The 143,231-nt window shown below is 46.9% G+C and overlaps 2 protein-coding genes across 2 annotated transcripts; one reads left to right on the top strand and one right to left on the bottom strand.

Moving 5' to 3' along the window:
- Window positions 1-16,173: 16,173 nt before the first annotated feature.
- DNAAF9 (dynein axonemal assembly factor 9) lies at window positions 16,174-92,844 on the top strand. The gene is made up of 37 exons (XM_081924830.1): window positions 16,174-16,332; window positions 24,462-24,541; window positions 35,372-35,491; window positions 36,847-36,971; window positions 40,642-40,738; window positions 44,221-44,327; window positions 45,641-45,718; window positions 49,252-49,350; window positions 51,256-51,311; window positions 52,214-52,349; window positions 53,955-54,036; window positions 54,433-54,469; window positions 54,877-54,964; window positions 55,572-55,648; window positions 56,701-56,745; window positions 58,960-59,005; window positions 60,258-60,369; window positions 61,715-61,785; window positions 63,217-63,267; window positions 64,188-64,275; window positions 66,264-66,367; window positions 68,350-68,496; window positions 70,163-70,251; window positions 72,436-72,534; window positions 73,451-73,568; window positions 73,901-73,989; window positions 75,162-75,320; window positions 78,242-78,367; window positions 78,835-78,872; window positions 79,363-79,498; window positions 80,075-80,161; window positions 82,139-82,245; window positions 83,520-83,594; window positions 84,735-84,946; window positions 88,689-88,754; window positions 90,452-90,545; window positions 92,424-92,844. The coding sequence occupies exons 1-37, from the start codon at window positions 16,238-16,240 to the stop codon at window positions 92,534-92,536; spliced, it is 3,549 nt and encodes a 1,182-aa protein (XP_081780956.1). The 5' UTR covers window positions 16,174-16,237; the 3' UTR covers window positions 92,537-92,844.
- An 11,758-nt stretch (window positions 92,845-104,602) lies between these two features.
- Window positions 104,603-122,121, bottom strand: LOC309377523 (kyphoscoliosis peptidase-like). The gene is made up of 7 exons (XM_081924924.1): window positions 121,711-122,121; window positions 118,278-119,025; window positions 116,708-116,825; window positions 116,429-116,546; window positions 114,058-114,249; window positions 106,642-106,832; window positions 104,603-106,020 (listed from the first exon to the last, which is right to left on the bottom strand). The coding sequence occupies exons 2-7, from the start codon at window positions 118,908-118,910 to the stop codon at window positions 104,699-104,701; spliced, it is 2,574 nt and encodes an 857-aa protein (XP_081781050.1). The 5' UTR covers window positions 118,911-119,025; window positions 121,711-122,121; the 3' UTR covers window positions 104,603-104,698.
- Window positions 122,122-143,231: the final 21,110 nt, after the last annotated feature.

Below are 143,231 nucleotides of genomic sequence, written 5' to 3' on the forward strand. Positions count from 1 at the left end.
GGTCATTATTAATAGGTCATCAACAAAGGCCTTAAGTTTATAAGATTTATTTCCCAGTGTTATCCCTTTGACCAACTGGTCCTCTCGTATCTGGATATTTAGGACTTCCATTTTCATAATAAACATCAGGGGAGACAGTGGGCAGCCCTGCTGGGTCCCCTTACTTATTTTGCATTCATCTGTGATTTTACCATTGATGATTAATTTAGCTGATTGTTCCGAATATATGGCATTTATTCCTTTACAGAGATTTTCGCTGATTCCAATTTCTTGGATTATTTTTTTTCATAAACTTCCAGGAAACCTGGTCAAATGCTTTTTCAGCACCACCAGGGAAGGACTTAATGGCAGCCGTACAATTTTTATTATTATATTTTTGCTATTATTTAGCCTAGCTCAGTTAGTAGTGCATGAGAATCTGAATCCCAGGGTTGAGGGTTTGGAGTCCCAAGTTGGGCAAAGTATTTCTGCCTTGCACAGATTTGGACTAGATGAACCTCCTGGTCCCTTCCAAATCTACAATTCAATGGTCCTATGATTTATTACTGTATTATTGATTCTCGCAGGGCTTCCAGACAGACAGGTCTTGTTTCCACAGCAATGACCAGAGGACGATTGACTGCTGCGAGGAGTGCAGGGCAAAGAAATGCCACGGTGAACCTGCAGCAGCACAACTGGACGCCTTCCTCTGCCCCAGCTGCAACAAAACATGTCTCTCCTATATCGGCCTCTACAGCCACAATAGGCGCTGCCTGCAACCTTTCAACAGTTTGACTTCACCCTCAAAGGCACCCTCCTCCATTGTCTCTCGAGACAGAACAACAATTTTTGCTCTGGTTCTAAAATAGCTTTCAGGTACCTTTTTGTAGCGGGAAGCAATATAGAAACTGAATAGACCTAAGCAGATCTCATTTTCACCTCTAATTCCAGGTACTGGTAAATTCTCCTAGGCCTCCGCCAGGCAACCTGTTTATTGAGCATTCAACCTCCTTTGTTTGCACAGAGCTCATGGGCAGAATAGATATTTTTTGCCAGTTCCCCTTTATTAGGTCCACCTTCACAACACATACTCCAGGACTCAATAAAAGGAAGTGGTAATTTCAAATAAGTAATATTTTAATGTCTGAGTCCAGGCAATTGTTGTACAATCAAATAGCATTAACAACAACCCCACGGGAAGCTCATCAATTATATTTACACTTTGTCCAGGCCAAGTTCCTCTAGAGTTGAGATTCCCAACTCATTCAATGTTGGTCTAAGTTCCCGGATAACATATGGATATATTTCCTTGTGAGGCCCTGCTTTGTTCTGCCAGAACCACCAAACAAGCTCAAGGGCAGGATAGATTATAACCTGTATTTACAGAGCATTTGTTCTGAAACCATCATCATTTCCTTGTGCGGTGCTTATATATCTCTCCAGCAATCCTTCCACACCTTCCAAGGCATTTCTCTCTCGCTTTCCAAATCACAAAAAGTTTAATTCTTTCTAAAAGCAGATTTGTTAAATCCTTCGAAGACAGAGGTCCTTTGGCTGGGTCGGGACGATATGGGATTGGGGGGGGCAACTCCCATCTCTTGCGGGGGCACAATTAGTGCCAGCACCGTCCGTTAAGAGTTTGGGTGTAATCTTCGACACCTCCCTTTCCATGGAGGCGCAGATTGCAGCTATAACAAAGGCGGCATTTTTCCATCTCCGCCAAGCTAAGCAGTTGGCTCCTTGCCTCTCTCGCCCTGACCTAGCCACTGTGATCCATGCGGCGGTCACCTCCAAACTTGGTTGTTGTAACTCACTCTACGTGGGGCTGTGTGATGGCCTGGGAATCGGATTCAGAGGCTGAACCTGAGGAATCCCAGCCTGCACAGGAGTCCCTGCCTCTAGGACCAGCTGAGCCGGGGCTGGGGCTTGAACCTGAAGGGTCCTCACCTGTGCTGGATCCTCAGGAGCAGACACCAGCTGAATCTGCTCTGGCTCTGGAGGTGATGGCGGACCCATTGCCTGCAGGTGCTCCACTCTCAGCCCCGTCAGGGGAAGGTGAGGTTGCCTCTGGGTCCGGTAACCCTCCAGCCTCTCCTGAGCTGCAGAGGCTCAGGGCAGAGAGGCGGAGGGAACTAAGTTCCCACAGGAGGAGTGCTTGCCTCCAGGCCAGGAGAGGCGAGTCACCTGTGGACCGGGACTGCCCTATGCCTTGGGGCAGATAAAAGCCAGCCCGCCCAGTCCCAGGTTGCGGGAGCAACATTGTTGGTAACCTGTTCCTGCTGGCACCCTGTCCTGCTCTTCTGCCAGAGTTCCTGACCATACCTGACTCCTTGCCTTGGACCCAGCTTCAGTCTTGACGGACAGCCTCCATACTACACCCTTGACCTCAGACTGGACTCGGACCACGCCACACTGTAACCCCCCGGGACCAGCACAGGCTGCCTTTGAGACTGACCCAGAAACTCCAGCAGGTGCAGAATGCTATTGCAAGACTCCTTACGGGCTCCTCGCGATGAGATCACATTCATCCAGTGCTTTACCAGCTGCACTGGCTCCCGGTGGAGTACAGGATCAGGTTTAAGGTGCTTGTGTGATGGCCTGGGAATCCGATTCAGAGGCTGAACCGGAGGAATCCCAGCCTGCACAGGTGTCCCCGCCTCCAGGGCCGGCTGAACTGGGGCAGGGCCCTGATTCTGAAGCGCCTGCACCTGTGCCGGATCCTCAGGAGCAAGCACCAGGTGAATCCACTCTGGCTCCAGAGGTGGTTGAGGACTCAGTGCCTACAGGTGAGTCTCCCCCTGGGTCCAGTAACCCTTCAGCCTCTCCTGAACTGCAGAGGCTCAGGGCAGAGAGGCGAAGGGAACTGGTTTCTCCCAGGAGGAGTGCTCGCCTTAAGGCCAGGAGAGGTGGGTCTCCTGGGGGCCGGGACCGCCCCTGGCCTCAGAGAAGATAAAGGCCAGTTAGCCCGGTCCCAGGTTGCGGGAGCAACGTCGTCGAAGAGCTGTTTTGGCCAGCATCCAGTCCTGTTCCTCCAGAGTTCCTGCCCTTGCCCGGCTTCCCACTGTGGACCCCGCTTCGCCCGTGGAGGACTGTCTGCTGACCCTCAACTCAGGTCTTGGACCTCGCCCCATGGTAACCTCCCCCCTGGACCTTCACAGCTTGTTTTAACCTTTAAAGCCTTATACGGCCTAGGACCCTCGTACCTACGGGACCGCCTCTCCTGGTATGTCCCATGGAGGACCTTACGGTCTTCAAACAAAAACACCTTGGAGGTCCCGGGCCACAGGGAGGTTAGGCTGGCCACAACCAGAGTCAGGGCCTTTTCAGTACTGGCCCCGATGTGGTGGAATGCTCTGTCCCAAGAGACTAGGGCCCTGTGGGACTTGAATCTCCACATTTCCACCCTACATTTCATCCTCCACACTTCATCAGCATCTCATTGCAAATTTCTCATGATATACGCATATTTGTGTGCAGTTTTGACCCATGCACACATTTTTGTAAGCAACCTCTCCCAATTTAGCACATTTTGTATGTTATTTTTCCCTTTCTCCTAAAACACTAACTTTTCAGGGCCTCCCTCCCTTCAGTGGCGCCCTCCCTCCCTTCAGATGTGAAGGAGATAAACAACTGCATAACTTTTAGAAGACATTTGAAGGCAGCCCTGTATCGTGAAGTTTTTAATGTTTGATGTTTTGCTGTGTTTTTATATATGTAGTAAAACGGCCAGAGTGAATGGGGAGGCCGAGCCGGATGGGTGGGGTATAAATAATGAAATTATTTATGAAAAAATTATAATTATTTGTACATAATGGGCTTGAGAACTGCATTGCAAAATTCGGAGATGGCAAATTTTGAACGATTGCTGTGTTTTGGTTGGTGCATTAGCTCAAACAGGGCAAATTAAGTAGTTACTCATTAAACCCTATTTTTAATAATAATAGTAATAATAATAATAATTTTTTTTTGTATCCCGCCCTCCCCAGCAGAGGCTGGGCTCAGAGTGGCTAACATCATAAAAAACAACAATATGCATAAAAACAGTCATCAGTTAATTAATAAAAATACATCTTAAACTTAATTCAGAATATATATATATATATATATATATATATATATATATATATATATATATATGCTTTCGTAGATTTTCACGGGTACAGGAATGCAGGTTTTGGTGTCCTCGGGTGTCTTCCCGTGTAAAAGTTGGGGTGTCTAGGCGACGTTTCGACGAGGTCTCACTCGTCATCTTCAGGCTGGTGCTTTCGGCTTCTTGTTACTGGAACAGAGCCGTAACAAGAAGCCGAAAGCACCAGCCTGAAGATGACGAGTGAGACCTCGTCGAAACGTCGCCTAGACACCCCAACTTTTACACGGGAAGACACCCGAGGACACCAAAACCTGCATATATATATATATATATATAAATTTTTACTCTCTCCTGCTACTTGTAGAAAGGGAGAAGGAGGCACACAAAGCATCTCTCTCTCCCCTCCTCCACTCCTGCTTGACCACTAAGATAACTCCCTTCCCACCCCACCACAGTCCAGCTCCAGACTTCTAAGAGTTCTCCAAGAATTGCTCACATTTTGGCACATTTTTCTCCTTGGCCAAAGAGCACAGAGCCAGAAAAAGCAGCTGGCCGGCCTCCCCTTCACCTCCCGCCTGGACCGGAAAGAGGCTTCTCAGACAGGGCAGACAGTTTCTGCTTTTTTGGCCGGGGACATTTTCGGCAGCGGGGGAAAGTTGTGTGCGGTTGTCATCTCCCGCAGTTCTGCCTTGTTCTTGGGCATTTGCTGCCTCCTTGTGCCGGCAGAGTAATTGGCATCGGATTAAGCTCAGCTTCTGCACTCGGTTGAGGTGCCTCCTGCACAATTGACTATTCATTATGATTAGTCTTTGTTTTAAAATTTTAATAATAATAATAGTAATAATAATAATAATAATAATAATAATAAATAAAATAAAATAAAATAAATATTATTATAAATAAATAAAATTATTATAAAATAAATAAAAATAAAAATTATTAAATAAATAAACTTAAATATAAAACTATTAAATAAATAAATAAAAATAAAAATAAAAACTATAAATTATAAATTATAAATAAATTCATTATAAATTAAAAATAAATTAATAAATTATAAATAAAAATTATTATAAATAAATAAAATAAAAAATAAAAAAAAATAAAAGCGGATATAGAGCCAGTGTGGTGTAGTGGTTAAGAGCAGTGGACTCGTAATCTGGGGAACCGGGTTCGCGTCTCCGCTCCTCCACCTGCAGCTACTGGGTGACCTTGGGCTAGTCACATTCTCTGAAGTCTCTCAGCCCCACTCACCTCACAGAGTGTTTGTTGTGGGGCAGGAAGGGAAAGGAGAATGTTAGCCGCTTTGAGACTCCTTCAGGTAGTGATAAAGCGGGATATCAAATCCAAACTCTTTTAATAATAATAATGCAATGTTGATAGGCCCCTGGGCACCCAAAATCTCAGCGCAGTGTACAAAAGGGTAGGAAGCGCATAGGTGCCAACAATCACACTTCGTAGCAGCCAGCAAGATATACAGTGGTACCTCGGTTTATGAACTTAATCCATTCCGGAAGTCCGTTCTTAAACTGAAACCGTTCTTAAACCAAGGCGCGCTTTCCCTAATGAGGCCTCCCGCTGTCGATGCCCTTCCACCATTCAGCTTCTGTTCTTAGACCGAGGTAAAGTTTGCAAACCGGGACACTACTTCTGGTTTTGCGGAGTTTGTAAACCAAATACAGTGGACGCTTGGGTTGCGAACGTGATCCGGGCAGGAGGCACGTTCGCAACCCGCAGCGCCGCATCTGCACACACATGGGTTGTGATTCAGCGCTTCTGCACATGTGCAAAGTGCAATTTAGCGCTTCTGCGTATGCAGGAGTGCCGAAACCCGAAAGTAACTTGTTCCGGTACTTCAGGGTTTGGCGCAGTGCGCAGCCCAAAAGCTCACAACCCGAAGCATCTGTAACCCGAGGAATGACTGTAGTTTGTAAACAAGGCTATTCTTAAACCGAGGTACCACTGTAGTCAAATGCACAGCCAACATACTCCAGGAAGGCTTAGAGGGCAAAGAAAAGGATTTTGCATGAGGCAGAAACACGAGGTCGCCAGCGCAAAGCTAGTTTCCTTCCAAGGAGCTCAAGGTGGCATGCATCGTTCATCCCCTACCTCATTCAATCCCCACAACAACCCTGTGAGGTAGGTTAGGCTGGGAGGCAGGGATTGGCCCAAGGTAGGAAAAGGGACAAGGGACGCAGGTGGCGCTGTAGGTTAAACCACAGGACTTGCCGATCTGAAGGTTGGCGTTTCAAATCCCCGCGACGGGGTGAGCTCCTGTTGCTCAGTCCCTGCTCCTGCCAACCTAGCAATTCGAAAGCACGTCAAAGTGCAAGTAGATAAATAGGTACTGCTCCAGTGGGAAGATAAACGGTGTTTCCGTGCGCTGCTCTGGTTCGCCAGAAGCGGCTTAGTCATGCTGGCCACATGACCTGGAAGCTGTACGCTGGCTCCCTCGGCCAGTAAAGCGAGATGAGTGCCGCAACCCCAGAGTCGGTCACGACTGGACCTAATGGGCAGGGGTCCCTTTACCTTTACCTAGGTAAAGGAAAAGGACCCCTGGATGGTTAAGTCATGTCAAAGGCGACTATGGGGTTGTGGTGCTCATCTCGCTTTCAGGCCGAGGGAGCCGGCGTTTGTCCACAGACAGCTTTCTGGGCCATGTGGCCAGCATGACTAAACTGCTTCTGGCACATTGGAACACTGTGATGTAAACCAGAGTGCATGGAAACGCCGTTTACCTGCCTGCTGCAGTGGTACCTATTTATCTACTGTACTTGTGCTGGAGTGCTTTTGAACTGCTAGATTGATAGGAGCTGGGACAGAGAAATGGGAGCTCACCCCATCGTGGGTATTTGAACCGCCAACCATCTGATTGGCCAGCCCAAGAAGCTCAGTGGTTTAGATCACAGCGCCACCCGTGCCAGGCCCAAGGATGCCCATTGAGCTTCATGGTCACCAGTGGGGATTTGAACCCTGGACTCCCACTTTAACAACTGCATATTATCACCTATTGCCGTAGAGCCTTGGGGCTGCAAAATTCAGAGAGATATAAGTGTTTTTGCCCATAGCTCTGCCCGAATCACACCGGTTATCAGAATTCACAAATAACTAAGCATTTGCAACCCCCTTTCTTTCACATCTGATCCTTCCATGTTTCCAAGATCTATGTATCATTTTCCACATTTCCTGCCTTGTCCAGCTGGTCTGAAAAGGCCTGTTTATAATTCTCCTCTGTCCTAGACCTTTCCCATGAATTCCCCCAGCGGATCCCCTGTGAGTGACAAATGATATATTATTTCTCCCCCTAGGCACAATATTTCTTATTTCTGCTGAACAACACAGCTATATTTAACACGTTATCTTTGCTCGTTTCCCGGCTAAACCTCTGCTGGAAGGAAAGATATCCTTTTGTCTGCTGTTCTATTTCTAACTGCTCTGCTTTGCACAGGAAAACAGAGATTTCTGGGCCCATTTGTTTAAAAAAATATTTTTAAAGTGTTGTCTCTTGCAAAACAATGCATGCTGAATACGTTATTTAAATAACAAGGACCATCCTCCACCTTGGAACAAATAGCATTCATCCCATCTGGGACTCTCCAAGGAAAGATTGTCTCCAAATGTCTGATGGTAGCCTGATTAAAAAAAGGAAGTGACTGTTATCTGGGATTCGCTGAATAGCCCAGCTGAAGGAATTATCTTGTCATTGATAACAAAGACAAAATTAGCTGCTTAAAAATGGAGACGGGATAAAGGGCTGGTATTTAAATATAACTTGTGTGCTTGTGTGAGAGTGAGCGCTGAAACAAACAGTTCCTTAAATTGGGAGATTTCATTCTCTCTCTCAGATGAGCTACAACCCCATGCAAAATTCATTGCAAAAGAGCTCACCGTGGAGATCTTATTTTTTTTATATTTTCAAGATGTGCATTTGCCACAGCTGCATTTCATTGGTCGTGGCTGCCAAGGCAATCGACGGATCAGAGGGATTTGCAGTTAGGTGGATCTCTAGGTGTGGTCCTGGACGGCTGTTAATGGAAAAATCCGAGGGCTCCCTTGGACAAAAACAAAAACACCAACTAGGATAACTTGGAGCAAAACAGCAGCCTGTAGGCTTAGCCTTTATTGAATACTGTCGCAGCAGGACTCCCACCCGCAACAAGATGAAGCAAAATGGAAGCCCAGAACAAAAGAAGACCCAACTTTTATTAGTTACTAATCCCCCAAACTACACCCCTAAGACTACATCACAACTACATCACAAAAAGGAGGGGTTGTGGTTGAGGGAGGAGTTGTGGAGGTAACCGGAGTATCTTGTCACCTGGCTGGTCCCTCCTTTCCCCCTCCCCATGAGTCATTTCCAGAGGACAAAAGGGAGTTGGCAATTTCCTGCCCCCAGAGGGAAGATCTGATCATTGTCCTTTGTTCCAGTCCATGTTGAATCCACTCCCATATGCAAGTCCGTTGTGACCTTGATGGTCTTCTGTCTGGGACCATCAAGGTTGTCATGCCAACTGGGTAGGGCTCCTGAGGGCTTAAGGGATTATGACCGTCCTGTATCAAACCATGCCCCTTTGATACTCCTTACTTCATGGAGTAAAATAAAAGTGGACCGGTGTAAATCCGATGTATGGTTAATTTGCTATGAATTTATAACAGAAACATTGTGTATGTCGTGTGTGTGTGTGCGGTGTTTGTACAAACTGAATGATTGGGGGGGGGGGCGTTCCTGCAACACGGCATTTTCCAAAATCCTCCTGCATGGAGAAATGTTGCCATGCTTGAACCAAGCCTTATATTTCCCCAAAACAATGGGGCTTAATCCCCGGTGTGTGTCAGAACAATGTCAAATAATGTAGAAAGTTTCTGTGCAAGATCGATCGGCCCCTGGTGACTTGGTGAGCTGAGGTGGGATTTGAACCCTGCTCTCCCAGCTCCTGGCGCAGAGCTCTAACCACTATGCCACACTGACTTTCCCCCTCTCCCTTCCAGATGGCAACAGCCACCAACACACTCCCCTCCCACCCAGCTCAGGACTTCCAGGAATCACTGCAAAAGCTGTTTGCAGAAAACATTCAGATGGCTAAAGCAGCTGCTGCCTGGAGCTCTGAGAGTGTCCAGCTCTCGCCTCAATCTCAGGAATAAACAAAGCGATCAGTTCTCGGGTGAGACTTGGCAAGACAAGAACATTTCTTTCTTTGCTTTCTTTCTTCTCCGCTGAGGTTGAGTCATTTTTCTCCCCAGGATTTTTTAATTTTTATTTTTTGGGGACTAATGATGAAAATTGGCTGCAATTGCTTCCTCTTTCATATATGTCCAAACACATACGGACAAGAGCTCTGTGCGCTTGTTAGTCCAACCATGTAGATTCCAGTTGTAATAAACGAAAATCTGCCCTTATTCCCTTATGGGGGACACAAGAGCCCTTAGAGAGTCCTTTGCAGGTTCTCCATCGGCCGGAGAAAAGAACAGAGGTCAAGCAGAGAATATTGAGAAGCAAAGCAGCTAGCAAGCCTGATCTTTATTGAACTGTTGCAACAGGGTGCTCCCCTCACACGCAGGAAAGGAAGAGGACCCTGCACAAAGGTGTGCCCACCCCTATATAGACATTTTAAATTGCCCACCCTGAAGTCCAAGACTACCCCCAGACACATCATACCTACATCACAGAAAGGGCGGTCTACAACAGAAATCTGAGTGCGTTGTTTACCTCCTGTCTGGCAGATTACCTGTTAATGCTTACTTGATTGGATACCCTGGGGAGCCTGGCCAGTCTTTTGTAATGACAAATACTTCGTTCCTGAGCCAGGTCACAGGCTCACCCTATTCATACATAGACATACCCTTAAGACAGGATTTGTGAATGAAAAGGCAATGGGGAGACTTTACCATTTCCTTCAACCTTGCAGAGAAATATTTGAGGTCACTTTGGGAGGGACAAAATGGTTTCAGGACCTTTTCAGTGGGGTTTCAGACATGTGGTTTATATATTTATGTACGTGTTTGCTTGGTACATTTATGAACATTTATTATTTATGTTGTTGTTGTTTAGTCGTTTAGTCGTGTCCGACTCTTCGTGACCCCATGGACCAGAGAACGCCAGGCACCTCTGTCCTCTACTGCCTCCCGCAGTTTGGTCAAACTCATGCTGGTAGCCTCGAAAACACTATCCAACCATCTCGTCCTCTGTCGCCCCCTTCTCCTTGTACCCTCCATCTTTCCCAACATCAGGGTCTTTTCCAGGGAGTCTTCTCTTCTCATGAAGTGGCCAAAGTATTGGAGCCTCAGCTTCACAATCTGTCCTTCCAGTGAGCACTCAGGGCTGATTTCCTTAAGAATGGAGAGGTTTGATCTTCTTGCAGTCCATGGGACTCTCAAGAGTCTCCTCCAGCACCATAATTCAAAAGCATCAATTCTTCGGCGATCAGCCTTCTTTATGGTCCAGCTCTCACTTCCATACATCACTACTTATATAAGACCTTATTTTTTTTATTTCACAGTGCTCTGTATATACAAAGGACAGCCCTAGTTTTCTGACCTCTGCTCATGGCTAACATTTTATTGCTCTACCTACATGCAAACTACAGGTTAAGGTCTTTGGCGGAGGGTAAGCTTGTTATTATAGGATTGGGAGAAGAGATTTGTAGGTTTGGATGCCCTTGCTGGGTCCCCTCCAAGCCCATGATTTCACAATTTTCTGAAGTTGGCTGGCATATCTCCTCAAAGTCTCCTCTGTCCTGTCTATCTTCCCACCCACCTGCCTACCTAACAGCTGAATTCAACAATAAAAGTAAAACAATATAATGACAAATAAAAACATAACAGGGCATCAACAGCAGAAAAAAGCAAAACAAAACTGGAGAGTAAAAGCAGCTGCTAATCCCAATTACATTTCATTCGAAGAGCTAAAACGTTTACTTCTCAAAGCTCTTCAGCGGCAAGTTTGGGAGCAATTTTAATCAGGAAGGGGGAATCAGACTGTTATGTACTGAAGTTCTCACCTGGGCCAGCAGGGGGATACTGTAGATAGTTTTCACTCAGGTCTCATATGCAAATAAGGAATTGAAAGTGACGTTCAGTGATTGGATAGTTACAGAAAGTTGTTACTGTTGCTTTGTAGTTGAGCTCTATATAAGCAGGTTGGCTGAACCCTTCAGTTCAGTTCTGTTCTGGCCTGTGAATAAACAAGAGCTGTTTGAAGAATCGCCGTGTCGTTTGATATGTTTACCCTAACTTAACACAGACCCCTTCTCCTGAGCCTTATTGTTCCAGTGTTGACTAAGGGATCGGTGGATGAGAGGACAGCTCCAATTTCTTGAAGAAAATTTCAGCATCTGCTCCTACACTCATACACATCAAGCGGCTGTTTAAAAGCACAAGAACAGTCCAGGCTGAGATTTTTGCGGTCAGTTGGCAACCTTATATGTTGTGGGTTTTTTTTAAAAAAACACTCCTAATTAAGCAGCAGTTCGGAGTGCCAGTGTTTTTACTGGCCCTGTGGCTGACATGATAAAATATTTCAGGGCTGTAAGCATACACACCTAAAAGATACCATCTGCTGGGAAGGCTCCAAATAAGGTTGGCGTAGATGAATTGAGATTACAAGCCACTGTGTCAACAACAGCCATGTTTGTCCCCGCCGTTTTATTTGCAGGTGCAACTGAGATTTTTACTAAACAAAGCAAAGAATCAATTTCCTTTTGGTTTTGTTTGGTTTTTTTTCCAATAGGGGAAAACCAAATTGCTCAGCTCCCGAGTGCTCAAGGTCCTTTGCAGCCTTTGCTGCTTGAGGTCAGGCGTTCCCCAAGGATGTGTACTTAACCTAGATTCTGCGGCGGCATGTCGGAGGAGAACTAGGTCAGGAAGCAGCGGGAAGAACCGGTAATCAGCATCTAGCTCCTTTCTTGTCTTGCTCCCCTTCTCTTCGGGGGGAAAAATCAGCTCTTAATGGAACACCTGCTCAAAATTCTGCGATTCTAGGGTCCCCCCTCCCCAATATTTTTACTGGTGTAATAAACGGAAATGTGCCCTTATTCCCTTATGGGGGACACAAGAGCCCTTAGAGAGTCCTTTGCAGGTTCTCCATCGGTCAGAGAAAATAACAGAGGCAAACCAGAAAATATTGAGAAGCAAAGCAGCTAGGAGGAGGAGGAGGACCCCAAACAAAGGTGTGTTCGCCCTTATATAGACATTTTAAATTGCCCGCACTAGAGTCCAAGGCCACCCCGAGATACATCATACCTACATCACAGAAGGGGCGGTCTACAACAGAAATCTGAATGCGTTGTTTACTTCCTGTCTGGCAGGTTACCTGTTAATGCTTACTTGATTGGATACCCTGGGGAGCCTGGCCAGTCTTTTGTAATGATAAATACTTAGTTCCTGAACCAGGTCACAGGCTCACCCTTTTCATACACAGACATACCCTTAAGACAGGATTTGTGAATGAAAAGACAATGGGGAGGCTTTTCCATTTTCCTTGACTTTGCAGAGAAATCATCTGGTCAGTTTGTGAGTCAAAATGGTTTCCGGGCTGTTTTCCTGTGCTGCTTCAGACATGTGGTTTATATATGTATGTGTTTGCCTGGTACAGCCTCTTCTCCTCCTCATCCGTTGTCCAGCAACTACTCTGAGCTAGCCAAAGGAAGAGGTTTCAAGCCGCAGCCATGGAGAGGCCACGGAGAGGCAATGGGACGCTCTCTCACTGGTATTGCTGTAACTGTCTTTGCTTGAGACAAGTATTGGCTCATCCACCTCCCCAAGTTCAGTGGCGGCGGCAGCAAGGAAAATAGGGGCATTCCAGGATCAAATCAGAAGCTGGGATAGCTTTCATAATTACAGGACTGCCCCTGGAAAATTGGGACACCTGGAGGGTATGGTTAATATCAGCTAGACACACCAAAACTAACCATATGTGTTTTTCCTGTTATGGAGTACTGCCAGACCCTCCAAGTGACTCTACTTTCTAGGGACAGTCCCAGATTTACAGAAGCCATTCCAGTTTCTGAATTGATCCTAGATCTTTTATTTCCCTTCTCTTCCCTCCCCCTCCCCTGTTGTGAAGATCACCCGCTCTGAGACCCCACAGCTAATTCTCCCCTGACCTCCTCGCTGGCCCAAGTAGGACCAATTCAGCCAGCTAGCTCTGGGGATTATCTAATTGATTTTTTATTTTCGAATTTTATTGTTATACTGTATTTTATGCTGCTTTTATAATTAAGTATTTTAAAGTGCTTTAAATTTGTTGTTAGCTGCCCTGAGCCCGGTTTTTTAACCGGGAAGGGCGGGGTATAAATAAAAAATTATCTATTATCTATTATCTATTCTTATTCTTATTATAGAATGTCCCACTTTTCCTTAGAATGTCCCTATTTTCATCGGAGAAATGTTGGAGGGTATGGAGTTATATAACCCTCAAACCAAGGAGATAAGTAACTACACAACCTTCAGAAGACATCTGGAAGCAGCCCTGTATAGGGCAATTTTTAAAAAAAGTTTAATGTTTTATTATGTTTTTATATATGTTGGAAGCTGCCCAGAGTGGCTGGGGCAACCATGTCAGATGGGTGCGGTATAAATCATGAAGTGATGATGATGATGATGATGGAATAGGACATCCCTATTTTCACTGGAGAAATGTTGGAGGGTATGCCCTGCTTATAACCCAGTGTTCTTCTGTAGTGTCTGGACCAGCTGTAACGGATGCCTCACTTAGGACACATTACAGTGGTCTAAAATTAAGGTTTCTCATAGATAACTCACAGCAGCCAAGCTATCCTCATCCAGGAAAGGACGTGCTGTCCAATGAAAGCTGTTGAGATTGCCACTTACCTAGGAGTAAGCCCCCTTTGAATTCATTAGGACGCTGCTGAGTAGATTTGGGCATGACTGCAGCCCGAAGACATTTACTGGGTGACACAGAGGCCCCTTTGTGAACCGAACACTCGCTCTGCGATTGCTGGGGTGATGCCAGGGCAAAACGCCTTTGTCCCTCGGCTGGTATAATGACAAGATCTGCAAGCTCACAGATTCAGCTCCGTTGAATAATTGGACAGAAAAGGAAGCACGGGTCTTTCTGCGGTTAGTAGGTCAGATGCTGGGCCCGAGGTTACGAAGCAGGGTCTTTGGTAAAAGCAATGGCTCAGCCAACCTCGGCAGCTTAGTCAGCATCAAGGGGCATGGAAGTGTCATGGTATGGCAAATCTTGCACATTGCAGCAGCATTTATTCTTCCCTGACTTGATGGAATGGCCCCTCCAAGGTAAATTTCTTTTGGAACAGGGAGCATAAATAAACCGTGTGTGTGTGTGTGTGTGTGTGTGTGTGTGTGTAGAACTGCCTTCTTAATGAAACATAATACTCTCCTGTGCAGATCAACTAACACACACTGCTTTATTGCTAGAATAACACTTGCATAAACTGAAAGGAACTGTAAAGAAAAGTCTAACCTGGTGGTGATCCAGCCCATGATAACAGGACGTTCTAAATTTAACTCTGCAGTGGTTCAGATTAGGATGATCTTAATAACCTCCTGTGGATCTGATGCATGCTTACAGGAGCTTATGCCTCCAATAATTTAATTTCTTAGGAATTACATTTTATACACAGAGCTCTGTATTGCCAGATTATTTAATGCATTGGCGACAGGTTAGCTAGCAGCAAGAGGGATGATATCGATATCATGCTTTCACACTCACTCTCTGTGTTATCAATTTAGCAGAAATTATTTTAAAAAAGAAAACCTGAAATCCTAAAGGTGGCCTACTTCAGATTGTCATCATTAGGACGTATTAGGGTGATGCATTTTGTCCTGAGTTAAAACCACAAAGAGTCCCATGGCACTCGGCAAACTAACACAAAATTATTGTAGATTAATCCTCTCTCTCTGTGTATATATACACAGTAAGATAATGATGGTAGGGATGTAATAAAAATATGACATATTCAAGGGAGTGCCATGAGGGGTGTACACTTTTATATGGGTACATAGTGGTGGGGGGCTCATTAGGGGGGCTTGCATAATATCTCTCCCCCTCTCATTTTATATAGCACAGTCCTCAGTACAGCTACTCAGAAGTAAGTCAGAACCCCAGCACATTAAGGACTGCATCTCCCCATATGAACCACCCTAGACCCCATGATCACAATCCGAGGCCCTTCTTCGTGTGCCCCCTCCACAAAAGTACCGGAGGGTCAAGGGCAGACTTTCATAATCTTTTGTAATATGGTGTCCCGTGGGAGGCCAGCATTTGGCGTCTCCAAATGGATCTTCTCAGTTATGGGTCTTCTCAGTTTTGTGCCCTTTGGGCTTGGTGCCCTGTGTGTGGGATCTGTCTCGACTGCATTAAATCCAGTGCTAGGAAAGCAGCAACAGGAAAACAGGGCCTTTTCAGTGGTGGCTGCATTTGCGGAACAATCATATCTTTACAACGTATCTTCAGGTGCCTCGCCTTCAAAGCCGGCAGGATGTTTTAATATATTCCGCCACACACACACCCTGCCAGGTTTTAATATATGTATGCACATTTTTGTTTCTTTATTAAGCCTTTTTGGTGAAAAGACAAAAAAGTGAATAATAAAATCAATGAATGAAGCGTGTAAGTGGTTGATGGGGCTTCCTCCTCATCTGGGGCTCGCCCTGCAGGTATAGGTATACAAAATTAATAGCTAATAACAATAATAATAACAATAAGGAAAGCGAGGCAGGGCTGGGCGCCCCCTTTCCGCCGAGGGAGGCCTAGCGCCAGCCTCGCCGCCCCCGTTGCTAAGGCGACATCCTGACGACAAGGGCCGTTGCTAAGGGGAGGCCCTTCTTCCGCGTCCGCGTTAAGGAGACTGCGCGTTGCCAGGGGGCGGGGCGAGGCGGCGCGTTGCCCGGCAACGGTTGCCGCGGGGCGGGCCGTTCCCCGCCTCCTCTCCTCCTCCCTCCTCCTCCCTCGGAACAGCTGGCCCTGTCGGGACGTACCATAACGAGAGAGCGAGGAGGTGGGGAGGAGGAGAAGAGCCGGCGGGCGGGGGACGCGTTGGGCGGGGCGGAAGGGCAACGGCTCGCCTCTTCCTCCCTCCAGCTGAGGCGCAGTTGGTGCGTCCCCCGCTCCTCCCTCCCCCCCCCAGCCGCTCGGTGCTGCAGAGAAGGAGAAGCGGAGGCGGCGGGTGCTGGGCTGACAGGACAATGGCGCTGCTCCCCTCGGCACGGAACCCCCTGCTGCTGCCCCCGGCCCGAAGGGGGCGCCCCAAGGCCCGAGGAGGGGCCCAGCCCAGCGTCAGGTGAGGAGGGGTGGGGGGCGAGGGAGGGGGGAGGTGACAGGGGGGCTGCCCTGGGTGGGGTCTGGAGAAAGGAGAGGGGCAACGGGAGGCGGGGGGGAGGGGGGAATGAGAGGGGTGGGGGACAGGGGGGGAGGGGGGAGTGAGGGGTCGGTGGAGGGAGACGAGGAGGGGGACGCGGGGGGGGGGAGGGGAGCAGGAGGTGGGGTGGGGCTGCCCTGGGTGGGGTCTAGAGGGAGTGGAGGAGAAGGTTGTGCAAATGTGGGGGTGGGGTGAGCATGCATCATTTTATACATGCATATATATATATGTATATATGTATATATGTATGTGTATATGTATGTGTGTGTGTTTATATATATATATATATATATATATATATATATATATATATATATACATACACACACACACACACACAAAATACACGTATATGTATATATTTTCTTCTCCACTGTAAGGTCCCAGGGCAGGTTGCCACCGCACAAAATCCAAAATCCCATGAAACAAAGCCAGAACATGTGGCCTTAAGCAACAAAGGAGGTGGCCTTGCAAAAAAATCGTATCTGCCTGAACAACTGTCAATGGGTTAAGGCTGTGTGAGGGGTGCAGAATGCCATGATGCAGATATTTTTTGGGGGGGTTGCTTTGGTGCAGGTGTGGGGTGCCTGGGCAAGGGGTTCTTTGGTACAGAATCGGGATGCATTCTGGTGCAGAATATCTAGGGGTGTCAATAAGGGCAAGGGATTGCTGGGAGGTTGGGAATAGGGGAGTTGTGCAGGCAGGAGCTGAGGTTGGGAAGGGTTAGGGGGCGCTGGCAGTAGGTGCTGCTTGAGGGAGGCAGGACAGGCAGTGGGGAAGGGCTACAGGAAGATAGTGAGGGGCCTGGGGGGGTGGACATGAGCTTTGGGTTGAGCTGAGGTGGGTTCTGTTGGAGGGTCTGCCTTGCTGCAGAAATATGCAGAGGGTCAATGAAGGAGAGGGGCTGTTGGGTCTAGGTGGAGGTTAGTATGGCCAACATGGGGTCACCTCAGTGCAGAATATGCGGGGTGCGGGGCGGCGGGAGTAACAGTTGTAAGGAGCCTGAATTGAGAGGTGGGTCCAGGAAGCGTAAGGGCTTTGTTGTAGATGTTTACAGAATACAGGAAACCGGTGTGGGGGTAGGAAGCCTATAGGGACACGGGTGGTGCTGTGGGTTAAACCACTGAGCCTAGGACTTGCCGATCAGAAGGTTGGCGGTTCAAATCCTCGCAATGGGGTGAGCTCCTGTTGCTCGGTCCCTGCTCCTGCCAATCTATCAGTTCGAAAGCACGTCAAAGTGCAAGTAGATAAATAGGTACCGCACCAGCGGGAAGTTAAATGGCGTTTCCGTGCACTGCTTTGGTTCGCCAGAAGTGGTTTAGTCATGCTGGCCACATGACCCGGAAGCTGTACGCTGGCTCCCTCAGCCAGTAAAGCGAGATGAGTGCCGCAACCCCAAAGTCGGCCACGACTGGACCTAATGGTCAGGGTTCCCTTTACCTTTAGGAAGCATAGGGGACACCCAGAGGCAGGAAGGGTGTGGATGCAAGACTGGGGAGCTGGCTTACCAGTTTGCATTTGGCCCTCTCCGTAAGGACTCACATTGGTTTTGTGGCACCGCTTTTCAGGGACCAAATAATTCAAAAACTTTAAAGTTTCATTGCTAGCTCACCTGAGCATACCCTTGGGAGCAGATCCTGTTGATTTGGGTTCCAGGCAAGTTTAGGGTAGTAGATCAAATTCCTAGTTATTCTTCCATCCACTCCCCACCCCCACCCCGCCAAAGTGTATTCACAGGGCCCAACCCCTATGTGGATGAGTAGTTGATAACAGAGGTTGGAGATAAATGTGCATTGAGATACCAGTTACTGAAGGCAGCTAGCAGGATGAGTTGTGCGAGTGTTGCAGTGTCTGGGCCAGTAAGCAGTGAGTGCCCTGTGGATTCAATTGATCTCTCCTGGCACCTTTTTGAGTTGTAGGTTATCAATCTAGCAGGCAAGAATCATAGAATCATGGGTTGAGGAGAGAAGAGTCTTGGCTGGATGCCTTGGGTCCAGTACAGTTTCAAGACAGAAGGTCTTCAAGGGAGGGTTCAGAGTCAAAGAGTGTGATGGAAAATGGCTGGTGTTGTTTCCCCATCCTTCATGCAGGATAGGCTGTTGGATGGAGGTGAAGAAAGCTGTGGTGGTGGGTTCAGAATGTTTGGGGTACGTCAGATCGGTGGAGGCTCTAATAAGGAGGTGGCCTGTGGTGGTGATGGGACTGTAGGATGGGGCAGTTATGGAAGGTGCATGCTTGAAGTGGTCACTTGGGGGGAAAGGATGTATAGAGGATATGCTTTAGGGGAGAGATTGTAAGGACAAGATGCAGTGAAACCAGGCGTCCTTTGGAACTGCTGCTTCTCCTCTGTCATTTGGATGAACGTTGAGTATGTTGGGCAACGATATTATGAACTGGAATATTGAACACAATGACATTTAAACATGCTTGCAGAGTGCTGGATGAGGTCCTGTACCACTGCAAAGGCAGGGCAATGCATCCTTTAAAGCAGGCTAAAATAAAAGCCAAGGCGTTTTGGTGAGACACCCCTTTGGAGTCTTGGAACGTGCGAAAATATTTTCCAGCATCTTTTCTTTTGTTCCCAGCCTCCCCTCTCCTTTCATAGCAAATCCACAAAGCGAGGATGAGATCAAATTCTTAAAAGTGTGTGCGCGCATGCCTCTTAAGCCTCCCAGACAGGCACAAAGAATAGCAGCCTTTCTCTTTGCAATATGTTTACATGGCTGCCTGGGTGAAGGTTAAATTCCTCTTTCTTGTGGGGTGGCAAATTAAATTAGTCACAAGTGTGTGCGTAGGGGGTGGGGGGAGATGCCTAGGAGGGGGGAATCTTCGGCAGGCCTGTGCTTTACAGTTGTTTGTGTGAGAAAAGCCCCGTCTCCAAATAATTCCTGTTCACTAATTGGAAAGAATGCAAGACTTGGCTTCTGATCTTCTTCTGAGTTCTGATTATTTAAGCTATTTTTATTTATTTTTTAAAAATGAAGCAAGCAAATGGCTTCTAATAAAGCTCTATTAGCTTAGCAGAGTGAATGACCTTGGGAAAGGAGCTGCTGTTTCAGAGCTACCTTGGGGATTTGTTCAGGAGAAACAGATGTAAGTAGTGAGCAGCCTACAACATTTGCCCGCCCCTTAGAATGTCATCTGTTCACATTCTCCTCCCAGATCGCAATGGCATTCCATTCCAATTCCACCCCCCCATTCCTTGTTTAACTTAACAGTACTTTGCAAATCAAATGGTGCTAAGAGAGAAGCAGTTGCCTCACTGCAGAAAATGTACTTCCTGGGTTGCTAAATGAGCAAATATAACAGTGTTTGCACAAAGACTGGCTGTGTTTCTCTGTGCCTGTCTTCCTATGCTACAACTGGAGAAATGTCACAAGATGATATTTCTTGTGTCTCTTTCAAGCACTTCAAAATGAGCGGGCTGGAGCTAGAGTTTGGCACGCAAACAACCAAAAGCCCTGGCTGCCTGTCAAAAGGGAAAGGGAAACATTTTCCATGTTCCTTAAATAAAATCCGTTAAACCGCTGAATGCGCAGCTCCCATAAAGCATGAGAGCTTATTTAAATTTATAAATTCCCTCTTCAAATGACAGTAACAGTGAAGACATTTGGAGCCCAGGAGAAGGTTACAGTGGCGTGTCTCCTTCCTTCCTGCATACGGGGGTCTCTCTAGCAAGCCCACCCTGCTCTACATGGCTGGCGTCCTTAATGAGATCTTCCAGGCCTCAGTAAACCAGTCCTGTTCAGTTATAATAAATACCCTTCCATTCTTTGCATGCTCTCTTTGCTGCTGGAAGTGCAGTGGCATAGCGTGGGGGTGCAGGGGGCGCCGGCCGCACCGGGCGCAACATCTGGGGGTTAGGGTTAGGGGGCGCAAATCCACGGGTTAGGGGGCGCAAATCCACGGGTTAGGGGGCACAAATTACTTGCCTTGCCCCGGGTGCTGACAACCCACGCTACGCCACTGTGGGAGTGGAGTGGTGGATATAGCATTGAGTTTGGACCTGGAGGTGGGAGAGTTATGTTCAGATCTCTGCTGAAGTTCAAATGTGTGTTCTCTTTTCCCAGACCACCTCTCTACCCTGTGACTTTATGGGAGCTATAGCAAGATAAGGGTCCGTGCTCAGTCCATGGTCAACTCATACCTCTTCCTCTCAACCCATATGTTGGTTCGCTCCAATGCTGAGCTGAATTGATTCTGTGAGCATCTTGGATGTTCATTCTCTTTGTCAAACATAGCCCTTTTCATCTCTCTTCGGTTTCCCTTCTTTGCTGGTCACCTAGGCTGCAACCCCACCATTGCCCTAGGCAGTTCCACCACCACACTTCTCCCTGTTCTTTTCTAAGATTGCTTTTCCTCCAGCTTGGCATCTGATCTTAAGGATAGAAGCTGCTATGTGGAAGCCCCTTCCTATAGGAGTCTTTCCCCGCAATATCTGCTGCAGCAGGGGAAGGGAGACTTTTGACTTGCAGTGTCTACTAGACACCCCGAGATCTACTAACTGGATTTGGGTACAAAAACTAAAAAAAAAATTAAATCATTTCCTGATTACCCCGGGGAATGGCTCAGTGCCTGAGGATCTTCTTTGTATGCAGAAGGTTCCATGTTCAATCCCTGATCTACTACAAATCACCCAGTGATCCAGTAGTAGATCTTGCCCTATCTTCTGCCCTTCCCTTTGCTACAGAATGGCTTTTTTGGGGAAGAAGCACCCCAGATTCTTTTGCACCCCTAGTACGCATACCTAAAGCACCCTTGCAAATAAGTCCACAACTGTTGCTAGCTCACTTGACCTCATATACCCATAGGTGTGGTGTTATTTTTCCCAGGCAGTCTAGATAGCGCTGTGGCCATCGGTATCAAATGTAGCACAGCCTGTTGGCCGACTTTATCCATACAAAGACTTGAGATGAAAGTGAGACACGCTTCTTGCCGGCTGGCTCTGTTGATATCTCCAAAAACATCTCTCTCCACCCTTTTGTTATATATCTCTGCCAAGCGAAAACAACATTGAGTGCATCTGATGAAATGGACTCTATTCCATAGAAACTTCAGCCACAATAAATTTGTTAGGGCAGTATTTGGCGTTAGTCATACTCAGAGTAGACGTACTGAAAGTAGCTTAAGTCAGGGATCAGCAACCTTTTTCAGCAGGGGGCTGGTCCACTGTCCTTCAGACCTTGTGGGGGGCCGGACTGTATTTTGAAAAATATAAATACCTTACAAGGTAGTCCCACAGCTGCTTCCGGACCTGGAGGAGGAACGCACTCTGGACGCTTCAGGTTACATACGCTTCAGGTTACAGACTCCGCTAACCCAGAAATATTACCTCGGGTTAAGAACTTTGCTTCAGGATGAGAACAGAAATCATGCTCCGGCGGCGCGGCAGCAGCAGGAGGCCCCATTAGCTAAAGTGGTGTTTCAGGTTAAGAACAGTTTCGGGTTACAAACGGACCTTCGGGACGAATTAAGTACATAACCAGAGGTACCACTGTACAATATAGAACTAGGAAATGATGGTGAAATGTTTTTTCCCCACTAACCTCCAGTGCTAAGAGATCTGTGCAATACTTTCCTCCTTTACTTAAAGCATGGAACAAGTGAGCATAAGAGACATGCTGGATCAGACCAAAGGCCTTCCTAGTCCGGCGTCCTGTTGTCACAATAGCTGACCAGACAACCCCCAAGGGGAGGCCTCAAGCAGAACATGAAGGCAATAGCCCTCTCCCATTGTACCCCAGCAACTGGTATTCTCAGCCATGCAGCATCTGATTTTGCAGGAAGTGTGAAGCCATCAATAAACTAATAGCCTTATCCTCCATGACTTGGCCCCCGTTATAGCTTTAAAAGGGGAGTAAGGAACCAGCGCAGCTTGCGGTGGCGAATTCTAACTTTGCTATGTGAAGTACTTCTGTTTGTCCTGACTCTTCCAGCATTTAGCTTCATGGGATGATCCCAGCTTCCAGCACTAAATGGGAGGGAGAAAAACCTCTTTCTATTCATCTTCCCCACACCATCCATAATCTTACACACCTGCTTATTGTTTCTCTCCACCCCATTTTTTAAAATAATAATAATGTGCAGTCTATCTTCTCCTGCACCATCAGACATTGAGCATGCACCTTCATCCCATGGTCTAGTGCAGGCATAGGCAAACTCGTCCCTCCAGATGTTTTGAGACTACAATTCCCATCATCCCTGACCACCGGTCCTGTTAGCTAGGGATGATGGGACTTGTAGTCCCAAAACATCTAGAGGGCCGAGTTTGCCTGTGCCTGATCTCCTTGCTGCAACTGTGCTGTTTGGCTTGCCAACTTTGCAAGCAAATTCTTTTGTGTGCAGGATGCTGTTTCTGCATAAACAGGAAGAAGCATGTCAGTGACTCCTTAACCAGGCCAGCAGCTCATCCAGCTGACTGACTGTGAACTTTTCAGTTAGGGAAGTTCACAGGAAAACCCCTTCCTCTAAGCCTGTATATAACGCTGTTTGCTCAGAATTACAGCATTATTTTCCCCTATGTGTTATTTTGATAACCGATTCACCTGCTGTTTCAGGTGAAATAAATGAATGGGAAGTACTTGTTTCTGATCCAATACACTCTTCCTTGGGTTATACTTGGTTCATAGACTGCATATGCTCCTCAACATACTTGCTGAGATCTTTAAAACAATAGATGTCGGCCATGGTTATATTTATACGTTTAATGAGACAGTATGGACCCTCAAGAGAAGATAGCTCATTTTGAAAATTACTATACTCGTAATTGCACAAAGGGTAGACTAGGCAAATTTATATCATAGTTGTGAATTCATATAATCTAAAGGGAACATTTATAAAAGAATTGGCAAAGTAACCTGGGGAGAAAGGAGATGGATTTGGTTGAAAGTTCCAACAAGAATCATGCCCACAGATCTAAAAGAAATTTTATATAAGATCCAGGTTCAAAGGAAATAGTCATTCGGCTCCATTGTGCTCCCGCCTTGTAGATAATTGAATAATAGCAAATTGGATACATGCTGATCAAACGATCAGGCTTTGCAAATGTTAGATAATGGTTGTCATCCGGGGACCTCACAGCTAACTGTGGTTGTCTGTAGAGATGATTGCAATTCAGCAATATATAAATGGTTGAAGTAATAATTACTTTTGACACTTTCCCATAACTCTGGTCTCCCACATCACAAACTGTCTTTCAAAAACCAATAATGGGGTAAGCATGGAGGGCCCCCTCTTTGCAAGGGGCGAAGTCCAGTTGGACGTGCCCATGCAGTTCTGAACTGTGTCCGATGAATGCGAGAGGTGGGTGATAGCCATAACTCTCTGTTGCTAGTTTTATGGGCTGCTCTTGCATTATGTTTGTTAGCTCTTTCCATTCAGAACGAAGGTCAACTCTTTGCATGTCAAGGCTTGCCTGTTTGGCCACCCTGGTGTGGCTTGAGAGTAAAATCATGCACTGGTCTGTTGACAGGGTTACTTGGTATTTATGATCAAAGGGAATGTGTTGCAATTCAGATTAGGAATGAAACTCCTTCTGGGAGTACTCAAAGAGAAAGCCAATCCTCAGGACCTCACAGGCTAGCACAAGGCAAACCCTGGCTTGCAGTGGACGCTCAGCATGAGTTCCGGTGCACAAATGTGTCGGTGACCTCCTGGTGACAAAATGGTGTTTTGGTGGCAGCCGTGCTGCCCACGTGATATCTATCGCCTACTTTGCCAAGTGCCCTGAATTGAGTGAAAAATACTTTTATTTTCAGCAGGCACAAAAGGTGGAAGATAAGTTCATCCAACTGCTTTAAAGTGATGATGCAGAAATCACAGAGGAAAAGTGAGTGGGCTGATAGCTGGAGACAGAGAGAGCTTTTTGCAAAATGATGTGGAAAGAGCAAAGGCCTGCTTCTACTAAGTGTATATGAATACTGACAGTTTCAGAACTGCTGGTACAGTTCTGGTTTGCCAGATGACAGATCTCTTTCAGCGAGCCTTGGCTCCCAACAGATTGAAGTCCTTTTTAAGCATCGCCTCTAACCGTCTCCCGTTTTTCTTCGCAGTTGTAGCCGCCTTCGACAAATTCAGAACATCCTGACGCAGAGCAGCAAATCCCAGCCAGATGGAATACTGTGCATTTTGGGTAAGTTCTCCCTACTTATTAAAGTGCACCGACAGCATTATTGAAATGTGCAAGCTAAAGCCAGAAGTTGTGTTTCAGGATCCCAGAAATATTCAAAGAGGGCTCAAGCATTTGAGGAATGTTGCTTGCCCTTAGCAGCTGAAATGTGTTGATGAGTTGAACGCAGAGCCCCTTAGAAATGAATGGAATGAAGAGGTCACACAGTTTTAAATCTCTGGCTAATGCCAAAGACCCATGTGCTTTTTAGGATTTAGTGGTCTCCTCAGAAGCACATAAGGGACGCAGGTGGCGCTGTGGGTTAAACCACAGAGTCTAGGACTTGCCGATCAGAAAGTCGGCGGTTCGAATCCCCGCAACGGGGTGAGCTCCTGTTGCTTGGTCCCTGCTCCTGCCAACCTAGCACTTCGAAAGCACCTCAGAGTGCAAGTAGATAAATAGGAAACGCTCCGGCGGGAAGGTAAACGGCGTGTCCGTGCGCTGCTCTGGTTTGCCAGAAGTGGCTTAGTCATGCTGGCCACATGACCCGGAAGCTGTACGCCGGCTCCCTCGGCCAATAAAGCAAGATGAGCGCCGCAACCGCAGAGCCGGTCATGACTGGACCTAATGGTCAGGAGTCCCTTTACCTTTAAGAAGCACATGGAGACAAGGCAAACATTGAAGATGGGCAGTAGCTCCGTGATGGAGAACATGCTGGCCGTTGGAAGGCTCTGGGTTCAATCCTTGGCATCTCTAATTGAAAAGGTAAGGTAGAGAGATGCCTGGCCTTTTGTCCTTGGGCTTGAAACTGGCCCTTCCCATTTGCAGTTGCTCCAAAAGACCAGTGTGCAGAAATGGAAAGAAGTGTGTTTGCTGCTTCAAGGAGAGCGGAGCCCCAGATAAAATAAATCGGATGTCAGGGACTGGCTAGGTGGCGAAGAATGGTGGGCGGCTTCTGCCAGAAAACCCCCTGCAGGCATGGCCAAACTTGCCCCTTCAGATGTTTTGGGACTACAACTCCCATCATCCCTAGCTCGCAGGACCAGTGGTCAGGGATGATGGTAATTGTGGTCCCAAAACACCTGAAGGGCTGAGTTTGGCCATTCCTGCTAGGGAACCCTCAGAAGAGGAAGGCTCAGAGCCCGGGAAGTGGTGTTGGGACATGGAATACAGGTCAGAGGATGAGGTGTGGGGGCAGAATGCTTGAATGCTGAACAAGCCACAGATTTGAGTGAGACAAGCCTTGCAGTCTGCATACTTGGAGCAGTCTTCGCTGTTGAAAGACAGATACAGTGGTACCTCAGGTTACATACTCTTCAGGTGACATACGCTTCAGGTTACAGACTCCACTAACCCAGAAATAGTGCTTCAGGTTAAGAACTTTGCTTCAGGATGAGAACAGAAATCGTGCCCTATTAGTCCCATTAGCTAAAGTGGTGCTTCAGGTTAAGAACAGTTTCAGGTTAAGAACGGACCTCTGGAACGAATTAAGTACTTAACCCAAGGTACCACTATACAGTGGACGCTTGGGTTGTGAGCGTGATCCATGCGGTATGCACATTTGCAACCCACAGCGTTCGCAACCTGCGCATGCGCGGGTTGCTATTCAACTCTTCTGCGCATGCGCGACTGCCGAAACCCGGAAGTAACCCGTTCCGGTACTTCTGGGTTTCGGCGGTCTGTGACCCGAAAAAGTGCAACCTGAAGCGGCTGTAACCGGAGGTATGACTGTACTACAAAAAAAGAGTGAATCTCTCTTGAGTACTGGAGGCTGAGTAATGTGACTGGCCTGAGAGATTTGTCTCTAAACGTGGAGGCAGTGCTGGAAAATTTTCAAGCAATCTGGTCATGCTTCCTGGACGGTCGTGAGTAAGGCTGACGGTGGAGTGAGTTGGGATGTGAGACACTTTCCTGCTTCCTTTCTCCCTCCCCGTCCTCAGTCCAAAACGTATCATTAGAAAAAGCTTTATTTTTCACTGTCGTCTTCTGTGTTTCAAGTTTGTAATATTTATGTGCGAACTTGAGTTGCGTTTAATTGTGAACATGCACCAAGGACTGGCTAGCAGATGGGTTGGAAAGAGGAGGGTTAAATGAGTTGCAGCTTGGAAGAAAAAAAGAGGCATGGTTTTGTCTGAGTAGTTAAACATTCTGGGCACTGTATATTATGAGTCAGGGAGAAATCTCTGTGGTAAGGGAAACGGCTAAACACAATTAAGCAGACTAAGGCTCAGTTTAGGAATGCCTTGGGGAAAAACTTTGCAGTTTTCATGATGTGCCACTTCTACCTGGCCCTGGCTTTCTTGGTGAAATCTAAGCCATGCAGAAGGGCGCTTGCCTGGACCCTAACCAGAAAGTTGCGGTTAGGTGGCTTAACCCAAACTTTGATAACTCTCTGAAATTAAAGCCATTTGCAGGACACCAGGAATGTGACAAGAGGCTTTGTGGAGACTGAACTATAATTACTCTGGTAAAAAATAACTGAATGCTGTGAAGAAAACTGACAATTCAGGAGGACTGCTGTTCCGCCTGGCCTTTGGCATGGAGTGAATTTGATTCCCTCCCCCTCTTCTTTTTTCCTTTCTCCTCCTGTGATGAGGCTGCATTTTAATGTTTTAATGTTGTATTTAACCTAGTTTTTAAAGCTGTATTCCAATCAACTTGTTTTTATTATTGGTTGTTAGCCGCCCTGAGCCCGGCCTTGGCTGGCGAGGGCGGGGTATAAATAAAATTTATTATTATTATTACAGTGGTACCTCGGGTTAAATACACTTCAGGTTACATACGCTTCAGGTTACAGACTCTGCTAACCCAGAAATAGTACCTCGGGTTAAAAACTTTGCTTCAGGTTGAGAACAGAAATCGTGCTCCGGCAGTGCAGCAGCAGCAGGAGGCCCCATTAGCTAAAGTGGTGCTTCAGGTTAAGAACAGTTTCAGGTTAAGAACGGACCTCTGGAATGAATTAAGTACAGTGGTGCCTCGCTAGACGAAAAGAATCTGTTCCGTGATTCTCTTCATCTAGCGGTTTTTTCGTCTTGCGAAGCAAGCCCATTGACAGCGGATTAGCGCTACAGCTGTCTAGCGGCTTCTAGTGATCAGCTGTTAAGCGGCTTAGGAAAACGGCGGAAAAAGCGGAAAAAACCCGTGGGGGGACACAAGATTTTTTCGTCTTTCGAAGCAACCCCATAGGGAAATTCGTTTTGCGAAGCGCCTCCAAAACGGAAAACCCTTTCATCTAGCGGGTTTTCCGTCTTGCGAGGCGTTCGTCTTGCGGGGCACCACTGTACTTAACCCGAGGTACCACTGTATTATTATTTTGCAAAGTGCTAATGGACAGCACAGAAGAAGAAGGCAAGCGGGGCCACTCCATCATCTGCACTGAGAAGCCAGCTGCCATCAAGTTGCTGCCTGCGTCAACTGTCAGCTGGCAGTAGCCATTCCATCAGGCTGCAGAGGAAGGGAAGTGGGGCCACTCTGGCAGCTCAGCTGCAAAACCAGCCACTTTTGATTCCTCCTCTTCCTTGAACTGTTTCATGCCAGCTGGTCATTGTAAGCGCTTTGCAGCTAAGCCTTAAAGTGTGCTATTTTTCTTGACCTCTGGAAGTCTGAAGAGTAAGGGTAAAAATGCTCTTAAGTCAGGGTTTCCCAATTGGGTCTCCAGCTGTTTTTGGACTACAACTTCCATCATCCCTAGCTAGCAGGACCAGTGGTCAGGGATGATGGGAATTGTAGTCTCAAAACAGCTGGAGGGCCAAGTTTGAGGAAGCCTGCTCTACAGCATGTGCAGAAACCGCTTCTTCCCTGACCTCTAAACAAATAAATTCACATTTTTCTTCCACCCTCCAAACCCGTTTTGCATTTGTGTCATGTCTTTTAGAATATACATATCAAGGCAGAGGCTGATTTACTAATCTTTGTCAGCTGCCCTAGGAGCCTTTTCAGCAGAAGAGCAGCCTAAAACTGCTGTAAATAATAAAATCCATTCTTCCCCAGCAGTGACCTCTTGTGCCCCTTCCCTTCCCCATGTGAGTTATCTCTAGAATTGCCCCCTGGCACTACAGGGTAGCTTTTAGGTACTTCCATGATGAAAGGAGGTTGCACAGCTGACCAGAATTAATTTGCAAGGCTTGCATCTGCAGATCTGTATATTATGAACAGTGCAAATGTTGCTTAGATCAGGAGTTAATAGAGATGTATCAGGACTTGGGAGCCTTAGCTAGGAATCACTCAGCAGTATCTCTGGGGGCAAAGACCTGAAAATAAGTTGAGCTGCCGCAGTATGAAGATGGGGAGAACCTCCTGAACGTAAAGCATGAATTACAATGATAAAATTAACGCAGAGCTGGGCTGGCAACATTGCAGAAAAAGGGTGCTTGTCGTGTATATATGCAGGAATGTTATAATTATTGCTGCATTACAGTCATACCTCGTGTTGCGTTCCGCTCTCATTACAGACTTTCAGCTTACGAACGCAGCAAACCCAGAAGTGTTTACTTCTGGGTTCGGCGCATGCGCAGAAGCGATCCGCGTGCTTTGCACATGCTCAGAAGCGCTCGATCGTGCTGCGCAAATGCGCAGAAGAGGTGCTCTAGTTGCGGACTTTTCAGGGTGTGTACAGCACCCCGAAACTGATTAAGTCCACAACTAGAGGTGCCACTGTATTGTGATAGGTCTTAATATTTCTTACGGCTCATGGATTTAATAGGCTAAATTAAAAATGGGTGGGAGGTAGGGAAACCAGTCAGGTGTCAAGCCCACGCCTGGGGCACGATGAATGAGCAGAATATAAAACCTCCGAACTTGTATATAAAGATTCTAACTTCCGTGCCCTGTGCAACTCTGAGAGGCACCTGAGTGCCCTAGATTTCTTGCCAGGGTCTCCCTGGGCTTTTGTCTGGCCCCTGCTTATAAGTCTGGATTTACTGGCAGCCCTTGAGTTGTATCCCAGCGTAACCCCGTGTGAAAGCCGAGACAGAACAGTGACACAGGAAGCCAGGCTGTTGTGAGAGCTGCAGCTGGTTCCAGCCACGAAAGAGGCCGCCAGATATTAAATGTGATCAGATCCTGGACAGCTTTCATCCTTTCTCGGATACCACAGGCTAGATGGGCTAATTAAATGCTTACGACACGACATATCAAATTTTTCTGTGCTTGGTCCCATCTGAAACCCTTTTGTGAGCCGTTCCCCCAAATGCATCCCTGCTAATACCGGACTGCTGCATTCCTAGCTAGCTTCTCCTGAAAGAGGGGGAATGTCAACCCAAGCCTGGGAATTTCTGTTCCCTTCTGTTGCTCTCCTCTTAAGCTGGGTTTCTCTTTTCTTTTCTTTCATTGGGGAGGATCTGCTGCAGTCTGCAGCCTTAGGGAAATGTTTCAACTCGAAGCTGGAAAATGCATTTTAAATGCATTGCGGTCAGTATCAGAATTGTAGCAGAGGCGGATTTAAGGGAGTGCGGCAGGTTTAGTTGCACCGGGTGCAGAGCCTCGGGAGCGCTGCAACTATGATGTAGAATGGAAGGGGGGGGGCACCAAATTTTGGTGTCACACAGGGCACCGCAGAAATTTTAGACCCCCAAGGTTCTGCTGCTGATTTTAGGTTCCTGGGTAACAACGTGTTCTGGAGGTATTTCCCCTAGTCATAATCAAAATAATTTGCTCTAGCTGACCGGGCAAATAAGCCTTACACTAACTGGTGGCTCTTTCTTTCTTTCTTTCTCTCTCTCTCTCTCTCTGGTGGGGGGAGACACAGATTTGCTTACTTAGGTATGTGTACAGATTTGCTAACTGAGATATGTGCACGAAATAAATAAAAAAATTAAAAAACTGTCCAGTAGCACCCTGGAGACCAGCTAAGTTTGTTCTGGGGTATAAGCTTTCATGTGCATCTTAAAAAGCAGGGACATCACCTTGCCAACAAAGATCCGTATAGTTAAGGCTATGGTTTTCCCAGTAGTGATGTATGGAAGTGAGAGATGGACCATGAAGAAGAATTGATGCCTTTGAATTATGGTGCTGGAGGAGACTCTTGAGAGTCCCATGGACTGCAAGAAGATCAAACCTCTCCATTCTGAAGGAAATCAGCCCTGGGTGCTCACTGGAAGGACAGATCCTGAAGCTGGGCTCCAATACTTTGGCCATCTCATGAGAAGAGAAGACTCCCTGGAAAAGACCCTGATGTTGGGAAAGATGGAGGGCACAAGGAGAAGGGGATCACAGAGGACGAGATGGTTGGACAGTGTTCTTGAAGCTACCAGCATGAGTTTGACCAAACTGCGGGAGGCAGTGGAAGACAGGAGTGCCTGTCGTGCTCTGGTCCATGGGGTCACGAAGAGTCGGACACGACTAAACGACTAAACAACAACAAGTGCATGCACACTTCTTCAGAAACCAATATGGGTAGATATGTGTGGGTAGACTGGTTAGTAGACCTATTGATAAGGCCACCATATTTGATGCTGATGCATGGTGTGTGCCCCCCTCCCTTCAGTATCTGTGTGTCCATGGAGGAGGGCATTGTGTGGTTTGACGGGCTTGTTTGAACGATTTAGACCTGATTTATAAAGTATTCTTTGCCTCGGTGCTGCTAACATCTGGGCAAAACCTGCGGTGAAATTCCTGTAAATATATTCTGTAAGGATGGCTTTTTAATCAGTTGGGTCCCTTCCTTGGCTGCCATCCTAAAGCTCTTGGTAGCTGGAATCCATTATTTCCTCGCCCATATGTTGTTCAGTGCATTTCTGCAAGTGAAGATACCTCCCTCCCCAAAAACAAAGAATGAAGCGCTAACTAATCGTGGAGTGACATGCCCCCCCTTTTTCTCCAGGCCCAGCCTCCTCCTCCTGGTACCCCTTTGCTTTTGATTTCTCCCAGAAATATGGGGGTTGTCATTAACATAATGTTCTGGTTTTGTGACGCCACAATGGGAAATTTCTTCCATTCATGGGGTTGTTGTTGGTTTTTTGCATAAAATCAAAGCAGTTTTGGAACTGCGTGTTTGAAAGAATAGGGGGAAGCTTTCCACCACATCAGAGCTACCATTAAACACCCCTCCCCCCAATCTGCTTACTAAATTTTGTAAAAAGTTGATCCCTTTTTTCATATAAGATCCAGATTCTGCATGTTATGACCACGCAGGGCTGTTACAGGCCAAAATGTGGGAAAGTTGCATGCAAACCAGCAGGGCAAGGATATCATCAGGGGAAAATGGAAACAACTGAACTTGATTAAATTGTCAGTGGTGTTGAGGAATGGGGTTAATTATCTAGAAGAAATAAATAATAGAGTCTGTTAAAAGCTTGTGTAAAAAGAGGTGTTTTAGGTGGTGATGTAGACTGCTTTGTGTTATAAAAACATGAGTTCAAGAAAGGATAGCTATGAATGAAAAATGCAGAGAACAAAATGTTATTGGCAGTTGAAATGTGTGTGAGATTCTATTATAAAAAGGAGGCTTTTCTTCTTTTTTGTTGTATACTACAGTGGTACCTCGGGTTAAGTACTTAATTCGTTCCGGAGGTCCGTTCTTAACCTGAAGCTTTGTGTGTGTGTAATATTTGTTGTATGCTCTATTATATTGTGTGTGTATGTAATATATATATGTGTGTGTGTGTGTGTGTGTGTATATATATATATATATATATATGAAGTTTGATTATTTAAAAGAAAAATCAGAAATTAACCTGAGGTGGCATGTTGCGAGTGGGACTAGATTCCCTTGGGGGTCTTTCTCCCGAGCCTTTGACCCTCACCTTGCCCCCTCATCATGGCCAGCCCCTTGCGATGATTCCTCTTAACATTTGCCTTCTGCAAAGCTGGAGGTTATTTCTTGGAAAGCTGTCAGCTCTCTCCTACCGTGACTCAGGGATTTATTCCATAATTCTCATGGGCTCATGTTTTAATCATAAATCTTGCGTTGGAAGAATTAGGTCACCAGATTAGCTTAATAGGAAGCTTCAATCAGCAGCATATCAATTAAGGAGAAATGGTATTTTCAGAGGCAGATGTGGAACGATTAGGGAAGCGCCCCAGTGCCGTGGTTTGGACGGTCTGTAGCATCCTGCTGTTCTCCCCACCGTCTGGGGAATTCAGTCAGTGATATGATGGGTAAGGTAAAGGTAAAGGTACCCCTGACCATTAGGTCCAGTCGCAGACAACTCTAGGGTTGCGCTCTCACCTTGCTCTATGGGCCGAGGGAGCCGGTGTTTGTCCGCAGACAGCTTCCGGGTCATGTGGCGAGCATGACTAAGCCGCTTCTGGCGAACCAGAGCAGCGCACGGAAACGCCGTTTACCTTCCCGCTGGAGCGGTACCTATTCATCTACTTGCACTTTGTCGGGCTTTTGAACTGCTAGGTTGGCAGGAGCTGGGACCGAACAACGGGAGCTCACCCCGTTGCGGGGATTCGAACCGCCGACCTTCTGATTGGCAAGCCCTAGGCTCTGTTTAAAGCATATATTTAAAGCATGAGGATCGTGCAGATAACACTAGCAATGGGAAACGGGAGAATGTGCCGGGATGCATATTGCATCCTGTGTACCGCAGTAGCATTTGATCCGAGAGACGACTTAATGGACACAGCTGTGTGGAGTGTGATATACATAGAATCATAGAATTGTAGAGTCGGAAGGGACCCTAAGGATCATCCAGTCCAACCCCCTGCAGTGCAGGAATATGCAGCTGTCCCACATGGGGATTGAACCTACAACCTTGGCGTTATCAGCACCATGCTCTAACCTACTATCCATGAGATGTATCTTGGGAAACAGAGTGGAAGTATATCAGATGTCAGCCCCTGCAATTGATGGGCACTATGAGGGTCCCATATTGGCCAAACCTTGATATAAAGACTGGACTGAGCCTGACCTTCTGACCTTCTCTGGCTTCCAGTGTATTGTATTCTGTTTCTTGTGGGTCAGGCATTTCCAAAAACTAGTCTTTGGAGTCCTGGTTTGGAAAGCAGGAAGCTCAGATCTGGATTTGTGTATGGCAATTCCCAACATGACCCAGATAGGTAATGGTTTTGTGTCGCCTTAATCCACGTGAGAGTAGAAGCCCAGGGCAGGTTGCCCACAGATCTCCAGTTACTGTTACCTGTCGGTCGCCAGCCAAACGTTGCAAGGAACTTCCGAAGCAGAGCACAATGGAAGCAGCCATCCTTTGTTCTCAGTGGTTCGTATCTAGCAATTAAGGGCTGGGGAGCAGAGGAAAGGAGAGGAAGAGAGACTGGGAAAATGGACGTCGCTCTCCTGGGTATCTTGGCCAGTAGCCACTGATGGACCTGGGGTGAAAAAAGCACACAACCCCACTTGAACTAGATCCACTGTCAAAGAAGGCAGAGAGATCCAGACACACAGGGGAACCAGTTCTGTGCCTCAAACTGCAATAGCAAATGTTGAAGCATTTTGGATTTGGGGACAGATTATTCGCACACAAGGAAAGGTGGGGCATGCCCTTGGCAGCACCGTTCAAAAATGCTTTTATCCTCCTCTTCATTTGTTCCTGACACCATCTGTTGCTCAGAAGCTCTTTTCCTTTCCAAACTGTCCTCCAGTGCTCCCTGGTTGACCTTGCCGTCCCAATTCCCAGCTCTGCACTCTCCGTTCTTCGGCTTAGTGTATCATAAAGGGATTTTGGGGGGGAAAATGATCCTCAATTGTTCCAAACTGGGTAGTGGCCTGAGGTCAACCGGCGTTGCCAATCCCTTTCTGAAAGGGGCAGCTCTGGGCTGGATTTGCAGCTTAGTGTGGGGGAAATAAATATGAAGTGCCGTCCGCCTCCTTAAATTGCTTCTGTAGCACTGTGCCCCAAGGCTTTTCTACTCATTGTTTTACAAGCAGCTTGCACCTGACTGCATCTGTGTTCCAGTGTCCCCTTTCAGCTGCTCTTCATTCTCTCTTTTGGCCCACTGTCATCCGTTAGGAGCATTTTGTGGCTGCTGCAAGCATTATAGATATTTGGAGGCCTGATGCCACCACAAGAGCTGTTCTTCATGACTAGGCCTTCTGGGAACCTTGGTTTCCTAGCCTCTTGTAGGTCCTTGGCTTGCCTCTTGATTTCAGGGATTGCTGACTGTTGCCTTGCCTCGCCTTATGCAATCAGCTGATTGGCTCTGGGAGCGTGCCTTCAAAGTCCCTATGGAACAAGCAGTTTAGATCAGGCTTCCTCAACCTCGGCCCTCCAGATGTTTTGGACTACAGCTGCCATCATCCCTAGCTAGCAGGACCAGTGATCAGGGATGATGGGAATTGTAGTCTTAAAACACCTGGAGGGCCGAGGTTGAGGAAGCCTGGTTTAGATTCTGCTGAGGGGTGGGGCGAGCCATTCCATTCACAGGAAGCACATTGAATCCAAATTGATGGTTTGTTTGGAGCAAGTGGTTTGGGAGAAGAGTCCCTCATAGGGAACACTCCTGGACAGCAGCTCCACGTGGGACTTCCCCATCAGTGGCTGTTAGCTGACAAGGAGCCCTGATTTTGCAAAGCAACCATTAGGAGCTCAGTTGACGCTCCCAATGGTTCCTTGGTTGCTGCATCCATTCATGTCCCACTCCTCATGTCACAAATTGGGACCTGTGTCAGATCTATATAGGCCAATGGGCTAGAGATTCCCCCTGCTGCTCTTCAGGACCTAGTGCAATTTCAAAAATTGATTCCCACCACCACCACCCTCATGTATTCCTTTGTTTTAGTGGTCAGGGTATGTTGGAAGCTACAGCCTGCTTTCAAAGCATAGGAGACTTAGGAGGAAGGCAGGGACTCCAGACATTTCCCTAGTTGGTTATTCTGTGATTTGGAATCGGAACTGTTGGTTCTTTCCTCCGTATGTTGACCTTACTGTGCATTCCTTACTCTTCCCTCTGCAGGCATTGACAGCCGATACAACGAGGGCTGCCGGGAACTGGCAAACTACCTTCTCTTTGGCTTGTACAACCAGAGCAACAATGAATTTGAAAGATCGGGGTTTCCTGAAGAGGTCCTTGACGGTAAGGGAAAGTGGTGCTGTGCGCTATTTTAAGATGAACACTCAAGGGGGCAAATAATGCTGGTCTTCTTTCACTTCTTTTGATATCACCTCCTTTGAGTCTCTCCTTGTGTACTGTATGCAAGGAAGAGGCTAGACAGTTGCTCCTGGTTCTTTCTTGAAACGTCTTTGTGGACATTGATTCAACCCACCCTCTTCCACTTGGCTCCCATGGGTATTCCATTTTATTCAGTTAATTGTTTTTATTTGTGGCATTTCTGTATTGCCCCTTAACCGAAGTTCTCTGGACAACATACATTAAAAATGGTTAGAATGTAATGGAGACAATTGAACACAGGCAGGCCTTAAAATATATTTTTTTTGTCAAGACACCAAAATCCATTCAAAAGCCCAAGGTAAAGGTAAAGGGACCCCTGACCATTAGGTCCAGTCGTGACTGACTCTGGGGTTGCGGTGCTCATCTCGCTTTATTGGCCGAGGGAGCCGGCGTACAGCTTCCGGCTCATGTGGCCAGCATGTCTAAGCCGCTTCCGGCGAACCAGAGCAGCTCATGGAAATGCCGTTTACCTTCCTTCCAGAGCCATACCTATTTATCTACTTGCACTTTGACGTGCTTTTGAACTGTTAGGTTGGCAGGAGCAGGGACCAAACAACGGGAGCTCACCCCGTCGCAGGGATTCGAACCGCCAACCTTCTGATCAGCAAGCTCTAGACTCTGTGGTTTAACCCACAGTGCCACCCGCATCCAGAATCCATTCAGAAGCCCAAAGACCACCCCAAAAAGCCTGGGAGCACTAACTTCAAGGTGGACTTGGGGCCACCAGTGCAAAAAATGAAATGTGGCTGTTCCGTCATGAACCTTTTGGGTGGCCTTGAGCAAAGAGCTCCCTTGGGTTGTTTCCTGTATAACTGCCTCCTCCGCCTCCTTTGTAGGTGATTGTGCCAGCCTGGATACTACGTGTGATTTTTACACATGCTAGCACATACCTTTTGAACATCATAAAGGGAAAATATTGAGTGCAAAGTGGCCCCCTAACTCCCTTGCCTGTTCCATATTTTGTTATTTAGAAGGGTGGGATCACAAGGACTTAAAACAAAAAACCCAAAGTCCCTGAGTTTGTTTTCCTTTCCCCTCCCCATCTCTTTTTCCTTTTGTGTCATGTATTTCCAGTTACCATATGGAGGGCAGACACTGTATTGTCTGTTAATGATCTTACATAAATTTCCCTGGGAGCCCCATTAGCTGAAGAGTGAGTAAAAATGTATTAAGTAAGGATTTGTCTGAGTGTTGCATCCGGACAACAAACAGGTTAGTGACTTGAAAATAACATGAGGTTGATTTCTTGCTCCTTTTAGATGTGATCCTACTGATAAAGCCAGACAGCGTCCATCTCTATTGCAACCCGGTCAACTACAACTACCTTTTGCCATATGTAGCATTCTGGAGAAACTTGCATTTCCACTGCCTGACTGAAAACGAGGTGAGTGGCCGAGTAGCAAACATAGAAAGAACAGCATTTGTCTGAGGCTGTCCTGAGCTGGAGCAATTCTGGCTTCCCACGGAGGCCTTTGGCGTTGTAGAAGGTCTCCTAATTCTGTGGAATTGATATGATCCAATGAGACGCTGTTGCAGTGGTCAGACTCCTGACTCCCTGCCTTTTCGTGGAATCGAAATTAAAAATGGCTGAGAAATCAAAACGGAAGATTTGCCTGACTTGCAGCTTGATATTGTGCAAGTTCACGTGGAGGTGCTACTGGGTTCAGAGGGGCTTACCCTCGAGTAAGTGTGCACAGGATAGCAGCCGTGATCTCTGCTTCATATCACCATTACGTCAAGATGGTGACTTTGAAAAAGGCATAGCGAACCCCTTTCTTGTTAGTTCTGGGTATAAGCTTTCGTATGCATGCACACTTCTTCAGATACGACAGAACTAACCTGGTGCTTTTGGACAATTTTTAAATTTTTATTTATTTATTTCATCTGCGTCAGACTAACACGGCTACCTTCCTGAACTCTTTCTTGTTGCTATTCCACAGTTCTTGCCATTTGGATCATTTTGTGAGAAAACAGAAAGGGAAGAAAGAGACCAAATAATTGAGTCTGAGCCTTGATCCTATCTGGTGCTTATGCTGCAATTCTCAAGTTGCTCAACAGCTGGGACACAGGACAAATGCATCACATACATGTCAGCAGAGAAATCCTTTCTTGTCTTGGTGGCTGCATCAAAACTCCATGGAGGGGGGCTTAAAACATCTCTTTCCTGTCAAAATAACCCCAGTGCAGCAGTTAAGAGAGCACTCCCAACCTGGGGCTTAAATGCTTGCCTTTTGGCCAACACACCAGCAAGCCTTAGAGCTGCCAGACACACCCAGCTTCTAGGCCTCTGTGTGATCTGAAGTCCAACCCGCTCATTTGTCATTTGGGATTTGTAAAAGAACCTTTCCAGAATAAAACTACCGCAGAATGCCTTGGGTAGACACACAGGGCTTCCCACTCTTCATGGCCCACAGGAGAGAATAAGGAAGCTTCTGCACACCTAGGAACTGGTGGGTTGTGGCACCAGTTGATCTCCTCCTTGGCAAGGACCTGGAGGCTTGCTGCAATTAGATTAAGTGAAGCACCTTTCACATAGCGCACAGTGCTTTTGCCTTTGAAGCCTGGTGGTTCTGGACCGAAAACCATTACTTGGAGCCAGGCTCATTATGTTCTAGCACCTGATGAAACCAAACAGCTCTCCAGGTCTGTTGGGATTTAAACGCCCACAGCCTTCAGGATGGGCCTCCCTCCTTTATCTGCATATATACTCTCTCGCTGTCTAGATTATCCAGCCCCTCCCTTAAAACCCAACAGTGCTGTTCGTTCTTTTGTCCTGTGATCTGGCTCTGCCGCTCAGAGAGTGAGAACAGAACATGATCTGCATAAGCGTGTTGTACGTTCTGCTCGTCTGAGCCAGGCGCACCCTGTGGTGTCTGTTCCCAGTACATTTCTCAGCACAATTCAAAGCGTTGGTGTTGAGCCCTAAATGGCCTCAGCCCTGTATACCTGAATACCTGTATACCCCCGTCGTCCAGCTTGGACATTGAGGTCCAACTCCGATGTTCCCTCGCTGTGAGAAGTAAGGTTACAGGGAACCAGGCAGAGGGCCTTCTCAGCAGTGGCACCCGACCTGTGGAACGCCCTCCCATCAGATACCAAGGAGATGAGTAACTATATAACTTTTAGAAGACATCTGAAGACATCCCTGCATAGGGAAGATTTTAATGTTGGATGATTTATTATGTTTTTTAAATATTTTGTTGGAAGCCACCCAGAGTGGCTGTTACAGTAACAAACAGTAAACAAAATCATTTAAAAAAAACACAAACCTGAAAAACAATTTAATCAACACAGTTTAAAACTCAGCTGCCATCTCAGCGTTTCTTCCTTCTACCAACCATACATTTTAATGTTCTGTAAAATAACTGGGTGGCATTCAGTGAAATTTTACTAACAGTGGACTCAGTGACTTGGTCATGTTCGTTAATTGCTGTGAGCATACTCTGAGTAAAACTCAGCTGAATGCCACCCATTATTTATTGTAACGTAATTGTTGTAGTAGTAATGTAACGCAAGGGTTTTCTGCAGAGGGCTGTATTCTGTTGGCTGCTTCTGTCTCCTGTTCCAGGAGAGAGATGCCTAGAGTCGATCTGTGAGCTCCTCTTTCCCACTCAAGTTTCATACGTTAATGATTTAGGTCACTTCCATACCATGTATTCAACACACTCTTATCACACTTGAACCATCATGGCTTCTCCCATGGAATTCTGGGAACCGTAGTTTTTTAAGGGTGCTACTTTGCTTCAGGCTTTCCAAATCTGGCAATGCCTTGAGAGTGAGCAGGACCCCTCTCTGGTTGCTGGGCTTTGTTTTGCAAGCACTTTAGAAATTACTAAATTACTGGTGCAATTACTGTGTTTTGCTTCTTGTAATTGGGTTTTCTCGTATGCCGCAAAATAGGCACCCATGTTGGGTTGAACCAGTTGGCTTTTTGCAATATGAATGTTTCTGCTGTACCTCTTCTCCCCCACTCAGCCCGGTGCTGCACCACATGGTTTTTTAAGTGGGCCGACTGGATAATGATGTACTAACCACAATGAAAACGAGTTCTTTCATGGAGCTTTGGCACCCGCAGAATAGAGACCCAGCATATGATAGGCATATGATTTAACCGAAGAGACTTCCAGTGTTCCCCTGGAAATGGCAAACAAGCTCTTTTTGCCTTTATCCTTTCTCTTTAAAACAACACCCTTAACAGCCTCAGTAAAACAATTCATTCTATATGGCAGTAGACAATGTTCACAAGGCAGTTTCTGAGCTTTCGAGTTGGGGTTGGAGGGAAGAAAACAGAAAAAACATGGTTGTGCTTGAGAGAAGGTTCTTGAGCCGTGCCTGCAGCTTGGTCTGTTTTCCAGTCTTGAGAAGGTGGTAACAGAAGAAGCTTCTTTCAGTTAAACTGCAACAGAATTAGTGCTCTGGACTGAGCTCATAACTGACGTGCATTTTGCGTATGGCTGCCATGGCTTTGAGTTGGTCTCTGCTGACTTCAGGGAGAGCCAGTGCAGCACAGTGGTTAGAGTGTAGGACCAGGACCTGGGAGACCAGGGTTCAAATCCTCCCTTGGCCTTGAAGCTCACTGGGTGACCTTGGGCCAGTCGCTGCCTCTCAGCCTAACCTACCTCGCAGGGTTGTTGTGGAGATTAAATGAGGAAAGGAAGAACAATATACGCCACCCGGAGCTCCTTGGAGAACAAGGTGGGATTTAAATGCAATGAATAATAATAATATTTGCCGTGAGCTTGCAGGCACCATGTTCACAATGGAACGTGGGTCAGCTTTTCCTTGCACAGTGATTGCTCTTGCTTCACTTTATACAGAGCCATCCCCTGCTGGCTTCTGTGCTTGTTGTCAGTGTGAACATGGTCTTTTCAGCCCAAGATGGCCATGCTTGAACTACAGTGTGGATCGACTAAAGATGGCGACTGCTGTGAGCTGAGAGCGTTACAGGCAGAATAAGAAAGGCATTGCAACATGGGCATTATTTTCCAGATCTTTGGGCAGTGGTTAGAGTATTGATTTGCCGGGTTTTCTTTCTCCCTGTCTGTTTCTTTTAGTACGAAGACGAAGAGGCTGCAGAGGAATTCAAAATTTCCAGCTTCGTAGACATGGTGCGTGACTGCAGTCGAATCGGCATTCCCTTCAGCTCACAAGGTAGGTTTGAAAAACCTACTCACACCTTGAATAGCAGTACACGACGTGCCAACTCCACAGTTCTATGCTCCTATAATACTTTTAAGTCAGGGAAAGGGGAAAATGAGTAACTGGGGTCCATTATTTATATTAAACATGGTATGTGTGGTTCAACAAACAAAGCTCTCTGTGTGTGCCACATGAGGAGTTCTTCCATGTAACTCCTCCTTTATGTGGGGAAAGAATAGGCACCCTTTTTAGAACAGGAAACAAACCTTCCTGTTAATTATGTGAAGCTGGGATATGAAGCCACAGCACAGTCTTGATTTTGTTTTGCTGGAAATAACCCTCAAACAGGCTGATGCAAGAAAGCTGCAACAAGCCTCTTGCTTGTAGTTCCATTAAAGAAAGAACTATGAACAGAGAGGAGTATATTTATAGTTGCATCAACTGTGGGTTTCCCCAGCAACGGGCTTCCCCTGGTGACCATCCTAGCTATGGGGCTGAGCCACTGAGCCGGCTCCAATTCCTCGCTCCTGTTTTTCAAAACTTGGCATTCCACTGGTCTCAACGAAAGGCTTTTTGGCACCCTTGGGGGAAAACAGCTGCTTTTTGTAATGGTGCAGGGAGCATTTGAGCAAATGCCTGGAATACAGTGGTTGTGCTGGATGTTGTTCATTTTTCTTTTCAGTAGGGATTTGTACAGTCATTTTCTCTCTCGATGACTCGTATGCCGCACCAGTTGTCTCCTCTTTGTCCTGCATTGGATTTTGAGAAATACCTGTGAAGTTCATGGGAAGTGTGCAGTTTAAGAAAAAAAGTACAGTGGTACCTCTGGTTAAGTACTTAATTCATTCTGGAGGTCCGTTCTAACCTGAAACTGTTCTTAACCTGAAGCACCACTTTAGCTAATGGGGCCTCCTGCTGCCGCCGTGCCGCCGGAGCACAATTTCTGTTCTCATCCTGAAGCAAAGTTCTTAACCCGAGGAACTATTTCTGGGTTAGTGGGGTCTGTAACCTGAAGCATATGTAACCCGAGGTACCACTGTATTAGGAATCCTCAACTTCAGAATTAAGCATCTTCTAGTTGAGTTGGCCTTAGACTGCAGACTTAAATTACTGAAGTTACATTGGCACTCAGTGGTCTTTCAGACGGTGATGAAACCCAGGAGGCAAATGATGCTTTTCCAGGTTAAATAGAAGGGGAATGGAAACTTGGCTGCCGGACTCCTGGCTGGAACTGAGCTGGTCTCAACGGGCAAAGGCATCTCAGTCCAGAACATGCACAAACTTAGCAATGCCTCCTTGCTGAGGACCTGGCAACGCGATGCAGCTGCGTTCTGTGCAGATGTGTCACAATGTAGGAGAGGGTCTGTGTTTTAAATGGGGAGACTTCCAAGTAATTTTTAATATGGCAGCCATAAGGAAGAACTATGGAGTCATGCCTCAACAGCAAAGAAACTAGAAAGGTAGTCCACAATAAACAATTGCTGCAGTATTCTAGATTTAAAAGCGTTCTTTATTGGAAATGAAATATGCACGTAAGCAAAAATGAATAAATAAGTCCAAATCTTGTTTTTTGCCACATTTTTCTAATCTCGTAGGAAGCTGCTTTCTACTGAGTCACAGTATAGTGGTCAATATAGCAAGGTATTGTCTACACCAGGGGTGGGGTGCTTGGCCAACCTTTTGGGAGCCATATTTAAGTGATGAGCAGGCCAGAGCGCTGCAGCAATGGACGTGACTCTTCCTCTTCTACAATTGGCACCATTTTGACCGCACACATCAGCGGGTTCCATACACAAACGTCACCCTCTCTTTATCCTCCACCCAAGCAAGTTACCGTATTTTTTGCCCTATAGGACGCACTTTTCCCCCTCCAAAAATGAAGGGGAAATGTGTGTGCATCCTATGGGGTGAATGCAGGCTTTCGCTGTAGCCTGGAGAGCGAGAGGGGTCTGTGTGCACCGACCCCTCTCGCTCTCCAGGCTTCAGAAAGCTATCCGCAAGACTTGCAAGCCCGGCAGGAGGTCCCGCGGGCTCGCAAGGCTTGCGGGCAGCAGCCTGCAGCCCACAAGCTTGGGCGACAGTGGGGAGGCAGAGCGCCGCCACCCCGCTATTCCTGGACCTGGTCTGGAGGCTGGCGGGGGGGGGGGGAGCAAGCTTGCTTCTCCCCATCACCAGCCCCACAAGCTCGGGGGACAGCAGGGCAAGCCACTGCCCCACGGAGGCTAGAGAGGCTGTCCCTGAAGGCTGAAGAGGGAGACGGAGCGCTCTGTCTCCCTCTTCTAGCTTGGGGATGGCTGCGCAAACCGGGGGGGGGGGGGAAATAAAATTTCTTCCCTTGATTTCCCCCCAAAAAAACTAGGTGCGTCCTATGGGCCGGTGCGTCCTATAGGGCGAAAAATACGGTAGATGCATGACCACAGTTGAAGGCTACATTCCAGACGGGCATTTGAGGAGGGTGTGGGAGAGAAGAATGTTGACCAAGGGCTGGGCAGAAAGGCCTTGGGGTGTGTGATTGCTTTTGTCCCCCTAGGCCAGAGGTTCCCAGCCAGAGGTTCCCAGCCTTTGGTTTTCACTGACCAGCAGCAGCTCTTCATAGTCTTGGCTGAGGGTCCTTTGCAAACTTTCATAGAGATACCAGGGATTGGGTATCTTCTGCATGCAGAGCAGCTGCTCTGCCAGAGATCTAGGGCGCTTCTCCAAGGGAGAACATTGCCTAGTGCATTATCGCATTTACTTCCACACCCTCTTTTTGGCCAAGAGGAATCCTGTGTGTCAGCTTCATGCTCCCACACACACTCACATCCTAATCCCATGATCTTCTGAATATAGTGATTCAGCAAAATGGAAAACGTAAGGGTTTTCCCCATGTACAAATGCTTCACCCTGTTGAAAGGTTGCATTTATTTATTTTCATCTTTAAAGTGCTTAGCACGGTTGCATGGGGACCCTGCGGTGCAATGGGTCAGTGTGTCTGACTGTTAACAGGGACAGCTCTGTGATTCTAGGAGTACATCTTCATTCTGTCATCTCCGTAAGACAGAGTTGTTCCGCCTGGCCTTTGGCTTGGAGCGAATTTGATTCCCTCCCTCTCTTTCTTTTTTCTTTTCCTTCTCCTCCTGCGATGAGGCTACATTTTAATATTTTAATGTTTCAATATTTTAATGTTGTATTTTAATTTTGTTTTTAAGTTGTAATCATTCAACTTGTTTTTATTATTGCTTGTAAGCCGCTCTGAGCCCGGCCTTGGCTGGGGAGGGCGGGGTATTAATAATAATAATAATAATAATAATAATAATAATAATAATAATAAATTTACATTAGAGCCTATGGCAGCCTAAAATCTTTATATAATAACCAGCAGAACTGCACCAGCAAGGGAACCCTTTTGACATAAGCAAAACCATTTCATTAATATACATGGACAGTTCTGCAGTTGCATAACAAAAGCTGAGGAATTGCACACCCACCCAAATAAAATTGCTTTGTTTCTTCAGGACATCTGCAGATATTTGACATGTTCATTGTTGAAAAGTGGCCGATCGTGCAGGCCTTTGCCCTGGAAGGAATCGGCGGGGATGGCTTCTTCACAATGAAATATGAGGTAAGAGGCTGGAGGGAGGTTTCCTAGCTGAACAACAAGCCCATCACGAGTCCCCCTAAGCCAGGACTTTTCTCCCTGCTGTGGTTCATTGGAGGCGTTGGAAAGATTGTGACTGGGGAAGAGTTATTTCATCATCATTGTAATCCAGAGCACGCCAGACCTCTTCATTTTATTATGGAGTCCCTAGTTTCTGGCTCCACACTTCCACAGCATCTTCCTGTTCCTGTTTTAATGTATATATTATTTTGCTTTGTGTAAGCCAAAAGCACGGGATAGGAATCTTGTGTTGCTATGTCTTGAGTATGCCACCGTTCTCAGGAGTGTCCGCTGAACAATTTTTGCAACATCTGTCTTGGAAACCCCTGTCTTATGCTCTCCTTTTCCCAAGCCGAGCAACTGAGAAAAACCCTAGTAAAAGAAATTAGCTTTTATTGTTACTCTTCCAGATTGCACAGTTAAACTTTCATCTCTGTTGCGAGCTGCCGGGGCTGTTGTCTGCCGTGGCCTCAAAGGGAACCTATCCGTGTAATAGTTATTTTACAGAAACTGCCGGGTGCTGAGTGGCACAACGGCGCTTCACGTTCATGGCACTATTCACCAGCCATAATGGCATATTGTGAACGTTCCCAGCTGAATGGAGTCTCTGTGAACGGGGATTGTGTCATACGAGGCAACTTCTTTCCAAACGGAAAGGAAACCAAGCGCCTTCTCTTTAAGCACTTTTGGTGACTGCTGTGTGTTCCTACTGCCCCTTTCAATCATCCTAGCCTTGTTGCCTGCTTGGCCTTGGGAAGAACTGTAACGCTTGAGCTGCCTTCCCCAACCTGGCGCCCTCCAGATGTTTGGAACTATAATTCCCCGTTCCCAACCCAGCTGCTGAGGAAGACAGTGTTTGAGAATAGAAGGCCTCAGGCCTGTATACCTGAAGGAGCGTCTCCACCCCCATCGTTCAGCCCGGACACTGAGGTCCAGCTCCAAGGGCCTTCTGGCAGTTCCCTCATTGCAAGAAGTGAGGTTACAGGGAACTAGACAGAGGGCCTTCTCGGTGGTGGCGCCTGCCCTGTGGAACACCCTCCCTTCAGATGTGAAGGGAATAAGCAGCTATCCTATCTTTAAAAGACATCTGAAGGCAGCCATGTTTGGGGAAGTTTTTAATATTTAATGCTGTACTGTTTTTAACATTTGATTGGGAGCCGCCCAGAGTGGCTGGGGAAACTTATTTATACCCCAGAGTGGCGGGGTATAAATAATAAATTATTATTATTAAAAGCACAGAATGTGCAAGCCCCTTTCAGAACTCTCTCTCTTTGCAGCTGATGGATGTCAGCGTGGACCTGTGGAAAACGTACAGCAAGATCGATCCTGTTTCTCTGGAGAGTTTACTTTACGAGGTAATGTGTCAGACTTTTCTTCCCCTCCACCGCCACCCCCAAGGCAAATCTGACAGAGAATAATAAGCCCATGGTTTAGTTATTTAGATGTATGGTTGCATGGATGCTGGTATTCTGATGGTTCATCATGCTGTGGTTTCTTCAGTTTCCCTTTTAACATGTTTAGAACTAAAATGACTTTCTACAGGAAATGGCTTTTGTGTGAACCTTCAGAGAAGCCTAGGGTGCCCTGGGACATGCCGTGTGAACTGACCCCACCCTACAGAGTTCCATAAAGTGCTAGCCAGGCCCATTGGGTATCAGTGTGAACTCAAGAGTACACACCGCATCATACCTGACGCTCACCTGTTACACACATGGCTGGGGAAGATCGGTGGTAGTAGGCAAGCTCTCTCTTGAGAAACTGTGTCCCCCTTGCGGATGATCTTGGTAAGATGCCAAACTTCCGTGGTTCTGAGAAATGCTCAGTCATTTCTGCATCCCATAAAATGATGTTGGGTCGGTTCAGATGTCATGAAAAACCATAGTTCTTTCTCTCTCTCTCTCCCCCCCGCCCCCATGATTGCAGTGAGTTTAGAGCTTTGTGCTTCTCCCGTTCTGTTTCTTCACATCTGTTTTTATTAGCCTCAGTTTAGGGTTATTTCTGAACCAGTGTTCAAAACTCCCATTGTTCTAGCTCAGGGGTCAGCAACCTTTTTCAGCTGTGGGCCGGTCCATCGTCCCTCAGACCTTGTGGGGAGCCGGACAATATTTTGGAAAGAAAGAAAAAAAAGAGAATGAATTCCTATGCCCCACAAATAACCCAGAGATGCATTTTAAATAAAAGGACACATTCTACTCATGTAAAAACACACTGATTCCTGGACTGTCCGCGAGCCGGATTTAGAAGGCGATTGGGCCGCATCTGGCCCCCGGGCCTTAGTTTGCCTACCCGTGTTCTAGGCGCATTTTGCAACATGGAATTTCATTAGCGCGAGCAGTTTCTTAGCTCTGGGCGCAGGACCGCATCCAAGATTTCAAATTAAAACTGCAGAGTGGAAGGAAACGAGCACCTTTTTCTGCCTCCCTACTTCCAGCTGCTCTCTGAAGACTGGAGAAAGAGACCCTCTTAAGAATATTAGAGGGGTGGGCAGGGGAAGGACTAGACCATGTGAAATACGAACATAATATTTTAGCTGCGGTTCATTCATTTTCAGCTCTGTATTCTCGTTATTCAAAAAGCGCGCCTGTGTGTTTCGTTGTTGCGCCCATAACCTCGGTTTACTGTGCCATTCAGCTCCTCGCTTTCATATCTCAGTTTCTTACACTGTTCGGAACCCCACACTGTGGTTTGTTGAAAGAAGCCATCTTAGTAATACATGGTTTTAAACTGGCTTGTTTCAAACGAGTTTGTCATGTTCAGATACAGAGTGGGAAAGCTGCTCATCTCCTCATGACCACACTGGGGAAGAGTGGGGAGAGGAGGAGCAGTTGAGCCTAAGGCCTCCCGTTATCTCATTCCCGTTAGGATCAATCGCGTTTTATTGCGATATCTGAATCTGCTCATTGTGTATGTACCCTGTGGCTTTGGCCTCATTACTCCCAGACAGCACGGGCAAAGGCCACTAGGAATGCCTTGTGTGCAGAACTTTTTGGAATGAATGAGATCCTGTGCAAAACCACAGAGGGAGACGTCACCAGTGATCTGTTTTCTTGCTTTCAAATCTTGCTGATTGTGTGACTAAGCCTTTCTACCTCTCTCCCACTTGCCACAATGACCTTTGCATAAGCTCAGAGCATTCAGGGTGCGTATTGGAGCTGCATTGCTGTTTTTTCTCCTTCAGTTCCACACATGCCATGATCCTTGCGCTTTTCTTAAAACGACTTCTGCGAACCCAGGGGCCTGCCTGAACTCTTTCGCCTTCTCATTCCGGTGTCTTAACAGTCTGGGCAGTTTTGCATGTGAAAGAGTGGCTGTTCTTAAAGAGGGTTAAAAATCTTCTTCTTCTTTGGCGATCACTCGTAGCCAAGTAAGATTGTCTTCCATAAACACGGTTTTAACAATGAGTCCTTAAGTGACTGGGGAGGCCAATTCTGGATCCACACGTCCTTCCACAGTGGGGACATTGGTTCCCGGGTGGGAGTTGATCATGGTGTGGATTTCCCAAGCGTGCCTTCCTCTTAGCACGTTTCTCCTTTGCGTCCTGAGTTCGAGTGTCTTCAAAACCCATGACACCTTTGGTAAAGGCTGTTCTCCAACTGGAGCACTCACAGCCCAGTGTTTCCCAGTTGTCGGTGTTTATACTACATTTTTTTAGATTTGCCTTGAGACAGTCTTTAAACCTCTTTTGTTGACCACCAGCATTACGTTTTCCATTTTTAAGTTCGGAATAGAGTAGTTGCTTTGGAAGATGATCATCAGGCATCTGCACAACATGACCAAGTCCAACATGCAGTGTTGAAGAATCATTGCTTCAACACTGGGTTAAAAATAGACCTTGGCTGACACACAGTGGCCGTTGGTTGAGTTGCCTCCTCCTTTTTTAAAGAACAAAAGCACTCTTTGCACAGAGCTGTGTGGGCATCTTTATAGGCGCACATATACCATTGCCATTCAAAATGCCACTGTGCAGAAGTCACAGGTGTGTTAGTCATAAGATACAGAGTTCTCACGTGAAGCCCATAACGATTTTGCACAAACTCAAATGTACTTGAATTCTTTCAAAAACAAAAGCTACAGTTATTGGCCTTTCCAACCCCGTAGACTGCCCTGCCTTTTCATTTTTGCGAAACCTTCACGTTCTTGTTGAACAGTGCTCTTCCTCTGAGCTTCCATCTGTTCATATATTTTATTTTATTTTAAATAGGAAGGCGAGAGCCCCTTTCAGGAGGTCCTTTAGACCTAATCTGACTTGCTATCTTTCTTGTTTTGTTTTGTTTGTTTTCCTATGTGGTGGTTTAGGGGAGTCATAGAGTTGTAAGGGACCCTGAGGGTCATCTAGTCCAGCCCCCTGCAATGCAGGAATCTCAGCTAGATCATACATGACATAACAGAATCCTAGAACTGTATAGTTCAAAGGTGAGGAATGTTGGTTTTCTCTTAAAGGGAAAATACTAGGTATAATATAAGGATGCCTAAGATCCAGGTTTGGGGCAAGTACTCTTTGCTAAGAGAACCCTAGTCAAGATTTAAAATTACAAAACATGCAGTGAGGAAATATAGGCTGTTAGACCTTTAAAATATCCCCATTTCAGTTCCTTCCAAAGTTCCCCTCTTCCCTTACTGTAGAAAGTAGCTATATGTTTGGTAAGTTATAAAAGGTTTACCTACAAATTCTTGAAAGGTCATAGTCATGTGCTTTCCCATACAGCAGTTAGAAGACATAGACAGTAAAACTTATGTTCCAAATTGGTGAATGTTTCTAAATTATTTGTCTAGAAACACTACCCCCTGTTTACTCTGTTTAATTGGATTTTTGTATGACACAGACTCGGTCACAGATGCAGAGTAAGCTCCTTTAACAAACTGCTGGCTGATGTGTTTCTCTCCTCAGGATTTGATGACTTTCGAACATCAGTGGACCAATTTCTTTGCCAATTTTGACACCGAAATCCCTTCCATCCTGGAGCTGTCAGAGTCACAGGCAGGAGAGGTTTGTATCTCGTTACGTGAAAGGCGAAACTCTCTTTTTCAGAAACCCATTATTGGGGAGGAGGAGGGGGGGCCTTTTTGCCATTGTCACCCCTCAACAATTGAGACAAAGAAATCATTGCTGATCTAGAGCAAGTCACCCAGAGATCTACCAGTGGACTGTAAGTCTAACCTTCTGCCCACCCCCGAATTATAGTGCACATATAGTATTTAACTAGTCTTGGTAGGGAAGGGATTTAGCTATCATGCATCACTGGGAAGGGAATCATTTAAGGGAGTTACTATGTTGGCCTGCCTCTAAATCTTACAAGTTCCATTGATTGCAGCTAAAGTTTTTGATTTCTAATTTGAAAAAAAAAATACACTAAAATGCAAACTATGTGGGGAAAATTTTTTTTGGGGGGGTTAAAAAATCATATTTGCTAAAATAACATGGGGCAAGAACAATATGACCTCTTATGCAGGGTCAGCAAACTTTTTCAGCAGGGGGCCAGTCCACTGTCTCTCAGACCTTGTGGGGGGCCAGACTATATTTTTTGGGGGGGAAAACAACGAATTCCTATGTCCCACATAACCCAGAGATGCGTTTTAGGTAAAAACACACATTCTACTCATGTAAAAACACCAGGCAGGCCCCACAAATAACCCAGAGATGCATTTTAAATAAAAGGACACATTCTACTCATGTAAAAACACGCTGATTCCAGGACCATCCGCAGGCTGGATTTAGAAGGCGAATGGGCCGCATCCGGCCCCCGGGCCTTAGGTTGCCTACCCACACTCTCATGCATCCAAGGCATCACTGCTGCCTTGTGAACACGTTGATTCTTGTCTTTTATGGGGGGGGGGGGAATTAACCAGCTGGTGTACATAAGGTCATGGCTAAAGTAGCACAGCAGTTGATGGAGAGGCTAGAAAATGATTCTCACAATGAGCAGACTTTCATCCAGGTTCCAAAAGAAAGTACATTTTTAGGTATAAGTAAAGGTAAAAGGGACACGGGTGGCGCTGTGGGTAAAACCTCAGTGCCTAGGACTTGCCGATCGTATGGTCGGCGGTTCGAATCCCCGCGGCGGGGTGCGCTCCCGTCGTTCGGTCCCAGCGCCTGCCAACCTAGCAGTTCGAAAGCACCTCCGGGTGCAAGTAGATAAATAGGGACCGCTTACCAGCGGGAAGGTAAACGGCGTTCCATGTGCTGCGCTGGCTCACCAGATGCAGCTTGTCACGCTGGCCACGTGACCCGGAAGTGTCTGCAGTCAACGCTGGCTCCCGGCCTATAGAGTGAGATGAGCGCACAACCCTAGAGTCTGGCAAGACTAGCCCATACGGGCAGGGGTACCTTTACCTTTACCTTTAAAGGTAAAGGGACCCCTGACCATTAGGTCCAGTCGTGACCGACTCTGGGGTTGTGGCGCTCATCTCACTTTATTGGCCGAGGGAGCCGGCATACAGCTTCTGGGTCTTGTGGCCAGCATGACTAAGCCGCTTCTGGAGAACCAGAGCAGCGCACGGAAATGCCGTTTACCTTCCCGCCGGAGCGGTACCTATTTATCTACTTGCACTTGGACGTGCTTTCAAACTGCTAGGTTGGCAGGAGCAGGGACCGAGCAACAGGAGTAAAACCCTTGTACATTAATCAGTTGACTGACAAGTTATGAACAAGGCAACAAATTACCTAAATGTGACTCCAGCAATTGCCATAATGTTTCTGCCACTAATTATGTGCATGAGATTGTCATTATATTTTGGGTGGTGTAAATGCCACGAGCGTTCATTGAATAAGAAAGGGGAGAAATAAATTTCAAGAAATTGTATGCCCTATGCACAGTCTGAAATAGTTTGTAATGCACCACTACACATTGGATGTGTCAATTATTTCTAATAGTCAATATATTTTCTTCCATAGCCATTCCGAAGTTACTTCAGCCATGGGATGATTTCCAGCCATATCACGGACAACAGGTACTCTAACTGACAGGCTCTTGAGCAAATGCAGTACAGCATAATGCATTTCATAAAAGCACAGCATGTAAAAGAGTGTTTGCATCTCTAAAACGAAAAGCACTCTGCTATAACTGTGATTATGTTTTTTTCCCATTAAGCTGTTGACAGTCATCTTAGTTTCGACAATAGCCAAAGCCAGAGTAACCACTAGCTTGTTGGGGAGTCTTTATTTATGTGGCTTATCTTTCTAGCTGGCAAACATTCCAGAGTATAACGCTGATACAACCAACATACCTAGTCAATTGCTTCTGCAAATAAACCTCTACTATAGGAACTTAGGTATGCATACCTGACTTCCAGCAGCTCTCTAAGTTCTTAAGGAACACAAGAAGCTGCCTTTTCCCCAGTCATAAGAATCATAGAATTGTAGAGTTGGGACCCCAGGGGTCATCTAGTCCAACCCCCTGCAGTGCAGGAAAAGTCAAATCATTGATCCATCCAGCTCAGGATCACCTGCTCTAACTGTTAGTCATTCCCCAGAATTTCAGACAAGGGGTCTCTCCCAACCCTGCCTGGAGAAACCCAGTGCAAGGCAGATATCCTATGGCCTTTCCCCAAATAGCAGGTGATATGAAAAAGCTGAGGTTTTCCATATTGTTTGCTACCTGAATCTTTTAACTAGAGATTCCCGTGTTTGAATCTGGCATTTTCTTTCATGCAAAGGAAATGCTCTACCACAAGCTACACTCTCTCCCTTGTTTGAGCTGTGTGTACTTTGCACTTAATAAGAACAAAAATGGTAAACTCTGCACCGGGAAAAGCTGATTCCTGAAATGGGTATAAATGGTTCAAGTGAAGCATTTCATCATTTTCCAAGTGTGAGTTGGTGGTGATGTCTGTTTTTGTGTGTGTGTGATTAGTCCCAGCAGGCAGCCATTTGTCCTGTTTGGCACCCATTCCTCAAAAGAGAACCTGAACTCTGGCAACTTCAATTTCCCGTCTGAGGGGCACTTGCTTCGCAACACGGGCCTTGGCGGAAGCACTGCCAAGCACATGGTAAGCATCACCTGGTGAGGTTTTGATAGGCACCTGTTAAAATAGCCCTGCAATAATGCTACCTGTCAACAGTTCTCTTAACACAAGAGCTACGGGGTCTTCCAGACTGGTGGGTTCTTTCTTTACATGCAGATATATTCTGCAGTGTACCATTGACACAAGGGATGCAGGTGGCGCTGTGGGTTAAACCACAGAGCCTAGAGCTTGCCGATCAGAAGGTCGGCTGTTCGAATCCCCGCGACGGGGTGAGCTCCCGTTGCTCGGTCCCTGCTTCTGCCAAACATGCAGTTCGAAAGCACGTCAAAGTGCAAGTAGATAAATAGGTACCACTCCGGCGGGAAGGTAAATGGTGTTTCCGTGTACTGCTTTGGTTTCGCCAGAAGCGGCTTAGTCATGCTGGCCACATGACCCGGAAGCTGTACTCCGGCTCCCTCGGCCAATAAAGCAAGACGAGCACCGCAAGCCAAGAGTTGTCCGCTACTGGACCTAATGGTCAGGGGTCCCTTTACCTTTACCCTACCTTTGGTACAACAGTGAATCAGCAGAGGGTTTGTACAGGGCTGTCCACACATCCTTCCGCATCATTCATTGTTCTCTGATGCTTCCCCAGTTTTACTGCATCGTTGCCAATGGGAGGGCAGCTCTGGCACTGGAGCATGACAAAAGTGGAACATTTGTGGTATGATAAGTTAACAGAATAGCAGCAGGAAGTTTTGGGGTGTGTGGTGATGAACCAATACGACCACCTTGAGACCTTTGCAGGCATAAACAGTATCGCAAAAGGGGTTGGTGTGTCCTTGAGATGCTTTTGAAGTGGCAACAGGCCCTAAATGGCAAACATGGGCCTTTCATAACACTGGTCCTGAAAGACCTACATTGGCTCCCAGTACGTTTCCGAGCACAATTCAAAGTGTTGGTGCTGACCTTGAAAGCCCTAAATGGCTGAAGGTCCAGTATATCTGAAGGAGTATCTCCACCCCCATCGTTCAGCCCGGACACTGAGGTCCAGCACTGAGGGCCTTGTGGCGGTTCCCTCACTGCAAGAAGCCAAGTTACAGGGAACCAGGCAAAGGGCCTTCTCGGTAGTGGAACGCCCTCCCATCAGATGTCAAAAAGATAAACAACTACCTGACATTCAGAAGACATCTGAAGGCAGCCCTGTTCAGGGAAGTTTTTAATGTGTGACATTTTGATGTATTTTTAATCTTTGTTGGAAGCTGCCCAGAGTGGCTGGGGAAACCCAGCCAGATGGGCGGGGTACAAATAATAAATTATTATTATTATTATTATTATTATTATTATTATTATTATTATTATTTATTATTATTATTGCATTGGAGCTTGGATCCTCACCCTTTAGGGAGCAGTTACTTACAGTTCAATCACTGTTCATAGCAGTTCTTGGGGCACAGAGCATATAACCCCCTTTCCTTTCCTGATGCCCTGCAGAAGTTGTTGGACTCCAACTTTCATTGTTCATGCTGTCTGGGGCTGGTGGGAGTTATGCTTCAGATGCTGAACTTCGTCAGGTTAGGGAAGGCTAGAGTATGCAGTACCCTTATTCCTTGTCACCCACCTGTGCGTTTTGTGTTTGCTGGCGACCAGGTTGTGCAGTGTGTCTCTCCAAAGGGACCTCTGGCTTGCTCCAGGACCTACTTCTTTGGAGCCACTCACACGCCTTACCTTGGTAAGTTCAGTTTCGGCTGCTCTTTCCGTTCGTGCCACAGCCTGCCTGTCCTTGTCTGTACACGCACACCCTGCTAGCCTTTGTAATTCCTGGGACTTGGGGTGGGTTAAAGTCCATACAAACACACACACATTTCCAAATTAAAATCAGAAGAAATGGGTTGAAACATGAATGGAAGAGAACAGATAAAATTTAAGGACCTAGCTATTCTAAGAGGATAAGTCATCCTTCCTCTATTTGGTGCGCTCCGGATGCGTTAATTATTCTGTATGATTTATGGTGTGTTTGTGATGTCCTGTTGCGTTATCGTTATTTATTGCTTGCAATTCATGTGAATGAAAAGCAGCACATAAATCTAAGAAATCAAAAATGACACTTCCCTTTGGCTCGTAACAGGCAATGACAATGAGATGGAAAAGAAAGCTGAACAAGTGTAAGTTGGTTTTTAGTTTTTTCCATTTATGCTGCTCTCTCGCCTGTTTCAAACGTTATTGGCTCATCAGTTTAATACAGTTAGAATGTGCACCAATTTCTGTTGCTTGTGGTGCATCAACGAAGCCTTTTTTGGCTTTTTTCACTTTCCTAGCCAGTGGGTTTGTTCTACAACTAACATTCTGACGCTTCTAGCATTCAGTGTGACTCCGTTCAGCTACTTCGTGATTCTAAACTCTTATCACTGCTGTAAGCTGTTATTTTAATCCTTTGTGAAACTTACGTATGTGGCCCTGTTGTATTTAAAGTACTCAGCTTTGCGTTAGGTTAGGAGTCTGTGTCTCAGCTGAAATATCCACTGAGTGTCGTAATTTGCACTGCATTTCCTTTTCCCTTTTTATTTTCTAGCAAGCTCCTCTCTCAAATCTATGCTGCCGCCGTAGAGACTGTCCTGGCTGGTATAGACTCCTATTCAAAAACATCCAATACCAGCAAGGTACTGATGCTTCTTCCTATACCGGAAACCGACCCTTCCCCCTCTCCTCTAACTTCCTCCAGAGGTTTTTAAAGAGGTTGTTGGGCATGCTGGAGGCAGCGCCCCGACAACCTTGGAATAGGTTTTGCAGAAAGGATTCTTGCTTTCCCACCACCTGGTAAGAAGTGGTGGGAGAATGAGACCCTTTTTCTTACCGGTGAGTGAAAGAAAAAAGATACTCATGACCCCAGCCACCGCAGTGGATAAGGGGAAATTGAAAGTAGTAAGGCAGGGCCTTCTTCTCAAGTTCCCCTAAAACCCAGTGGCATTATTGGGGCTAGTTATCTTCGGTTTTCCTTGCTCTCAAATAGCTGCATTGTGTGACTTTTTCATATCCTCCCTACTTATTATCTATATTATTTGTGGTGATTAGCTGTTAATGCATGTACTGCTTTATACCAAAACAGGCACCTTAATTATTATTTTTTTTTAAGGTGTAAGGTGGGCATGTGGACCTGTTTGAAAGTCCTCTGGGCCTTGGTTCCCAAGGGAACGCTCCTCTCTCCCGCTGCTTCTCACAACTTCTTGGTCAGAGATGGTTTGACGTCACTTTCTCTGTCTTTTGCAGGCAAAGGAAGTAGCCGAGCAAACATTCTTCAGTATCCTCGATGCCTTTGAACTGGCTTACTTTAAAACTCCATTGCGGTAAGCGGAATTTTCTTGAGATTAATTAATTAATTATTTTTGGAAAAAAGCAAAAGGCGTTTCTCATTGTCTGGGGGCACCAAGACAGATGCTCCCCCTAGGTCTGGTGGTTGAAAGGCATGGAGAGGCTGCAGACTGCGCGACTGAGAGGGTGTCTTGTCTGCTGGCTCTGCCTGCTCTTCCTCCAAGCTATACCCCTGAATAATAATAATAATAATAATAATAATAATAATAATAATAAACTTCAGAGGTGGCTTTGGTGATCCTGTTCTTTGCTGGCCTTGGGTGGGCGAAGAGTTGGGGGGGGCGTGTAGCAAACTGCCCTGTGATTCTCGGATGAAGGGTGGTAAATAAATGTATTAAATAGCAACAATAAATAAGTTTTGGGAAATCTTTGCATTCACAAAAATCAGCATTGTTTACTTACTTCATAAGGTTGGCACACTTGATTTGTACACGCTTGCAAACCACCTTGAGATTGTTGCTTTTTTACAAACAACAAAACGATAAAATTCTCAGTAAAAACAGTTAAGAACAACCATTGGAAGCACTCTGAAGCAAGTCAGCATTGAACTAGAAATAGATTAAAGCACATATCAACACTCTGAGCCTCGGGCAAGCTTGTCTTAACGAAACTGTTTTTCTCAGTTCTCAGAGTATCTTTTAAATCTGGGTATTCGTAAGACATGGATGTATTCCTATTATAAGACGAGAAGTAGCCTTTTAAAAATATTTAAACTGCTTTGAGTTTATATGGTGCTGTATTCAACAGACGCCTGTGTTAACAAGCAGAATATGCCACACAATCCTATTATAATTATAAGCATGCATTTCGCAGGAGTAAATATGTAGCTGGAACTTTTGGGGAAGGGTTTTGGTGGAATCTGGAGCAGAGAGGTGCCCTTAGGAGGGCAGTTTCACAAGTCTGGCAGTGTGTAAAATGCGGTTTGCCCTTCAAGCTGCACCAATGTCACTCGTTTGAGTACAAGCCTTTGTAAAATAAAAAATAAAAAATGATACTTTCTTGATTTCCCCGCTTTTCTCCTTTACAGCACCAGAATAAATTTTCAGATTCAAGCTGTGAACAACCATGGAAGGTCAGTTCCTTTATGCTTCACTTTCAGAAGGTTGCGTGTCTTTTTGAACCAACAGCTTAATAGAGAACAAAGTTTGCCTTTAGTCTAACCAAGCGAAGCAGAACAAATGAAGCGCTTGGTGCCGTGATACCTGTGGTTGCCAGACGAATAGCATGGGTATTCTTCAAACCCCTTAGTCATCTAGAAATAAAACAATGGAAAAATGGAAGCTTGCATAGAAATATCCTTGCTTCGTGGCTTCAGTCTTGACTGAATGTTCACACCTTGAGATTATAGTCATATTATAGTGGTTTAAATGTGCCTTCTACAATTTCTGGAGGACTTTGGGTGGGTCACAGTGTAACTTGAATGGCTGAATTCATTCAGTCAGTCAGTCAGTCATATCTTGGTTGAGTCTCTTGCACACGTCTGCAGTGCCTTTGCTCCCCCCCCCCCCATAAGCTGCAGTTAATTCAGGAAGTTCCTAATTAGCCATGGTTTCCTATTTCACCTGCTTTGAAGCAAGCCAGCATGCTAAACCAAAAATCAAACGGTTTCAGTATCCTGTTTTGTTCTGTAGATGATAACCGTTGCTTCCCAGTTCTGGTGAAGCAGGAAACAGGTTAATTGGAGGCTTTCTTAATTGATTTGCAGCATGTCCGAAGGGAGAAGCAAAGTGTCTCTGCACTCAAAACAAAATGTCCCTACATTCCTTGGCTTAATCATGGTCTGAACTGGGCAAATATGTATTTTCCTGCAGCATTTCATCTTCAGCATTAAAACATTTGTAAAAATGTATGGGGGGGGACAGCAAAAAACAACTTTTTATTTATTTTTATTTCATAAAATATATATACTGCTTGATTGTAAAAGCAAACAAACCTCAAAACGATTTACATTATGTTTGTTAATATGGAGTTGAGCAGCAGAGTATTAAATTGTCTCAAAGGGCTCCATAAAGAGCAAAAAGGTGAGCAGTGATTGAGCCAGGTGGGCCTTCCTTCGGTCAGGATAAGATTTTGAACTCTGTACTTGACGATTTACTGCTGGAGTCTCTAGGGCAGCCTTTCTCAACTTGTGGGTCCCCAGATGTTGTTGAACTACCACTCCCATCACCCCTAGCTAGCAAGGCCAGAGCTCAGGGATGTTATAGTTCTGGACTGTCAGGGGTTAAACACTCTAGGAGCATTCTTATTGACTGGGTGCACTGCCCACATGATTCTTGCTTTGATCTGTGCTTTTAGGGGGCTGAGCTCTCTGGGGAGAGCAGTTCTGTCTGCAGTTCATTTTTGTTAAGAGGCAGAGAGCTGCAAACACGCAGCTAGACTCTGCAGGTTTTTCTTTTCTGTTTTGAGTTCTACTAAATAAAGAGTTTTTGGATGAGAAGAACCGGTGTCGAGTTGCGTTAAGGACACCACGTCGACACAGACAAGCCATCTGCTGCTGCGTGTGTACTCTGCTATTACCTGGCAACTGGGGAGAGTGGAAGCGTGTGGGCACCACTGGAAGTTCGTCGGTGTGGCAATAAATTAAATTTATTGCAGGGCTGCTGCAGTGGACTCAGTGGGTCATTTGCTATATGACCCAACAAACTTTCACAAGGGATGATGGGAGTTGTAGTCCAACAATATCTGGGGACCCACAGGTTGAGAACTCTGCTCTAGGGCCAGTTCTGACTGCATATGATGCTACTCAGACGTCTCTGGGAACACACTCGGCAGATAAAATTCCTTCTGCTGCTGCTTCTTAGTAATGTCCAGAGAGGTCTACAAGCGGTGGCTCATTTTTAAGCTCCTGCAATCATGAAATCGCTCCCAAGGGGCAGCAGTACTTAGACATGGACAGCAGCTGGCTCAGGTGGTCCTATGAATCCATTCTCTGAATGCATTTTTTTAAATGTTCCTCATTTGCCGGCAACTCCTGCAGCCAACTGGCGCCAAACATATTGCTCTGCTTTCCTTTGGACCACATCAGTGAGGCCGAGAGAGAGAGGGGTCTTGTTGTCTGAGCCACTCAGGACCTCATCCACACTGCCCAGGCTCGTGCTACAGACTGGTCACTTTGGTGCTGCTGATGCAATGGTTTTGCTTCACCTCGGAAGGCACACTCCATTGCCTCTCAAGACGGACGGACACCAGCAACAAAAAATTGCCTTGTTGGCTTTCTCGATTTTTGCTGGTAGGGCAAGTTTCAAGCTACAACAGAAGTTTTCTAACAGTGTGTTTATCCTTCCAGAATTATTCCGCTGGATAATGAGGACAGCCTCTACTTAGTGAAAACAGTGAGTCGAATTTAAAGTTTGCTGCTTCCTAGATGTTCATGTTCTTTTACTAAAATGCCTTGAGAGGTATTGGCAAGTTCAGGAAGGCTCAGGCGATCCTCTGGCCTCCTGCCTGAGCCACATTGTGCACAGGGGCTTATAGCTGGCAGAGGTGCAGAGGAGGTGCTATGTACCCCAAGGAGCCTCAAGGCTGGGAGCCAAAGGTAGCCCCCCAGGCGTCTCTCTCTCGGTCCCTCAGGATTCCCCCCAAGCCACATCCTTCACTGGCCTTGCTCCCACCCTAGTTCCTGCCTAGTGGGAATGTGTCTCTTAATACTTGCCTGCATGGAGGACAGAGAGATAGGTGAGTCTGCAGAAACCACATAGTAACACAAGAAGAGGCAGCAGGATCAGGCCAGTGTTTCATCTGGTCCCACGTCCTGTTCTCACAGTGGCCAATGGGAAGCCCAAGGCCTGAGTGCAAGAGCAGTCTCGCCTCCTGGGCTTTCCAGCAACTGTTACTGCTTCTGACAGGTAAAGGTAAAGGGACCCCTGACCATTAGGTCCAGTCGTGGCCGACTCTGGGGTTGCGGTGCTCATCTCGCTTTATTGGCCGAGGGAGCCAGCGTACAGCTTCCGGGTCATGTGGCCAGCATGACGAAGCCGCTTCTGGTGAACCAGAACAGTGCACGGAAACGCCGTTTACCTTCCCGCCGGAGTGGTACCTATTTATCTACTTGCACTTTGACGTGATTTCGAACTGCTAGGTTGGCAGGAGCAGGGACTGAGCAATTGGAGCTCACCCCGTTGCAGGGATTCGAACTGCCGACCTTCTGATCAGCAAGTCCTAGGCTCTGTGGTTTAACCCACATCGCCACCCACGTCCCTCTTCTGACAGGTAGAATATAGCTATTCTGGCTAGTAGCCGCTTAACCTCTATGAATTTGTCTAATATTTTGGAGCTATCCAAGTTGGTCGCCTTCACTGCCTCCAGACTAGCCTACGGTACCAAGATAAAATTAACATTCTTTTCTTTTCCCACTTATGCCTTTGGCCTCAGCACTGACATGTGGCCCTCAGAAGGTTGTGTTTGGAAGGGAATCTGGCCCCCGGGCTTAAAAAGTTCCCCATCCAGCTGTTCCGTAGAATTCCTTTAGTCACAAAAATATGAGCCCTTATTTTAGCTGGGGACTAAAATGATTCTATGATTCTATGACCCAAGCTCTTTTTTGCTCCTCCTCCTCTCCCCACTCGCCTCCTTGGTTTACTGCAGGTGTCCATGACAGTATATGACATTCCTGACTTGCTTGGCGGAAGGGGCTGCCTTGGGTCGGTGATCTTCTCAGAATCGTTCCTGGCGTCACAAATTCTTGTGAAAGAAAAAGGTATTTTGTCACCCAAGAAAACCTTCAGTGGGAAAAGCTCTTTTAAATGCAACGTCAAACTACGTTGCGTGTGGAATGGCTTTTGGTTCACGCGTAACACGAAGCCAGCTTGGACACTGTGTGATCAAACCTTGGCCTTGCAGACTCCTCCTACCCCCTATTATTTTCCTCTTGCGTACTTGGATTGCCTCTCTTTCACAATAAACTACGGCTTGCTGTTACACTATATAGTTTGACCGTTCTGGTATAGAGGGCAAGCACAAACTATAGGTTGCCTGTTTGGGTGTTACAGCAACCTATAGTTTGCCAGAAGAGAGTGGACATGGGAGGGCGGATTAAGCAGAATGGGCGTCACATGACCCCCAAGGCTCTTCCATTCATTGGCTGATGGCTTAGCATTTCATGCAAACCAACCCAATGCGTAAATGCTAAATTCTTATCAAGCACACACTAGCAAATGGCTCAGCTTCACTGTGAGGTCTGCATATTATTTATCTGGAGAGGCATATGCCTTCACAAGCCTGTCCACACCAAGCTAGTTTCTTGAACTTATCATGGCACGAAGCTAGAGGACGCGATAAATTATTTTGCCTTTAGGAACCTTCCACTTACGGGTACATGGGCCAGGAGGGAAGAGTCATAGTGGTAGGACATCTGCCCTGCATGCAAAAAGTCCCAGTTTAGTCCCTAGCATCTCCAGGTATGACTGGGGAAGAATCGTTCTGCAGTCATTGCACACCAGCCTTTCCAAGTCTGGCTCTCTCTCCAGATGTTTTGGACCACGAATCGGCCCCAGCCAGCATTACAAAACATCTGGAGAATGTCAGGTTGGTGAAGGCTGGTGCAGACAGTACTGAGCTGAACGGATTGTTGATCCAATCGCTTCCTATGCTCCCAGTGGACCTAAAATCTCCGTCTTGGCAACCACTCTGATTTGCAGAGTTCGCTGGAGGCAACATCTACAAACTGTCCCCTTCCTGTTACAGTCCAAACCTCGGTTGTCGAATGTAATCCATTCTGTAAGACCGTTCGACTTCCAAAACATTCGACAACCGAGGCGCGGCTTCCGATTGGTTGCAAGAGCTTCCTGCACTCAAGCGGAAACTGCGTCAGATGTTCAGGTTCCGAAAAACATTTGTAAACTCGCATTTACTTCTGGGTTTTCGGCGATGGGAGCCAAAACGTTTGAAAGCAGAGCCGTTTGAGAACCGAGGTTTGACTGTACATGGCTCAGGAAATGAATCCCTCCAATGAAACAGCCCCATTGAGCCACAGGCATGCAGGATGTTAAATCTCCAGAAGCTCAGGAGCTACACTACTAATCCTTTTCTTCGCTTTCCTGCAGATGGCAGCATTAGCACAGAAACCAGCTACGTCATTCTCACTGCAGCTATCCCAAGATCTGTTTCTTGGCTGGTAGGTATGACTTCATTCCCTTAAAATCTCCCCCCCCTTTTTTCTTTTCTTTTAGTGATATCATTGCGGAACTTTTTCTTATGAATGTGCCAAAAGCAAGGGGAACTACTCTGCTGAGCTTGTTCCAAGTGCAACTGTGAAATTGTGCTTGAAATGGACTCTGTACTTGGCGAGCTTACTCAATAATACTGGGAGGTGGAAAGCTGATTAAATAGGAACGAGGACCGAATCGTGTTAACTTTTCCTATGTGCACATTCAGCCAAAGTGCTTTTGTCCAGTAGGAAATGAAACGTAGAGGGGATTCCAAGATAGGAGGAGACTTTGGTGTGAAGTGTGAGAATCACGCAAATGAAGAGACGCTCTGTGGTGTGGCACATAGAGAGATGGACTAGGACAGGTGTAGGCAAACTCGGCCCTCCAGATGTTTTGGGACTACAATTCCCATCATCCCTGACCACTGGTCCTGTTAGCTAGGGATCATGGGAGTTGTAGTCCCAAAACAACTACAGGGCTCAGTTTGCCTATGCATGGACTACGACCCAGGAGAGACTCAGCCTTGAGAATCACAAGGTAACAACACTTTGGAGGTCCTGTGCCTCAAGGAGGTTAGATTGGTTTCAACTAGGGCCAGGGACTTTTCAGCACTGGCCCCGACGTGGTGGAACGCTCTGTCACAAGAGACTAGGGCCCTGCGGGACTTGACATCTTTCCACAGGGCCTGCAAGACCGAGCTGTTCCGCCTGGCCTTTGGTTTGGACTCAGTCTGACCCAAACTCTTATGTTTCCCTCCCCTTATGGTCTTGATTTATTGGCTACTTTAAAATGAGTCTGTATTTTAAATTGCATTTTAACCCGTATTTTAAATTGGTTCCCTCCCCCTTTCCCCCCATTATGTTTTTACTGTGATTTTATTGGTGTTAGCCATCCTGAGCTCTGGCCAGGGAGGGCGGGGTATAAATAAAATTTATTATTAAGGTTACCTTCGCCCAGTCACTGTCTTTCAGCTTAAGCCCGACACCCGAGTAAAACTGTCATATAGCACTGTGGCTGAAGACCATTTTATGCTTGCTCCATAAAACTGGGGCCATGGATGATTGGCATGGTGAGCTCATGAGGTTCAAAGGGATAGCTCAGTCGATGGAGCATGCAGCTGTTGATCTCAGGGTCATGGATTCAAGCCCCACGTTGGGTGAAAGATTCCAGCACGGCAGGCGGTTGGACTAGATGACTCTCATGGTCCCTTCCAGCTGTACAGGCGGTTGGACTAGATGACTCTCATGGTCCCTTCCAGCTGTACAGTTCTGTCGTTGCGCACCTCGAAACAGTTCAAGCGGCACAAGCTGCAAGAGTTCCACTGCAGTTATATTACAGGATTTCCAGTTGGCGAAGGAAATGCACTGAGCTGAAGCAATTGTTGGCTTTGTTTATAGGTTGAAGATAACGAAGTGAAACTGTCAGAGAAGGCCCAGCAAATCCTGAAGGTTTGTAATGCAATTTGGCTGGCTGATGAAGCCTGAGGTCATGTCAGTGTGTGAGTGTGTCTGGGTCTAACGCTTTGCTGGCAGAGGTTCCCAAGAATATTAAGCTTTGTGTTATATTGTCCGTTTCTGTCTAGTGCTTGTCCTCTTCCTCCCCAGCACTTGTTTTGCAGATTTAGCTATTTTGATGTGGTTTGCGTGCACAATGAGAAGGCTAAAAGCAACTTTTCTGAGCCCGCCCTCGAAAGAAATGAGGCTAAGGAGCCATCGAGGACGCAGTCCTCTGCCATGCATCCAGTTCAGATGAGGGGGCATTCAGTCCACTATTATGCACACACAGTCCTGCTTGATGGAGACGGAAGACAGCCCTGGCTTCAGGATGTCACCTCTGTCTAAAACTCGGCACTCCTCCCTCCAGCTGCCCCACACCTCCTAAGGGGAGGCCTTGCAATCATTCTGAGAACCACTGGGGCAGGGATAGGGAATCTGTGGTCTTGCAGATCTTGCCCACCCAACGTGGCTGAGGGTAATGGAAGACCAGGAGAAGACCAAGGGCCACTGGTCGCCCATTCCTCCTGTCGGGTACAGTCAGAAAAGACAAGAGGTTTTGCCATTGGTTTAATGATGGCTCATAGATCCGTGGTAGAGCATGTGCTTTCCGTAGTGATTTGAAAGATCACATAGCAACTGAGAAAACATCTCCTTTGTGCCCGAGACTCTGGAGAACCTCCTCCTCCAGTCAGACAATGATGAACTGGAAGGACAAATTGTCCGAGTTGGTACCCGGTGCCTTCCAATGTTCCTAAGGGGTGTTGTGGATCAACGTTCAGCTGATAGGGAGAGAGTATCTTTCAAATATAATTGGTCCGGTTCAGAGACTCCGTTGCTATTGTTTGATCCTTAAAAACTCTCCACCTTTACAGGAAGAAGAAACTTTCCTGGGAACCTTCCTGACGGGAGGCGACGGAGCCTATATTGCTTCCAGCAATTCCCTGTGTAGACCAGAGGAAGGTAAGCGACCTGCCCTGATGGGACATTTGAATGAACAGGCAGCAAAAGGAGAGGCCCATGCGCGCGCGCGCACACACACACACACTCGCCTTGGGTTTCTCAACTTCTCTGCTTTTTGATTCTCCCCCTGTTTCGGAAAGTCTGCCATTTTGTTGGTGCCCGCGAATTTGAATCTGAAGTAGCGGTCAAGATTCAAAGGACCTCATGTCTAGCCCTGTGCCTGGACATGTGTGCCGGTTTCAGGAGCAGCCCCTTCCTTGCTGAACAGCAAGCCTCTTTTAAAGAACAGAGAGCTTCAGGAGCAGCTTCTGACGTGGCAGGAGGTAATAAAATGCCACCAGTTATTGACACATCTGAAATAATTCTTAGGTCCTAGTCCTCATCCTCAGCTGGTGCTTTGTCTTTATTCTTTCCTGTTAGAACAATTGTTTTATTGTGAAATGGAATCCTCTCAAATAAACCCCTTTGTTGTGCTGCTAGTTGTATCTTGTCATCTCCCCGTTTCAGTATGAAACTGCTCTGAGGTTCAAGCTGCACATCCAGCGTTGCCGCTCGTTGCGACATATCCTTGGGGTGCAAATCAGCTCCATGGATCAGCAGAGCCGCTCTGTCCCTTAACCGTAAAGACCTCCCTGAGTCCCCTTTCAGCTTGAGTCAGTCCCAGATGCCCGTCTAGATACGCCATTCTGGTGCTCTAACTTGGATTTACACACACACACACACACACACACACACACACACACACAAATACACACATGGTGTACCACCTGAGCTGCTCTGAAAGGCATTTGCACTAAGATGTTCACTTTAGGAAACCTCCTTTAGACTTCTTTATCCATAAGGCTTTTCGGATAACCCAGCAGTGCGTGGGCTTGCCATGTTTGGTTTAAGCGACAAAGTGAAACTGCAAATGTGCTTTTGCCCCCAAAGGGCAGCATTTGCTCCTAAAATATTACTTCATTAAAAGTAAATACTGACTCTGGTAAGTTCCAGGATCTCGTGGATTTAATAATTGGAGTGAATTTTTATGCGTCGTTCACATTTTTTAAAAAAAGTGGGAAGAGGGTGAAAAATCAATTTGTGACTGCGACTCTACTCTCTGATGGGAGAGTGACTGTGAAATGCAGAAAAAGGAGGGCACATTTTGCATAGTTGCATTTCCCAATCTCTGTCTCGGATTCAGCTTCTGTGGCGTCACTTTATAGGAATGAGTTTTCCTAAAGGAATTTTGCTACACTTCACTGTCCTTAAAAGACAGCCTACAGACTATATATGAGCGATGCATCTGAAACACTAAAGTAGTTTGCTTATTTAAAGCGAGTTTAGTGTGGATGTGTCCAAAGGCAGCAGAATTGCCTCTTTCCCTCATGTTCAGTTCAGCCTAAAGGTGGGCAGTACCATGCATGAGCCTCGAGTTCATCATCATCGATCATCATCATCATCATAATTTATTATTTATACCCCGCCCATCTGGTTGGGTTTCCCCAGCTACTCTGGGCGGCTTCCAACATAGATTAAAAATACATCAAAATGTCAAACTTCCCTGAAGAGGGCTGCCTTCAGATGTCTTCTAAATGTCAGGTAGTTGTTTATCTCTTTGACATCTGATGGGAGGGCATTCCACAGGGCGGGCGCCACCACTGAGAAGGCCCTCTGCCTGGTTCCCTGTAACTTGGCCTCTCGCAGTGAGGGAACCGCCAGAAGGCCCTCGGAGCTGGACCTCAGCGTCCGGGCAGAATGATGGAGGTGGAGACGCTCCTTCAGGTATACTGGGCCGAGGCCGTTTCGGGCTTTAAAGGTCAGCACCAACACTTTGAATTGTGCTCGGAAACGTACTGGGAGCCAGTGTAGGTCTTTCAAGACCGGTGTTATGTGGTCTTGGCAAAAAGATCCAGCTGGCTCCTTATACAGAGGGATTTTAAGCCGATGCATGAAGCACCTCATGTATTCTTCTCCTCCCCACCCCCCACCCCTGCTTCCCTTTGCAGGAAAGCTCTATTTCTTCTCAGAGGGCCTTCTGTTTTGCCACCCGCACTACGGAAGCATCACCATTCCCAAGGCTCACATGACATCCATCAGGTTCTACGATGGGGTGAGTGCTGTTCCATTCCAAGCTCTGTTCTTGCCGCAACCGCTCCTTGCAGACAGAAAAACTTTCCCCAGACTCGTGCAACGCAGGAGTCCAGAATTCTACAGGGCAGAAATGCCTGTCCCTCCCCCCAAGCTCGGGAATAATAAGGACCAGAAGTTGGCCAGACTCTCCTCTGTCTCAGTTCACCGAGGGCAGGGATGAGAAGAAAAACAGCCTTGAAAATTGGGGAGATGTGGGGATGAATTGCAATAAAATGGAGAGGGAGGTAGTGGTGAGTGTTGCCGCCCCACAACATCAGGTGGCGCCAGGGGGGCTGCCTGCTGTAATAATAATAATAATAATAATAATAATAATAATAATAATAATAATAATAATAATAAATTTATTTATACCCCGCCCTTCCCGGCCAGAGCCGGGCTCAGGGTAGCTAACATCAGTAAAATTAGAGTACAGTGGTACCTCAGGTTACATACGCTTCAGGTTACAGACTCTGCTAACCCAGAAATAGTGCTTCAGATTAAGAACTTTGCTACAGGATGAGAACAGAAATCGTGCTCCGGCGGCGTGGCAGCAGCAGGAGGCCCCATTGGCTAAAGTGGTGCTTCAGGTTAAGAACAGTTTCAGTTTAAGAACGGACCTCCAGAACGAATTAAGTACTTAACCCGAGGTACCACTGTAAAAACATAAGAGGAAAAACCCCCAATTTAAAATACAGGTTAAAATGTAGTTCAAAATGCAGCCTCATGTAGAAAGAGGACTGGCATGGCAGTGGAATCAGCAGGGATCGTGTGCTCTTTTGCCCTGCACCCAACAGCTCAAGCAGGGAACTTTTAGACGTGCTCAAAGTCTCTCTGTGTGTTTTCTTCTGCCTTGAGTCTTCGATTACATCACCATTCCACAATCTGCAAAAGCATGTGGTGGAAGCGTGACTTATTATACGTGAAGAACAATGCATAATGGAGGGGTTAAACTTGAAAAGCTCCAGATTCAAAGGCTATGAACACACATGCCTCTTTGAATCCTTTCTCCCCCTGCCTGCCCTCCCCTTTGTGGCGTTGCAAGCTGTGTGGGCCCTGACCTTCCTTCTATTGTTTGGCTCCAAGACACCCAACTCCTATAAACCTCTGGCTATTTATGGGGCCTGGGCTATCGCTTCTGAACGGCTGCCAGGTATTCTGCGCGGAGCAAAAACTCCGAAAGGGAATTTGCATTGTTTCACTGACCTGGCAAGGCATGAGGCTGGAGAGCTAAAAATAACACAAATGAGATGAGAGGTGGCGATAGTTGGGAACATCTGTAGCCTAGCAATAATGCAGATATACAGGAAGAGATAAGCATTTTAATCTGTAAATGAATCAGCGCCCTGGCGGCATATTCTATAAGCTGCCTCCCTTTACGCTGACCATTTCTCTTGATAGCCATCCGGGAAAAGGGGGGTGTTTCAGAATCGGCAGTGCCATATTTGAAGTGTTTGCACATTGCTGCTGTGTTCCAAAAACCAGCTTTCAGAGGGAATCTCCAGGATGCTAAAAACAGTTTCAGAGAACCTGCTTGCAAAAGCAGTCATAAGCTCCCTGTCGGTTTCACTTTGGTTCAGTGTATGTTGGTTTTTCTTCTTTGACCAGGTTCAGACGTAGGTAAAGGTAAAATGGGCTGGTGGCAACTAAACGGGGGGCTTACCTCCCCATGAATCTCCCCCATCAGGGACTAATCCAGGATCAGGCCATTCAATCTTGCATGGAATCAAATGCTGTACTGCGACGCCCCTTTTAAACAGAGGTAGATAGTGGTGTTGCATTCTTGCACGAACGGCTCTTTCTAACCAACTGTTTTCAAACCTTGGAAGTATGTGCAAAAGGATGTCCATGATGTCAGGTTTTTATGCATGGCAGACATCCTTCAGGGTGGGCAGGGGCTCTTGGACAGCCAGTTTCCCACCCGCCTCCTTTCAGAAGTGGTTCTCTCCCTGTCCTGTTCCCTAGGACTCCACGAGTGTTGTTGCCGCTCTCCTTATCGACTACAAGAGCTCCCTCCTTGCTCACCTGCCGGTCCAGCTCCACACTCCAGGCAACTCTCTGATGATCGCGCTTTTCCCAAAGTCAAAGCTTTATAAAGCTTTCTACTCACAGGTGACGTGAACAAGAGATCGGTCTAGAAGTAAAAAATGCCCTTTTCTATATGGTGGGCAAGGGGCGCCTCGTGGAGTGTCGTTACGATGTTCTGCCGACCGACTCCCCCTTGTGGTTGGCTTCCCCAGGTCAGGAAGGCTCGGGGGGAGGAATGAAGCCATCGGAGGCTCTGCTCCTTCCTGCCTCTCAGCCGGGCCCTGATCCGAGCAGGTGTTTCCATGTACATCCCTTTTCTCCCAAGTAACCTCACAGAGAGCTAGCCATGGATTTTGGCAGCTGTGGCTCTGAAGTTCTTTCCTGGCTTTCCACCTGCTCTGCTCCTGTGGCCCTGTGGGTGATGGGAGTGGTCCGAGAGGCAGCCAGGAATATGGGCAGTTGGCATGGGGACTTCCAGTTTTAGGGTTGGCATATCCAGATCCACTAGCTTGAGGGTAACCAACGTGGTGCTCTCTCTCGAGATGTTGCTGGATTCCATCTTCCATCAGTGAGCAGCCAAAGATGACGGAAGTTGTTGTGTCTGACACCACTGCAATTCCTCTTCAGGGTCACAGTGAAAATGCATCTTCTCCTCCGTGCAGTTCTCACATTTGAGGTCTGGGCAGGGCTGAACCCTGGGACTTGGCTTGGTCGAAATGCCTCTGGTTTACTCTGACACAAGCGAGCGATGAACCTTCTTTGCCACTGCTGTTTGCCTTCTCTGTCGTTGACTGTCTTTTGAAGTCACACAAGATGCCGTGTTCACTGATGGATGAACGTGCAAGTAATAATTTGCACACGTGAAAGGGTCATTGCAAGTCAGACATCACTGACAGTGTGTTCACATTGTCTTCAGAGCAATGGCTTTTCAGTGGAGGCACAAATCATAAAATTCTTGAGCGGTAAACTGTGTGGCGAGAGAGTAGTGTTTGTGTGGTTTTGTGTGTGTTGTGTGTGTGTGTGTGTGTGTGTGTGTGAGTGAGAGAGAGAGAGAGAGAGAGAGAATCTGCCTTTGGCTCTATGGAGAAGAGGCAATGTTTTGTATTAATAGACTTTTGTTAAACAAAATGCATGGCAAATACAGAATAAAAATGGGTAATGAGTCAATTGAAGTAAAATCAGATTTTAAAATATCTTGGGAGTTACTAATCCACCAAAGCCCGAACTCCAAAGGGAAGTTGGTTAATATAGTACAGATTGTGCCATTTGTTTGTTGAGGGACGGTAACTCCCCCCAAAAAAGCATATCTTGATGAGCATGAGCCATCCTGACACATTAACCTTCTTCTCCAGAGTAATGATTTAACTGCTGTTGATTACTGGTAGAGGAAAAGCAAAGCATAATCTCATTAATGCCGACATGAAAAATAGCTCATTTTCCTCGTTATTAAATAAACCATTTAAAGCTCTGCAGCTCTGTTCAGTTTCCATCTCCTAGTGTTCGCATTTATTACCATGGATGACGGCAGGCTCCAGTTGTTCTGGGAAGCCCAGCTCGGTTTTCAAACGCCTTCCGCTGAGAGGATTCCTAATTACCGATGTTAATAACTGGTAGTACCCCAGGAATCCTCCTGGGTTAGCCATCAGTAGCGGTTCACCGTCCAAAACAAATACCACCTCATACCTCCTCTGCAACTATTAAATGCAGCACTAAACTGTGTAATTTGAATGTTTTGTATTCTTCCTTGTAGGTTTGCTCTGCCTGGCAACAGCGGGGGAATTCGGGAGTAACCTTGAAGATGACCCAGGATGGCTGCCTGCCTGTAGAACAGGAGAAATTGTGAGCAGATGGCTCTTCCCCCCTATATAGAATAGCATGGAACAGGGGGGAGCCGCAAGAAAACAGGGCAGGGTGGAGTGCTCCTGTCCCAGGAGGCTTGCCTGCCAGCCATGCCCTTTTCTAGAATGTTCCATTCCATCCCTGTTCGACAGTGGAATTTGCTGCCAAGGAGTGTGGTGGAGTCTCCTTCTTTGGAGGTCTTTAAGCAGAGGCTTGACAACCATATGTCAGGAGTGCTCTGATGGTGTTTCCTGCTTGGCAGGGGGTTGGACTCAATGGCCCTTGTGGTCTCTTCCAACTCTATGATTCTATCCCATCTCCCCGTTCAGCTTTTCCATTTTTCACCAGTCAGCCAGCATTCAGTGAGCACATTGAGCCCCTGTTGAGCTCAGCCACCACTTGTCCCGCCCCAGAGGATTTGCAAACCTTAGGATTGATGATGTTTCACCCCTCCCATTGCAAGAATCTGCTGACAATGTTTCAGAAAGGAGGGGGCGGATTTTCTCATCGCTTCTTCCGCTCCAGCCTGTGGGAGTCTGAGTGTTATCTGTGTATAGATAAGGTGACTGCTCAAGCAGCTGCAAAACTCATGCAGTCCAGCGTCTATGATTAGTCTTTAGTTAGTTTATGCAGTAGCTGTAGAGAATAAAAGAAGTTATACTTCAGAGCTGTCATTCGTGTGGCTCATGCTCTGCTGTGCTCCGCTGACTTTAGGAACTGAGTTTGGTGCTCACAGCTCTAAATTGTGAGTCCACAGCACTTAGACCTGCTCCCTGCAGTGGAAGGTCTCTGGGAGTGCTTTTCCAGCTCACCTAGCCCAGTCGGGGCTGAAGAGGTTGAGCCCAGTCGTTGGCACTGCCTCAAAGGTGAAGCTGACAAGGGTTTCCTCCTGTCGCTGCTCATTCCTCCCCCTTGTGTGCAAGTGGTGCTGTTTTGGCAAGATAAGGATCCCCACCAGAGAGCAAATTCACTCATAGTGTATCTATAGAAGGTTCTGTGTGCTGTGGAGTCCCTCGATGTGTGTTTCACGCTGACGCAAACTAAATATCGAGCCATTTCCTGGTGTGCTTGGTGTGTGCAGTTGCTTATTCCTCTCCCGCCCCCTGATCCATTGCATTTATTCTCTTGTGGAGTTAGCATTGCCAGCTTATGTTAGTGGAGGTCCCTCTGGCCTCCTTTGAGGCCACTGGCCCTTCAGTTGGTGGGTCAGGACCCGCGAGAAAGTCTCCCTGCAGCCTAAGGTGAGTCGCAAGAGTGCCAAAGCCATTTTCCTTTTTGTGTGGGTTTCTTTTTAAACAGGAGCACAGATGCAGAGAGAGAGAAAGACAGGTAACAGTGCGATGGAGGAGAGTCACACAATAGTTTAATAGGAGCCCATTTATAGGTTAATCTTCTCTAACCTGCCCCTGCCCCAATTCCCTCTTCCCTGTTAAAAGCTCTTAAAATTTCAGCGCTCTGCTGCTCTTTGCCATTCAGTCACCCTAAAAAGAAGGGGGGGGGGACGAGTGTGTGCATAAAGAAATCTGAAGTTTGCCATTAAAATGTGTGTCCTGGCTCCAAAAAGTTTGAAGGCTAACTGTCCTCATCCACACTGATGCAGTCGTAGTGCATTCACAGCAGATTTTTTACTGTGCCGTCCACATAGGAGGTACGGTGGAGAAAATTACAGGCTTTCAGAAGGAAGTTCCTAGGCTGATTGGAAACACAGCAGTATTTCCACTCCTGAAGTTCTGCATGGACAAGCAGTGTTGAGGGGGAGTTGCATCTATCCACCCAGTGCCATCACGAGCACAAATCACCTTGCATGTAGAATGCAAAGGGTACCTGGAGGTGTTCTCGGTCGCAGCCTGGCCTGAGTGGTCGCTCCAGCAGAGCCACAGCTGTCTTTTGGCAAGAGGGAGGGAAGAAGTGAAAAGGAGAACACTATAGGAGGGAGAGAGGCTGAAGAGAGAGTGATTATATTACCTGGGCACAATGCAGGAGCAAAGGTCTCTTGTACAAAGTTGCATTGAATGAGTGGCGTATTTCACTCCCCTGCCAGACCATTCCCTTGGCCTCATGTTGAAAGGTAAGTTTGAGGCGTGGTGGTTTAGCTTTGCAGCAATGCACGTTGACTAGAAGGAAACGGAGACAGCATTTTCCTATGGCCAGATCCTTCATTCTAAATGTGTGTCCTTGTTCCAGGCATACCAGCATGCAGAAGCTTTTCACTGTCTTGTCCTGTCCCCCTGGAGAAAGATGGAGCCAGCTGAGAATATCAGCCAGCCTCCCAGATCTGGACAGGTGAGATTTCTCAAAAGTAGCCTTTGCGTGGCGAGTTCCCGCCTCCCCCCGGTGGAAATAAAGACACATGACACAAATATTTAGGTTAATGGGCAAAAAATGGCCACAACTTTATTGGTTACAGGAATGAGTGGTATTGGCTTAGGCATTGGTCCTAACCGACTATCTGGCTTCAGCTCTTCTGCTTGAAGTCTGGGAAGGGTTAACCACCAGTAGGGGGAGTCCTGCTGATGCACATCAACTAGGAACTCCCCCGGGGTCACCGCTCCGGGGCGTGCCTTAGGCCCTCACCTCCATAGGCTTCGGACAGGGCCACACACCCCAGAATCCTTTACTGGACTACCCTTCGATATTCGGGGGAGCTGAGGCGGCAAAAGAGGGTGAGCCCCGGCCACGCCAGTGTGATATTGTGCAAGCCACGCCCCTCTAGGCCAGCTTATTGGCTGGCCAGGGATCCCCCTCAATCGCGCGGAGGCTGAGAGCCAGCCCCCGTGCACGTGGAGAGGGCGAGAAGCCCACAACTCCACCTCCTCTCGAGTTCGGAAGTGGTTTTGTGCTGACCAAAGGACAAGTTATCCCATGGAATCCCAGTTGTTTGTTAGCTGGGCATGTGTCTCTCAACTCTGGATGGGAATCGGGTCTTGTTCTTAAGCCACAAATTGGCTGGTTTTGAAATTAATGGGGGAATGTGCTTCGAGAAACCCAAGATAACAGGTGGGGTGTGTGGAGAAAGGGAGGCTGGTACTCATAAGCTAAACTAAGGTTTATTGGACCGAGATGATTCCATATAAATTGGGCCTTCGGTGAATTCTCAGCATCTTTGTGGGCTCAATGGCAGCCATGCAGGCCTCCAGTGATTTCTCTTGAAAAGTAAGTATGGCTGCGAACAACTCCGCGCTGTCTTCTTCCTCCAAAGATTTTTACAGCACTTTACGGTCAGCAGCGTAAGCCGTGAGCCAGTGATGAGAGCCCATTTGCCAACGTTGCTGCAGCAGTCCAAAGCGCTTCCTGACAATGAGGCAGAGAATGATAAGGTAAGACAGCTAATCTGAGACTTCTGACATTTCTTAAAGGTCCTCTGTTTGCATTACAGTGTTTTTTTTTCATTTTCGTGCATTTTCCTCCAGTGTAACCCATCTTGGCAACCTGATTGCAAGGGGTTTTACGTACTTGTCTGCCATTTTTTAAAAAAACTTATTTTCAAATTTGGCTTTCCTGCCCTTAAAATAGCCTCTTGTCTTGCAAACATAACGTTCGCACATGATTACTTTGTCCTGCCCACAGACCCCTTTTTAGCCCCTTTAAAAACTAGCAGCGCAGTCAGTAATTATGGCAGTGATTTAACTAGTTTTTCTCCTGCTTTGAGGTGGTGATCACCATCTTAACCGGCCTCCCGGGATGTCGTTCGAGTGATCTCTGTTCTTTCCTGGTCACTTTTAACAAAGAATATGGAAGGTTAGTTGCGATTTACTTTGTTGCTGTTTTCCTCCTCTTTTTAAAAAATAGTGGTGGCTGCTGGGAAAGGATGTCCTGCTAAAGCTGTTCGTAGGAGAGCAATTAGTGGTCAGAACCTTCTCCTTAGAGGCCTCTCTGCCTTGGAGCCTGGTTCTACTGAGGTGCTCGAATGGTCTATCCCAGTCTTTGCCAACCTGACGCTGCCCAGATGTTACAACTAGCTCCCATCAGCCCCATGGCTCCAGGCAGGGGTCTTTCCCTGCCCTCCCAGGAGATGCGTGGGATGGATCCTGTGGTAACTGAGCTGTGGCCTTTTACCAAGGGTGACTCCCAGGGTGGTTCCCCCCCCCCCCGTCCTGAATTAGACAGAGCAGAGGTGGGTGGGAAGTATTATTACTTATCACCACGTAGTCTCTAAAGGCATTTGTTTTACCACCTCCTATGTTAAGTCTTGGGACGCAGGTGGCTCTGTAGGTTAAACCACAGAGCCTAGGACTTGCCAATCAGAAGGTCGGCGGTTCAAATTCCCGCGACGGGGTGAGCTCAGTCCCAGCTCCTGCCAACCTAGCAGTTCGAAAGCACGTCAAAGTGCAAGTAGATAAATAGGTACCGCTCCGGTGGGAAAGTAAAGGGCGCTTCCGTGCGCTGCTCTGGTTCACCAGAAGCGGCTTAGGCCTGCTGGCCACAGGACCCGGAAGCTGTACGCCGGCTCCCTCGGCCAGTAAAGCGAGATGAGCACCGCAACCCCAGAGTCAGCCACGACTGGACCTAATCGTCAGGGGTCCCTTTACCTTTACCTTATGTTAAGTCTCAAGGCGTATAACACTATTAAATTGCAGGAAGAAAGGGCAGGTGGAAAAAACTAGGGCAAAATAAGTTAAAATGTGCTGATGATAATGTACAGTGGTACCTCAGGTTACGAACTTAATTCGATCTGGAGGTTCGTTCTTAACCCAAAACCGTTTCGATTTCTGCACGATTTCCGTTCTCATCCTGGGGCAAAGTTTGTAACCCGAGGTACTACTTCCGGTTAGCGGAGTTTGTAGCCTGAAATGTTTGTAACCCGAAGCGTTTGTAACCTGAGGTACCACTGTACTAATGATATGTGGTGATGCGTACGGTGTTGACAATGAAACAGGCAGCATTGTTGTGACTTCGTTACGCTCTTTTAGGTGGCTTGTTTATCGCCAGACCATGGACAGCCCTGAATGTTTCAGCGCAGCTCATTTCCAACGGTTCCTGGCAAGCGTCCTTGAACCCCAGCACAGCCGAAGTGCCCGTCTCTCGGCTTACAGTAGGAAGAAAGTGAGGTTGCTGGTGGTTCTGCAAGGGTAAGAGACTGCTTTTTAGATTTGTGTGAGCTTTTAGCAATCTGCCATCTTCATGTTGCCACTTTGAGATGTGTTTGACCTCAGATCTGTAAAGTAGGAGGTGGGTTTGGTAGACTGGGATCTTCTGGTAGATCTCTGGATGATGTGCAGTAGGTTGATAACAGTTTATGGCTCCCAGCAACTGAAATGCATCTCTCCCACCCCACACAAATTAGGATTGCTGAAAAATGAATGCTTGGAGCGGGGAACCAGGAGTGGATTTTTTCTGTGAAAGATCCTGATCACAGATACCTTGACTCTGAAGCATTCCTCTTATTTAATTTTTAGTGTATGTCCGTCCAGCTGAGATACTCTTTTGGACCAGGCTCCAGCTGGTGGATCTTAGGATTCTAGTTTTGTTTTTGTTTTTATTTTAAAAAAGTGCAGTAGATCCCACAAGCCTGAAGCCTGCCTATCCCTGCAGAATGGTAACAATACTTAAACAAACTATTCATAAGCATAGCCAACATCTTTTAGGCAAAGGACACCTAAAAAGGTAAAGGTAAAGGTACCCCTGCCCGTACGGGCCAGTCTTGACAGACTCTGGGGTTGTGCGCCCATCTCACTTAAGAGGCCGGGGACCAGCGCTGTCCGGAGACACTTCCGGGTCACGTGGCCAGCGTGACATCGCTGCTCTGGCGAGCCAGAGCCGCACACGGAAACGCCGTTTACCTTCCCGCTGGTAAGCGGTCCCTATTTATCTACTTGCACCCGGAGGTGCTTTCGAACTGCTAGGTTGGCAGGCGCTGGGACCGAGCAGCGGGAGCGCACCCCGCAGCAGGGATTCGAACCGCCGACCTTTCGATCGGCAAGTCCTAGGCACTGAGGCTTTAACCCACAGCGCCACCTGCGTCCCCAAGGACACCTACACCCACACAAAAAGAGAGGCACTTGGTGATCTTTTCTCCTTGTTATAAAGGGATGCTTTTAGAGTGTTCAGAAGCCTTTTGCTTTGGTACATAGCTACATGTTCCAGAAAAAACCAAAATAACACACATGAACGCAGGTGAACGCACACACTTTATCCAAGCATCAGTTTGGAGTGAGAGAGACTGTTTTTGTAACTTTTAAATAGCCGCAAGATAGCAAGTAGAAAGGCCTTCGTTGTCTTCCTTCCTGCCTAAAAGCTCCCGCGCAGCACATTTTATGGGACTGGGTGGCAGGAGCAGCCTTAGCAAGCATTGTTTTGGTCTTGATTCAAAGCATCATGAAATCGCTCTCCAAGGGAAGTGCTGCTGAGCTGAGGGGAGTTATGGACCCAACACGGAAGCCCTTTACAATAATGCACCAAGGCATTTCTATTAAGAAATGTCGGAAGTGAGGTCAAGTGTACTTTGCCCGCCAACGCAGAACAAGGGATGGCAAGAAGCCTTTGAAAAAGCTGTTTGCAGTAGATCAGATCATCACCTTTGGCATTTTGAGAAAGAGATGAACACAATGGAAACCAGGGTTGGGGGGGGGGCACAAAACAATTGGTACACGACCTCTTGTCCTTTTTCATTGCTGTCTCTCTTTGCCTGCATCTCCTCTCTTTTCCTGCGTCTCGAGAACGATGCTCTTAAGACCCCTGCTGGCTGGAGTCAAGGGTCTCTCTAAGCCACAATCTTGCTCTCTGCCCGCTACCTAAGGCGGTGACAAATGTCCCTGCTGTGTGTTCCCCGCTGCACACCTGATGTTCAGATGTGTATGGCAGTCACCCCCCCAGCAGAACCAGGTACCCTCTAAATGCTCCACACTACAACTCCCATCACCTCCTAACCTGCGTAGCTGGAGGTTCCTCTTTGATATGCTGCAGGGGGTGTCTTTTTGTGAATGACTGTGGGAAGGGAGAGATGCCCTTGCGCAAATCACAAGAGAGGAGCCATTTTACCTCCCTGCCCCAGGACTTGGAGAAGAAGTGCTTTCTCAGAATCGAAGTTCTTTTTTTTTTTTTTAAGAATGTTTATTAAGGTTTACAATAATAATACAATAAAAAGAAAAAAGAAAAATAACAAAAATAACAAAAAATACAAAAATAAAAATATTTAAAGAGCACATAAGGTTTCCAATGCTTATTTTCATTAACTTATTTCCCAGACCTCCTCATACCTCCCTTTTTTGTATTCCAGTTCAAATTGTTAATTCAGCAAATCCTTATCAATAAATTTTAACCTGTTTCTAAACCTTTTTTTCCATATTCTCTTAAAGCATTACAGCTGGAAACCACTTAATTTCTATCCAACATCATTCTAACATTCATTAATTTTACAATATTTCTGTAAATAGACTTTAAATTTCTTCCAGTCTTCTTCCGCCGACTCTTCTCCCTGGTCTCGGATTCTGCCAGTCATTTCTGCCAATCCCATATAGTCAATCACCTTCATCTGCCATTCTTCCAAAGTGGGTAGATCTTGTGTCTTCCAATACTTTGCAATAAGTATTCTTGCTGCTGTTGTGGCATACATAAAGAAAGTTCTATCCTTCTTTGGCACCAATTGGCCGACCAAGTCCAGGAGAAAGGCCTCTGGTTTCTTCAGGAAGGTATATTTAAATACCTTTTTCAATTCATTATAAATCATTTCCCAGAAAGCCTTAATCCTTGGGCACATCCACCAAAGGTGAAAGAATGTACCTTCATTTTCTTTACATTTCCAGCATTTATTATCAGGCAAATGATAAATTTTTGCAATCTTGACTGGGGTCATGTACCACCTGTAAATCATTTTCATAATATTCTCTCTTAGGGCATTGCATGCCATAAACTTCATACCTGTGGTCCCAGAATCGAAGCTCATTGCACCATTCACGTATACCCATGGTCTCCTTCCACCAAGGCTGGCAGCAGCCATAGTCCTTGTGCTTCTCCATTGCATCACAACCCTTTGCTTTTGTTCCATCTGCAGATACACAGATGTGATTGACGTTGTGCAGGCTCTCCAGACTCACCCAGATGCTGACGTGAAGGCTGCTTTCGTCATTGGAGCCATTAGTACTTGCGTTGAGCCGCTGAGTTGCTACATGGAACACAGGTACCCCTTTGCAAGCCCCTGCATCATAGCTGTCAACGTTTCCCTTTTTTTAAGGGAAATTCCCTTATTCCAAATAGGATTCCTCACAAGAAAAGGGAAAAGTTGACAGCTATGCCCTGCATGTATGGCATGGACATCTCTTCCACCATGTACCTGCACGGTGTCATGCCAGCTGCCTTAGAAGCCACAGATTTCTGTAGCCAGCGAAGCCGCACCTTGCGAGCTTTCCTAGATGAGATCAGAAAGGTCGCAGCATGTCTTATCCAGAGAAATATCTTGTCTGAAAGGGTCTTCTCTGGGAAGTGATCTTGCCTGAGCGCTGTGATCAGTTGAGGTAGATAACCTTCTGCTTGAAGGACCAGTGATCTTCCTGAAGGTGTGGTAGCTTTAGGGGGCTTGGAAGACTAGCAGACGACATCTGCCTGTATCCTTAATGCTCTTAACGCTAATGCATTTGTATTTCACAGGCTTCTTTTCCCCAAGTTCCTGGACCAGTGCTCACAAGGTAAATACTCTGTATGCAAAAGTAAGATGCACATTTCCTTTCAGGAATGAAGCCGTAAGCCTTTAAGGCGTCCTATGGAGACTGCTGCCGTACGGGATGGTGTTAGCCAGCCATATATCTGGCTAGCGGATGGCAAGAATTAGGATGCAACAGGAGACCAGGTGCTGAAAACTTAGTAGCAAACTGCAACATAGAGAGCCACTTGCAGAAGTGTTTGGTAGCTCAAGAAAAGCTTTAAAAAGTGGACGAGAGGGTGGCAGCCTGACAGGCAGACTCTGCTGACAAGCGAGCAGGAGACCTGGATTGCTGTGTGACAGCAGTTTCAGGGAGGAGCGTTGAGCTGACCTTTAAATACCCACAGCAGAGTCTTGTCCTTTTGCTGACCGCCTTGGCTTACCACCTTTATGCTTTGGTCTCCCAAGAGCACCCAGTGGCTGGTGAAGACATTTGACAGCTGACCCCGTTTGCTTTCTTCCCCCCCCCCCCCCAGGTTTGGTGAGCAACGTGGTCTTCACAAGCCATACAGCCGAGCAGAGACACCCACTCCTTGTTCAGCTCCAGAACCTCATCCGAGCCGCGAACCCCACCGTTTCGTTCATCCTGGCAGAAAACGGGGTCGTGACCAGGTAAGCCTGGAGGTTTTCACCTGCCCTCTGCGGCATGTGAGCCACTCATCCCGGAAGAAGAGAGAAACACCAGTCCTTATTGGGTGCTTTGCACAGGAATGAAGCAGATGTCTGCCATTTTGCAGCCGAGATGCCTCCACTGCTGCCGGCATGCTGGCATTTCCATATCCTCCTCCGTTGCCGCTCTCCAACCAGATGTTCCCAGACTATGACTCACTGAGAGTTTCAAATCCTTGTTTACATTACATTAACAGGGCCGCAAGCTACACTCAAGCTCCCTTTCGGAGGGTTGTGGGAAAACGGGTTTGAAATGCTTTGGATCTTGAAGAAGAAAATGGTTCTTAGGGGTTTGAAGACGATTTTTTGTTGTCTCCAGGATCAGGAAGACTAGAAGCCAAAAAGCACCTGCTGTTACATTAAAATGGCAAGTCAGAAAAGACCCCCCAGGTTGATCTGACTCACCTGGTGGGTAGAAGGCAGGTTTAAATCCTGACGGTTGCCTCTGCTTCTGGGCAAGTGCACTTTAAAGGTGATTTTTCCCCCCTGTAAACGAACCCCCCCCCTCTCTCCTGCTAGGAATGAAGACATTGAACTGATCCTATCTGAAAACAGTTTCTCGGCTCCACAGATGCTGACGACTCGCTACTTAACATACCCTGGCTGGCAAGTATCTCCTTTTGGTAAAAACGTTTCAAGTGCAATATCCTTTAATACACATGAGCATTATAAAGCACTACTAGATTTATTTCCCCCTCCGTTTAATCTGCCCAGATAAATCATTTCACTAATGAAATGCTGCAATTAGTTTCTTAGAGAAATCCATTCAGTTGTCTTCTTGCTCTCCTGCCCCATTTTCTAATTAAAAGATGGCTGTCCGAAGTGGAGAGCACTGTAGAAATTTCACCAAACAGGGACGGAATCTCTGAAAGGTCTCCTAGTCCATCTCTTTTCAGTGTTGCCAGTGTGGTTTTTGCTGTTTGGGCAACAAAAAGGGAGTTGAACACTTGGAAACCAGTTTGCAGTTGGGAGGCAGTCATGAGCTAAGCGGGAAATAAGAGGGTATTTTGTGGGGCTTTCCTTACAGATGCATTGCAAGAAGCCAAATATCTTGGACATCATATCGCTTATTTCCCCCTCTTGATCTCCTGTTTGAAGGCAGCGCCTTGTGTTTAAATACCTCTAACACTCAAATTCACCTAGAATCAGAGTCAGAAGGGACCCTGAGGGTTGAATCCTTTGCAGGAATCTTGGCTAAAGTGTCCATGGCAGATGGCTATCCAACATCTGCCTAGAAGCCTCCAAGGAAGGAGAGTCCACAACATCCCGAGGGAGTCCACATACAGTGGTACTTCGGGTTACAGACGCTTCAGGTTACAGATTCCGCTAACCCAGAAATAGTACTTCGGGTTAAGAACTTTGCTTCAGGATGAGAACAGAAATCATGTGGCAGCAGCAGCAGGGGGCCCTATTAGCTAAAGTGGTGCTTCAGGTTAAGAACAGTTTCAGTTTAAGAACGGACCTCCGGAACAAATTAAGTTCATAACCACAGGTACCACTGTACAGGCATCACTTGTATGTTGCAATGAGAGGAAAGATGCACATATTTATGCTCTTCACATTTGAACTCTTTGCCATTCCAGTGTTAGGTTTTAAACCTCACTCCATGAACATATGTTAACATTAGGGCTGGTGGTTCCCCACCCTTGCTTTAACTGAAAATGCCAAAGATCTAATCCAGGACTTTCCATGCGCAGGTCATGTGCTCTTCTATGAAACTTTGACCCTCCCTCCAGCACATACAGTGGAACCTCTACTTACGGACATAATCCGTTCTGGAGGTCCAGCCGTTGGTCAAAATGGGATGCGCATTCAGTGGTAGCACGCTTCGGCACATGTAGAAGCCACTTCTGCACATGTACGAATCGCTGCGAACCCGGCGTTTACTTCCGGGCTTGCCGGGACGCAACTTGGAACATCCACGAGACAAGGCGTATGTAAGTCGAGGTTCCACTGTACATTCATGCTTTTGCTGGAGAAAGCAAGCAATCTAAGGAGCATGCATTGCTGTGTCATCCCGGACTAGCTGTGGCGCTTTGAATCATAGATTCATAGCGTTGGAAGGGATCACGAGGATCTCCAACCCCCTGCAGTGCAGGGATGATTTGCCCAACATGGGGTTCGAACCCACGACCCTGAGATCCAGAGTCTCATGCACTGCTGACTGAGCCCTATCCACAGTCTGGTTGGCCACCTTCTTCTGTCTTGAATACAATATTTTTTTCAGCGCCACCAAAAATGTTTGTGATTCTCAAACTTCAAGGAAGCCAAAATCCTGACTGATGTTACTATTTTGAATCCTGCTCCCCATCTAAGTTCTGGAGAGGGACGTGTGTGTTTGTTTTCCCTTCCCTATAATCCTTCCTGCAACACCCCAGGCTCCCACCTCCCCTTGACCTGCTCTGTCTTTGCAACTTTGCCGTCGCTACTGCTGCATAGTGAAGGGAGTCTGTGGGTGCCAGCAAAAGAGGTCTGCTTCATGACCTGATCCTCATCTGACAGGCGGTTGCAAGAGCTTTGGGACAGGACCAAATTTGGAAAATGGACACACTGACATGATTCCTTTCTTCTCCTCCTCTTCAGGTACGAGGGCAAATTCTGCGCAGGTTCCACCTTTCCCCCGATGGTTCAGATCTGTGTGTGGTTTAACCGTCCTTTGGAGAAAACACGATTTGTGGCCAAGTGTAAAGGTAAGAAGCAATTGAACGCAGAGATTAATTTTAGTGTGGTGTTTTCTCCCTGAAATTGCTAGCAAATGACATTTGTGCCTAATATCTCCCCCCCCCCCGCAACTTTACAGTTGATTTTAGGTGTCATGAAATTTAATGGCTATTTTTTATTACCTTATTTTTAATGTCCCGGATGTTGTCTTGAGTGCAAAAATATATTGACCCAGCTGAGGGTCCTGTGCACCTTGATTTGGGGAAAGGGTCCTCTTTGCTTCCTCACCACCTGATTCTAAGTGTCCTGGGCTGCCCTTGCCCCTGCCGCCCCACCGACGCCCAGCATAGCCAGCAAAAACTTCACATCATTGCATCTGTTCATCTGCAACCGCAAACCTTCCTGCTGTGTCGTGTGCTCAAAGCCAATTATGTATGTCAAGAGAAGGGATCCCTTGGTGTTTGGTTTTTCTTTTGCCCAAATTCAGTTTAGCACACACATTTCTGCGATTAGGTACAAACATTTCCTGAGCATTTGAAAAAATTGCTCCCTTGACCATGAGGGCTAGAAGCCCTTCTAAGCCAAAAATGAGATTTGAGGGAGCTTTGGTTTCCACACCACCAGGTCCCAGATTTTGGCATGAAATCTCAAGCCCAGTAGTTTGTATGTATTAAAACACACATCCTTGTATCATTTTATATACCAGAATCTCTGCCTAGCAATAACATGTATTAAATCTCTGCTTTGCTCGTGTTACGTTGCTCACGTATCTGATCCTAGAAGACGCTTGCTTAAAAAGGGGATTGTTTTAAAAAAGCAAAACCTTCTTGTTTCCTGAATGTTTAATGCAGGCTTTGCCAATGTTTCCCCTGGCCTGATAGTAATTGCACTCCAAAACATCTAGAGAGCAGTATATGGTCAGGGACTGCCTTTTCTCTTTTTTAAAAAAATTGTTTAATCATTTTTTCAATACAAACATCAACCGCAAAAAGACACATACAACAAAAACCGTAATAACAATAACAACATAATTTGACAATTCAGATTTGAATACACTGATATACCTATGACTACACCTTAAGGTCTTAAAGTTTGCGGCATGCTGGGTGCTCAATAAAGGGTTACGCTAAAGCTATGCAGGTGTCTTATTTCTCCCAGACATATTTTCTAGCCTCCATAGAATTAATTCTAGGGTGAAATAGGCCTTGCAAATGCTTTTCATTTCCCATTGCACCCCCTCCTTAGTCAAGAAAGATTAAGTCACTTGGCTGCGTTTTCTCTGTGTCTTTCTGTTTTCAAACAGCCCTGAAGTCCTCCAAAAAGTCCAGTCCTTTCTCTGGAAACGTGTACCACATTTTGGGGAAAGTTAAGTTTTCAGGTAACGGGCGAGTGATCGGTCGTCATTATCTCCTTAGGGAACTGCTATGGGGTGGGATCCTTTGCTGCCAACCTGCCCCCCGAACTCCGCTCACTCCTGCTGCAAGATGGGTGGAGGGCTGAGGGGGTTTCTGCCAATTCCCTTTTCCTCCTGCAGCCTCTTATGCCTCCCCCTCGCCCAAAGAAACAGGCTCCAAAGTGTTTAGGGATGCTTCCAAACAGCAGAGGACGTGATGATGGGAACTGCAAGGGGGAGCCGGTGAAGGTCGCCTCTCCTTTTCCAGCTTCTGTATCACTGGGAGCCTCCCTTGGATTGGGATCCTTTCCTTTTACAGGAGGAGTCCTTTCATTCGCGTCCAAGCTTTTATATCTCGGCTTTTACAGCATTGTTTTGAAGTTCCTTGGACTGAAACTCCCTGGAAAGCGGGGGAGATCTGTCTTCCTCTCTCTCTCTACTTATTTATTTTACTGTGCTGTGGAAGAAGTTTGTTTCATTAGATTGTTGACGGAATTAATACCCTGCCCCCCGTTTTTTTGCTTTTTTTCTTAGTAGAAAAAAAGTAGTGTTTTGCATTTTGTGTAAAGTATATTGGGACACGGGTGGCGCTGTGGTCTAAACCACTGAGCCTAGGACTTGCCGATCAGAAGGTCGACGGTTTGAATCCCCACGACTGGGTGAGCTCCTGTTGCTCGGTCCCTGCTCCTGCCCACCTAGCAGTTCGAAAGCACATCAAAGTGCAAGTAGATAAATAGGTACCACTCCAGCGGGAAGGTAAACGGCGTTTCCGTGCGCTGCTCTGTTTCGCCAGAAGCGGCTTAGTCATGCTGGCCACATGTCCCGAAAGCTGTACAGCGGCTCCCTTGGCCAATAAAGAGAGTTGAGCGCCGCAACCCCAGAGTCGTCCGCGACTGGACCTAACGGTCAGGGGTCCCTTTCCCTTTCCCTTTTATGAAGTCATATTACTCGGTTTGCTGGCTAGCATTAGGAAACATTTATATATACAAATATTAAAGTGAGGCAGGGAGTTCAGTAAATCGAAATTTTGCCGGCTGAGACGCGGAACTCACTAGGGAGCCGTTCTTCTCTAAATGAAACCGGGGTGCTTAAGGAATAACACCCCCTCCTGCTCTTCTGCATCAGATTCAGATCGGACAATCGAGGTCTGCCACAACACCTCGTCCAACTCCTTAAGCCTGGTGCCTGTTCAGGAGGGGCCAACCCCTTTCCCTCCTCCTGATTCAAGAAACGATAGCCGCGATCACAGCGGGCCTCAGGAGTACTTCCTGGTCTTCGTCGGCTGCTCCCTCAAGGAGGACGACATCAAGGACTGGCTGAGGCAAACTGCAAAGCAGGTGGGTGACCTTCTCCTTTTGGGAGAAAATTCCCTTTTGGGGGTCCAGCAACGGAGGCTCACATCTAACTTCCAATTAGTCAGACTTCACTAAGTAATGCATTACCAGACAAAGTCTCAAAGAGTCTCTGAGGACGGTTCCATCAGCACACAGCCTTTATACCAGCTTGGGTCCCCAGGTGCTGCTGGACTACAGCTCCCATCATCCCTAGCTAGTAAGACCAGTGGTCAGGGATGATCACCTGGCCCTGCATGTGTGAAGCATGGCCTGCTCCCTGGGACACCTGGCTAGGATGTGGTAGGGATGAAGAAGAGGGGGGTGGGACAGGGCAACGGGGCAGGGATGCAAAGAGACTCTGAACTCTATGAAGGGATGGAATATTTTCTTATTGGACAAAGAAATAAACAACTACAGTGGTACCTCGGGTTACATATGCTTCAGGTTACATACACTTCAGTTTACAGACTCCGCTAACTCAGAATATGACATTTAGAAGACATCTGAAGGCAGCCCTGTTTTGGGAAGTTTTTAATGACTGGTGTTTTAATATACAGTGGTACCTCTGGTTACGAACTTAATTTGTTCCAGAGGTCCGTTCTTAACCTGAAACTGTTCTTAACCTGAAGCACCACTTTAGCTAATGGGGCCTCCCGCTGCTGCCACACGATCTTTGTTCTCATCCTGAAGCAAAGTTCTTAACCCGAGGTACTCCTTCCGAGTTAGCAGTGTTTGTAACCTGAGGTGTTTGTAACCCGAGGTACCACTGTATTTTTAATCTTTTGTTGGAAGCCGCCCAGAGTGGCTGGGGAAACCCAGCCAGATAGGCAGGGTAGAAATAATAAATTGTTGTTGTTGTTGTTATTACTGGAGTTGTAGCCCAACAAAAACTGGGAAACCAAGGTTGAGAAACACTGCTACGTAGGAAATATTTGTCACATTGGCTGCTTGTTCTCCAGCCAGCTACCTTCTGCCATCCCAGCACCTTGACATCTCTCACCCAGTCATAGTCCTTGGGAACTTTTACTCAACCCAGGTTTCTTGCTGTATGTGCAGAGCCCTCCTTGCAACTCACTCGGAGTTGCTTTTCACTCTAGCGTTCAGCCATTCGGCTCTTGCCAGTTTTGTTGTCGGGCTTCCATGGCACTCGCCTCTCTGATTATGGGCTTAGCAGGATTTTTACCCAGGCCTGAGATGCTGCGGTGACCCTGCTCACCGGTGAAGGACTGTCAGCAGCAGAGTCACGACAGCTGAAATAGAACCTGCATGCTCAGAGGCAGTGTGCAGACGGTTGCCAGTTGCTGGCTAACAAGCAGCTTGGGAGAGCCTGTTGCCTTTGTGCTCTGCTTGTGAAGAGACCGTGTGATCCGCCAGTGGTCATGTGGACTTTTGCTCGGTCTGGCAGGGCTTAAGTGCAACAGTCTGCAATCCATCTGCTTTTCTTTGCATTTGAACTTAATACAGTGTACTCATTGAATCGGAAGCACTTCTCTGTTATCATTATTTAATACATTTATATACCACCTTTATTTCCCAAAGATCTCAAGGCCAACAACCCTGTGAGGGAGGTTAGGCTAAGAGATGGTGACTGATTCCAAGGTCACCCAGTGAGCTTCAGGGCTGAGTCAGGATTCAAACCCTGATCTCCCAGGTCCTAGTCTGACACACTAACCCAGGGGTCAGCAAACATTTTCAGCAGGGGGCCTCTCCACTGTCCCTCAGACCTTGTGGTGGGCCAGACTATATTTTTGGGGGGGCGGAAAGAACGAATTCCTATGCCCCACAAATAACCCAGAGATGCATTTTAAATAAAAGGACACATTCTACTCTTGTAAAAAGATGCTGATTCCCATGGGCCGGATTTAGAAGGCGATTGGGCCGGATCTGGCCCCCAGGCCTTAGTTTGCCTACCCTTGCTCTAACCATTACGCCACACTGTCTCAGAGATGTTCGTGTTAGATTTCCAGCCTTGGAGCATTGAAATACTGGAAGATTTGTTTGTGTAGCACTGTCTGATTGCCAGGTTCTGGTAACCACAGATTCCTCTCCAATTCCACTTGCTGTTCTGATACACAAACTGAGGAGTGGGTGGGATCAAAGCGCAAGGGCTTCAAAGCGCAATGCCTTCCTCCTGTTTTGTGGATTAGTTCCACAGTTGGGTTTCTTCCCCCTTCCCCCCACCCTTAAACACACACACACAGTTATGTATCTACCCAATTTGCATATAAAAGATAAAACACCCTTAGAAGCTTGACATTTTAAAAATTCATAAACAGCATTTGTAACAAGATCGCAATCCAGCAGCTGTGATTCAGATAATTAATGTTTGTCAATTCTGCATATCGCATGGAAATGAATATCTGCCATCTTAATCAAGTTAAAAGCAGGATCGCTCTGCCCTCGATGTATGTCAGACCTTTATTTTTTTAAAATAAAATCTTTTGAGAGTTTGCTGCATTAGGGCACACTGTGTACAGTACAGCGGTACCTCAGGTTACATACGCTTCAGGTTACATACACTTCAGATTACAGACTCCGCTAACCCAGAAGTAGTACCTTGGGTTAAGAACTTTGCTTCAGGATGAGAACAGAAATCGTGCTCTGGCGGCAGCAGCAGGAGGCCCCATTAGCTAAAGTGGTGCTTCAGCTTAAGAACAGTTTCAGGTTAAGAACGGACCTCCGGAACGAATTAATTACTTAAACCGAGGTACCACTGTAATTTTCTTAAGCTTGTTCATAGATTGCATTTGAGCTATTCTAAGGGATTCTGGTCACATCTGCAGCATACATTTAAAGTACTCTTACAGCACTTCGACAATCATGCCTTTCCGCCCCCAAAAGAATCCTGAGAACCGTAGTTCTTTAAGGATGCCGACTTCCCAGCGCCTCTAGCGAAGCGCAGCTCCCAGGATTCTGCACAGCTGCCCAAGAGTGCTTTAAATAAGTGTTGTGTTTGTGACCTCGGTTTGTGACCTCGGTTCAGTCGGCCCAAATGGTTTACGGTTGTAGGGTGTCCTTGGGTTTTTATAACTCCTCAGTCCTGAAGCGCTGGGTGCCGCACCCGGCCTCGTTTTCTCCATCCGCAAAACGTGAACGAGAACACTGTGGTGGCTGTTATTTGTACGTAAAGGCTGCAAACCTACACAGAAGAGCCTTTGGGCTGAGCAGGGCTCCAGTGCGCCCAGCATCGCAGTCTCGGAGAGCTATATAAATATTCACAGCGATGAGGAACTGTGTGGCTTCTTTGAAATGATGGTCTTGTGAGAAGCAGCCTCTTTCAGTCGAGATGAAAGAGTAGGCTCTCCAGGCAACATGTGAAGGGGGTGTTCCTGATAATCCTGTGGACAACAAGTATACCTGACTGGAAAGCCTTCTCACATAGCCCAGGGAGCATCACCCACCTTGCTCTGGTCTACCTGATCTCTCCCAGTTGTCATTCCAAGTCTTTTCCTGTCAGCTCTTTGGTCCAGCGAAGCTTTTGCCCTGTGTCTTTGCAGCCTTAGCAGTTTCCCTTTGGCCGTGTTCGAAGCGCACGTCCCTTGTTCGGGGTTCCCCGAACTAGGGTCTCCAGCTTGTTTTTGTTGGACCACAACTCCCATCATCCCTAGCTAGCAGGACCCCAGTGGTCAGGGATAATGGGAACTGTAGTCCAACAAACATCTGGGAAACCCTGCTCTGATAATGTCACACTTTCAATTTCGGAAGCAGTGAATTGAGCTTTTCTGGTGTCTTTATCCAAACACAGAAACCGCAGAGGAAGGCTCTGAAAACCCGGGGCATGCTGACCTCGCAGGAGATCAAGAACATCCATGTAAGTCAAAGCCAAATATGCCTTTCCTATTCATTTTTTAATTAGTTTTTTAACGTATCATTTTCAAATAATTAAACATACTTTTACAGCTTATACAATTTTGTTGGACTTCCGTCAATCACATCTGAAAATTTTCCAATCTAATCACTTAATATACATTTCTGACTTTCACTGTTACCTATTTGAGGGCAGGGGGGCAACCTTAGTTCAGTGGGCAGGACTTTAGCTGAGACTCCTGCGTTGCCGGGGGTTGGACTAGATGGCCTTTGGGTTCCCTTCCAAGGCTACAATTCTATGATTCCATGACTAATGAGGGGATGGGAGAAGATAGCCTTTTACCACCAGTCAACGCAAGGCAGCATTATAGTCCCTCCACTGAAGCAGCAATTCCTATAACTGCCTACAGTGGTGTCCTGCAAGACGAATGCCTCGCTAAACGAAAAACCCACAAGACGAAAGGGTTTTCCAATTTTTAGCAGCTTCGCAAGACGAATTTCCCTATGGGCTTGCTTCGCAAGACGAAAGCCCATAAGGAAATCTCCGGGGACAGCGGGGAAGCGCAGCACGCCTCCTCCTCTGTTCCTGGACCTGTCCTGAAGGCTTGCGGTGGGAGGAAGGTTTTCCTCCCCACCGCCAACATTCAGAACAGCATTCTGAATGTTGGCGGTGGGGAGGAAAGCCCTCCTCCCACTGCAAGCCTTCAGGACAGGTCCAGGAACAGAAGGGAAGGTGCGCAACAGAAGGCTGTTCTGAAGGCTGGCGGTGGGAAGAAAAGCCCTTCTCCCGCTGCCAGCCTTCAGAAGAGTTCCCGCTTCAGAGGGCCCCTCACGCCGGGTAGCAGGCTGCTATCCGCAGCCTAGGCAGCCCTGCGGGAACTCTTCTGAAGGCTGGCGGCGGGAGAAGGGCTTTTCTTCCCACCGCCAGCCTTCAGAAGGCTGTTCTGAAGGCTAGCGGTGGGGAGAAAAGTCCTTCTCCCCCCGCCAGCCTTCAGAAGAGGTCCAGGGACAGACTGTCCTCAGACCTGGTCTGAAGGCGGTCTCCATAGGAACGCATTAATTGATTTTCAATGATTCCTATGGGAAACTGTGCTTCGCAAGACGAAAAACTTGCGAGGCACCACTGTATTATTATTATTATTATTATTATTATTATTATTATTATTATTACATTGATATCCCAACCTTCCTCCGAGGAGCTCACGGTGGGCTGCACAGATCTTTCCCCTCCCCAACTTCATCCTCACAAGAGCCCTGTGGGGTAGGCTTGGCTGAGAAGCAGCGACTGGCCCGAGAACACCTAGTGAGCCTCCTGGCCAAGTGGGGATTCGAACCCCAAGCCCGAAGCCTACGCTCTAACCACTGTGCCACATTGCCTGCTCTTTAAACACGGGGGGGGGTCAGGTTTACGCTGAAATTAATGGGCCTCCTTTAGTCATGTTCCTTAAATTCAGCGGGCCTACTCAGGGCAGGATACCACCCGGAAGAAACAGAGAGCCCCGTGTATAGAAAGCGAAGCTATTTTTAGCCTCTGTGAAAGATTTCCTTCCTTGAGCATAGCTGCTTAGCTGTGCACTTTTTTCTCTCTCACCGGGGACTCGCCCCGTCAGCAGTTCTGACAAAAGACTCCTGAAATATGACTGTGCGTTCTTGCGAGCTCAGAGAGCAACTCTTGAGTGATAGCTTTGCCTTCCAACGCAGGTGAGACGCCACTTGGATCCTCTTCCAGCTGGCTACTTCTACAACGGGACGCAGTTTGTGAATTTCTTTGGCGACAAGTTGGATTACCATCCATGTATCCTTTTAAAAAAAAGCAAAAGAAAAGCATGCATCTGTGCACTCTGCAGCCAGTTCAGCTCTTCAGACCTTTTGGAGCCATATTGTACCAGTAAACCTTTGGACTGTGGTCTAAAAGCAACTGGGCAACAGCAGGCAGCTTCCTAGGTAAAGGGACCCCTGAACATTAGGTCCAGTCACGGCCGACTCTGGGGTTGCGGCGCTCATCTCGCTTTATTGGCCAAGGGAGCCCGCGTACAGTTTCCAGGTCATGTGGCCAGCATGACTAAGCCGCTTCTGGCGAACCAGAGCAGCGCACGGAAACGCTGTTTAACTTCCCTTTGGAGTGGTACCTATTTATCTACTCGCACTTCGGTGTGCTTTCGAACTGCTAGGTGGGCAGGGGCAGGGACCAAGCAACGGGAGCTCACACCATCGCGGGGATTCAAACCGCCGACCTTCTGATCAGCAAGTCCTAGGCTCTGTGGTTTAATCCACAGCGCCACCTGCATCCCAGGCAGCTTCCTAGGGTGGCACAAAGTGGAGACAGGTGTGCAAAAGACCCGAAATAGTCGCATTCGATCTCCTCTGCGGTGCTGAGCTCCGGGTCCTTGCTTCCGGCAGACTGTTTCCTCACAGAAAAGAAAGCCTAGTTTGCTTGTGACAAACTCAAACGTGGGCTGTAAGCCGAGGCGAGGGATTTCTCTCCAGGCTGAGGGCCGCTTTGCCGTGTGTGCAATTGTCTGAGGGCCACGTGCCGGTGGGAGGGAGGGCCAGAAGCAAAATTAGGCAGGGCAATAACAAATGCACAGTTTTGCTTTCTATGCTAACTTGCACACGGGAAACACACCCCTCTCCATCCCCCATGCAAGCCAAGCACAGGGCATTATCAGAGTCCAATAACACCTCCCAGCCTGGCAGAAACAGCTTAAGGAGTGAAGCAAGGCTTCCGGGTGGGGTGGCAGCCTGGGGAAGAGTTCTGAGGGCCGGGCGGATAGGCCTGGAGGGCCACATTCTGCTGCTAGGCCAGAGTCCCGCTGTGGACCTTTCAGCAAGCAAGACTTGACAATTTCTGACTTGATAGCTCGGTTTGTTAGAGCATGGTGCTGATAATGCCAAGGTTGCAGGTTCGATTCCTGTCTGGGACAGCTGCCTATTCCAGAATCGCAGGGGGTTGGACCAGATGATCCGCAGGGTCCCTTCCAACTCTGCAGTTCTGTGATTTCAGATCAGATTTTAGCCAGGTCAGGAAATTGCAGGCCTTTTGGATCAGATAGAGTACCAGTATATGGCACAGTATATGGGAAGCTGCCTTATACGAGGTCACACCATTTGCTCCTTCTGCTTGGGATTGCCTCCACCTGAGGAAGCCCATGCGGTGCCATCCATATGCTCTTGAACTGCCTGCAAGGCCAATAATAATAATAATGGATGCTGGGAAGTTTCAGTTGGACAACCAACATGTTAGTTTCCCCCCGATCTACTCTTAATCTGGCAGCATATTTCCTCCAGGCTCTCAGGCAGATCGAGAGAGAAAGAAAAGAGAGAGTGTGTGTCCTTTCTCCTCCCTTCTGCAAACTGGTGTTTTTAACTGGATGCAAACCAGCAACGTTCCGCAGTGGATCCAGCAAGCGAGCCCCGCCACTGAGCAGAAGGTGGCAAAAGCAGATCCACGTGCCCTCCAGCGCTTGTGGGCCGCTGTGCAATTCTAGATCTTTTTAGCAAGGACTGTAGGAAAAATTGCCAGTGGATTGGGTCCCATGTTAAAACAGGAGGTGGGTGGGCGGGCGGTGTCACACTTCTGACCATCCTTCAGGAGCTGCTGTGTATTTTTAAAGCCCCCACCTTAAATGGCTTCTGGCAGGATTTCTTTTCCTTAATAGCCGATTCACCCCAGTGATGGATCAGTTCATGAACGACTACCTGGAGGAGGCGAACCGTGAGATTGAAGAGTACAACCGAGAGCTGGAGGAACTGGAGTACCACGATCTCTTTGAGCAGAAGACCTAAGCGAGACCCGCCTGTGCCAAGGCACAAAACCCTTGATGAGATCGGGGCAAAACGTCAGTGACCAAGAAACGCTTTTTGTCCTTGCTGGCTAGCAGGAAAATGAAATCACCCATTTTTCAACTATTCTTCTAATATTTAGCTTCCATTCATGTAAAGTTGGCCTTTTTTCTTTTCTTTTTAAAGAAATGCTGATGCGTTTCCACGTTAATGTTGAGCTCTCGGTCCTTGAATTCTCTTTGGCTTACAGTGGAAAGGAGATGTGTGGCTTGCTTCTTGTTTTGAATTACAAAGCTGCATTTCCTAGTTTATGAAGCTGGTCCTGGCCGTAGTTTTCTGACGTCCCACAATTGCCCCTGTCCAAATTGCCCCTGGGGTGTTCCTAAAGCGAGAAATGGGGGAACACGTGAATTCTTGAGGGCTTCTCTTAACCAACATGGTGGTTTTTGGGGTGTTCCTAAAGCGAGAAATGGGGGAACACGTGAGCTCTTGAGGGCTTCTCTTAACCAGCATGGTGGTTTTTGGGGTGTTCCTAAAGCGAGAAATGGGGGAACACGTGAGCTCTTGAGGGCTTCTCTTAACCAACATGGTGGTTTTTGGGGTGTTCCTAAAGCGAGAAATGGGGGAACACGTGAGCTCTTGAGGGCTTCTCTTAACCAACATGGTGGTTTTTGGGGTGTTCCTAAAGCGAGAAATGGGGGAACACGTGAGCTCTTGAGAGCTTCTCTTAACCAACATGGTGGTTTTTGGAGTGTTCTTATGTTCCTAAAGCGAGAAATGGGGGAACACGTGATTTCTTGAGAGCTTCTCTTAACCAGCATGGTGGTTTTTGGGGTGTTCCTAAAGCGAGAAATGGGGGAACACGTGAGCTCTTGATGGCTTCTCTTAACCAACATGGTGGTTTTTGGGGTGTTCCTAAAGCGAGAAATGGGGGAACACGTGAGTTCTTGAGAGCTTCTCTTAACCAACATGGTGGTTTTTGGGGTGTTCCTAAAGCGAGAAATGGGGGAACACATGAGCTCTTGATGGCTTCTGTTAACCAACATGGTGGTTTTTGGAGTGTTCCTATGTTCCTAAAGCGAGAAATGGGGGAACACGTGATTTCTTGAGAGCTTCTCTTAACCAGCATGGTGGTTTTTGGGGTGTTCCTAAAGCGAGAAATGGGGGAACACGTGAGCTCTTGATGGCTTCTCTTAACCAACATGGTGGTTTTTGGGGTGTTCCTAAAGCGAGAAATGGGGGAACACGTGAGTTCTTGAGAGCTTCTCTTAACCAGCATGGTGGTTTTTGGGGTGTTCCTAAAGCGAGAAATGGGGGAACACGTGAGTTCTTGAGAGCTTCTCTTAACCAGCATGGTGGTTTTTGGGGTGTTCCTAAAGCGAGAAATGGGGGAACACGTGAGCTCTTGATGGCTTCTCTTAACCAACATGGTGGTTTTTGGGGTGTTCCTAAAGCGAGAAATGGGGGAACACGTGAGTTCTTGAGAGCTTCTCTTAACCAACATGGTGGTTTTTGGGGTGTTCCTAAAGCGAGAAATGGGGGAACACATGAGCTCTTGATGGCTTCTGTTAACCAACATGGTGGTTTTTGGAGTGTTCCTATGTTCCTAAAGCGAGAAATGGGGGAACACGTGATTTCTTGAGAGCTTCTCTTAACCAGCATGGTGGTTTTTGGGGTGTTCCTAAAGCGAGAAATGGGGGAACACGTGAGCTCTTGATGGCTTCTCTTAACCAACATGGTGGTTTTTGGGGTGTTCCTAAAGCGAGAAATGGGGGAACACGTGAGTTCTTGAGAGCTTCTCTTAACCAGCATGGTGGTTTTTGGGGTGTTCCTAAAGCGAGAAATGGGGGAACACGTGAGTTCTTGAGAGCTTCTCTTAACCAGCATGGTGGTTTTTGGGGTGTTCCTAAAGCGAGAAATGGTAGAACTCGTGAGTTCTTGAGAGCTTCTCTTAACCAACATGGTGGTTTTTGGGGTGTTCCTAAAGCGAGAAATGGGGGAACACGTGAGTTCTTGAGGGCTTCTCTTAACCAACATGGTGGTTTTGGGGTGTTCCTAAAGCGAGAAATGGGGGAACACGTGAGCTCTTGAGGGCTTCTCTTAACCAACATGGTGGTTTTTGGCGAGAAATGGGGGAACACAAATGCTAAAGTGAAAGTTGGTGTCACACTTGCAGTTTCTGTACCGTTGCTGTAAAACAGAACATCTGTTCTTCCGTTTGGTACATTAACAGCAACGTGTCAGTTTGTTCCAGGCTGAAGTAAGAGCCACAGTCACTTCTTGAGGGTTAAGAGTTCTACTTGAGTATTAAGAGCACGCCTTTAAGAGCGTTTCCAGTAAGTGCCCAAAGATGCACATCTTTGCAGTGTTGGGAAAGTTGCAGAGCATTCAGGGCCAGCTTGGATAAATTGCTTACCGCTTTTGGGCAGGTTGGGACTGTTTCCCGTTAGATGCATTGGCTGTTGTGTTGGCACGGCTTCTGTGTGTTCGCTGGAGTCAGACCCCATGACTTGAGTCTTCTGTGGGCTCATTCCTGCGTGGTTCTGGCCTGTGCAAACTACTCCTGTGTAGACCCAGCACATGCACGAAAGATGGGCCTGGAGGTACGAACCCCGCAATCTGGCCGCCCAGTGACGGTTTGCATGGTTGTCCTCTGCGGAGTCCAAACCACACGAAAGCAGTTGCTTGGTGGTTTTCGCGGCTGCCGTGGCCTCCTGAGAACTGAAGGCTGAAGGACCTGCCTCCCGAGAGGCGCATCTAAAACTCAAGTAGAAAAGCAAGCGTGTCAAATCAACCTGCTTTATCCATTGGAAATAATAGGAATACGGCTGGACTCCAAAAGCTGAGCTGGCCTGCGGCTTCCTATAAAAACTTGCTGCAAAATTCTTAATCTCCAGTAGATGATAAAGCAAGGGAGCCTAGTTGGGTAGCGTACTCTGTATTCCCAGTTGAGCATCTTTCGCTCCTGGTGGATTCACCCTTAGAAAAAGAGCCCCAGCTTAGCATTCTACGTGACGCAGCTTAGATTTTGAATGTTTGCATATGTTTTCATTATGCCTGTTGAAGTTTTTTTCTTTTCTTCCCTAGCCTAAATTACTGTTGCACTCCATGGGCCCTTAAACAGGCAAGAAGCGGTTTCCATAAAACTGAAGGCCGACTTTTTTCCCTTGTTGACTAAATATTATTTTAAGCTTTCTGTGGGGTCGTAAATGCCCGTACTACAGGCAATAGGGCATCCTCCTAAGGATTGTGGATTTATCTATGCATGACCGTTACCTTAGTTAACTCTTGGAATAATATACTGATAGTGCCTGGTAGTATAAATGGTAGCTAGCAAATTAATTTTGGAGGGGCAGTCGGTGCTTTTGAGGTAAGCCAGCTTGGCTGGAACATGTGAAAAGGTGAGGTGTTCTCTTCAGCTGGCTCCCACAGTGAGCAGGAGAAACTCACACCTGACCTTACTCCATATGCTTTGAAACAGAAACCAATTTCTGAATCATCCCTCCAGAAAAAAAGAGAGCAATACTGAGAAGCAACGTCTCAGGAGCTAGCGCACAGGTTGGCATGGGTGTATTGAGTGACCATGGACCTGTGTTATCCTGTTCCTCAGATTAAGAGCCCCCCTTCCTGGGGGGCTACACAATCTCTCCTGTCTTCCTCCCGCTTTGGAGCTGGCCTCTTCCATGGAAGCCAGTGAGAAGCCATCGTGGGCCAGGAGGACTCCGAGTTTGTGGGTCTGTGCCCAGTCTCTGGCAGAGTCCAGGTCCTGAATATGGTCCTGTCAAGAGCAAGATTTATTAGCAAAGAGAGATTCCGGCAAAAGGAGACCAAGTATCGGTTGCAGGAGGTGGCACACAATTTGCACCTCTTGCGGCTGTTTGGCAAATTTAAAGTCTTTCTCTGGTGATAAGAGTTCAGGCAGCAAAGCCTGGCTTTCCGGGGAGAGGACTGAATTCTGCTGTTGCCTTTGGCTTGCTTCTCCGCACTTAAACTCCAGATTTCTAACGTGCTCATTTGTGTATCGGGCCCAAACTGTTGCCGAGTGTGGCAAGTATTTATAAGCATGCCAAAGGCAAAGCACCTTCAAATCAGCCACAGCTCGATCGCATCAGCCAATCAAGAATTGGGGCGTCTGGAGTTTTCTGGAGGGATAAAAGGTCAAAATGTTCTGGGCCACGATCCACTGGGAACCTTCCCTCTTGCAAGGCTCCAAATTGATGCCGGTGAAGGTTCCTGGTGGATTGTGCCAAAGCCGATGGGTGGAGAGGGGGTTAAGCAACTCCCCCCACCATCAGCATAGTTTAGCGCAAACCCCAATTGCTCCTCTCTCTCTTTAGCTTAGATTGTCGAATGATCTGCAAAAGCCATATATAGAGATAACCGCGTTTGCTACGCAGCTTCTCGGAAGGTGAGGCAAACGGCAGCTTGGGTGCGTTGCCTCACCTTCTTCGTGGATTATGATCGTAGATTTTTAAGTGCAATTGTTATTAAAATAGGTGAAGAGATTGTAGCTTACTTAGCTCTGCTGAACTCTGAAATTTACAAAACAGAAGCCTGGGCAGATCCCAAAGAGCAGATCCTCCGGCGACTGGTTCTAACCATTGCCTTTTTCAGCCATGAGAAATGCTTTTGCAGGAGACTCACCCGGCTGCCCCGAGAATTTGCTTCAGGGCAATCCCATGCCTTGCAGCTGTAGACTTGGCAACAGCATTTCCTCCGTGCCACCGGGTGCCATCCAGACCTTTGGGCTGGGGCTTGCAGAAGTTGGGAACCCACAGCACGGGGAGGCCTCAAACCAGCAAGACCTTCTGGAGATCTTCCTCTTTCACTGCCTCTAGCTGTGTGCAGAAAATAGGCTGAGCCTCTGCATTCGAACAGCGTCCTGGTTTGGCGATATCCGCCATGTTGAATGATTTCTATAGCGGCCCAGAAGATGCGCTGGCCTTAAATGGGCAGAGCCCTTTTGGGCAGGCATCAACTAGGCACCAGGAATGCTCTTGAGAGCAATCCTCACATTAAGAAGGTCAGGCACGTCATTTCAGTGCAGTTCAGTCCCTCTGCGCAGGCAGGGAGGCTGCCTCAGCCGGTGAGGAGGACTGTGAGGATGAGGCTGCTGGGTCTGTTTCGCCCCTCCGGTTTTTTTTCCAGGGGGCACCAAATCAGCTGTTTGGGGCGTTGGCACAGGGCCATGCCCTAGGCTCCATCCCATGACTTGCCAACGGCTGTTGGGCAAGCTTCCGAAGGGACCCTTTCTACTGTGGGGACCAGGCAGGAATGGGCAGGGTGTGTGTGGAATCTCCCACCCATCCCAGTGGGACTGCACAGACAAGTCAGAGTTTTAGCAGAGCAGAGGCATGGTAGAGAGAGACATATATATATATCTCTATATGTATACGCTGTACTGCATGCTAAGTAAGAACAATACCCCTGTAATAACTACAAAGGCCTTTCACCATTCTGGTACTGCGATGACTTCTATTTTGGTATTGACGAAATTTTCTCGATTACCTCAATTTCCTTAACGTTCAACTGTGATTTTGTTTTTTTTTTTTTAAAAAAAAGAAATTAAAAGGGGGGTGGGGAGTGTTGGGGAGGGGGATAAAATAGCCAAAATATCGAAACTGTGACAATGGGATCCTGTTCAAGACATATCAGTGCCTTGCTTTACGGCACCGCCGCCGACGCGGCACAAATTTTTCAAGCAGGCGGGCGCCGTTGGTTCCTGCTGCTCGCTCCCTCTTTTGAAGGGAAGAAGAAAAAAACCATTTTGGTGAAAGGACTCTCCACCTAGCGGAGAATATTTAGCACACATGGTTAAGTTGTTCGGGTTTGTTGTGTCTTCTTTTTAAAAAAGAAAACTCTTTGAGGACTGAAAACGATTGAAATACTTGATCCTGCCGACATTTTTAAGGCAATTCAATTTAAGGAATTGCTTCAATGATCCGGCAGCATTTTTATAAAGGGGTGGGGTGGGGAGCTAACTCGTTTGTTTGTTTTTTTACAAGGGGGGCGGGACTTGCATCGCCGAATAAAATAATCTAGTTTTGAAATGTTTCAAGCTACTGTAAAACGCAGAGCACCGTTCTAGTTGCAACTATTCAAAGTCAGAAGTGCCATTAACACTGTTCTTGCACTGCGGCCGTTTGCGGTGAAAAAAAAGAAAAGGTAAAAAACGGCGGCAGTGCCAAGAGTCGGAGCTTTCCTTGTGTACGTGTGTTTTTCTCGTGGAAATGCACAAATCGAGTCCTCAAGGGGTTTCTCTCCGCTTTTGCTGACCTTCCCATTAGCAGCCTGTGTGGTTTCATATCACCTGAGAATGAGTGTGGTCAGAAATCGCTGAAGTTATATTGTGGGTGGGGAGGGAGGGAGGGGAGGGGTTGCAACAAACTTTGGAAAAGCGAGGGGGTACATTTGCAATCCAGACTCTGTGCTGCTGGGGCGGGTGTTGCGAAAAGGCAAGGGGCTGCCGCTGAAAATGGCAGCCGCCCTCCTGCAGCGATACAGGGACGTGAGATCTAGATTTTGCAGGGAAAAGAATTCCGCACCAGTTTCGGTAGGAGCCCTGCGTGTGATTGGGGGTTTTGCATATGCAAAATCTACTTCTCCCGTCAGCTAGGGATCCTGGGCGCGGTGCTCCTGCACAAGTCCGCCTTTCATCCCAGTGGGACTTTTGCAAGAGAACTTCCCCCACCCTCTTCAATTCTGTCCTTCTGGATCCTCTGCGGATGCCGAAACGCGACAGTCTCGGCCTGGAACGCCCGAGTCGTCAGCACAGAGCCAGTTTGTGCGCTGAAAGTGTTCCCCGTGTTCTTTTTTCTCTTTTGAGATCATTTTTTTTCTCTCACTCCTGAATTTTGCACAGCTAATAAGCTCCAGAATACCGTTTCGGGTATCCTCAAAAGGGAAAATTGTAACTAGCATAGCGAGGGAAGGTAAAAACGTAAACTGTGAGTTGTTAGAACTGCGTTGCTAAATCTAATTTTAGATGTACCTCAGAAAACTAGTAAGAAACTGCTTTGTCCTTTACCTAGTTGTGAAAGACTCGCATAACAAATTCTTCTTTTTTTTTTTACCAGGTGCCAAAATTAATTTTTCATACTAGTTTTCAACCCGTTAATATTTGCAACGTTCAGTAAAATGTTATTTTTACAAACTCTACTGTAACTTCAGTTAAACTGAAATGAGTGAATGAAGCTTTTTTGCTTATTTGTATTTATTACACTACTTGATTCAGTAAATATATAAAAGTACCTTTCCCTTTATTTTTGTATTGTTTTACACGTTTATACCTGCTGTTTGTGATTATTATTTTTTACACTTGTAACTTGGATGCGATTCTAAAAAAAGCCCAATAAATTATATCCATCACTTCTATCGGTTTATTTATGTGTGTCTGTGTGAATGCTGATTGGCTCACTTGCTTGAGTCGTATTGTGCAAGTTTTATCTGCTTGCACCTCTTTGCAGGTTGTGACTGCTTGGTTGCAGCTGGTGGCCTATGGCAGTGTTATGTACTGAGTTGAATAGGATCCAAAATCCAGCAGTTTGATTGGTCGTAGAACAATAGAATTCAAAATGCAGCAGTCTGATTGGTCCTAGAACAATAGGACCCAGAATACAGCAGTCTGATTGGTCCACAGGAGCCACCCAATCCAGCTCCAGCTGGAAGTGAATCCGCAACCAGATTGGCCTACAGGAGAATCCCGGAATTAGCCAATCACGTGGGGCCCATTGTGTAAATAAGCAGACATTCTGGGGGAACTTCCATTCCTCCTCACCACTATGAGCTGAATAAAAAGCATGAAATCCACTCTCGACTCCGAGTATATTTCAGGCGGTGTGGATTCACTTTTGATTCTGCCTCTTTGAACTCTTGCTCACATTTAATATTATTAATAATAATTTTATTAGATTTTCAAAAGTTTTAGCAAATTTGTTGCATATGCATTATATATCATTCACTTACACTTTGCTTTTTGACTTCCCACCCCTCCCGCCCTGATGTTTTTATTCTTATTCTTAGTTGCTGCATTATACTGTTTGGTAAACCTATTATTATTATTAGTCCTTCACCTGAAGGTCCCAAATCAGGCTGCAGCATTAAAACACAAAATTAAAAACAATGCAAAATAACGTTCAACCGTAAAAATAAGGTAGGTCCTCAAAACGTTAAAAAAAGGTAAAGGGCCCCTGGACGGTTACGTCCAGTCAAAGGTGACTATGGGGTTGTAGCGCTCATCTTGCTTTCAGGCCGAGGGAGCTGGCATTTTTCCACAGACAGCTTTCCGGGTCATGTGGCCAGCAGGACTAAACCGCTTCTGGCACAACGGGACACCATGACAGAAACCAGAGCGCGCTGAAACACCGTTTACCTTCCCGCTAGAGCGGTACCTATTTATCTACTTGCACTGGTGTGCTTTCGAACTGCTCGGTTGGCAGGAGCTGAGACAGAGCAACGGGAGCTCACCCCGTCACGGGGATTCGAACCGCCAACCTTCTGATTGGCAAGCACAAGAGGCTCAGTGGTTTAGACCACAGCGCCACCCGCTCCTCAAGGGGCCAAAAGCCAGGGTAAATGGTTCTCTCCCAGCTTGCACAGCTGGACTAAGATCCCTTCATCCAACACTGGGGTGAAAGGGCTGCAGAGGAAGCCTTCCCAGCTGCAAAAACAGCTGCCCAAGTTGGTTTTCCCACCCAAAAATGGATGCAACAAAGCTTTCTGCGCAGCCCAGGACGGAGAACGGCAGCGGGTGGCGGTGCTTATTGCCAATTTGGCTGCCAGGCCCGGGGTCAAGACGCCTCTCTTGGCGACCGTCCACCCCAGCCCCTCAGGTAGGCCCCTGCCTGTCCCCATTGCTTGGGTTGAAGGAGGAGAGACACCTTCAGCAAGGGGACCGGGCTGATTGCCACAATGGCTGGCAAAAGCTGTCTTGTCCAGAACTCCCTTTATCTCCTGCCCGGGAGTGATGAACTGCCAAAGCCGACTTTGCAATCCTGCTACTGAAATTGCTGCTAAGTTGCGGAGAGAGATATCGAGGTGCTAATAAACCAGCTGGGGTGAGAGCAGGGGGGTTGTTCTGTGGGGGGAGGAGAGATTTTGACCTCTCTCCTCCATTACACACTCTGTTTCCCCCTCTTTCTATAGCAGAATCAGAATTGTAGAGTTGCAAGAGACCCACTTCTAGTCCAACCCCCTGCAATGCAGGGATTGCAACTCATTAGCTGCCGGTTCTTAATTGCGGTGTCCAATTCTGGACGCCACAGTTTAAGAAGGATATTGAGAAGCTGGAATCTGCACAGAGGAGGGTGACTGAGATGATCAACAGTCTGGAAACCAAGCCTGATGAGGAGTGGTTGAAGGAGCTTGGTATGTTTAGCCTGGGAAAGAGGAGACTGAGAGGAGATATGAGAGCCATATTCAAATGTCCCAAAGGCTGTCACATGGGAGAGGGAGCAAGCTTGTTTTCTCCTGCTCTGGAGGGCAGGACTCGAACCCATGGCTTCAAGTTGCAAGAAAGGAGATTCTGACTAAAAATCAGGGAGAACTTTCTGACAGTAGATGCTGTTTGACAGTGGGACGGTCTCTCCTTGGAGGTTTTGAAGCAGAGATTGGATGGCCATCTGTCATGGATGCTTTAGCTGAGATTGGGTTGATGACTAGATGACCCTCGGGTCCCTTCCAACTGTGCGATTCCATGTTTCTATATGATAAGCCCTCAGTGGCCAGATATGGGTGCTGACACTTTTCCCAAATGATGTTTCCTTTGCTAGGGTGTCTTTGAACCTAGTTTTGGTGAGTGTTTTCTCTCCCAGTGCCTGATTTTGAAGAGGGATGGGTTGGGGTGAGGGAAAACCCTGTGTTGACCGTCAGAAAACGTATGTATTGGAGGAGGGAGAGAGCAGGATCATAGCTGCTGCTGCTGCCTCAGCTTTCTCCCTAAGCCCTATCTTCCAATTCCAGTCTGCCCAGAGCATGGGTGGGCAAACTAAGGCCTGGGGGCCAGATCCGGCCCAATCGCCTTCTAAATCCGGCCCGTGAACGGTCCGGGAATCAGCGTGTTTTTACATGAGTAGAATGTGTGCTTTTATTTAAAATGCATCTAGGGGTTATTTGTGGGGTATAGAAATCCATTCATTCCCCCCCCCCAAAAAAATATAGTCTGGCCCCCCACAAGGTCTGAGGGACAGTGGACTGGCCCCCTGCTGAAAAAGTTTGCTGACCGCTGGCCCAGAGGCTTATGATGCAGACCCCACACTAAGGTTCTATGTTTGCAGACCCTTGCCAAGACTATACCACACCTGCCCCCTAACCTTTGAGGGTCAACAGGTGCAATCCTGACCTCTCACGGCATCAGTCTGTGCATTGCAATGAACTGCAGAGCAGACCCAGTTTCTCCAAACAGGTAAGTCAAGTTATGCAGTTTTTGAGAGGAGGGGAGTGGAATACGTTTGAGGGCTTGGCAAAGGAGGGCTTTCCCTTCTTGAAAAGGTGTACTAAAAACTATCTGATGGGGAGAACTGAAAGCCCCATATATGGCTTGATTTTGTTCCTTAGATGGCTGTGGGGAGGTGGGGACTAGTCCATAGGACAATACCTACCGGGGTTGAACTGCTGCACTCATGAAACTTAGCACATTTCCCACGGTGTTTGTGTGTATATCAGATTTATAATTTTATTTATCATTTTTCATTATAATGTTTCACATTTCATTGCTTATAATCATACATTCAATCACTGACTTCTTCGCTTCCCTCCCTTCCGTGGTTCTATTTATTTATCCGTTAAGGCTGCATATTCTAATTTCACCATATATTCTTATTCCTCCCTTCCCCCTATATCTTTAATACTTTATTTACACTGCTGAATTTACACTAACCCTGCTAACGTTTTAACCTGATTAACATAGTTCTTCTGATATTCTGCAAACATTTTCCACTCTTCCTTAAATACCTAATCTTCCTGATCTCTTATTCTCTTAGTTAAATTTGCTGATTCTACATTATCATCATCATTATTAATTGAGTTTATATACTGCCCTATATATGGAGGGAGGTCTCCGGGCAGTTCACAGAAAAGATCACAACATATATAATCAGAATAAAAACATCAACCCAATAACACTCCCCCCCCCCAAAAGAGCCACATTTTAAAAAGGTATAGGATGCCAAACAGATCAACCGAAGGCCTGGTTACAAAGGAACGTTTTTGCCTGGTGCCTAAAGGTGTATAATGAAGGCATCAGGCAAACTTCCCTGGGGAGAGCATTCCACAGATGGGGAGCCACTGCAGAGAAGGCCCTGTTCTCGTGTTGCCACCCTCCGGACCTCTTGAGGAGGAGACACACAAAGGAGGGCCTTAAAGGGTGATCTCAGGGTCTGGGTAGGTTCATATGGAAAGAGGTGGTCCTTGAGGTATTGCGGTCCTGAGCCTTTTAAGGCTTTATAGGTCAAAACCAGCACTTTGAATTGGGTCTGGAAACTAATCGGTAGCCATTGCAGTTGGACCAGGATAAATGTAAGATGCTCAAACCCTCTTGCTCTGGTGAGCAACCTGGCTGCTGAATTCTGCACTAGCTGAAGTTTCTGAACTGTCTTCAGAGGCAGCCCTATGTATAACGCATTGCAGTAATATTGAGGTTACTAGAGCATAGACAACAGTAGTTAGGCCATCCCTGTCCAGATAGGGGAGTAGCTGGGCCACCAGCCAAAGCTGATGGAAGGCACTCGGGGCCACTGAGGCCACCTGACCCTCAAGCAACAGTACAGGATCCCGGAGTAGCCCCAAGCTACGAACCTGCTCCTTCAGAGGAAGCGTAACCCCATCAATAGCAGGTGATCTCCCAGCCATCAGGTCTAGGGAACCACCCACTAACAGTGTCTCAGTCTTATCTGGATTGAGCTTCAGTTTGTGGGCTCTCATCCTGTCCATTACCAAGGAAAGACAATTGATCTCATCCATGATATATTAGAAGATAACTCTCATATCTCCTCCCAGTCTCCTCTTTCCCAGGCTAAACATGTCCAACTCCTTCAACTGTTCCTCATAAGGCTTGGTTTCCAGACCCTTGGCTGGAACCTGGCTCAGAACTTCCGTTCAATCCAGCTGGAGACTTGGGGTGGGGCAGAGAGTTAAGTTTCCCAAGAGTCCAAAGACCCCCCGACCATTTCACCCTGAAGCATCGCTTAGAGTCGATGAACTGCCTTCAACGTCGAACGAGAGGATGACGTCCATGCTTGGGGAGTCCCGGGAGAATTTGACTGCCACCTTTAGCATCGTCGCAGCGAGGCCGGTGTAGACCTCTCCCTCCCACACTTTGTTCTGGCCCAGCCGCAGCTCCCATCGTGAAGGACCGACGACATGAGCGCTGCAGGCCTCGGGCATCTTGATCCGAAACCTCACCCAGCTTTTCTCTTGCAGGACTCCTGACCTGGGTTCTAGGAGGACACACCCTTTCCTCCACAAGCTGTAGACCCGGGGAAAGGGGAGCCACTGGGGGTTGGTGAAGCAGCGGATGATATAATCACATACGTGGACAAATTCTTTGTTTTCGGCGTCCCTCCCGTACAAGCTGAGCCTGTAGACTCCCGATTCAGGGAGCAAGACGGAGACGCTCACCTTGTTCTCCAGGTGGGTAACCAAGACGAACCGTTCCATCGGGTACGTTTTGCTGGTGATTTTGTCCTTCCCCAAAGTGGCGGTGACTTCAAAGCCTGGCTGGGTACGAAAAGTGACAGTGCACCGTCCCTTTTTGGTATTGATGATGGGGGCAGTGTGGCTGGGGTTCGAGAGACCTCTCCACTGGGAGCTGATCCCTGCTCCGCAATGTGCGCTGAGACCCAACGGGAAGAGCTCATTGTGGTTGACGGGGCTGGAGCAGCGTATGAGGAAGTTTGCGGCGTTCTTGAACTTGTCTTCGTCGAGCTCCTTGACAAACACCGAGAGCCTGTAGTGGCCCACGAAAGGACAGAGGATGTGGCAGCTGAGTTTCTGCTCTTCCACTTGGGACACCAAACACTTCCTGCTCAGAGAGGTGTCCATCTCTGGATGAACCAACTCGTAGGTGGCCAAGAGAGGCCTCTGGGTCTGCAAAGCCAGCCTCAGGGCCCCCGTGGTGGCAACGATCAGGTCTTCTTCCCAATTGCACTCCTCAATCCCAAACTCTCTTGCTTTGGGATGGAGCCCCCAGGAAGCGAAAGGATTATCCGGCAGCCCCTCTTGCCGGTGGGGCTCCAGGCACTCAATCTGGTGGGAACACACCCAAGCGCACAGCTCCGGGGAATCAGAAGGGCGGGCAAAGATTTGCAGTTCGAAGAGCCCCTCGGTTGGGGGAAAGACTTTGAGGACCATCTTTTTGTCAGACATGGTTAACATGCCGTGAGTCTTGCCCATATCCTCTTTGCTGTCGTCGTCCTGGCAAAGCTTCAACAGTTGGTAAGTGAACTCTGTTGAACGGGCACTTGCTAACGAAATGGTTGCTTCCCCTTGGTCTGTGATAAGGAAGGGGGAGAGCGATTGTTTTTGCCTGTTTTTAACTGCAGAGCACCACACTAGAGCAGTTAACCTCGGGGGGTTTTTTGACTGCAGTCCCACAATTGCCTAACTCTTCCCTTGGGTATGTATTTGCCCTAAACACCCCCAAAGCAGCCCCCCCCCACCTTCTGCCCTCCAGATGTTTTGGCCTGGCTCAGGTGATGGGAGTCATAGTCCAAAACATCTGGAGGGCATCAACTTGAGGAAGGTTGCCTGAAATTTTAGAGAGCTTTTGTTAGGGGCGCAAAATTTCAACATCCATTACTGTCTCAATATAGCTGTGTATTTCTGTCCCTGGGCTCCATTGAAAATGACTTACTTCTCCATGCAAACCAGGAAGTGACCTCTCCAGACAATGGAACGACTCTTATTTTCTTAATTTATGCAGCTGTGATCCCCTGGGTGATACAGACGCCGTTAGGCAATTGGATGCACATGCTTACTCCTTCTCTTTCCCTCCCATCCAACCTGCACGGCCCCGGGCACTGGAAACCCACGCTACGCCACTGACGCCATGCCACTTCCTTTCAGCGGGGTTAAATTTCTGAGTGTGCCAAAGCATCTTGCTGTGAACATACCTGTTTTAAGCCTGGAGGTGTCTGGAGAGACGAGGGCAAGCTGAAGTTTGAAAAACTCTGGCGTCTTGAAAACTCTCCCTTCGAAAACCTGCAGTGGGACGGGAGGCTGGGTGAGCTGCCATTTCGGCTCATCGGGCCAGTGGCTTTCGACGAAATCTTCAGGGTCGGTTAGGAAGAAAAAATCCTCGTGCCTGGGGGAGTGGGGGAAATGGGGGGTGCCTTAGACATCACACGAAACAAACCACATTCCAGAATGGCAAACAAGGAAGAGGGCAGGAGGCTAATGGCTTGTCTGTTGCTAAAAGATGAGAAGTGGGTGGATTGATTGGGTAAGGAGTATTGTAATAAAAAATTTAAGGTCTTAGATATATAATAAATGTTCATAAATGTACCAACCAAGTATGTACATAGATATGTGGACCATATGTCTGGAGCAGCACAGGAAGACCGTCCTGAAACCATTTTGACTCCCAAACTGACCAAATGTTTTCTCTGCTAGGAGGGAGGGGGTCTGGGAACCTCCCCATTGTCTCAGGAATTGGGTAATCACCATCTCAAAGGAATGGCCAGACTACCAGGAAAGGCAATCAGATAACCTGGCAGACAGGAAAAACAACAACACTCAAATTTGTTCGGATATAAATCGATCCTCCCTGATCGATAGGGCCGCGATCTCAGACAGCTTTACGATCCCAATCAATCACTTACAGCGGTCCGGCACGCTTCCTCCCAAGCTGCGCAATAACTCCTGCTGTCTCTTCTCAGTCACGGCTTTTAGCAGAGTAGAACACAGCGTGTAAAGCAGTCTTGCTCTTGTAAGCACACATAGACAGATTTGTCTATTTACAGCTCTTTATTAAAACATTTTACCAACAAAGACCAGGGCTTCTTTCAGCCATGTCTCTCTCACAGATACACAGAGAGAAGTGAAAGTACAGGGAAAAAACTCCTCCTCCTTGGCTTCTAAAAGCTTCTGTCTCCTCCCAGCTTCTAACAGCTGACGTCGGAATGTGACGCACACTCAGAACAACTTAACCAGTTAAGTTCTGAACACTCACACCCCCCCTTGCGTTGGATTCCGACTGCACCTGTGGAACATCCTCAGCAAAACTCTGTGAGATCAATGCCTTCCCCAATGCCTTGCGCCCTCTCTTGGCGTCCCTGTTAGGCAACTGTGGAACCACCTCACAACTCTCAGAATCGCACTGTGCGAAACTTACCCACGCACCTGTGGCCTGGTACCTCTCTGGTGGGATACCCTTAGTTGTGCGACTGGACCTCCTAGGCACAAACTCAGGTGTTCCCTCTGACTCACTTTGATCAGCAGGTGTGTCCTCTGCATCATGGGACTCTCCTTCTGACTTAAAGCGTCTTCGAATCCTCTCCATTACACTCACAGGAGAACTAGGCGCACTCTTGGGCTGTCTCTTAACAGCTTGTGGAGATGCCCTATCCTGCTCCTGACCCTGGTCAGTGACCTGGTCGTCATCAGCAGCCTCAGCCTCTTCTTCCGCCTCATCAGAACTGTCTTCTGGATCAGAGAGACATTCTGAGAGAACATCACGCCTAACAGGAGTCTTTGATTTTACAACCTCCTCTAAGAACTCAGCGTGTTTACTGATCAGCACCTTACTCTGATCACCTGACGGGTAAGCAAATCGCCATGCACGGGCTTCTGGCTCATACCCACAGAAGATCATTTTCTGGACTTTGGCTCCATCTGGCCCTTGCAAAGCCTTAGGCAAAGAGACAAGCGCAGGAGTCCCAAAAGTCCGCAGAAAGTGAACCTGGGGTCTTCGGCCATTTAACAAAGAGAACGGTGTGTCGCCTACCAGTGAGTTGTAGACACGATTCCAGGTGAATGACACAGCCCTAGTAGCCTCCAACCAAAACTCAGGAGGTAACCTGGCTTCTTTCAGCATCACCTGTGCAGCCTTAACCAGAGCTCCACTTCTCAGCTCTGCCACCCCCCCTTTCTGGGGTGAAGTAACTGTGTGTCGTATCCCTCTCTTCTGAAAGAACTTCTGCAAAGCAGAACCAGTGTACTCAGCATTTCTGTCACTGATGATCGCTTGAACCCTGGTGGAGAACCTTAGTTCCACCCCCTCAATCCAGCTCTTGATCAGCTGTGCTGCATCCTCCCTGGATTTGAGACCGTGAGTCCAGGAATTCTGCGAGAAATCATCCAGAAAAGTTAGCAGAAACCTGGCCCCCCCTAGACTCTGTGCCTTGACAGGACCGGACAAATCTATGTGTACCAGCTCAAAAGGTTTAGTGGCCACACGTTCCACCTTTGGGTAACTGCACCCTCTCACCTTTGCCTGCTTGCAAGTGTCACAATTAATGGCACTTTGACAATTTCTAATTTTACAACCTGTGGCAACCTCAGGCAACGCCTGCAAATCCTCTAAAGGATTGTGAATCGTTCTCTGATGCCATACACATGCACATGTAACATTATGAGCGGGAATTGTAGCACGCTGGTTGGGAACTGTAGCACGCGACGCTTGTGCTTTCTCAACCTTCCCCTCACCTCCAAGAGACGTTTTAAGAATGAAAAGATCATTCTGTCCCTTCCGCACTTTGGCCAGTAACCTCCCCCCTCTGGAGATTGTGCAGACATCATTTTCAAAACAAACTTTGAACCCCTTATTTAACAAATAAGGCACAGATAACAAACAGTGATGAATCTCTGGAACAATACAAAAATCCACCGTCTCCTGTAAAACAGAAAGAAAGGCATTAGTGCACTTGGAAACTCTAGTTTTCTGTCCATTCGCGAACTTTATAGTCTGTCCTTTCGGAACTGCCGTGCAATTCCACCTCTCGACTGCAGGGGTCTCTGGAACCATGTTGCGATTAGCTGCAGAGTCTATAACAAAGGCCATCTCGGAATTTTCCACTCGGCCGTCTTCAAACACTGCCATACTCGCTGAGACTTGATAAGACTCTTCCTGTTGTTTACCACGACCACCTGGCTCAGTTCCACGCCTGCCTGTCTTCCCAGGCCTGTTGCCATGGAAACCTGCCTGATTCCCATGGGAAAAGTTTTTGCAAACATCCTGCATCGGCTCTCTGCTCCGGTGAGGGCAACTGCCACGCCGACGTTGAACTCCAGTGGAAAAACACTGCCCGGGGCTCCTCCCAGCTGGCCTGGCCTTCCTTCTTCTGGAACGGCGCCTCCCACCAGCCTGGCCCCCCCTGAAGCTGCTCTCCGCTTCAGCACAAAGGGAAAGTTGTTTAAACTCGCCTTTGGAACTCTTCGCCCCCCCGATCTGCTCACTAGCGCTCCTAGAGGCCAAGACATCAGGAACAGGGCCTGCCAGTCCAGCCTCTCCAGGACTCAGTCCATCACACAGACGTGTAGAAGCATTACAACAGCTCCCCAACACTGTCCCAGCCCCCATTGGGCTTTCTGGGCATCCTTCAGCCTCTCCAGGGCTTCCTCCAGGACTCTGGCCTTTCGCTGACGCCTCACACAAGCCCTTCAGCAAATTCCAGGCAGCCCACGCTGTCGATATGCCCTCCAGATGAGGCCTCAGTGATGCATCAACGCATGCTTTGAGCATCTCTAGCTCTTGATGCAGCCTCTGGCTATCTTCAGCCAACACAGCCCCACAGCTTGCATCTCCTGCTCCAGCTGCTGGCCAGCCAAGGGGTATTTCTTTTCTTGGCTCCCACTGGTTTGCTTCCCAGAGCCCTTCGACTAAGAACCATCCCCTTATTCTTCTGGACCACGTTGCCCAACTCTTTAGAGTGAGCTTTTCCAGCGGTATATTCTGGCTTTCAGCCATCTTCTCCCGTTCTCCCAAGGTGCCCCAAGCTGTACTTACTCCGTACTCAGTGCTCAGTACCAGCTCCTGCGGCTCTCCCTTGCTTGGAGTAACGATTCCAGCTGCTTCTCAGCTTCCAGCTCTCAGCTGTCTGTATCAGCAGCTCTCATTGCCTCTTAGAAGCAGGCAATTACTCATCTGCTCTCCAGCATCCAGTCAGCTCCCGTTGGCCTCCGACGGCCCCTCAGCCTCAGAACGCTAACTTCAAAGCATTCCTGAGGCTCACACCGACTGCTTTACGAGTGTTGGCTGACCTTCCATAACCTGTTCGGATATAAATCGATCCTCCCTGATCGATAGGGCCGCGATCTCAGACAGCTTTACGATCCCAATCAATCACTTACAGCGGTCCGGCACGCTTCCTCCCAAGCTGCGCAATAACTCCTGCTGTCTCTTCTCAGTCACGGCTTTTAGCAGAGTAGAACACAGCGTGTAAAGCAGTCTTGCTCTTGTAAGCACACATAGACAGATTTGTCTATTTACAGCTCTTTATTAAAACATTTTACCAACAAAGACCAGGGCTTCTTTCAGCCATGTCTCTCTCACAGATACACAGAGAGAAGTGAAAGTACAGGGAAAAAACTCCTCCTCCTTGGCTTCTAAAAGCTTCTGTCTCCTCCCAGCTTCTAACAGCTGACGTCGGAATGTGACGCACACTCAGAACAACTTAACCAGTTAAGTTCTGAACACTCACAAAATTTCTGTTGTAGACCGACTTTTCTGTGATGCAGGTATGATGTTTGTGGGGGATGATCTTGGGCTACACCCCTTCTGTGATGTATGTATGATGTATGGAGGGGTGGTCTTGGACTACAGGGCAGGCAATTTAAAATGTTTATATAAGGGCGGGCACAACTTTGTTCTGGGTCCTCCTCCTTTCCTGCCTGTGAGGGGAGCACCCTGTTGCAACAGCTTTAATAAAGATCAGGCTTACTAGCTGCTTTGCTTCTCAATATTCTCTGGTTGCTCTCTGTTATTTTCTCCTACCGATAGGGAACCCACGTAAGGACTCTATACAGGCTCTTGGGTCCCCCATAGGGGAAGAAGGGCAGATTTTGTTTACAACAGTACCCTGCCAAGAACCATTTAGTCCAGCATCCCTGCTCTCATAGTGAGTGACTAGATGCTCCAAAGGAAATTCCACAAACAGGACACAAGCAGAACAACAACTCTCCCCAACAGCTCTGTATGAACAAGGTGTGCAGCCTAGAAGTCATCCCAGGATCCTTTGCGGTACATGATGATCTGTCAGCCTGCTACTATTTATTTATTTTTATTTTTATTTATTGAATTTACATACCGTCCTATACCTGGAGGTCTCAAGGCGATTCACAGAAAAGATCACAATTTATAAAATAAAAATAAAAACAACAACCCAAATAACACACAAACACACTCAAAAGAGCCACATTTTAAAAGGGCATAGGATGTCAATCAGGTCAACCAAAGGCCTAGTTAAAAAGGACTGTTTTTTCCTGGCACCTAAAGGTGTGTAATGAAGGCGCCAGGCAAACTTCCCTGGGGAGAGCATTCCACAGATGGGGAGCCACTGCAGAGAAGGCCCTGTTCTCATTTTGCCACCTTCCGGACCTCTCGAGGCAGTAATCTCCTAATGTAAAATATTGAGGAAATGCATGTTTAAAGGGAAGTGTGGGCTCAGCTTGAGAGTAAATGTGAAAATGTGGGTCCCTGGAAAGTATCTCCAGAGTTGCATTTTAACTCTTCCCGTTTCAAGGCCTCGCTTCTCTCCCCTTGCACATTCAAAACAACAAATCGATCTCTCTTCCCCATGCATCCTTACACACACACACATTCACACCCCAGCGCAAATTTGTTCCACGTAACATGATTAGATGTTGCAAATGCCACACGGGCTCTTATTGTTTTGCATTGGCTGGAAAGTGACAAGTGCATAATGCATCTAGCGGAAAATAATTTAACACGATTAATAATTTTTGAGGCAAGTCATTATTTACTCTCGGTCTGAAACGTGTGGAGGAGGCTCGAGTAATTACATCTCAGGCCACCTAATAAACCTGCTGGGGAGCGGGAGATTAATCATTTGATCAAAGGGTGGCTCTGGTCTCTAATTAAAGTAGCAAAGAGGAAGAAGCAGAGCATCCGATCCAAAGTTATTTGCAACTATAAGAGGCCGGCTAGTGGCCGGATTGGCTGCTCCCTGCAGATTTGTCCATCCCCAATCCCTTGCTCTGAAAACTTTGGTTTCTCTCTTAAAAGGGGAATAAGTTAAGGGTCACTGAAATTCCCTGGACGTATCCAGGATTCATCTGCCAAAAATTGTGTCTGGGTAGAGTTTTCACAAATCGGTTAAAATGTCCGGGAAAATCCAGGGGTATGGCAACCCATATCGGAAGTACATGGATCTCAAACCCCTTGGCTCCCAAACAACTCTGCTCCCAAAAGATCGAAATTCAGAAGTGAGTGTTCTGGTTTGCGAATATCCAAGGGGGCTTCTGTGGCTTCCGATTGGCTGCAGGAACCTCCTGTAGCCAATCATCAGCTGTGCTTGGGTTTGGAAGTTGAATGGACTTCTGGAACCAATTCTGTTGGAATTCCGTGGTACGACTGTAGTTTTTTTTTTTTTGGTGAGTTTCCTAAAAACCCCTCAAAAATATTATTATTATTATTATTATTATTATTATTATTATTATTATTATTTTGGGGGAGAAAGCTCCACAACTTTTGTGTCCGGATTATGAATATGGCAACCCTAGTGTTAAAATATTTTTGTTGTTGTTTAGTCGTTTAGTCGTCTCCGACTCTTCGTGACCCCATGGACCAGAGCACGCCAGGCACTTCTGTCTTCCACTGCCTCCCGCAGTTTGGTCAGACTCATGTTTGTAGCTTCGAGAACACTATCCAACCATCTCATCCTCTGTCGTCCCCTTCTCCTTGTGCCCTCCATCTTTCCCAACATCAGGGTCTTTTCCAGGGAGTCTTCTCTTCTCATGAGGTGGCCAAAGTATTGGAGCCTCAGCTTCATGATCTGTCCTTCCAGTGAGCACTCAGGGCTGATTTCCTTCAGAATTAATTGGTTTGTTCTTCTTGCAGTCCATGGGACTCTCCAGAGTCTCCTCCAGCACCAGAATTCAAAAGCATCAATTCTTCGGCGATCAGCCTTCTTTATGGTCCAGCTCTCACATCCATACATCACTACTGGGAAAACCATAGCTTTTACTATACGGACCTTTGTTGGCAAGGTGATGTCTCTACTTTTTAAGACGCTGTCTAGGTTAAAATATTAGCAACCTGCAAAGACAAAGCTTAAGGCAGTATCTCAGTTGCTTTTAGCTTTAGGCCAGGAGAACATGCATTTTGGTTTTCTTACTTCCTCAGCCTCGGCCCTCCAGATGTTTTTTTGGCCTACAAGTCCCATGATCCCTAGCTAGCAGGACCAGTGGTCAGGGATGATGGGAATTGTAGTCTCAAAGCAAGGAAGGCCAAGGTTGAGGAAGCCTGCCTTAGGAAATTCTGAACCACAGGCCACTGGTCTGACCAGACAGGGCTGCTCTTGCCTTCCACACACCAGGGCTTAGAACTTATAAACGCGGAGAGATCTCACCGAGGGATGAACTGCCTCTTCTCAACATCCACAAGGCCTGCTCCCCAACAGACGTCCAGAAGGAACCACTGGGCTCCCAACTGCACTGCGTTCCACATGTGGTTGGACTTCTTCTGCATACAGCTCTGGCCTTGGCTGTACCCGGCCCCTCGGCCGTATCCCGAGACTTCAGCGCAGGTCAAGCCCGCTTCCCTGTAAGGATTCACAAGAGAGCATGGAGGCTGGGCAAACTCAACGTACAGGGAGTGGGCAGCTGGATACAAGAGTTACGGTGCTGCCAAGTTGCTCCTTGTGCTTGGACTCCAGGTGCAGGCCATAGCATGGCTCAGTGGCAGAACATCCCCAGAAGTATTTCTGGGTACGATACGATAATCTTTATTGTCATCGTCCCATTCAGAACAACGAAACTGAAAAAATCTACATCAGACATTCAAAAACCAACAACCCTGCTATCCCAGCCTGGTTAACCCCCTAAAAACTCTGATACCCCATAATTAAATACAATATGCTCCCATAAAGGGACCCCTGAGCATTAGGTCCAGTCGTGGCCGACTCTGGGGTTGGGGTGCTCATCTCACTTTATTGGCCAAGGGAGCCGGCATACAGCTTCCAGGTCATGTGCCCAGCATGACTAAGCCACTTTTGGCGAACCAGAGCAGCGCACGAAAACACCATTTACCTTCCCACCAGAGCGGTACCTATTTATCTACTTGCACTTTGATGTGCTTTCGAACTGCTAGGTTGGCAGGAGCAGGGACTGAGCAACGGGAGATCACCCCGTCACGGGGATTCGAACCACCGACCTTCTGATCAGCAAGTCCTAGGCTCTGTGGTTTAACCCACAGCGCCACCCTTCTGGAGACTACCTTACACTGCGTTTAAAACCAAAATCACATTTGGATAGAAACTGTTTCTCAGGCAGCTAGTCCTAGTCTTTATAACTCTGTACCTTCTTCCAGAAGGCAGAAGCTGAAAGAGATCATTTCTGGGGTGTGCGCTATCCTGGGCTGGGAGAGACCCCTACCTGCATCCCTGGACAGCCATTGCCAGTCTGAAGCCAGAAGCCAGATAGTCTAACTCAGTATAAGGCCATTTCATGTGTTCGTACGTTCTGCATTTCTTAACTGGCTGGCTCGCTTTCGTATCAGAGGCCCTGGCCAATAATAACTGACACTTATATTATGACGTCTGCCATTATCCCCACACTTTCCGGTACATTTTCTTATCAATTTTCCTACCACCAAAAGATAAAATAAAATAAAATACATAATCATTGGGAGTTTATTTTGGAAGAGGATTGTGCAAGTGCTCAAGAGCACTGAATTCATTTTACAGGTGAAACTCGAAAAATTAGAATATCGTGGAAAAGTTCCTTTATTTCAGTAATTCAACTTAAAAGGTGAAACTAATATATGAGATAGACTCATGACATGCCAAGCGAGATATGTCAAGCCTTGATTTGTTATCATTGTGATGACCATGGCGTACAGCTGAAGAAAACCCCAAATTAACAATATCAGAAAATTAGAATATTCAATGAAATCAGCAAAACAAGGATTGCAACTAGAGCAAGATTGGACCTCTGAGAAGTAGAAGCATGTCTCGCTTTGCATGTCATGAGTCGATCTCCTATATTAGTTTCACCTTTTAAGTTGAATTACTGAAATAAAGGAACTTTTCCACGATATTCTAATTTTTTGAGCTTCACCTGTAATTGCACAACCAGAATTTGTTGGTATACAATGAAATCATGCCTGCGCAATAGTGGAAGTGGCCTGGAAGCAGGCTATGAATGGCTGAGGATAGATACTGGACTATTTTCCCCGTATGTGCCACCTGTTCCATTTAAATGGTTAGATTGAGGAGATGCTCTAAGCCAGTGTTTCCCAACCTTGGGCCTCCAGCTGTTTTTGAACTACAATTCCCATCATCCCTGACCACAGGTCTTGCTAGCTAGGGATGATGGGAGTTGTAGGCCAAAAACATCTGGAGTCCCAAGGTTGGGAAACACTGCTCTAAGCTTTAAGGAGGCAGATCATAGAATCATGGAACCTTAGAATTGGAAGGGACCCCAGGGGTCATCTAGTCCAACCCCCTGCAATGCAGGAATCTCGGCTAAAGCAGCCATGACAGATGGCCATCCAACCTCTGCTTAAAATCCATTAAGGAAGGAGAGTCCACCATCTTCCGAGGGAGACCATTCCACTGTTGAACACCAGTTCTTCCTGGTGGTTAGTTGGAATCTCCTTTCTTATAACTTGAAGTCATGGGTTCAAGTCCTACCCTCCAGAGCAGGAGAAAAGAAGCCCGTTCCCTCTTCCATGTGACAGCCCTTGAGATGGAGCATGTTAAAAGCCACGGCAGCACATACCTGCACATGTCACGGTATAGATGGGCATACCCAGAGCACACGCCTCTCCCGGTGTGAAGGACCTGCTCAGGGGTGTGGATCTTCTCAGAGAACCCCAAGAAGCCATTGACATCGTACTCTATTGTGAAGCAAAATCAAAACACCGCTTTACCAAGAGGTTGTTACGATAGGAAGCACCCCATGTCTTGCTTGGAAGAAAGGTGGGTTAGGCTTATGAAATCCATACATCACTGCCCCCTAAAAATACCCCCAAGGAGGTTTGCATGAAAACACACTTACCGATATTGTGGCACAGCCAGATCCATATGGCTCGTGCCTTCTCCAGCTGGCTGTTGGCTCCTTTGGTAATCAGTGGAACAATGGTCTGGACGGACAAGGATTCCTGGTTGGTTTTCAGCTAGGGAAGATAGGTTGGGATTTGGACAATCATCAGCAATCTGTTTAATAGGATAAGCAGGCATTCATTTGTCTAGCCCAGCCATTGCCAACCCTGGTGTTTTGGATGAGGACATCCGTCAGCCCCAGCTGGCCCATGCTGGTTGTAGTCAAAATTTATGGAGGGCACCAAATTGGTGAAGGCTACTCTGTCCCATCCCAGTTGGAATTCTGCTCAGCATTTGTAGAGAACGCCTGGAGAAGGAACTGGGCAGCCTGTGGCCCCTCCAGATGTTGCTGGACTACAAATCCCATCATCCTCCCATCCACCTTCCATGTTGGCTGGGGCTGATGGACGACAGAGTCCAACAGCGCCTGGGGGGACCACACATTGATCATCCGTGACCCATCCAGGTAGCAGGACCAACTCAAAGGTCCATCTAGCCTCGCATCCTTTCTCCCACTATGGCCAGCCAAATGCCCCCCAAGCAGGCCTTGAAGGGGGCAGCTCCCTGCCCCACTGTCAGAGTGTGTTTGGGAGTTGGTGGAAGACTGCCTCTGGGTGTGAGCTCTTCAACCTTAGCCCTGCTGATTTCGATCTGAGCTTAAAAGCTTTAGTCAGTGACTGTGTAAGTCCGCTCCACTTCCCCATGGGGAGAAGTTGCGGTGGACCACGTGGCCACCCACTCTCCTCTGGGGGTGGGGGACTTAGTCTCCCATTGCCAAGGGGATCCCGGCCACGTCAGCGACCGGCCAGCCAATCTGCTAGCTGAGGCCATTTAAGCAGAGGCACGAGCCAGAGAGCTTCCTCTTTGGCTTACTTCCACAATCACCCTCCCTCCCTATTTTCCAGGTTAGTTATTGGCCTTGCTATGACCCTTGGTTGGTCGCCATTGAGTGGCCTGGTAGGAATTTTTCCACTTGGCAAGTTGGCACAGGCCATTTGGTTTTTGCCTACCTCGTAGCAATCGTCACAACTTTGTTAGGGTTGGGTTGGGTTAGGCATTGTTTGACCTTATGAAGGGGAGGTGAGGTGTGGCAATCACCTGCCCCTCCAAGTTTAAGGGTATTCCGTTAAAGGAATCCGGGGGTGTGGCTCTTGTCCGAAGCCCGGGGCAGGGCTAGGGCCATGACACGACCCCAACGGGAACACCAGGGGGAGCTTGAGTTGGTCTGCATCGACAGGGCTCCCCCTTCCGGTGGTTGACCCTTACTGGACTTCCTGCACATCGAGCAGGAGTCAGATATAGTCGGGTTCATTCAATGCCTAAGCCAATACTGCTCACATTCTGCAACCAATAAAGTTGTGGCCAAAATTTGCCCAATAATATTAACCTAATATCTGTGTCCTTGTGTGTGTTATTTCTCAACGAGGGGGTGGCTTCGGGGTCTCGACACACAAATGGAAGACCACCTGCAGCTCCAGCGGAAAGGAGAAATGGTAGAACTTTGGGACGTTCTTTTCTCCACCCACCTGCTCGCTCACACGAAGAACGTGGGCGTCCAGCTGTCTGAAAACCTCAGAGTCTGGGAAAAGATCTCTCCGCCTCTTCCGCTGGGTTGTTTCAGGGCTGGTGGGGGGAGACCAGCATCTTCCCTTTGAGTCTTCTTCTTGTTCCTCACATCGGTCTATCATCTCCTGCACCTGGTGTGCCTTTTTGGAGCCTGATCTCCATGGGGCCATCTCGTTGCCATCGCCAGCTTTCTTTGTCCAGAACAGAAATACGTCCTTTCTGGGGAAAGCTTGCTGGGTAATTCTGGTGGGCGGGATTTCTTTGCATCGCTGGCCAAAGTGTCGAAGCTGCTTCTTCCCTGGAAGCTTTTGGTAGGAGGTCGCCAAAGACCAACCGCAGAGAGCTTCGGAGGGTCCTCCTCCTCCCTTGGGAAAGTTGCCATTGCAGATGTCTGTCATTTGAGTCTCTCTAGAAGTGGACGAGATGGCATCTTCCTTGGTCTGTGCCATTTTCCCTCTGCAGTTTGAGATATTTGATTTGTTTATAGCAGGACAGCCCCAGTTGGCATTGCGGTGTGTTGCTGATGGGCTGTTAAAGGGCACCATGATGTCCTCTGTGTTTTGGGTAAGTCTTTGGTGCCCATCTCGCTTCATCCTTGCCAACTGAGACTGGTGTGGAGTGGAGATGGCTTGTTAGTTCGCCCTCCCTTTTCCACAGGAGACTTTTCTTGCCTGAGAAGAGCTCACTCAGATCTTGTCTAGAGTTGTGCTGTAAAAATCACAGGTAAGAGTTAGACAGAATGGGCTTCAGGCCAGAATAAGACTCGGTTCCTACAGCCAAAAGAAAAAACAATGCAAACTGTGAAGGCTGGAAGACTTTGAGGGAACGACTCTGTTCACATCGCCTGCCACAAATTCATCCTCATTGCCTCAGTCCTCTTAATCTGCTCCAAGCAGATCAGGGACCAAACCCTGGGGCTATAGCATCTGATTTGCATGGTCCAAGGTTTCAGTCCCTCACAGCATCTCCCGGTAGGGCTTGCAATGCCCCCTGTCTTCCCTGCGGGAATGTTCAGGGATACAGGAGAGGATATATTGTTTGATTATATCCTTTCCAACTTGTGTTAACAAGTTCTACAATTTAGCAGAGTAACATTCCCCTTCTTAAACTTGCACAGCAGATGCTCAGGCTTGCTAAAGCCTCTAAAATGTGTTTTCCTTTTTGGTAATTCCCCATTTAGTCCCTCATAAAAAGATAGACACGATACAGTCTTCTATAAAAGTATAAAAAGAGTTTACTCACACATTCTGTTCACAACTGGATTCCAGAAGGCAGACCTTAAGTTACAAAAGTAATATACATGTGGAAACTATCCCATAAGGAGATAGCTCCTCTATCCTCTCTTGGCTGGATGCATCTTAGGCTAAGCAGATATTGCTTCTTTGACAAATGTGGTCAGAGAGAGAGAGATGGCTGACCGACCAGTCCTGTCTTTTGTTACCTGGGCAGGTGAGGTCATGCCCACCTTTAGTCACATGCAGAGGAAGTCTGTCCCAACCTGGGAGAAACAGGAAGTTCCAACTGGGTGGTCCAGACATCCCCTTTTATGTCCACTCTAGGGATGTTGTACTTGACTGCTCTTGTGTTTCACATCCCACAAAAACACCTTCGCAAATCGGGAATGGAGTCCCTAAGACTGTTGGATGGTGCCAAACGTATCGCTCTGCTTTCCTTTGGACTCCATCAAGAAGGTCAAGAGGGGGGTCTTATCACCTGGGCAGACCAGGACCTCCAGACACACTGCCCAGGTTTGTGCCCTGGGAAAGTCACTTTGGTGCGGCTCCATTGTCTCTCGAAACAGATGCCAACAACAACCTATTTACAGAGAGCTCTTCAGCTTTCTCTTGAAGCTATAAAAAGAACATAGCAGAATCTCTGCAGATTCTTCTGATCTGAATGAAGTGTGGGGTGTGTCTGTTTTTAAACTTTCCTCCTCTGGGGGCCTGTTAGAGATTGGTCTGCAAAGCCAGTGAGTGGGCAGCTGTGGAGGAGCCAGCAAATGCCTATGGTTTCTGCAAATGTCCCTCATAAGAGAAAGGCAGGATATCGTTATGAGAAATAAAGAAAGGAATAATACTTAGCAGTTATCTGAGCGCAGAATTTCTATCCTGCCTTCTCGCCAGATGGCCTGGAGCCAGATTATAATGTAAAGTGCTAAAAGAGAGCCAGGAGCAAATAAAAACAGCCATTGAGAGAGAGCGAGAGAGCGCCAGCCATTAAAAACTGCAACTAAAAAGAAGTGTGCATCTGAAGAAGTGTGCATGCACACGAAAGCTCATACCAAGAACTAACTTAGTTGGTCTTTAAGGTGCTACTGGAAGGATTTTGTTTTGTTTTGACTATGGCAGACCAACACGGCTACCTATCTGTAACTGCAACTGCAACTGCAATTACAAGGATCTCAGATGCCACTGAAAGCACATGGCACTTCTGACTATTCGGAGCACGATTTCATGGCAATCCTTACAGCGAGAGCACTGCAAGGCAGGCCAGTATAAATGTCCCCCTATTCTGAGGGAGGAAGCTGCATCTGGGAAGAGTGGAGCTTGCAGAACTGGGGTCCTGGCTCACAGCTCCTTATCTTGCCCACCAAGGTGAAAACTTCCCCATGGAGGGCACCTCTTACTAAGTACCGCATTGGCCTGAATATAAGCTGCACCCGAATATAAGCCGCTCCCTTAAAATTCCGAGGCACTCCCACCCATTCCATTTCTCCCGGCGTGTTCAGCTGTAAGCAGGCCAATAGTTCTAACTGGCTCAGCATTGCCCACACGGACTGGCATCATCATCCCAGGTTTCCAGGCAGGGGAACAAATGCCAGTTCTACCTGGAGATGTCTGGGGCTGAACCTGGGACCTTCGGCATGCAAGGCAGACACTCTTCCACTCAGCTACACCCCAAAACCAGAGGAAATTGCTATTCTGGAGAGTCAGAACATTGGCCCACCTGCCTCTATACTGTCCACACTGGCTGGCAGCAGCTCTCCAGGGTTTCACATGGGACAATTTCCAGCCCTGCCTGGAGTTGAAGTTGGGACCTTCTACATGCCAAGCATATGCCCTGATCACTGAGCTAAAGCCCTACAGGGATATAGGAAGTGGCCTTATACTGCCCGTCTAGGGGATTTAGGGGAGCGCGGCCTGTTTGCCCGCACTGGGCATCGAACCAAGTGGGCGGCGCAGCAATGACTTAGACCGGAAGGCGAGAGGCGCCAAATTTTGGCATCACTGATGAAATTTGAAAGCCCCAAGTCCTCCACTGATGGAGCTCAGCATTGTCTACTCTGATTGGCAGTGGGGGTCCAGAGTTTTCATTCTCAGGTGCCGGGGACTAAACCAGAGACCTTCTGCCTGCCCTCTCTCTGAGACAAAGCCCTTTGGCGCTTGCTTTTACCTCCCGGTTTCGTCCTTGGATGTCTCAGGGAACCGTCTGCCTGGTCCCTGGATGCCAGTCTAGCCTGATTCTTCTTGCTGTTGCGATTTCCGGGCACCGTGCTTCTGCCAGGGCAGCGGAAGGTCCTTGCGGGAACCTCTATATGTACTAAGCCTCCGTCCTTCCCTCCCTGCCGGGGCCTCGGCTGTCCTGAGCTTCACCTCCCCGGTGCCAACGGGTCTAAAAATATTACAAAGCCCCGAAGGACTCAGCACAGACTTTCCACCGAGCGACCACTCCACGGGGCCTGATAGCAGGCAAAATTGGAGATTATTTCCGAATATTATCAGAAGCTGGCATTCAGAGGTGCAACGGCTCCCTGTGATCATTCAGCGGACGCGGCAAGATTCAGAACAGGAGCTGAACTTTTAACATTTGGGGGGGGGAGTGGGAGGTGGTGTGTTGAGGAGAGGCAGCGCGGCACAGTGGTTAGAGTGCCAGGCAAGAGCCTGGGAGACCGGGGTTCAAATACCCAATTGGTCATGCGGTTGAGGCTGAGCCAGTTGAAGATGATAGAATATATAGAATTAGCCAAATGACGGGAAGATTAAGAAACAACTCAAAACAGAGATTAAATAAAGAATGGAATGTCTTTAAAACATGGGTAGGCAAACTAAGGCCCAGGGGCCGGATCTGGCCCAATCGCCTTCTCAATCCGGACCGCGGACGGTCCGGGAATCAGGGTGTTTTTACATGAGTAGAATTTGTCCTTTTATTTAAAACGCATCTCTGGGTTATTTGTGGGGCCTGCCTGGTGTTTTTACATGGGTAGAATGTGTACTTTTATTTAAAATGCATCTCTGGGTTATTTGTGGGTCATAGGAATTCGTTCATTCCCCCCCCAATATAGTCTGGCCCCCCCAAAAGTTCTGAGGGACAGTGGACCGGCCCCCTGCTGAAAAAGTTTGCTGCTTTAGAGAGTATATAAAACAGTACTGTAAAAATCTAAATGCTTTGATGGGTCTGGACTGAATCTTGCAAGACAATAGAGGAAGAAATAATACAGTAATTTTAAATATTTAGAAAGAAGAAATATAGAAGTGTGAAATGAAAAATGAAGGGGATGGAATGGAAGTCAAGAGAACATGTGAGGTTTTTGGTGTTTCAGTTTGTTGTTATTGTTTTGATTTGTTTTGTGGTGTTTTGTTTTTGTAAAATGTATTGTAGGTATTGTTCTAAAAAAGCTTTTTTTAAAAAAGAGGCTGAGCCAATTACTGCCTCTCAGTCTAAGCTACCTCACAAGGTTGTCGTATACTGACTGCCCAGAACCTGCAGATCTGTGGGTGGTTCATATATAATTTGCTTTTGTAAAAAAATGCAATAGAGGAACGTTCAGCTTCTGATTTCTTTTTGATTCTTAAACAAAAGTTTAAAAGCTTCTTTAAAAAGAAGAAGATGAAGCCAGCATAGGGATAAAGAGCTGTGTTTTATTTTAGCAAAACAGCAGACTCCTGCTGGATCCGACCAAAGTCTTGATCTATCCCATAATCCTGGTGCAACTAGAGGTTTTTGGAAGCTCACAAGCAGAGTTATGACAACAAGGGCCCTTCCTCCTTGTTCGTCTGCAGCAATTGATATTCAAAAGTATTACCTTCTGAATGCGACCTGTAAGGTAGCAAAAGGATTTTGGGAAATGATATATAATGAGTGGGAAAAAATGTTTAAAATAACCTTTGCTAAAAAAAACAAACCCTGAAGCCTTTTTTAAAGGAATTCTAGGTGCTGAAATCCCCAGGGAGCAGAAAAGACTTTTTATGTATGTGTGCATGGATGTTGCTGGCCCAGAGATGGAACGAAGATAAAGTCGCTACCAGAGAAGAATGGCAGATGAATTTGATGGACTATGCTGAAATGGCTAAAATGAATGGAAGAATCAGAAATCAGGAAGACCAAAATTTTAATAAAGGATGGGGAAATGTATAACTTACAGTATCTTAAAGACCATTGTAAAACTCGTCAGTTGGATTGGAATATCCCTGGTAGTTTAAGGGTGAATTCTGGACACAATGGGGATGTACAGTGGTACCTCAGGTTACATATGCTTCAGGTTACAGACTCCGCTGAGAAATAGTGCTTCAGGTTAAGAACTTTGCTTCAGGATGAGAACAGAAATCGTGCTCTGGTGGTGCGGCGGCAGCAGGAGGCCCCATTAGCTAAAGTGGTGCTTCAGGTTAAGAACAGTTTCAGGTTAAGAACGGACCTCCGGAACGAATTAAGTATTCAACCACGGGTACCACTGTAAAAGATTTGGACTATCATAAAATATGTGGGAGGAAATGATTAATAATTGGACCCAGAAAGGGGAGGGTGGAAGTTTTTATGTTTTTATGATTTATGTTGGATATATCTCTGTAAAATTTTAATTTGAAAAACCAAATAAATAAATAAATAAATAAATAAATAAATAAATAAGAAAGACATTCAGATGTAGCAGACTGCTTCTGAACATAGAAGTTCTGTTAGCTATAGGTAAAGGTAAAGGACCCCTGACCGTTCTCTCCAGTCATGGCCGTCTGGGGTTGCGGCGCTCATCTCACTTTATTGGCCGAGGGAGCCGGCGTATAGCTTCCCGGTCATGTGGCCAGCATAACTAAGCCACTTCTGGCAAACCAGAGCAGCGCACGGAAACGCCGTTTACCTTCCCGCCGGAGTGGTACCTATTTATCTACTTGCACTTTGACGTGCTTTCGAACTGCTAGGTTGGCAGGAGCAGGGACTGAGCAATGGGAGCTCACCCCGTCACAGGGATTTGAACCGCCGACCTTCTGATCAGCAAGCCCTAGGCTCTGTGGTTTAACCCACAGCGCCACCCATGTCCCCTCTTTTAGCTATGGAACTACACTATTTGTAAAGTGGGTGGTGCAAACCATCTAACTGGGATGGGGAGGACACAAATATCTTCTTCAGCAGATCCCTGACAGCCTCAAAGGATGCAACACATCCAGGCTGCTTGCCCAATTAACATAAACGGGCCCTATAATCCACTACAGGGCATCCACATATATAATTTTTTGCTTCTTCCTTCTGTTGCCTTCCTTGCTTTACTCATCTGGCTTCCTATCTGCCACCTACTGGTCGCAGAGAAAACTCAAGTCCCGGTGAATGGATAGATCCAGCTGGATTCTGCAGGGTCTTCTAGACTTTGGGCATTCTTGCTTCAGAGAATTGTAGAATTGGAAGGGACCACAAGGGTCATCTCGTCCAACCCCCAGCAATGCAGGAATCTTTTGCCCAACGTGGGGCTCGAACTCACAGCACTGAGATTAAGAGTCCCATGCTCTACCGCCTGAGCTATCCAACAGTCTGTGGGATAGCTTGAGTCATCCTATAGATTGAGTCATCCTATAGATATTCGGTCCAGTAGACCTGAAGGAGTGTCTCCATCCCCATCGTTCAGCCCGGACACTGAGGTCCAGCGCCGAGGGCTTTCTGGAGGTTCACTCACTGCAAGAAGCCAAGTTACAGGGAACCAGGCAGAGCCTGCCTGCTCAGTGGTGGCGCCCGTCCTGTGGAACTCTCTCCCACCAGATGTCAAAGAGAAGAACTACCAGACTTTTAGAAGACATCTGAAGGCAGCCCTGTTTAGGGAAGCTTTTAATGTTTAATAGACTACTGTTTATACCCCAGCCAGATGGGCGGGGTATAAATAAATTATTATTATTATTATTATTATTATTATTATTGCTTTTAACCTGACTCAAAACAATGTAGTTTTACCTGCTCACTAGCTTTTCCTGCTTTTAACTATTTCATACACCATTCACACGCTTCCCTGCAGAGGAGCTCCAATAAACTCACCCTCGGGAAGACTGACTCACCATGGAGTTGTCAACGACAGAGACGTCAAACTCAGTCCCAGGCCACGTGGTTCAAGCAAGGACCACCTTCAGGCCAAATGGCACCCTGTGTGGCTCAGCTGCCGCTACAGCGCAGCTTCCAAGCTTACTTTACTTTCCCCGAGCCGAGCAGAATCTCACCCCGCGTCCTCATGCTCTCTTGCCTTCCAGCTATGGTGTCTGTCCTTTTCCATTTGCTGTCCTCAGCCAACCTGCGCTGTGCGCAGAGAAGAGTCTATCGTCAGGGATGAGTAAAGCAGCCAGAGGACACTGACGGCGTCCCAGCTCCCGCCCAAGGCACACTGACAGAGGCTGTTACTTAGAAGGAAGAAAAAATAGATTTCATAGAATCGCAGAGTTGGAAGGGACCCCAAAGGACATCCAGTCCAACCCCCTGCAAAGCAGGAATCTGAGCTAGATCATCCATGACAGATGGCCATCTGACCTCTGCTTAATAATCTCCAGTGAAGGTGAGCTCAACACCTTTCATGGGAGTCCATTTCACTGCTGAACAGCTTGTATCGTCAGAAAGTTCTTCCTGTTACAGTGGTACCTTGGGTTAAGTACTTAATTCGTTCCGGAGGTCTGTACTTAACCTGAAACTGTTCTTAACCTGAAGCACCACTTTAGATAATGGGGCCTCCCACTGCTGCCGCACTGCAGGAGCACAATTTCTGTTCTCATCCTGAAGCAAAGTTCTTAACCTGAAGCACTATTTCTGGGTTAGCGGAGTCTGTAACCTGAAGCGTATGTAACCCGAGGTACCACTGTATTTAGTCAGAATCGCCTTCTTGTAACTTGAAGACACTGGTTCGTGTCCTTCCCAGGAGAAAACGAGCTTGCTCCATCTTCCATGTGACAGCCCTTAAGATATCTAAACCACATAACAAGACCACATAACACCGGTCTTGAAAGACCTATACTGGCTCCCCATACATTTCCGAGCACCATTCAAAATGTTGGTGCTGACTTACATTTCCGAGCACCATTCAAAATGTTGGTGCTGCCCTAAGCAGCCCAGCCCAGTATACCTGAAGGAGCATCTCCACCTCCATCGTTCTGCCCGAACACTGAGGTCCAGCTCCGAGGGCCTTTTGGTGGTTCCCTCCCTGCGAGAAGCCAAGCTACAGGGAACCAGGCAGAGGGCCTTCTTGGTGGTGGCACCCGCCCTGTGGAACGCCCTCCGACCAGATGTCAATGAAATAAACAACTACCAGACTTTTAGAAGACATCTGAAGGCAGCCCTGTGATTTTCTCATGTTCTTACGAACTAGACAGGCCTTGGATTGGATGTGGCAAGGCTGTTCTCAAAGCCAGGATGACTTGGACACACCTCTGCCTCATTGCTGAGGCTCACATGTCTCTACAGCAGCAAGCGCCCTAGGAGAATAGGCAGTTTCCATGGCAGGCCTCTTGCCAGCTTTGGAAAGTCCTCAGCGGAGTTGACTTCACCCAGTTTCTCGTTAGGAAACTTGCCTAATTAAGACCAGGTTCCTTCATAATAATCAGCCTGGGCTTTATGGAGGGGAGACGACTTCATAGCAATGTCTTTGGTGATACCTAATAGATAATACCCGGAGAACTCTGTCCCTGTTAGGATATAGCAAATAGCTGGAGTCTGCACAAAAAAATAAAAACAAAAACATCGCAGACCGATGGTTCCTTTTGTAATTTGCCTGTTTTTTGCTCCTAAATTTGACCTGCGATGTGGGAGAAAAGAAACTGAAGGCAAGTGAAGAGCTCTTCAAACAGCATGCGAGTCTTAATCTCAGGGTTGTGGGTTTGAGCCTGTGATATCCTGGGACTCGGGGTCGGACTCGGAGCCAGAGGAGTCTCAGTCCACGCAGGATCCTCTGCCTCAGGAATCTTCTGAACCAAGTCTGGGGCCTGATCCTGAAGAGTCCCAGTCTGCACAGGTTCCCCTGCAACAAGCACCAGCTGGACCGAGTCAGGGGCCTGAGCCTGCCCTGGCTCCAGATGCGGGGATGACCTCGTTGCCTCCAGCTGGGCCATCACTTACAGCTGCTCCACTACCGGTTGGGTCAGGGGAAGCTGAGACAGCTTCTGGGTCTAGTCACCCAGTTAGAGAGCCAGTGTGGTGTAGTGGTTAAGAGTTAAGAGCGGTAGTCTCGTAATCTGGGGAACCAGACCTACTGGGAACAAACCCTTACTGACCCTGAGCACTCATTAGACCCGCATACCCTCCAATATTTCTCTAATGAAAATAGGAATGCCCTGTTCCATTATTATAATTATTATACTTATTATTATTAGTAGTAGTAACTGTGTCCCTGAAGGACCAGGTGCACATCCTGGGGGTCATTTTGGACTCACAGCTGTCCATGGAGGCACAGGTCAATTCTGTGTCCAGGGCAGCTGTCTACCAGCTCCATCTGGTACGCAGGCTGAGACACTACCTGTCCGCAGACTCGAATGGTGCATGCCCTGGTTATCTCCCACTTGGACTACTGCAATGCGCTCTACGTGGGGCTACCTTTGAAGGTGACCCGGAAACTACAACTAATCCAGAACGCGGCAGCCAGACTGCTGACTGGGAGCAGCCACCGAGACCACATAACACTGGTCTTGAAAGACCTACACTGGCTCCCAGTACGTTTCCAAGCACAATTCAAAGTGTTGGTGCTGACCTTTAAGTCCTGAATGGCCTCAGCCCAGTATAGCATCTCCACCCCCATCATTCTTCCCAGACACTGAGGTCCACCTCCGAGGGCCTTCTGGCGGTTCCCTCCCTGCGAGAAGTGAGATTACAGGGAACCAGGCAGAGGGCCTTGTTGGTAGCGGCGCCCGCCCTGTGGAACGCCCTCCCAGCAGATGTCAATGAAATAAACAACTACTTTTAGAAGACATCTGAATGCAGCCCTGTTTAGGGTGGTTTTTAATGTTTTATTGCTTTATTATTAATAATAATAATGTTCTCTTGGGAGCTGTCCTGAGTGGCTGGGGAAACCCAGCCAGATGGGCGGGGTATAAATAATAAATTTTCTTCTTCTTCTTCTTCTTCTTCTTCTTCTTCTTCTTCTTCTTCTTCTTCTTCTTCTTCTTCTTCTTCTTCTTCTTCTTCTCACCCACCTAGGTTTCCCCAGCCACTGTCGGCAGCTTCCAGTGTATGTAAAAACATAATAAAATAGTAAACATTCAAAAACTTCCCTATGCAGAGTTGCCTTCAGATGGCTTGGAGGTCAAATCCTTCAACATGTCTCTGATGAAAATAGGAACGTCCATTGAAAAATGGGACATTCTGGGATCAAATCTGAAACCGGGATGGCTTCTTTAAATCCAGGACTGTCTCTGGAAAACTTGGAAGGTCTGGACCTGCTTTTGCAGGTAATAAATTTCTGCCCAGCGACACAAGAGACCAACTAATGAACGAGCGAAGTCAGTCCTTGCCTCCTGCCTGCGATGCCTCGTTTCTTCTGACCTGTGTGCATTCGTTGGCATGGAGTCAGCTCCGAGCTCTGCCTCTCATTAAATAAGAGAAACGTTTCATGCAACCCGTTGCCGAAGTGGCAGCAAGGTCAGACAATGGGCGACTTCTTCCTTTTCACGCCTCTCAGACACCCCCATTCCCCAGCTGCTCGCAGGCAAAATTAGCCTCTCTCGAGTTTCCATGGCAAGTAATAAGCCATGTTATCTGGACATCGCCTTCTTTTCGTTTCATACAAATCTTCAGCGCTGGGGCAAAGATGGCTGATTTGCTTTGGAGCCTTGGAAATGGATTCCGAAAGCAAGACTCGGCCGTTGCCACGAAGCAATTCATTAGCCTGCCTCTGAGGTATCTTTTATCTCCTTTGGCCGTTTCCACATCCAATCCAGTGCGCAGACAGGAATAAAAATGAGAAGCAGCCCTGAAAAATCCAAATTGATTTCAGGAGATGTTGGGCTCAGGAGGACAGATAACACTGCCTGCCACGAGAATTTGGGGGCAGTTTTCTAGAGAAATTCTTTAGGGAGAAGCTGCCTGTGTCAGGGAGTGTTGCTTTCTGCCCACAGATAACGTTTCCAAAAAGATTGGGTGAATCATGGAGTTGGGAGGGACCCCAAGGCTTATCTAATGCAACCCTCTGTAAATGCAAAAATCACAGCTGAGGAATCCCTGACTGATGACCACCCAACCTCTTCTTAAAAACTTCCAAGGAATGAGAGCCCAGCCCTCTACCTCCCTAGGGAGTCTGTTCCACAGTCAAACAGAAAGTTATTGCTGATATTAAGTTGGAATCTCCCTTCTTGTAACTTGATTCCATTGGTTTGGGTCCTGCTTCCAGAGCAGGAGAAAACAGAGCCGTTTGAGAGCTGAACAGTCTCCCTCGGAAGGTGGTGGACTCTCCTTCCTTGGAGATTTTAAAGCAGAGCTTCAATGGCCACCTGTCGTGGTTGCTTTAGTTGATATTCCTGCATTTCCAGGGAGGTTGGACTTGACAGCCCTGGGGATCCCTTCCAACTCGATGATTCTGTGATCTTTAAAGCCCTAAATGATCTCGGCCCAGTATACAGGGAACCAGCCAAGTTACAGGAAACCAGGCAGAGGGCCTTCTCGGTAGTGGCACCCTCCCTGTGGAACGCCCTCCCACCAGATGTCAAAGAGAAAAACAACTACCAGACTTTTAGAAGACATCTGAAGGCAGCCCTGTTTAGGGAAGCTTTTAATATTTGATGCATTACGGTATTTTAATATTTTTTGGGAAGTGACTCAGAGTGGCTGGGGAAACCCAGCCAGATGGGCAGGGTATTATTTATTTATTTATTTATTTATTTATTTATTTATTTATTTATTTATTTATTATACCTGAAGGAGCGTCTCCATCCCCATCGTTCAGCCTGAAGTCCTCCTCCGAGGGCCTTCTGGCAATTCCCTCCCTGCAAGAAGTGAGGTTACAGAGAACCAAGCAGAGGGCCTTCTCGGTGGCGGCGCCCTCCTTGTGGAACGCTCTCCCATCAGATGTCAAGGAAATAAACAACTATCTGACTTTTAGAAGACATCTGAAGGCAGCCCTGTTTAGGGAAGTTTTTAATGTTCGATGTTTTATTCTGTTTTTATTCTGTTGGGAGCCACCAGAGTGGCTGGGCAAACCCAGCCAGATGGGCGGGGTAAAAATAATAAATTCTTCTTCCTCCTCCTCCTCTTCCTCTTCCCTCTTCTTCTTCTTCTCCTCCTCCTCCTCCTCCCCCCTTTGTGCACCTGAGGAAGTGGGCTGGAGTTCAGAAAAGCCTTGCCCAGTAAGAGGTTTGTTAGTCTTTAGAGTGCCACGAGGCTCTGTTGCCTCTGTGCCATCCTCGGCCAACTCAGGACAGTGCCCTGGCACAGCAGGCTGGCTTTGAAGATGGCACTTGCAACTGGGATGTGTTCCTGGGCAAGTTACAAGCTCATACTCTGCTGGCGGATGGCACGGTGCCCGCTGGCAGCCTGGGATATTGCCGTCCATTTTTAATGAAGCCCGGACTGGAGCCTGCTGCCTCTCTCTTTGATTTAATTCATTTCTCGAAAAGGGGGAGAGATTTACTCCAGTTACTTGATTCCTGCGATAATTAATTTCCAATCAAGTCGGAGTTAAAGTAATCGCACCCAGACAGCTCACCGAAAAGGAGGCGTGCTTGTAGACACTCCTTGGCTTGGCCATTTGGACGCCTTCCCAATTTCTGAATGGAGGTTCTTTTAAGAGAGACGTTGACATCCTTTTTAGCCGGTTGCCGTGGAAACAGCATCAGCACCCGTGCTGTCATTCCCTCCCCACTGCCACCACCTTTGCCGCCCTCATGGCTCTCAACCAAATTGTTTCCAGCAGCTCACAAACCAATGGCTGATTAGCTGAAGCCTTGCCAAGAAAGAAAACTTTGCAGGAGGCTCAAAGGAACAAATACATTTTTTTCTCAGCAATGAAGAAATTGAGTCTGGGTACCCTCACCAGGTGATGCTTTTGTTAAGGGCTATTTCACGCACAGTAGACTCTGGGTTGGTTCTGAGAGGATGCCCTGAGAGATCCGCAGCCAGCCCATGCTCTTGGTGGGGTGCCCAATTTCTTCATTGCACATTGACTCTTATAGAACATCACAGGTTGCCAGATTCCTGAATTCAGTTCTTTCATATAAAAGACTTCATGGAATGCTGCATGACTATTAAAAATCTAGTAAACTCTATGCACCATCTTTATATTCAAGGCCACAATACCGTACATCTAGAGATTGTATGTAATGTGAAGACGATTATGCGTTGAAATATTTTAGTTGATATTTTAGAATGTAAAATGCTATTTTATTTATTGATTGGTTTTACCTTGTGGGCTTATAGCCGAATAAAGTATTATCAATCTATCATCTATCTATCATCTATCTATATCTATCTATCATCTATCTATCTATCTATCTATCTATCTATCTATCTATCTATCTATCATCTATCTATCTATCTATCTATCTATCTATCTATCTATCTATCATCTATCTATCATCTATCTATCTATCATCTATCTATCTATCTATCTTCATTGTACATTTTGAAAAGGCCAGGCACTCACAATGTACAGGCAAGAACTTCGGAAGAGCCTCCAGCATCAGGTCAATGGACCCAACTATTCCAGCTCAACACACAGCATCTTCAGATAGGGCTGAGAGATGCCCCATTGGAAAGAGAGATCAGGGCAGACAACACTGAGTTAGATGAACCGATGGTCTGATTCAGTATAATCATAATTTTATTATTTATACCTTGCCCATCTGGCTGGGTTGCCCCCGGCCACTCTGGGAAGCTTCTAACACATATAATAATAATTTATTATTTATACCCCACCCATCTGGCTGGGTTTCCCTAGCCACTCTGGGCAGCTCCTAACAGAATATTAAAAACACAAGAAAACATCAAACAGTCAAAACTTCCCTAAACAGGGATCTACACGTCCTTCCACAGTGGGGAATTGGGTTTCCAGGCGGGAGTTGATCATGGTGTGGATTTGCCAAGCGTGCCTTCCTCTTAACATGTTTCTCCATCGCATCCTGAGTTCGAGTGTCTTCAAAGCCCATGACACCTTCGATAAAGGCTGTTCTCCAGTTGGAGCGCTCACAGGCAAGTGTTTCCCAATTGCTCGTGTTTATACTACATTTTTTAAACTTTGCCTTGAGAGAGTCTTTGAACCTCTTTTGTTGACCACCAGCCACCAGCATTGCTCAGTCGCTGGATCATCACCTTGTCGTGGTGAGTGGGCTTGCACGTTCCTATGACCCTTGTGAGCAAAGCCGTCGGGAAAGCCACTTCCGCCTTCAGAGGGGGTGGTGTTGTGGGCTTCAGGCCCCCACCATGCGCACGGTGGCTGGCTCTCAGCCTCCGCGTGATTGAGGGAAACCCCGGCTGCGTCATCCCCTGGACAGCCAATCGGCTGGCTCAGGGGCGTGGCCTGCCCTATTTAATCCAGGCGTGGCCGGGGATCTCCCTCTTTTGCTGCCTGCCAGCTGTTCCTGTTTTCCCCACTCTCCCGCCCTATAAGGTTTTCGTCTTTGACCTTGCTATGGACCTTGGTTGGTCACCATTGAGGGGCCTGGTAGGATTTTTTTCCACTTGGCAAATTGGCACCAGCCACTTGGTTTTTGCCTACCTGGTAGCAAATCGTCACAACTTTCTGGGCATTGGTGGTTAGGCATTGGTATAGTTCTGTAGATGGAAGAAGGAAAGTGCCATCACCTGTCCTACATATTGAAGGTCTGATAAAGTCTGATAAAGGATTCTGGGGGGTGTGGCCCTGTCCAAAGCCTGGGGAGGTGAGGGCCCAAGGCACGCCCCCTAACGGTGACCCCGGGGGAGTTCCTAGTTGATGTGCATCAGCAGGACTCCCCCTGCTGGTGCTTAACCCTTCCTGGACTTCAAGTGGACGTGCTGAAGTCAGATATAATCAGTAAGGACCAATGCCTAAGCCAATACCACTCATCACCTGTAACCAATAACGTTGTGTCCATCTTTAGCCCATTAACCTCCATTGGACGCACCAGACCATAGGACGCACCGGATTATAGGAGGGGGAGAACAGGGAAAAAAATTATTTCTTGTTCTCCCCCTCTAAAACAAGGTGCGTTCAAGGTACATTCACCAGAGCTTGTGGGGCTGGCGGTGGGGGGAAGCGCTGCTTTCCCCCACCGCCAGCCTCAAAGATCCCTGAAGCCTTTGGAGCGCAGTGCCCCGCTGCCCTGGAGAGGCTGTGCGTGCAGCCGTCCCCAAGCTAGAGCAGCGAGACAGAGCCCTCCATCTCACTGTTCTGGCTTTGGAACAGCCTTGCTAGCTTCTGCAGGATAGCAGGGTGAAGGCACCCCGCTGCCCTGGAGAGGCTGTGCGCGCAGCCATCCCCAAGCTAGAGCAGCGAGACGGAGCGCTCCGCAGTGCTCCGTCTTCCTGTTCTGGCTTTGGGCTTAGCGGTGCAGCCTGCATTCACTCTATAGGACACACACACATTTCCCCTTAATTTTTGGAGGGGAAAATGTGTGTCCTATAGAACGAAAAATACAGTAATTGTGTCATGTGTCTTTATTTCGGGGGGGGGGGACTCGCCACAAAATTTCGTACTCCCAGCAGGGTCACCGAAGGCTGTAAGGTCAAAAGGAAGGAGCTAGACAAAGGATGATCCAAGAAGTCCTCAACAGCAGAGCAGGCAGATGATAACCAAGCCGTTTGTTATAACGGCTGTGAAGGCTGCAGTAGATAAGAATCTACCAGTCGTTGTGATACTCATGCCATCGGAACAGAGCCTTTTTGCGAAGACTCTGTGTTGGTCAGCGTGCACTGATCAACACACATAAAACAACTTCACGCACAGGCATCTATAGTTCTATGCCTGCTTAGAAGCAAATCCCACAGAGTTCAATGGAACTTACTCCCAGGTAGGTGTGCGTGCAACCGGTACCTGAATCGCACAGCGCTTCCAGCGTTTGAGACTGGCCAACCTGGAGACATTCTGAGAATGCATTTGAAGTAGATTCCGAGAGAGGTTCCATGTAACCCTATATGGAGATTAACTCTTATTGGATCTGGTTTCCTGTTGCTATTGCAAGTTTATACTTTCAGCCCTGTATCCTATTGCGTTCAGTCCAAAGACAAATCAAATTACAGCGAGTCATGGCTGTCTCTCTCGAAAGAACAGCAAACTCTTCCAAATTTAGGTATGGTTAATGGAAGCCTGTCTTGAGGGGAAAGAGAATTAAAGTGGGGGGAGTGGGGGGACAAGGTTAATAAGCTCATTAAAAAGAGCCATCTCTGATCAAAGGAAAGGCTTTGCAAAAGAAGATTCAAAATTCAATGCTGTAATAATTCAGAACAATAAGAAATTGCTGTCTAAAACATATAATCTTTTATGGATGAAGAAATGAAAGAAACGATGATTAAATGGGCCCAGGATGTCGGTCACACTATCTAATTAGAGCAATGGGAGAAGTTCTGGCGAGAAGATATATGATTTACCGCCTCATATACAATCAAAGAAAACTTTGTTAAGATGTTCCATAGGTGGTATTTAACACCAGTTAAGTTGGCAAAGCTATACAAATTGAAATCCAACCTTTGTTAGAGATGTGGTAAAGAAACAGGAACAACAATACATATGTGGTGGAGGTGTGAGGAAATTAAGAAATTTTGGACAGTAATACATGAAGAATTAAAGAAGATGTTGAAAATATCAATAATAAAAAAACCAGAGATATATCTCTTTGGATTGATAGGGTAAGAGATACCCCGGGGGGTGGGGGGGGACAAAGAATCTTCTTATATGCAAGTACAGCAGCTAGAGTAGATTGCTGCTAAGTGGAAGTCACAAACTTAAGGGAGAAATGGATTTGTAAACTAAATGAATACTTAACTCTGGCAAAACTAACAGCTATTATAAGAAACCAATCGAATCAAAAATTTTAAAAAGGAGTGGGGATGTTTTGACGAATATATGGTAAAATATTGCTCAAAGAAAGATACGCTAATATGCCTAGATTAAAATGTAAAGTATCTGGGGGAAGGTATATTAGTAAGGAAAGATAATGAGAATATATAGAAGATTTGAGAAGATTGTAAATGCAAAGATAAACGTAATCTCAGAATGTAGAGGAAATTGAGTGGGGGGAGGGAAGTGGGGGGAGGGACAAAAGAATATTAGATTTGATTAATTGATATATGGGGGGATGGGGAGGGTGTGGTAATGACTTTGGTTTATTCATATTGTGATGTAATATAGAAAAAACCAATAAAGTATTGTATGGGGGGGGAGAATACAGTAAAAAAAAGAGCCATGGATCTTAAGACCTGCTCAGAAACCACGGAGGGGGTGGGGGAGAGAAAGATATGAGTGGTTCTCAAACTCTATGTGTGTTGTTGTGGGTGGGTGTACATTTCATTCTCCCTGGCAAAAAAAGTTGGGGTTACATGATGTTGTTGTTTAGTCGTTTAGTCGTGACCCCCTGGACCAGAGCACACCAGGCCCTCCTGTCTTCCACTGCCTCCTGCAGTTTGGTCAAACTCATTCTAGTAGCTTCGAGAACACTGTCCCACCATCTCGTCCTCTGTTGTCCCCTTCTCCTTGGGCCCTCCATCTTTCCCAACACCAGGGTCTTTTCCAGGGAGTCTTCTCTTCTCATGAGGTGGCCAAAGTCTTGGAGCCTCAGCTTCAGGATCTGTCCTTCCAGTGAGCACTCAGGGCTGATTTCCTTCAGAATGGAGGTAGAAGGCTGGGCTCTCATTCCTTGAAGGTTTTTAAGCAGAGGTTGGGTACTCATCAGTCAGGGATTCTTCAGCTGTGATTTTTGCATTTACAGAGGGTTGCATTACGTAAGCCTTGGGGTCCCTCCCAACTCCATGATTCACCCAATCTTTTTGGAAACATTATCTGTGGGCAGAAAGCAACACTCCCTGACACAGGCAGCTTCTCCCTAAAGAATTTCTCTAGAAAACTGCCCCTAAATTCTCGTGGCAGGCAGTGTTATCTGTCCTCCTGAGCCCAACATCTCCTGAAATCAATTTGGATCTTTCAGGGCTGCTTCTCATTTTTATTCCTGCCTGTGCACAGGATTGGATGTGGGAATGGACCCAAGTTTGGGAAACCCTAAATTCTACTCCAACCCCCTGCAATGCTGGGATATGCAGTTGTCCCATACAGGAATCGAACCTGCAACCTTGGCATTATCAGGACCTTGCTCTAACCAATCGAGCTACCGTCATATGAAACTATTATAGTAAGTCCCCAAAAGCTATTCTGCCTCCCTGTTGTTCCATTCTGTTGCCCTCCAGATGTTGCTGAGCTCCAGATGTTTCCCTTGCGGGCTGGGGCTAACATCTGGAAGCCCAAAAAGGTTCACCCATACTGGCTGTAGTGTACTGTGTAGACCTCAGGAGTGTTAACGGAGAAATCTGAGGGCTCCCTTGGACAAAAAGCAAGGACACCAGCCAGGAATACCAGAGCAAAACAGCAGCCAGTAGGCTTGGTCTTTATTGAAGACTGTCGTGATAGGACTCCCACCTGCCACAAGGTGGAACAAAATGGATGCCCCAAACAAAAGAGCCCCCAAACTTTTATTATCTGCTAATCTCCATGTTACACCCCCCAAAACTACATCACTCATACATCATGAAAGGGGAGGTCTGGTGGCAGTAATCTGAGCATCCTGGACCCTGCCCCATGGTTCCCCTTGCCCTCCACCAAACACCCATCAAGTGTAACAAAAAAGATATTTACATTTCTCTGTTTCTCAGCCAAATTAATCACACCCTTTTGTCTTCATCTGGGTTTGTTATTTGCGGGAACACGCGCAAAACCCTGTCTGTGGTGCCTACCCCTTTATCCCAAATGATGAGACAAGAGACCAGAGTATGGGTTCAAATTGGCCACAAATTTATTGAATTTCAGAAGTGGGAAACTTGGCACAAGCTTTGGCAGGAAACCCTCTCAGCCCGCCTGGCTGAGGATATGCAGGCAGTTGTGGCCCAGTGAGAGGGGACTGCAAAGCGCAAACTTACACAGCATGCCCTTCCACCAACCTACATGCCACCGCTCTAGGGCCAGGGACTCCCGGTGTTTGCCCTTTAGCGGGCCCTGCAAGTGCCGCCGCATGGAGAGGGAGCATGAATGCTTGATGTTAGACTAAATGCTACCTTGCCAAGGCCTAAAAAACGCCCAAGTTGTGACGAAATTGCTACGGGGAAGGCGAAACCTGCCAATGCAGGGGAAATTCCTTCCCGGTTCTGAATACAGCAACCATCTTACGACCTCAGCGGTGCCCGCTAACCAGGAATGCAAAACCAGTCTGTAAAGAAAGAATCATTAAATTGAAGATCGCTGACCTAGTCTGAAATTAATAAGGCAAGAAATTATTAATTTGAGGGAGGTGAGTGGGTGATCCTGGAAGGAAGAACAGCAAAAGAGGCTTGAGCCAAGGGGTCAGCCTCTTTTCTTTCGGCCTAGGGCCCACCCCTGGCCAGCCGTCCATTGTCCTCCCTGGCCAAGGGCGAGTCAAAGGCCAGCTCAAGCAGCTGGGTGGCACCTGCCCAGGTGAGCCCCGCTCGGTGCCGCAAACCCCGCCCACCTGTGGGGAAGGGAGGGCGGATATTCTGGAATGGCTACCTGTCTGGCACTCAGGTATCAGGATGCCAGGAATTATCACTCAGGCAGAGGGGCTGCTGAGTAGCTGAGCTCACATGTCTATATGAATTTCTGAAGTTTTCCCAGTGAGCCAGTACATTGATACATCTATCAGTGAATTCTTACATTTGGTATCGTGCAGCAAAGGCCCTTTGAATAGATAGGAAGAAACTGTGATGAAGTGTTTTGTGGGGACAAATCACAAAAGTCACAAAAGCGATTGTGCTGATTTTGGTAGTGGGCTGCATGTGCATGATATCTGCTGGAGGGGCAACCCCCCCATCCTATATATAAATTCCTGCAACAGGACGAACATGGCTTCTTCCATCAAGCCCTGGGTTTTTGTGGGGCATGCAGGCAGTATGGGATAGAGTTCAGGGCAAACTCTCAGCTAAAGGAGGTGGAAAGATGAGACTCTGGGGCTCCAGGTATCCAGGAAAGATACCTTGCAAAATGTTTTAGGGGGAGGAGAGGACGGCTGCTTGATGGGTCGGCAGTTGCCGGCAGAGCAAATGGCGCGGCAGAAAGCAGGCTGTGCAGCTTAATCCATGCGGACACATCCTTGCTTGAACCCACGAGTGCCTCCGTAAATTTCTCTCTGGAGAGAGAAGCTTATCCTCAGCAGTGAGGTGAAAAGGGAAGCCTCCGGGGATTCGCCTTGCTCATTCCAGCGCATTATTTTATAGGATTTGGAGGCTTGAGAAAGGGAGCATGGAGTCTGCATTAATGCACATTCCTCCTTTCTATGGTTTGCTTGTTGCACGTCAGGGCTGGGGCCTCTTTCCTTTATCGCGTAATTTAGAAACTTCAATCATTGCAATGACATAATAAATACAAATATAGGTCCAGATTCGTGTTCTATCTATCATCTATCTATCTATCTATCTATCATCTATCTATCTATCTATCTATCTATCTATCTATCTATCTATCATCTATCATCTCTATCATCTATCTATCTATCTATCTATCTATCTATCTATCTATCTATCATCTCTATCTATCATCTATCTATCTATCTATCATCTATCATCTATCTATCATCATCTATCTATCTATCTATCTATCTATCTATCTATCTATCTATCTATCTATCTATCTATCTATCTCTATCTATCTATCTATCTATCTATCATCTATCTATCTATCATCTATCTATCTATCTATCTATCTATCTATCTATCTATCTATCTATCTATCATCTATCATCTATCTATCTAATCTATCTATCCCTATCTATCATCTATCTATCTATCATCTATCATCTATCATCTATCATCTATCTATCATCTATCTATCTATCTATCTATCTATCTATCTATCTATCTATCTATCTATCTATCTATCTATCTATCTATCTATCATCTATCTCTATCTATCTATCTATCTATCTATCTATCTATCTATCTATCTATCTATCTATCTATCTATCTATCTCTATCTATCTATCATCTATCTATCTATCATCTATCATCTATCATCTATCTATCATCTATCTATCTATCTATCTATCTATCTATCTATCATCTATCTATCTATCTATCTATCTATCTATCTATCTATCTATCTATCTATCTTCTATCTCTATCTATCTATCATCTATCTATCTATCTATCTATCTATCTATCTATCTATCTATCTATCTATCTATCTATCTATATCTATCTATCATCTATCTATCTATCATCTATCATCTATCATCTATCTATCATCTATCTATCTATCTATCTATCTATCTATCTATCTATCTATCTATCTATCTATCATCTATCTATCTATCTATCTATCTATCTATCTATCATCTATCATCTATCATCTATCTACCTACCATCTCTCTCTCTTTCTATCTTTCTATCTATATCTCATAGATGTAAATACCATTATTACCAATACTATAATGCAATAATTGTAAATTATTATTCATTTACCAGATAGGAAAACTGCTGTACTCATCAATATTTATCTTGTATCTCTTTCTTCACATGGTCAATTAAGGGATTCCATTTGTCTAATTCCTCCTCCCTCTTGTTTACCACCCCTCAGTCTTATTAATCCTGTAATTTTATACCTTACCGCTCCCGTTCAAATCTTTGCCAGCTATTCTTTCATTGTTGGCGCTGACCTATTTTCCGAATTTTGTGCAACTGGCAGGCGAGCAGGGACTAGTACCTTCCCTATTAGCTTCTGAGGCTTAACCCTTTGACTCAAATAGCCCCATAAGTGTGTTAGGCGAGTCTAAGGGCAAAGTAGAAGACGTGATCAATGAGATGGTTCTAATCACTTTGTCTCCCAAACCCAGGCCTCCAGTTTTGGGCCTCACAACCCTCTCCAGGTGACTAACTCACAAACTTCACCAGCCTAACTTCACATCCTCCTGGAGAGTTTTTGCTTCCCTGCGAAGTATCATTGGATTGTCCTTATGCCTTTTGCTTATCTAGCTGGGATGGCTCTGTTGGTAGAGCATGAGAATCTTAATCTCCTATGCCCTTTATCATATGTGGTGGGATTGCAGAGAAATTTTTAAAAATGGGAAATGATATATAATGAGTTGAAAAAAATGTTCCAGTTAACATTTGTAAAAAAGCCAGAAGCATTTCTGTTAGGGATTGTAGGAAAAGACCTGCCAAGGAAAGTGAAAAACATATTTATGACAACGGCGGGAAGAGTCTTAATAGCACAAGGATGGAAGAATGAAGAAGCCCTGACAAAAGAACAGTGGCAAGAGAAGTTGATGGACTACGTAGAACTGGAGAAATTGACATACAAACTGTGTGAGAAGGACAACTGTGACTATAAGGAGAATGGGAACTCTTTACAAAATACTTAAAGAAACAACAAAATGAACGGGACTCCTTGGCAGGTTTTGAATAAACTTACACAAATTTATTTGTTAATGTAATATATGGATAACTCAGAGATTTTTTTACATTTTTATAACATGCAGAGAATAATATGTGTTAATAAATCAGAAAGAGGAACTGAGGGAAGTCGTAGGGGGGAGGGAGGGGTATGAGGGGGAAATGGGAGGGGGGAAATGGGGGAAAACACAATTGTTGGAATAATTTGCTATGTAAAAATACTCAATTTTTTTTTTTTTAAATCTCCCATGCCCTTGAAAATGTGTGTGTGGGGGGGTTGCGGGGGTTATTGGGTTGTTTATATTCTGACTATATATTTTGTGGTTTTATATTTTGATTTTGTTCTGTGAACTGCCCTGAGACCTCCAGATATAGCGCGGTATAGAAATTCAATAATAATAATAATAATTAATAATAATAATAATTATCTCAGGGTCCTGGGTTTGAGCCTCACTCTGGGCAAAAGATTCCTGCATTGCGGACGGTTGTTCGACCCTTGTGGTTCCTTCCAACTCCACAAATTCTATGGTTCTGTGAATCCCTGGATAGAGGTTAGATAGGTTTGTGTGTCTAGAAATTAATCTACTGTACCAAAGGCAAAAATTACATTCTTTGATCCACCAGCTTTGGTCTCTGCTGATGCCCAACACTCTCATTGTCCAGAATTGAATGAGGCTCTTAAATGAGGCTCTATACACCTGAAATGGGCACTGGGTTAAGTTAGTTGACATTCAGGGCCCTTCTAACTCTCTGATTCTATTATTCGAATGCCGACGCATTTAACTTTTTGCGGCACATGTTTGAAACCCGAAGCAGAACCTCTTGCGAATGCTCAAGGTGTTTACAGACCTGCAGGTTGTACTGCCTGTCGAGATTCCTCCCCCTGGTACCAGTCCTCTTGAGTGTGCAAATCACTGTATCCTTTTGTTGCCAAGGCAACAGCAGCATCTTCTTTAGGAACCAGAAGCAGCCTTGCTCCCGTTGCTTTTATCTTGTGGGTTCCTCCTGTGTGACTCTCGTTAATCTACTTCCATCTTCTGGGGATGTTCCTAGTAATTTTTCATTGCCTCCTGCTCCAGGGAGACCTCCGGCCATTCTTCTTACTCAGAAGTTTGCAAAATGTCCTGTATCAGGAAGAGGATTTAAACTCCTTCTTCCACTTGTGATTTTTGAAGGAATTATTTCAATTGTGTGGGTTTATTTTTTAGAAGACATCTGAAGGCAGCCCTGTATAGGAAAGCTTTTAATGTTTAGCTGACTATTGTATTTTAATATTTTGTTGGAAGCTGCCCAGAGTGGCTGGGGAAACCCAGCCAGATGGGTGGGGTATAAATTATTATTATTATTATTATTATTATTATTATTATTATTATTATTATTATTATATTTATTTCCTCCTCTCTCTCTCCCCTTCCCTTCCCCCAAAAGAAAAAGGAGAGAGCCATTCATGGGGAACTCCCATTAAAATGGAAGCTGAAATCATCATCTCTTTTTTTCCTTTTTTAATAAATGCAAATAAAACTCAGTGGGCCACAATCCAGGAGAAAAATCTCCTGTGATCAGTTATGGCTGGAGAGACTTGTAAGGCAGATGGCCAATGATAAGGGCCAGACAACTAATTCTAATTTTCTCTACATTATCCTCCCTGCCACAAGAGGGCAGCGCTGAGGAAGCTCATAGTCAGTGCCACCCCTTGTCCTGGTTGCAATTCAAAAGGCAAAGAGGCAGGTGGGCTCTGGCATAAGGAAGTGATAGGGCATTGTCCTCTTTGCTCAAATGTGCCAGCTGCATGTAATCCTTGAACAGTTATGCAGAAGATGGAACAAGCTTTTCTGCTGTGCATTGGTTGGACTCGAACCAATGGGTTCAAATTACAAGACAGGAGATTGTGACTTAACTTCAGGAAGAACTTTCTGATCGTAAGAGCGGCTCAACAGTGGAACGGTCTCTCTTTGAAGGTGGCGGACTATCCTTCCTTGGAGGTTTTCTATAATTCTACACTCTACACTACCCTAAAACTCATGATTTGGTTCCTACTGTGTGGTGCTGGAGGAGACTCTTGAGAGCCCCATGGACTGCAAGAAGATCAAACCTCTCCATTCTGAAGGAAATCAGCCCTGAGTGCTCACTGGAAGGAGAGATCGTGAAGCTGAGGCTCCAATACTTTGGCCACCTCATAA

This window comes from Podarcis melisellensis, assembly GCF_964234715.1.
Source record: "Podarcis melisellensis genome assembly, chromosome: 9".
NCBI classification, from domain to species: Eukaryota; Metazoa; Chordata; class Lepidosauria; order Squamata; family Lacertidae; genus Podarcis; species Podarcis melisellensis.

Coding starts and splice junctions, on each gene's coding strand:
- DNAAF9 (XM_081924830.1), top strand. CDS start 16,238: ATGGCGCTGCTCCCCTCGGCACGGAACCCCCTGCTGCTGCCCCCGGCC. Junction 66,368..68,349: donor CCATCAGGTTCTACGATGGG/GTGAGTGCTGTT, acceptor CCTGTTCCCTAG/GACTCCACGAGTGTTGTTGC. Junction 70,252..72,435: donor CCTGTAGAACAGGAGAAATT/GTGAGCAGATGG, acceptor TCCTTGTTCCAG/GCATACCAGCATGCAGAAGC.
- LOC309377523 (XM_081924924.1), bottom strand. CDS start 118,910: ATGAAGCGAGATGGGCACCAAAGACTTACCCAAAACACAGAGGACATC. Junction 114,250..116,428: donor CTATACCGTGACATGTGCAG/GTATGTGCTGCC, acceptor GAATCCTTACAG/GGAAGCGGGCTTGACCTGCG. Junction 106,833..114,057: donor AAGAGGCAGTTCATCCCTCG/GTGAGATCTCTC, acceptor CCACTCCCCCAG/GCACGAGGATTTTTTCTTCC.